General features: G+C 43.5%; 3 protein-coding genes across 18 annotated transcripts in view; 2 read left to right on the forward strand and 1 right to left on the reverse strand.

Moving 5' to 3' along the window:
- Window positions 1-5612: 5612 nt before the first annotated feature.
- Window positions 5613-70258, forward strand: PICALM (phosphatidylinositol binding clathrin assembly protein). Of its 8 annotated transcripts, XM_081197358.1 has the most exons (23): window positions 5614-6212; window positions 31921-32063; window positions 34543-34618; window positions 35208-35310; window positions 37357-37450; window positions 38015-38126; window positions 40586-40692; window positions 42715-42756; window positions 43390-43475; window positions 44510-44633; window positions 45327-45463; window positions 47002-47102; window positions 50277-50423; window positions 51321-51404; window positions 53826-53933; window positions 54540-54671; window positions 54771-54801; window positions 55445-55544; window positions 58151-58174; window positions 60458-60517; window positions 61638-61742; window positions 67009-67111; window positions 68650-70258. In XM_081197358.1, exons 1-22 carry the CDS (start codon window positions 6083-6085, stop codon window positions 67099-67101), a joined length of 2139 nt encoding a protein of 712 aa, XP_081053484.1. In that variant the 5' UTR covers window positions 5614-6082; the 3' UTR covers window positions 67102-67111; window positions 68650-70258. The 8 variants fall into 8 exon arrangements, with proteins under 8 accessions (XP_081053487.1, XP_081053490.1, XP_081053484.1 ...); XM_081197361.1 differs by lacking the exon at window positions 50277-50423 and having other exon boundaries at window positions 5613-6212; XM_081197360.1 differs by lacking the exon at window positions 67009-67111.
- Window positions 70259-71812: 1554 nt separating this feature from the next.
- On the reverse strand, window positions 71813-89050 carry CCDC83 (coiled-coil domain containing 83). Of its 2 annotated transcripts, XM_081197434.1 has the most exons (11): window positions 88788-88910; window positions 87349-87496; window positions 83843-83927; window positions 81982-82150; window positions 81696-81863; window positions 81398-81489; window positions 81080-81148; window positions 78151-78272; window positions 75615-75682; window positions 72882-73060; window positions 71813-72199 (listed from the first exon to the last, which is right to left on the reverse strand). In XM_081197434.1, exons 2-11 carry the CDS (start codon window positions 87465-87467, stop codon window positions 72023-72025), a joined length of 1248 nt encoding a protein of 415 aa, XP_081053560.1. In that variant the 5' UTR covers window positions 87468-87496; window positions 88788-88910; the 3' UTR covers window positions 71813-72022. The 2 variants fall into 2 exon arrangements, with proteins under 2 accessions (XP_081053560.1, XP_081053559.1); XM_081197433.1 differs by lacking the exon at window positions 88788-88910 and adding an exon at window positions 88917-89050 and having other exon boundaries at window positions 71988-73060.
- A 17738-nt stretch (window positions 89051-106788) lies between these two features.
- Window positions 106789-144179, forward strand: part of SYTL2 (synaptotagmin like 2) — a 65083-nt gene continuing 27692 nt past the window's right edge. For 2 of the 8 annotated variants that reach the window (XM_081197274.1, XM_081197275.1), the window contains exons 1-4: window positions 106790-106942; window positions 124372-124761; window positions 137691-137839; window positions 141124-141256. In XM_081197274.1, coding sequence (XP_081053400.1) covers window positions 124661-124761; window positions 137691-137839; window positions 141124-141256 — 383 coding nt within the window. In that variant the 5' untranslated portion in view covers window positions 106790-106942; window positions 124372-124660. Of the gene's footprint in view, window positions 106943-107017; window positions 107146-109871; window positions 109895-124371; window positions 124762-137690; window positions 137840-140016; window positions 140160-141123; window positions 141257-144179 lie in introns of those variants that run through there. The other 6 variants (XM_081197279.1, XM_081197282.1, XM_081197280.1 and 3 more) reach the window with 6 other exon arrangements.

A 144179-nucleotide genomic window follows, 5' to 3' on the forward strand; every position in this document is an offset into this window, starting at 1 on the left:
CCTCCTGGCCTGACTATAATAGCCAGCAGGACCTTGACAGAAAGGAAAACAGAACCAGCTTAAAGCAGCTGTACTCAGCTTCCCAGAAGAAATAACCCAAACAAAAACCTTCTGCCTGTTTCTTTCACATAGAAAGAAAACTTTCTAGAACCCTCTTGAATTAAGTAGAATAGGAAAGCTCTCTACACATAGATCAGTACTTTCTGCACTAAGAAATGACAAAACTGGCCCTAATATGTTAAGGGCTTTATGTACTAATAGTAACACTTAGAACTTGGCCCAGGAGCAAATTGACAACCAGTACAGATCTCTGAGTCCCGGTGTTATATGCTGGGTCGGCCTCACTCCTGGTGGGTATGCCCGCATTACAGCTTACTCCGCATCCACTACTCTCCCACTGGGAATTTTTGAAGCCACATTCACACTACGTTAGCTACAGTCCATACCAATCCTATAGTTTCTTGACAAATGCTGCTGTCTGATCCAATAAGAAAACCGCATGCAGTATAAGTGATGAGAACATACCCTAACAGTCATCATTGTGCGGGGGGAGGGGGGGATGAACGCACAAACACAGATGACAGTTAAATGAACAGGAGTTCCAGTGGGGTTTCAGGGATGGGGAAACCAAAAAGATCATACATTATGGATGAAGACGTCCCACCACCCTCTGATGCGAACAACTCTGTGCAAGGAAGCTTGAAACGCACCCGAGTGGATGTGACCTTTGACACTTTGTTAAAGATCCCTGATTTCTCCTGGGCTCCTTCTCTCCTTCCTCTACTCTACTACCATTCCCATAATTCTCTAGGAAGAGATGATGAGTTTTAAACCTGCTTAAGTCCAGTGAAGATGATTGAGAAGAATGCCAAGCCTGAAAACATTAAAAATTTGTTCACCTTGCATAGGTCAATGACATGGTTAGCTATATACAATTCCAGTGCAATTTCATTTTTTCCTTTTGATCATCTCCCTTCCTAATTTATTTCATGTCACATTCTGTGAGCTTGTCTGACTTACCAGTTAAAATTAAAAAGGGGGGAAAGGGGCAAAAGACTAGCAGCAAGCCTAATTTGCCAAATAAGATTGGATCACTACGAAGGAAATAAAATACCCCTTTCCATTCCAGGCTTTATAAAGCCCATCTAATAATGGAAAACGTTTTGCTAAGATTGTGAATGGCTTTTGTGTCTTCAAAATGCAGTCATTAGTTTCTGGCCATTAGCAACTGTCAATAATACTTAGCATTTATATTATAGTCCATTCCAAGTGTCCCAAGTGCCTCTCATACATTATCTCCGTAATCCTTCAAACAGCCCAGTGCCATTAACATCTTCCTCCTCCACATATTATGCTCCTCTCAGTGATGTAATTCAGGCTAATATTTTCTGGAAGAGGACAAACAGAGAATGTTGTCGTGACTTTCCCTACCCTCAGGTTTTATAGGTGTTTTTGATAATGTGTTTCAATAGCCAGCTGTGTGTTGGCGCATTATCTGGTCATTTGAATCACCCCAAGGCCAGACATTATCAACTGGTCAAGACAAGAAGGCTCTGGACACATTGCCGACTTAAAACACAGCTATATTGTTCTTTTGCTCAATTTGGATTGAAGTTATAATAACTAACAAGATGAAAGATGAAAAAATCTTTTGTAATAATTCCAGTGGCACCTTTAAGGTCAACTAAATATAAGCTTTCAAGGTATGAGCTTTCGTGTGTAATACACATTTCGTCAGATACTCTGAAGCAGAGGTCGCTTCAACCTTATGACTGTCGATGACTGTTATGGCAGTGGGTTTCACAGGGAAGGGCAAGGGATTTCTAAAGGGATAGATGACCAAAATTAGCTTTAGCATGTATAATGGGACATGAATCCAATATCTCTATTCAGACCAGGTCTCTCCATAGTTTTTAGTTTGGTAATGAGTTGTAATTCAGCAACTTCTCTTTCAAGTGTATTTCTAAAATGCTTTTGCAATAAGACAGCTACTTTAAGATTTTGTATAGAGTGTCCTGGGAGATTGAAGAGTTCTCCTTTTGGTTTCTCTGTTTTATGATTCCTAATCATAGCTGTCAACTTTTCCCTTTTTTTAAAGGGAAATCCTATTCGGAATAAGAGAATTTCCCTTAAAAAAAGGAAAATGTTGACAGCTATGTTCCTGATGTCAGATTTATGCCCATTTATCCTTCCCAAAAGGGACGTGGGTGGCGCTGTGGGTTAAACCACAAAGCCTAGGGCTTGCCTATCAGAAGGTCGGCGGTTCGAATCCCCACGACGGGCTGAGCTCCGGTTGCTCGGTCCCTGCTCTTGCCAACCTAGCAGTTCAAAAGCACATCAAAGTGCAAGTAGATAAATAAGTACCGCTCCGGCGGGAAGGTAAACGGCGTTTCTGTGCGCTGCTCTGGTTCGCCAGAAGTGGCTTAGTCATGCTGGCCACATGACCCGGAAGCTGTACGCTGGCTCCCTCGGCCAATAAAGCGAGATGAGCGCCACAACCCCAGAGTCGGCCATGACTGGACCTAATGGTCAGGGGTCCCTTTACCTTTTATCCTTCCCAAACTATTGGTGGGAGTGCACCGGATGCAGCATAAATTGTAGTTCTCATCAGTGCTGCACATTTTAAAATCCCAGTTGGGTATAAATATACTGGGAAAGGGTCCTCCATCTTGCCAATACTTTAGTCTCAAGCTACTCATGGACATAACTGCAAGAAGAAACCTAGTACAGAATGTATGGGGCCTGGTAGGGGAAAACAAGGAGCATAATAAGATGCAGAAGATGAGTGAGAGCCAACAAAGGCATCTGGAAATGGGCTTGGTCATAGTTAGAGTAGCAGCTGAGGATAATAGATAGCAATGACAGTTCTTTGGATTGTCTGATTGCAGCCAAGTGAGTGCATGGAAGGTTCCTGAGCTTGTTACAGTAGCATCTTCACATTATCTGAGGTATTGGCCACCCGTATGTTATAGCTAACAACTCTGCCAGGTATCGGGGGCGCGGGGGGAAGAATCTAAGTTGTTTCAGCCTTTATGCAGCTTTCCGCCTCCAGCACTGAAATGTCCTCCTCTTTTTCAGAGCTTCAAGTTTCATAGACCTTTGCAGTCGTCCACAGAACTGTGCTGCTCAGATGCAACACACATGACCCATTAATTCCCATTAGGATGATTCGTGCTGAACAAGTCTTCACTTGGATAGTTTACTACATGGATATAATCTTTTATCATGTGGTGTATGTTTGTCATATTATGTGGTGATTCAGTTAGGGTTTTTGTCCTCAGGTCATGAGTTTTGCTGTGGTGTCTGCAACATGCTGGTTCAAAATCCTGGTCAAGTCCATACAGTACCTGTAATCTTAAGTACAGTCAGGCATAAGTTGAACTGAAATCAATACGGCTTACCCTCAGGTAAGCAGGGCTAAGAATGGAGCCTTGGATGGGAAAGCCATACACAGTTCAAATCCCTGCTCAACCATGAAGCTCCCTTTGAAACTATAGGTTTCTACACCATACATTTTAAGCTCATGGCTTCTCCCAGAAATCTTGGGAATTGTATGTCTGTGAGAGGTAAACTTCAATTCTTGGAATACTTTGTGGGAAGCCATGTGCTGTAAATGCACTCACAATGTAGGGTTGCCATATTTTGAAGAGCAAAAAAGAGGACACATTTGCTGACTTTTCACTATGGACCTCTCTGATGACTCTCCTTTTACATACCCATGAGAAAGAGGGCATGTCCTGGAAAAAGAGGACATATGGCAATCCTATGACTTAATGATGGTATGGATGTGACCATGCTTGCCTGGATGCATACATACTGGACATGCAGACACAGGGGTCCACCTCCTCTCAGTCGATCTGTGATGATCCACTGAGGGGGGCTCATTTCCCTACCCCACTCATTAATGATCAGTCTTAAGAGCAGGGAGGGGTTATTTACATCCTCATACATTCCCCCCACCCTTGCCACCACCAAAAATTAGTCAAATCTTGAAAGGGAGGAATTTGCTTAGAGGAGAAGGGGTTAGTCACCCATGCCAAAGAGCATGGACAACTACATATGGAAGAAGCTGTTCTGTTAGGTATTGGGGGAAATAGTGAGGTAAAGATGAGCTCCAGGAATCACAAACATATCCAGCCAGTTGTGTTCCATCTTCACTGGCTGTCAATACACATCAGGCTTTGATTCAAGGTGCTAACACTTAACTATAAAACCTTGTGATGACTAAAGTCCCACACATCTCAGAAAATCATTCCTTACGCATCAACTCTAAGGCTGTATACATATTACTGACTCAAACCACAGCTAGGTTGTTCTTTTTTCCTTTTTTAATAATATTTTTTATTGGTTTTACAATTTAGTTTTGCATTCTCAAATAAGAAAAATACAGTCCAAAAGTATAGAATTCTCTGAATTCTCAGACTTCCATCCTCCCTTTCGAGGGGTCCACTAGTGATCATTTTCAGTGCATATCATATTATGCTCCATACTGTATATCCATAAATCTTTATTTTCTCCTATAGTTCTTTTCACATTGCATTATTTCAATGCTGCTAACGTTTTTAACTATTTACAGTGTTCTGTCAAATATATTACAAAATTTCCACGTTCTTTGTTGAAGTTTTTATCATCCTGTTTCCTGATTTTTCCAGTCATTTTGGCCATCTCAGCATAGTCAGGTCGTTCTTTTTTCCAACTTGGGTCAAAGCTGGTTTGCAGGGAAATGCATCAAAACGTAGAATTTAATTAAAAATGAAAGGATAGACATGGGTTGTGTTCAGAGTCATGTTTTTGCACTATTTCCCAAACCAGCGAAACGTATGAGGAACAGTTGATGGAGCTGGGTATGTTTAGCCATGGAAAAGAGGAGACTGGGAGGAGATATGTAAAGGACTGACACATGGAAGGCAGAAAACTTGTTTTCTCTTTCTCAGGAGGGTAGGACCTGAACTTCAATATACTGTGTAGCCTTATGAGGCTTTGCCCTCGGGTGGGAAAAATATTGCGCCCTGGAAAGGTACCAATATTATGTTTTACAAAAAAACCCCAACCCCATAAATTCAACCCCGCTTCCTTATTAATCCCTCATGAGCCACGTCATCGTTTTGAATGCGGTAATTTCTGCAGGTGCTTGTGTACTTTGCCTAGAGTCCAAAGTAAAGGGCGGGTTGCCAGCAGAACAACAATATGGGAGGCAAGCCAGGCACGTATGGCGACAGGCCCATCTTTCCCCCTTTTTGGCGGGAATATACCGAGGCCGAGAATTTCCCTCAGGCCCTGCGACGGTTACAAGCCCCCCCCCCCCGGCTCAAACCGTTGGTGACCGTTGCCGATGAAAAAGAGAACGAAGGGAGGCGGGGGAGGAAAGAGCGCGTCGCGCAACTCCCGACTGATTTCGTCACCGCGTTCCTGCTTGTTACGCGGGAGAGGGGCGGGGGCAAGAAAGACGCATTGCCGCGGGGTGGGTGCGGGGAGGCGGGTCGGGCGGCGAGGGGGAAGAGCGGCGGCGATGGAATGTCACGTGGCAGGGGCGGAGGGGGTGTGGCCCTAATTTTTTTTTTAAAGAGCATGTCACGTGGCTAGGCGGGGGGCGGGCGGGCGATAGAAGGGAGGGTGGGGAGAGAGAGAAAGAGTAAGAACGTCACGTGATGCCGGAGGCCCGGAAAGCTCTGAGGTGGAGCTGAGCGTCTCCTCCGTCCGCCATTTTCCTGCGGCGACCAGCTGTGCATGTGTGCGTGAGGGAAGGAGAAGGGAGGCTTACGGTGGTGGTGGTGGTGGCGGCGGCGGCCGAGCGGCAGGCCGCGGTAGTGGTCGAGGCCGAGGAGGCGGGGAAGGAGGAGGAGGAGGAAAGAGGAAGGAGGAGAAGCCTCTTCCCGGGTGACAGGCCCGGCCCTTCCGAAGGCGGAGCGCTGCCGGGCGTCCTCAGCGGCCGCGGCGGCGTTGCTGAGTGCAGCCGGGACCGCCCTCCTTTCCTCCCTCCCTCCCTCCTTCCTTTTCCTTCTCCTCCTTTCCCCGTCCCTGCTTCGCCAGCCTGGTTGAGGAATAGCAGCGGCAGCGGAGTGTCTCAGAATCCGGCACCGCCATGTCTGGGCAGAGCCTGACCGACCGCATCACGGCGGCGCAGCACAGCGTGACCGGCTCGGCCGTGTCCAAGACCGTCTGCAAGGCCACCACGCACGAGGTGATGGGCCCCAAGAAGAAGCACCTGGACTGTGAGTCGAGACGGACTTCTCCTCGCTCTTTCTCTCTCTTTCCGTTTCTCCCTCCCCACCCCACCCCCCGCCCCGACCTTCGCCATTCTCGCTGTCGCCTTCTCTGCCCTCCCCGCCAACCTCCCTGAGCAGCTCGCTGCCCGTCCAGGCCCGGTTTTATTCGCCGGCCAAATACTGTACTTGGATTGCAGTTCCTGTGCTTTGCTACAACATCTCAACGTAGGAAACCCCCCCCCCCTTTTCTACTCCCACTTTTCCACCATCCTCTCTGAAATGAGAGATGAAACGAGACGGCACCCTCTTCTGGTTTTTACTCATTTCATTTACTAGATGCTTGGTTTCCAAGCGACATACATATAATTTATATATGCACGCGCACACACATATATACATATGTGTTTGTGTGTTTATGTATGTGTGTATAGTACCTATATACACATAAACACTCTACCATAAGGGAATAAAAAGGAGATCATATGGTACATTAATATATCGTGTAACATGACACTTAAGAAATGTGTTCAGTTCTGCACAGCATCACCTCCCTCCCCCCAGTTTTAATTTTTACTTTTTTTTCTATGAAGCTTTATACCCCTTTCCCCACAGTGTTTGGCACCCTCTCATCTTAATTTAAGGAACCTGTTACCTCACAGTGTGATTTTGGGCAGTTTGGAATATATGTGTAATTGGTTTAGAAAGTAAGGGTCTATCAGTGGCTTTTAGCCGAATGGTTGCTGGCACACAAAAGTGGGGAACGGTGATTGTCTTCATGCAGGCTTCCTGGACTAGATTGGATTTTGGTTGGACCTAGTAAGACACATGTTGTGTTCTTCAACTTTGGTCCCCAATCTTTCAGTGGTTTTCTACTGTGTCATCTCTTAAAACGTTTTTGATCTGTTGGGAATCACATCATTGCATTCTCTTGATACTCCCCCCCCCCCCCGCAAAAGTACAGTGTCTACTGTAACCATGCCAAACCATTGAATTGTTAGTTGATCTCCTCCAGATGTTTAACCAGTGCAACTTCAATGTTAGTACATACCATTTTAGCCTATTGAAAGAAGTATAAGGATTAATGATTTAATTAGCTACAGCTGCTGCTTGTTTCCTGGCTATTTTATTTTTCTTCCTATTCTAATGGTTTTGTCAGAAACAGTATAGCTGCTGCTGATAGTAACAATAATAACTCATTTACTGAATTGGTTAACTATTAGACTAATCTACCAATCAAACCAATTAAAGTTTCAGTACAACCATTATCCTTAGGCATTTTTTTCCAGTGTGACACTGAGTAGTTCACCACTTCCTTTATGAAACTTGCCTTTGTTATTTGATATGCTACATCTTTCCCTTGGCACTGTAATCTTCCTCCTAACTGATAAATGAAGCACACCTCCTGATATTTGAAATGTCTCAAACCTGCCTTCATTCTCCTGGCAGTCTCTGTATATTTAATTTGAGCCTGTCTCCATTACCATGTTACTTATTTCAGGTTTCTCTTTCCATTGTACCCCTTGTCTAGTGTATAAATCAGGGATAGCGAACCTGTAGCCTTCCAGATGTTACTGGATTACACTTCCTATCATTTGTGGTCATTGGCCATGCTGACTGGGCTGATGGGAACTGATCCAACAACTTCTGAGGAGTCATTTCTCATTCCTGCTATAGAACGTGACTTTGGCAGCAACCACTTACTACTACTTCTGTGTCCTAGCTGCTCATCTTCAGGAAATTCTGCTCAGAAGAGGAACTGACACCATCTACTTCTGCATTCAAGTTACATTGTATCAAGATTTTAAATGTTGAAGTACATAAGTAGAGCAATTGTATCTTTAGCTTTGACAACTTTCTGAGAATAAAAGTTTTCTAAGTTGCAGTTTAGAAAAATAACAACCTTCCTGCCAGGGCTGCTTGCAGAAAATTCTCAGAATGTTTGAGTTTTGCAGACTGTATATGTCTAAGTGGACATGTATGTCTCTGTACATACATGAGAGATATCACCAGTAGCCTCTTAAATTGATTCTTCTGTACCCCTGTTGAAGTGAGAATGGTTTGGGGAAATGACTACTTAGAAGTTGGAATAATGTTTATGCCATCTTGGCACCTTTTGTTAAAGCTTGAAATATGGACATGTTAATCTATTGCGACCAAATAAACACTTAAGCACTTGAGGGTCCAGCTGTGTGATCCACTGTTCGTCTTCAAATGTCTCCATACTCAAGGAGCTTAATAAGGGGCTACTAGCTGGTGACCCTTCAGATGTTCTTGCACCTGAGCTTCCATCATCCCTGACCTTTGGTCATGCAAGCTAAAGGTAATAGGAGCAGGAATTCAGTAACATCTTGAGGGTTACAGGTTAGCCACCCCGAAAATGTGTAGCCATCCATTTTGCAGGGTGGATTGAGGCAATGGAATTTCACTTTGAGTCTGGCACCTCACCCGTTGATAATTCTGGCTGCCTCTAATGTGAGATCCCCAAGGAAAAAGCTAATACATAGTATTCCCAAAGGCATCCCTGCAAGCATCTTTGTATTCCTTGCCTCGTAGTTTCATAAAGTTGTGAATGCCGCTTTAAGGTACTTGGTTCCTCTTTTGAGGGTCCTGTCATCTGTTTCATTTCCTACTTTGTAATATGATGGAAATGTCTATGCACTTTTTAAGTTACAAGTTTGCATAGTGAAAATAAGTTTGAAGTCTTCTGCTTCTTAATGGGTGTGTGGGCTCAGTATTGAAGTTAGTGGGTTGCATGTGACTGATGGGAATCTTAACATTATGAAGCTCTTAATAGTCTGATATCACCAGGCTTTGAGCAGCACCATAATGGAAGTAATTTTTAATTCTGTTGTATTATCAGGACTGTTGTGTTTTGTATGTTTATGAAATTGTCCTATGGATGTAGAACCTGATAGTGGGTGCAAATTTTGGTACCCACTTTGATTTTTTTTTAAAAGGCGAGCTTTCTGTGCTCAAGTTGCAATTGACCCCAAACTCCATGTTCTTTTATTCTATTTTCCTCTGATTCCTTGTTCATTAACCTCCCCACCAGCTTCTTATGAAAAAGAGTGCTTATATGAAAATATATTAGTTTCACTATTTAGTTTTTTTGGCAGTTTTAAACATATATAATGCATAGTCAGAATTATCATTGACATTAAAGGCTGATGGAACAGCTTGGAGAGGTTCCATGCATGCTCTTACATTTGGTTTGAGAAGATTTTTTAATGCGCATCTGAACAGCAGGTGCATGATACATTCTTTGAAATTTTCCTGTAGAAATCTCCTGATGGCAGATGAAAACAAACATCCTTATCTGCCTAGAAGAGTGATCTGCAGCTGTAGAGAGTTCCAGCTGGTTTCTTATCATTTGTCCTACAGATGTTTCAAAGCCTGGTCTCTGCTTTAAAGCTTTTGCACCAGGGGTGGGGGGGAGTTAGCTTGCTGCACCCTGCCAGTTTTAGAAGTAGAGGACAAATTGTTGGGTTTATTCTTTTGTGTTTGACAAGCAGGTAGAGTACTCAAGTTTGTGGTTCTGATTTGGAAAGATTGCACTAACACAGGCTTCCTCAAACTTGGCCCTGGACCATTGGCCATACTTTCTGGAGCTGATGGGAGTTGTAATCTCAGAAATCCTGGGAGGCAACAGGTTGGGGAAGGCTGGTTTATAGTTATCTGGGGAGAGCTGGCAGATGGTTCTGTCTTCCTTTACAGAGTTGGAGGTGGAGGAGGAAGATTTAGTCTTTTTTTTACACTAAAGTGTGTCATAGCAACTTCCAAAGGAAGTAGATTGCCTTTAGTCTCCTTTAGACTATCTTAGAAAACTTGTTTGCTAGTACCCGTAACTATCACTAGTAATTTCCCTTTAAGATACCGTATTTTTTGCACCATAACACTCACTTTTTTCCTCCTAGAAAGTAAGGGGAAATGTCTGTGCGTGTTATGGAGGAAATGCCTACGGGTGGCATGCCTACGGATTTTCCTCCTCTAAAAACTACGTGCGTGTTATAGAGCGAAAAATACGGTAACTTTTAAGTACAGTGGTACCTCGGGTTACATACACTTCAGGTTACATACGCTTCAGGTTACAGACTCCGCTAACCCAGAAATAGTACCTCGGGTTAAGAATTTTGCTTCAGGATGAGAACAGAAATCGTGCTCCAGCGGTGTGGTGGCAGCAGTAGGCCCCATTAGCTAAAGTGGTGCTTCAGGTTAAGAACAGTTTCTGGTTAAGAACGGACCTCTGGAATGAACTAAGTACTTAACCCGAGGTACCATTGTATTACACAAATGAAGGCCTGGATTCTGAGTGAGGTATTCCATGCTATTTAATGAATGTGTATTTTTGGTTTCTATATTTTAAAAGCATCTCTAGTAATGTAACTGTATTCATGTGATGATTGTTGGGTCATTCTCAATAAGGTATTGATGGTATGATGAGGTGTAGCTCTGTCTAGGGTGACAAACAATACATGTCTCTGAAGTGTGTCTGACACAGGCTGCTAAACTATGCCATCTCAGAGGTAAATCTTAGTGAATTCCTTGGGGCTTACTCCCAGGTAACTGGGATTAGGATTGCAGTTTTACTAGCCTAATTAAAGTACCTTGCATTTATACATGTATTACTATTAAAACTACAAGGGAGGGTGCTCAGATATTTAGCATTCAATAAAAAGCCCACATTGACTCAGATTGGTGAATTTAGTTTTCTAAGGTTCTCTTGGCAACGAAGTAAAAACTTTATGAAGGCTTTCAAAGCTGGAATCGTGGAGTTCAAGGAGAAACATCTGGGCTTATGAATGCTTTGGACTTCCAAAGCCTGATTGCACAGTGTTCTTCCTTATTTGCTCTCTGTAAGCAGCATGTGGATACTGAATGGCTAATCCCTTAACTGACAACATTCATTTGATACTAGAAGTATTCCAGCTTCCTAGTAATGCCTTTTACCATATGGTCTGCTGCCTCTGAAATCCTGGGATTGAAAAATTCTTCCTTTGCAATCTTCCACTATACCAAGCATCTAATCTTCCTTCCTTCCTTGCTTAAAGCATAATTAGTTGAGGAAATAAAAATATTCTTATGTGTACATTATATGTTTAGATTGTCTTGTGTCTCAGTTGTAATTGCTTTGTGGGTTGGAGTGGAAGAGGATCTAATTCTATAGGGGAGAAAATCTCTTGTGGAGATGGTCTGGCACATACAGTCAGCCTGGCAGTGTTGTCCTCCTTTCACAGGAATTCTTGAAAGTTGGGCCAAACCTGAATTGTGTAATTTGTACAGCTGCTCAAATTGGGATTGATTGTATAACTTCAGACCTCACACACTTTAATATTTGAATTACAACATGTGGAATTATTCCATGAAGTTTTTGGAGAGCATTTTATTTGCTGGATTTGATGCTTGTTTCCTAGAAGGCATGTGAAAACTCCTTCAGGTATAAAAAAAAGATTTATTGTTTCAAATTACCAATGCCAACATTGAGGAGGGAAATTGAAAGTTTTGTCTTATGCCAGGATTAGGTATAACCAGCTCCTAACCTGCATTGCCCATCTCAATGCAAATGAACCACTGTACAGTATATTCAAACATAAAGAGTAAAAAAACAACTGTTTCAAAGTGCAATCCAAAAATTACAGCGCACAGTGGAGTGTAAAGTATGCATAGACATTGTATTCCAGCAACTGAAACTCTTCATTATTCTAGAAAAAATATGCTGTTTCATGAAATCACAATCAAATGACATCATGTAAAACCTTTTTTGCAGACTTGGTTATTGACAAGTAAGGTAGCTTTGGCCTCAGTTCAGCTTAGTGGGGAGCATTGTTGCTGAGATGTAATTATCCTAGTTTAAAAGATTTTCTGTCTTAACAATATTGCTATTAGAATACTGTCACATGCTCTATGCTACAGTGAAAACCTGAGAGGAGGTATTGGCGAAAATTTTCTAATTCCTTTCAAACTTAAAACTGTGTTCCCTGATTTAATATCTCTCACTGTAAAACAGTTCTAAGCTATTAATATATCTGCATGTACAATACATATAGATTTATGTTTCCTACTGAATTCTTCAATCACAGGGCTGTCATGCATGACTGCTCTAGTCTGTGTTCATCACAAAAAGGCAGATTGGTCCACAGGATCTGATATCAAATCCCGTTTGATCTGTGGACTAATTGGCAACAGACAAATCACAATCTGTCTCAGTTTGAATCAGAAGGAGGAATAATGACCACCTTGTTGCTTTTTTTAAAGGCATGTGCAGCATTGTAAATCAAACATAACAGTAGCTAATTCTTTTTTTTTTTTTCCAAGCACTAGCTAATTCTAAGCTCAGGCAGCTGGTCTGTTACATCAATACATCAAGAGCTTTCTGTACTACTGTATATACACTTCACCTGGCTCGTGCATAATATGTGGTTAAGGCATCAATATTTTTGTGTTTCTGGCTGTTCCTTTTAATATTCAAAGTACAATTTCACCTCACTTTAAAAAAGCTTTCTTTGAAAGCACCCTCCTCCCCAAGCTTCCGAAAAGTTCATGATCAAGCATTCATTTCCCAATACCGAAAATGTTTTGGCAGAGTATTGGGCACAAGAGATATCATTTGAAATTGCAAATTGCATCGTGTAGCAAGAGGGTGGACCCTTCTGCTAGAGAAAGCGAAAATAAGTTGAAGGAACTCAGCTGCTGTAAACACAGAGAAGAGGGGAGTGCATGAGTCAAGACTTGCTACGGCTCATGAAACGATGATCAGAATTTGTGCTGGGTCTCTGTTGTAATGTGGGTGTCAAATAAAGTAACAAGATGTGCTTAATTCATTGTGGAAAATGAGGATGGTAAAATGGACCTGCAACATGCCTACTTCTATTGGGCATCTGTAAAAGAACTACATTGCTTAGTATCACTGTTGACACAATTTGTGTTGAGTCTCTCATATTTTAATCTTTGGCAATTTTGAGGCTTTGCTGTGGTTTGCAGCACTGCTTTATTTTGCTTAAAATGTTGAAAATATTTTGTTCCATAAGTAAAACTAACTAAAACTTCCTCTAAAATCAGTTACAACAACTAGACAGATTTTTTTTTCAACATCTCCCCCCTTCACCAGTTTTGAAATATTCAATTAACTCTTATTATTTTAGTCAGGGTTAAAATAGACTCGGATATCATCTCAAATATTTAATTTTGTTTGATTTTCTTGTAAACTGGGTTCTGATTTTTTTTTTAAAAAATGAAAAGCAGTGTATAAGTACTTGAAATAAATTGAAAGAAATTAAAAAAATGAGATTAGAATATTGTCTGATGCTATGTTAATCCAGGTATAGGAGATGAACTAATTATTTAGGTAGAAAACAATCTTATCCAACAATAGATAACTTTTGTCAGTTGCCTAGCAATAAATAAAATCTAGAATCCATCAACACTTCTTATAATGAATAAATCCCTGACAAAGTTTATATTCCTTGATTAGGCACCTGTTAAGATTATTGTATTGTCTTTCATGCAGTAAGGGTGTACAGAAAAATCTGAATCCTGGATTCCTGGTTTACAGCATCTTTCAAGCCACTTGTCTACATGCTTGTTTCACTTAATACTGCATAGATAACAGACTATGTAAAGTTCCTGAGTGGCGCCCTGTGACTTGGCAAAGGGCAAACCCATTTGGCTCTGTATTCTTGGTACTTTTGGTGGTTAAATGGACAGTACCTAGGGCATGAAGTCAGCCAAGGGTTTAGGTTAGGTTTTAGGTTTCAGCCTGCAGCCCATATTACAGTGGTGCCCCGCAAGACGAATGCCTCGCAAGATGAAAAACCCGCTAGACAAAAGGGTTTTCCGTTTTTCGATGCGCTTCGCAAGACGAATTTCCCTATGGGCTTGCTTCACAAGACGAAAACGTCTTGCAAGTCTTGCGATTTTTTTCGCTTCCCCCCCTTTTTCTAAGCCGCTAAGCCGCTAATAGCCTTTTAGCCGCTAAGCCTTTAATAGCCGCTAAACCACTAATAGCGCTAATCCGCTAAGCCACTAATAGGGTTGCTTCGCAAGACGAAAAAACCGCTAGACGAAGAGACTCGCGGAATGGATTATTTTCGTCTTGCGAGGCACCACTGTAGATTGTTACCCCATGGTACTGTAGAACCTTACACTTCTTTCGTACAGAGGTGCTTATTTCTGTTCTTGCATAGTATGTGTGCTACAATTTTAATTTGAGATCTTTTTTTGGCATGGCACTCAAGGGACAAGGAATACTTAAATGTTCCCAGCTTCTGAGCTACACCTTTCCATATTCAGGTCAGTGGTAGTCAAACAGGCTCATAAGTAATCTCATTCCATCTTGATTAGATATTGATGATGAGCATAATGGATGCTGTAAAACTAGTACTGAAGTATTGCGTTTAAATGTCAAGTATATGCTTATTCTCTGTATGAAAACTTGGGCAAAATATGCGTACTGCAGTGGCAACTACTAAAGGCAATTTTTTATTTTTTTTAAAGGAAAACTGAGTTAAGAAAACTAGAGGCATGTTCAGGTATTTGTCTGACCATGTGAACATTTAAAGTGTGAATGCACATGCAGATGTCATCCCAATGTCCTTGTGTACCTCATGCTTCCCCGGACCCTGACCTTCACTGTGTTAAACAGGGGTCTTGTATTTGAGTTCAGTTAAATGTTAATAGGCATACACACACATACCATAGTAGGGGTGGAGATGAGGGTCTCCGTTAAAACAGGGCCGCTGATCATGCTAGGCATTTTACTTGAGTTACTTGAGTGAAAGCGTGTAAAGCCCCCGACAAAGTCCTTTCTGACCCTTGCTCTTTCCATGATAGTTTTGTAAAGTTATGAACAACTTCATGCCACATGTGCTAGGATATTTTCCGCAGTGTTGGTTTTACTTGCCTTGGGCCTAACTAAATGGCCTTGGTCCTGTATACCAGAAGGAGCGTCTCCACCCCCATCGTTCAGCCCGGACACTGAGGTCCAGCGCCGAGGGCCTTCTGGTGATTCCCTCATTGCGAGAAGTGAGGTTACAGGGAACCAGACAGAGGGCCTTCTCGGTAGTGGCGCCCACCCTGTGGAACACCCTTCAGATGTGAAGGAAATAAGCAGCTATCCTATCATTAAAAGACATCTGAAGGCAGCCCTCTTTAGGAAAGTTTTTAATATTTAATGCTGTATTGTTTTTAACACTCGATTGGGAGCCGCCCAGAGTGGCTGGGGAAACTCAGCCAGATGGGAGGGGTATAAATAAATAAAATAATAATAATCACAACTAAATACTACTTTCTTGTTCAATAGTTGTTAGCTGTACAATGAGCAGTCCTAAAGAGTTAATGTCATGGCAACTTTTTGTTGCACCTTGGTTTAAACAAGCAGTTAAGATTTGAGGGCTTCTTATTCTATGGATAATTTATATGGGTCAGTTAAGGCATTTGCTATCTTGGGTGTATGGATGCATGTTCTTTAAGACTAAAGTCTACAGATTTTTGGCTTTGACAGGTTACTGGTGGCTTTGGGTCTTCTATAATAGTGTTCTTGTTGGACCCGTGACACTGTCAATACAATTATTGAAGCCCTTAGACTCAAACAAAAACAGGATTTCCCCTGCCTTAAAAATCAACGCATTGTATGCCAACATGTGCCAGTTATACTCCATATGGATGGAACTACTTTCTGACAATTACGCTTTTCATGAAAGCAAAGCAATTTCATATTCATAATGCTCTGTCATTAATTCTTTGACTTACTGTGAAATCCTTGTTGCAAATTAGATATTTCAGACACTGTACTTTGCATGCTTGGTTAGGGTATCTGGTGGGCTATAGGTATCCCATTCTTGACTTGGATATATTTCAGATGCTGCTGCAAAGCAAAACAGTTACTTTATGCTTGAAATGATGGTCTGATTTACTACTTCTTGACGGAGTTTTTACCTGTTGAGTACTGCTCCTGCTGGATAGTATTTTGATGCAATTCTGCAGTATGCTCAGCTAAATAAAATTATTGGGTTCTGTTGCAAAATGATGCCAAGAAGGATGCAAGTAAGGTAGCTCTGTGGGCAGAATGTGGTATCGTAACATTGGAAGCCAAGTGATGAAAGACCTGCCAATAGTATTCAGAGCAGAAGCAACATACTGCTTGTAAAACACCTTCTTAGATTACGTTTCTGTTATAGTATGTTGGTTAATTGTAATTGTCTCCTTGAAATATGGCCACACCAAATGGCATTGTTCCAGAAACCTGCTGAATCTTGGTATGCAGAGTTGATACCATCAAGGAGGTTGTACATTGTCCTTTCTCATATGCCCATTAATCTTACCATGAAAGTATCTGTCAATGATTATTTAGGATATCTTGTTTTAAGGCTGGTTGTTTAACCTGATGCACACTTCAGTGCTGCTGTGCAAAGCAATGGGTTAATAATGATCTTTAGGAAGAGCGATAAGTGATTGTATTAATACTGGAGGACTCCTGAGGCCCTGACGTTAAAGATTTGTGCAACAATACTTGATTAGCATAGGATTTTCAAGTCCTCCTTCTTTGTCAGGCAAGCCAGGGATAGACAAAATATTGATCTTGATCTGCTGATTGACTGTTTGGTTATTTGTGGTATATCAACAAGGATTTATTCCTCCCAGTTGTTCAACAAGAGTAACAACAACAACAACATGACTCTTCCCTGGCCTAAATTTTATAGCTGAAATGATGGAAACTTGGGATAAGCAGGAGGTTGTTTGTTTGTGGGGGGGGGGTAATAAGTTCCATTTTAATGTTGGTGATCAAAACAAATGCCTGGACACAGAATTTAATTATTTAAGTGCTTTTTTGCCCCAGGCTTTGGTTGATGGACCTCAAGGTTTTAGAACAAAACAATCCTGATCCTGCAAGCCTGAAGTCTGCCCACCTCTGAGGCAAGCCACCTCAAACTTGGGTCAGTAGCTGCCTCTGGTATGATGAGTTAAAAAGTGGGGTAAGAGAAGCTGTATCTTTTAATGTTTGCCTAAAGGGCCTCTTAAATAGCAGCTTTATTCTGTTTGCCTTTCCCAGTTTTATTTATTGAGAGCTGATGCATAGTGCAGCATGTGGTAACTTTATCTCTGCAACAAGTTTTAATCATAGCATATAGTACAGCACAAAGTATTGGCTGTCTACCAGCTGATCCCTTATTTAAACCCAGAAAATGATAAATCTCCCTAGCACAATTTATAGCTTGAGATAAAAAGAATACAGCAAAGAATATTGTGAAAGTCAGAAAAGATAAAAGCAGTTGGACGTTTTTTGATGTTAATGTTGAAAAAGACAATAAAATGGCTCATCAATGTTAAAAAACAGAAATGTTTTTGAAAGGTAGACCAATGTGTGTGGTGCTTCAAAATACTGAGGAGAGACTTTGTGTTGTGACAGTGGACTACTAGACAGTGCAGAAGAGCCTAATAATAAAAAATATTAGCTGAAAAAGGCCCATCTAGTGCAGCTTCCTCTTCCTGCAATGGCTAACTATGGGAAGTCCATAAGAAGGACCAAGAGCAACAGCACTCCCTCATTCATTTTCTGATAGTGGAGGTTATAAATAGCCACCATAAGTGGGAAACATTGAGAACCGTTTTTCTCGTTCCCTGCTTTATGTAACATGGTATCTGATAAATTGTCCAACTATGGATTTTGGATTTACCTAACTCAAAATACTCCTTTGGCCTGCATTTGTACTCAGACGTTTGAACAAGGGAACAAAGCTGAGTTTACTGAGGTATGCCCCATTTTGAATAAAAGTAAGTTGTCTGGTTTTTCATTCCATTTTTTTGCAGTCTCTTATGGTAGTCAAATCGTGTACTGGAAAAACCGATTATGGTAACAGTATATATCATACCAGCAGCAAAATTACAATAGACCACAAACACATTTTGACTAATCTTACCTTTGGCACATAAGTCAGCTTCTGTCAACAATTAAAAAACCTTTTGGGAAGATCTTTAGTATTTGGAATACCCCATATTAATTAACTGTTGATGTTCACATGCCTTGATTTTGTGTTCATAGAATCATAGAGTCGGAATGGTCTTGGAGGATCATCTAGTCCACAGTTATCACAGTTGTGGTGGCCAAGCAGCTTTATTTGTGAAGCTGGTGGTTAGCGTCCATGCAGTTCAGTCCATTTCATGTTTACTCAGAGGCACATATATTTCCAATATTCATTGTTGGTATATTTGCATACTTGACATTAATGATGGACTTTGCTTTGATTCTCAGTGTTGCTTTCTTAGATAATTGGGTATATTTTTTCCTGTTCACATACCTCCTGTATTATCGTACTAACAGATATGCCTGGGAATATATGTAACATTTGAACTCTGGCATGGTTTTTCATCAACAAGAGGCCATACACCCCAAACTACTTAGCTGTGTTAAGCAGTTCTTCAGTGAGAGCCTAGCTAACATGCTTTCACCATTGACCCTTGGCTCTGCAGGATATATGAAAACTTGAATGGAATTTGTTCTCTTTAGAAAAAGGCATGAGTCTGAAGAACAGCTGAAGTTAACTTTGGATCAGTAACCTACATGGCATATTTTAAGTCTTGTCACAGTTTAACTTTCTCAGTAGCCACATAAGTTTCCTGAGGCCTTAGCGCTTCATCATTTTGAAGTCTGTATGTTGTTGGGAAACATTACTGTAGCCTGTACAGTGCTACAGTTCAAGTGCTATTCATTCCTTTTATGACATCAGAGGCTCTTCAAAGAAAGGAAGTGGTTCTCATGATATTTTTGGACGCCTTAATTTCAGACCTTTTGGGTTTCAATAAACTTGATGGATGGTGGCTAACAGATTGAGATTGAATCCTGACAAGACAGAAGTACTGTTTTTGGGGGACAGGAGGCGAGCAGGTGTGGAGGATTCCCTGGTCCTGAATGGGGTAACTGCCCCTGAAGGACCAGGTGCGCAGCCTGGGAGTCATTTTGGACTCACAGCTGTCCATGGAGGCACAGGTCAAATCTGTATCCAGGGCAGCTGTTTACCAGCTCCATCTGGTATGTAGGCTGAGACCCTATCTGCCTGCAGACTGTCTCGCCAGAGTGGTACATGCTCTGGTTATCTCCCGCTTGGACTACTGCAATGCGCTCTACGTGGGGCTACCTTTGAAGGTGACCCGGAAACTACAACTAATCCAGAATGCGGCAGCTAGACTGGTGACTGGGAGCGGCCGCCGAGACCATATAACACCGGTCTTGAAAGACCTACATTGGCTCCCAGTACGTTTCCGAGCACAATTCAAAGTGTTGGTGCTGACCTTTAAAGCCCTAAACGGCCTTGGTCCAGTATATCTGAAGGAGCATCTGCTCCCCCATCGTTCTGCCCGGACACTGAGGTCCAGCTCCAAGGGCCTTCTGGCGGTTCCCTCACTGCGAGAGGCCAAGTTACAGGGAACCAGGCAGAGGGCCTTCTCGGTAGTGGCGCCTGCCCTGTGGAACGCCCTCCCATCAGATGTCAAAGCGATAAACATCTACCTGACATTCAGAAGACATCTGAAGGCAGCCCTGTTCAGGGAAGTTTTTAATATGTGACATTTTAGTGTATCTTTCATCTTTGTTGGAAGCCGCCCAGAGTGGCTGGGGAAACCCAGCCAGATGGGCGGGGTACAAATAATAAATTATTATTATTATTATTATTATTGATCAAATGCAATGATCTCCTGGTTAAATGGACACTAATCCATGAGCGCTTATGCCCCAGTACACTTGTTGGTCTTTAATGTGCCATAGGACTTCTAGTTTTAGCTACCACAGAGTTAAGATGGCTCTTCCTTTGCAAAGTAATACATTGAATGTTTTAAATCTAATTAAATAGCTTACTGTTGGTGGAATAGGGTTGAAGAGGGAATTCCTGGCCATATTGTGATACAGATTTGGAGGACAAGTAACCTATAGCATGTTGAAGCCTATATTGCTGGGAAATGCTCTTATTTGAAAACCTGGAGAGCTGTTGTCCATAAGTATAGACAGTCTGAAGCTGTCTTGCCAATCATTGCAAGAACTAGATTATTTTTTTATTAAAAAATCCATATAAATGTAAATTGGCCCACATCTGTGCACCTCAGTTCTGCAGAGCTGAGGAATAGCCACTGAGGTGTCCTTTGTGTGATCATACTGTAGAGCAGGGGTGCCCAAACTTTTTCCAAAGAGGGCCAGATTTGATGAAGTGAACATGCATGAGGGCCAACCAAAGTTGTTGAACTCTTTTTAGGATTGAAGTTGTTGAGCTTTTTATACAGTTTTACTGCAAAATTGTTGAGCTTTTTTTTTTTTTACAGTTTTACCACAAAGTTGTTGGAGCTTTTTGGGAGATTTTACCCCAGGAAATAAACTGCCACAGGGGCCGGATTAAACTGACCAGCAGGCTGGATTAGGTCCCTGAAACAGACTTTGGACATGCCTGCTGTAGAGCTTACAGGGGGAAGGGGAGAATCTTCAGCAAGGCCATCTGGCTTCTTGTAATGTACCTGCAATGGCATTTAATTGAAGTCTGGAGAATTAAGTACCGTACTGAAATTTCTCGCATTACCATCCAACCTGTGTTATTGGCAGTACTCAGTTTATGGAACACTCTCCCAAGTGACATTCATTTGGTAGGTACATTTAAACAGACATTTTTATTTGTCCAAGCTTTTTGATCTTAATTGAAACTGGCTTTTATTGGGGTATGCTATAGTCACCCACTGTATCTGATTTGTGATTCTGTGGTTTTAATGGCTCTCATTATAATGTGTCTTGTTTCCCCTAGTTGATCTTTTTTGCCAGCTCTGGATTGGAGGAAGGGTGGGATATAAAAATAAACCATAATCTTTAACCTGGTCCTCCCTATTTTATCCCTAAGTGGCCCTGTGAGAGAATTTGGGGAGAGGGAGAAACTGACTGGCCCAAGGTCACTCAGCAAATTTCATGGCTGAGTGGGCGTTTGAACCAGGGTATCCCTGCTTCCTGTCAAACACTCTAACCATTGTGTCATGGTTTTTTCAGATTTTGTGAAAGTTATGTAAACCCACCCCCGAATGTTTGCATGCTTTGAAACAAACTTGCTGCTAAAGCAGCTTTCCCCAGCTGGTGCCCTCCAGATGTTTTGGACTTCAGCTCCCATCAGCCCCAGCCAGCTGAACAACATGTTTTAAAGAGCAGTGTGGCAAGGAGGGCAACTTTAAGCAAACCTTGAATGTTGTTATTTGTACACTGAACAATTCTAAGTGTAGCTACCTGCTAGTATGGTGAAGGATGCTAGATGATGACTACCAAAAGGCTTATAATTAACACTAAGACCTACATTCCTTTTGTTTTAATAACAGGAAGAGAAGTGAACTTTGATTAGGTGCATAGTTGTCTAAAACTTCCTGGTATTTGGATTTAAGACTTTTGATGTCAAAGTCTGTTTTGCCTCTGCTTCTTCAGCCCCTAGGAATGTCTTTTGTCTTCCTCCTACAAAAGATATTTACCCAAGTGATAAGCCTCTTAGCTAATGTTGCACTCATACCCTTTCAGGATTGTCTTGTCATTAAACTGTATGGATTCCTGCATTTCCTGTAAAAGTATTTTTGGATTTGTTTGAGATACCTGCAAAGATCTGACGGGTTTTAAGATAAATAATTGTGTGTATAATTGTTTATGACTCAATATGTTAACCTGAATTGACCTTTACTTTTAAACCAAAATTGAAAGCAGCCAAATTCTAGTGCTGCATCTATCTCTCTCCCCCCCACCCTCTGTCTAGCCTAATGCCAGTCAGTTTGAGTAGTTGATTCTTGATTAGCTGCTTTTGAGCTGCAAGGTACAACCGGAAGGCACATAACATATATTGCAGCTATTTTTTGCTTTGGAATCGGCTGCTCTCCTTTGGTGAGTTGTGATTGCCCCAAGAGTAGAAATGTGCAAGTATCCCTACTGGCTCATGAAGCTCCTGGCAGCTGCCATAGTACTGTGTTATCTTTCCCCAGCTAGCAAAATATTTATGGATGTCCTGGGAGCTGCTCCCTTCCATTTTTCTCTACCTCAAACAGTGAAAAGAAATATCCATGGAATCTGGTTCTGTACACAGTTATTTTCAATATATATTCAATAAACGTTTTCCAATCTTTTTTAAACGTATGTTCTTGTTCTCTATATGTTAAGTCTGCAAGTTGTGCATATTCTGTCAACTTAAGATGCCAATCTTCTTTGGTTGGGACCTCACTCATTTTCCATTTTTGGGCTAATGAAACACAGGCGGCAGTTGTTGCATACATAGATAGCCTTTCCTGACACCTGGGGATTTCAGTCTGAATTATCCCCAACAGAAAGGACTCTGGTTTTTTTTGGTTTTTTTTGGGGGGGGGGGTAATTTTAAAACTTTTTTTCCAATTCATTATAAATCATTTCCAAAATACTCTTTTACCCTTTTACATGTCCACCACATATGAAAGAACATTCCCTCCACCTCTTTACACTTCAGACACTTATCTGATTCTGTCTTGTAAATCTTAGCAAGCCTACTTGGAGTTAAATGCCATCAGTGAATCATTTTCAGGTAGTTCTTCAAGAATAACATGCTATAAATTTTAAGTCGCTTTTCCAAAGTTTCTCCCAGAGGTTAAAATCTATATTGTGTCCTATATCTATCAGAACTGTGACAAATTCCTGTCCTACTCTCACTGGCTAATACACAAGGATGCTACTTTATTTAAAGAAAAACAGTCTGGTGTAGGATAATTGTATGATAATTCCTTGCCCTAGACTCTGTCTTGTACCAAATAAAATTAAACACACAAGCTCTAGGCAGAGCACATCTTTTACGACAAACCAATCTGAATTCTTTGTTAGATTGGTAGCATGCACCCGCTCTTGTAAGAACAAGTTTTTGTTCCAAGAAGTACATGTTATAACAACTGTCTTGTTCTAGTTAGGATCTTGGGCATTTCCATTTATTTTTAAAATGGGATGGCAGAAAAGGTTAAAGAACTATAAATAGCACCTAAATTCACCACTTTGTAGCTCTTATGGTTTCTGTAGCTGTAAGGTAGACTGAGGGTATATCTTGTGTTCACTGTCAGAAGGAGGTAGTCAAGGTTTATTTTGATTTTAAACTAACACACGTGAAATTTGCAATGTAAGGTTCAAGCCAGCTTGCTCCCACCTCATTCTGCAAGGTGTCTAGCTCATTTGCTTGAGTAAGATATAGGGAAAACTCAGATTAGAACTCCTTTGTTATATCCCAGATGCACCCAGGATATAGGAAAAGCTAAAGGTATTTATTTATTTATAATAAACTGGAAGAGAACAATATTTTTCTCTTGGTGCTTATCTGTAAGAACATGAAGTTCTACTGCATCGGCAAAGTCCATCTAGCTTGACGTTCTGCTTCCAACAGTGAGTAATAGGATCCCTCCAGGAAGCTCAAGCGGGGCATGCAGTCAAAAGCTGTCCCTCACTGCTGTCTCTCCTTCCTCTGAACGTGGAAGGTTCCATTTAGCTATCATGGCAATAGCGGTGGATATTTAGCATACTGTTCCATAAAGCCACCTTCAATAATGTCAGCATTATAGATACATAATGGTTGACGTTTTACATGGCATGCTGGGCTGATCAAGTCCTGGGTTGTGTTTAGAGTGTTGTAGCCCAGTGTAATGGGATGATTAGCTGCTTGTGCGTAAAATCGTGCTCCCTCAGAGTTTGTGCGGCTCCACAAACCTCTGTGTGTGACAGAGCTCCTCAAACATGTCTGCTCTAGTCACTCGTAGAGTCTGACAGTGGCTGTCTGCGGAAGCGTTTCCAGCAAAGAAGCTCCTTAACGGAAACGCGTCTCCTGGACTCACGGCGTGACAGTTTCCGGCGAGGCGTGGGTCTCCCTATGGGAGCCTCAGATACCTCCCCACTGTTCTCGCTGGAAGCGTCTCTGAGCCCTCCCTCCTGCTCGCATTCCCTCAGAGATCCACTCCTCCCCCTGCTGGTTCCTGCTTCAGCTGTTGAGTCTCTTTCTTCCTCCCTGAGCCCCTCCACCACCTGTTCCTCCGATGGCAGTTCCCTGACACCCAGCTATCCATGGTGTCATTAAAGCATTAACTGCATCTGGCTTAGGGAACCAGATCCTTATCCACCCCCCACACACCCATGGGCCAACTTTGGCAGGTGATGAGGCCACCCTCATGTTCTATCACCTGACATCATGATAGCATCAAGTGGCTGATAGATGGGAAGTCCTTCCCACCTGTCAAAGTTGATCTGCGGAGGAGTGGAGTTTGCTTCACCAGCACATTCCCCAGGCAGAAAGCCTCATGAAGCAGCACCCATCAGGATTGAACTCTTCGCTCAATGGCAGATGAATGAAGAGTTCAGACCTACTGGCTGCAGGGATCTACTTTCCCAGTGTCTTCCCTGCAAAGATTGAATTAGCAAAGCACACACTAGCAAGATTGTATTTTGTTCACAAACTGGTGACAGAGGGATCAGTCCTGTTGGTTGCAGGTCTGTGTCACCGGTGCCTTTCCCACAAGGAATGCATTGGTGAAGCAACACCCAGCAGAATTGAATCCTGCCATCAGCTAATGTCTCCCACTGGTTGTGGTTTCGGGAAAGTGGCCTCCCACACCTACATTAAAATATTATAGCAAACTGTCAGTGGCATACAAAATAAATAAATAAAAATATATGAAAGCTTAAACTCAGAACAAACTTGGTTGGTCTCTAAGGTGCTACTGGGCAATTTTTAAATTTTTTTTATTTATGTTGACTGCATCAGACCAACACGGCTACCTACCTGTGTCAGTGGCATAGTGTAACGTTCGAAAGTGTCGATCACTTCTCCTACCTTGGCAATTACCTTTCCACATTGATGCCAAAATTCAACGTCGCCTGAGCTCTGTGAGCGCTCCTTTCTCCCGATTGAAGTGCAGAGTGTTTGAGAACCAGAGCATTTGCAGGGAAAACAAAATGCTTGTTTACAAAGCTATTGTACTACCAACCTTACTGTATGCATGTAAACATGGACCACTTATAAACACTATCTCCAACTTCTCAAAAGATTCCATCAACAGTGTCTCCAAACTATTTTACATATCGCTTGGGAAGAAAGGCAAACTAATGCCAGTGTACTGGAAGAAGCAAAGATCACCCGTGTCAATGCAGTGATTCTTTAAAATCAATTTCTTTGGACTAGTCACGTGCGGTTGCCTGATCATAGTCTTCCAAAGCAACTACTCTATTCCAAACTTAAAAATGGAAAGCATAATGCTGGTATTCAACAAGAGGCTTACAGACTCTCAAGGGAAATCTTTAAAAATGTAATATAAACACCGACAATTGGAAAACACTGGCCTGTGAGCACTCCAATTGGAGAATAGTCTTTACCAAAGGTGTCATGGACTTTGAAGGTGCTCAAACTCAGGACGAAAGGGAAAAATGTGGTAAGTGGAAGGCATGTTTGGCAAACCCTCACCATGTTAAACTGCCACCTGGAAACCTATGTCCCCACTGTTGGAAGGACGTGTGGATCCAGAATTGGCCTCTACAGTCACTCACAGGCTCACTGTTCATGGTGACAATCTTACTCTGCTACGAGGGATCATGGTAGAAGTCCCTTAAAGTGGTCCACTGTGCTTGTGTTTGCAGCTGAATACCTTTAGTGAAAGATGTTACTGTTTAAAAGACTTTAGATAAGCATGTGTTTGCGTCACATGTTTTTCCTGCGACTTTCCACACCTCACAGCAGAGCTAAGAGACCTACCTAACTTTCAGGGCGGTAACAGTATGGTAAAAGTTTTCCCCTTCGTGGGTTTGAAGCAGAATGGTATTGGGACATGAAATTAAAAAAAAATGCTCCCTGGTGATACTGAAGCTTAAATTACCGTATTTTTTGCACCATAACACTCACTTTTTTCCTCCTAAAAAGTAAGGGGAAATGTCTGTGTGTGTTATGGAGGGAATGCCTATGGGTGGCATGCCTACGGATTTTCCTCCTCTAAAAACTGCGTGCGTGTTATGGTCGGGTGCGTGTTATAGAGCGAAAAATACGGTAATTGGAAGATGGAAGTAATGAATTTCTGAAGGGTCTACATAAAAATACTGAAACCTTATGGATCTTGAAATTTTGGGGGCTGTTAGGTACGTTTTCTTAGTGGAGGAGCACTTAGTCAATTGGGCTTCGGTGGCATGGCAGCAGTGGGAGGCCCCATTAGCTAAAGTGGTGTTTCAGGTTAAGAACAGTTTCAGGTTAAGAATGGACCTCCAGAATGAATTAAGTACTTAACCCGAGGTACCACTGTACACTTGTTTCCTGTTCCCTCATCAGCGCTCCCAGTTAGGTCCTGTGCAAAACATGCTAAGGAAACTTGGAAATAAACAGAAAGGGGGACTTTCATCACTCCTAGGCAATTCCCTGGATGATCCTTGCTTGTCTCCTTTTAGAAAAAGTACACGGAGAAGGCAACTCCAGTCTTCTCAAAATAGTCAAGTAAGTTTTTGTTTCACAAAATTATAGTGAAAAGGCTTTGAAGGAAGGCTGTTCTACACTCGTTCTACACTGTTCTATACTTTGCTTGGCGAGGAGGCAGAAACGTGTTTTTTGTTTCTACCAGTCTTGTGTAGGTGTTGCCCTTTGGACAGTTGCATCTCTTAAATTACTTACGTGGCTAATTATCCCCCACAGAGATGAAATAATGACCTGATAAAGATCAAGGTGAAACCAATTTGATAAGGCTATAAAGTTCAAAGGGCCACATAAAGAGGTAGACAGGTATGGACTATGTCTTACTGTTCCCCACCCTTTTTATGGTATTAATGTGCCTTTACCTCACAGTATATAAAGTTATGCTTTGGGCTTATTCCCTTCTGATAATTTCAGGTCAGTTGTCAAATGAAGTAAAATGTGAAGTTAAACATCAAATTCTCTAATTCTTGTCGGGTCCCTCCCCTTAATTTGTGTGTGATGTTTCTGTCTGCAGCTTTAGGGACTAGAAACATGATTTTTAATTGAAGTTGTGAGACTCGGAAATCTGAATTCAGCAGAAGAGAGTCAGGAAGTTGGCTTTGTAAAGGAGAGTTTGGGGATGCTGGACTAGATAGGGCTCTGGTCTGATCTAGCACAGCTCTTACATTCTTAGAGCCCCAGAAGTGGTTTTTTTGTGTGGTGAGGAAGGTGAGTCAGTGAGTGAGGAACTTAACAAGCTGGAGGAAAGTGGAGCTCAGTTACTGCCCTTTGGGTCAGTCCCTAGAGCTGTTGTGCAGATCTTGCCATCAGTTTTTGAGATGCACTGAATGCATGTGACATGCTGCAGTGTCTATTAAAACAGGGCATCTTGGTTTTACAGTGGTACCTCAGGTTAAGAACTTAATTCTTTCCGGAGGTCCGTTCTTAACCGAAACTGTTCTTAACCTGAGGTACCACTGTAAAACCAAGATGCCCTGTTTTAATAGACACTGCAGCATGTCACATGCATTTAGTTTAGCTAATGGGGCCTCCTGCTGCCGCTGCGCTGCGGCGGCGCGATTTCTGTTCTCATCCTGAAGCAAAGTTCTTAACCTGAGGTACTATTTCTGGTACTACTATTAGTGGAGTCTGTAACCTGTAACCTGAAGTGTCTGTAACCCGAGGTACCACTGTACTTGGTTTAAGGCTGCTTGTACCACAATAATTTATCTGCAAAATATTACAGGTCTTTGTATCACCTTAACTATAAAAATAGGATATAATTAAAATTTGAATACTTTTTATATGTCCTGTGAAAATACCTCCAAGCAGCAAATTGGCATGGGCCATTTGTTTAAAGGGACCCAAATTTCTCCTCTCCTCTTTTGTATTTAAATATCCTGGTCTTTTAAAAGTATTCTTTTGCCAGTGCTAGCTTAAAGGGTTTTGACAGGAAATGAAGCTACTCCTTATCTTAGTGTTTTGCTCTTTGAATAGCTTATTACTTAAGCATGATACATTTTTTGTTATATGTTAAATGTGGTTGAACTGAAGCTTGAACTTCATATTATGTTTGATTCTACCTCTAAAAACTGCATCCCTGTATCAAATTTCTCCTGTGGAACATTGCATAACTTATCTGTATCAGGATATTGTGCATCTGTATCAGGATATTGTGTTTTGCATTTTCCTGCCCAGTATATCATTGGCTGAGGTAAACCTTTGAGATATCACAACACTGCTAGGTGTGCTGAATCATTACAGGGTAGAAGCGCAAAACGAACTTCACGTGGATATATCATTTTAGGCAGCGGCCCTATACTGAACTTATCTTGAAAACTGCTTTTAGTCTTTGTACTAGCCCTACAGCATTGTAGAGTTTCTTCATGTTCAGAAGTCATTGAATCCTTTCTGAACAGGTGTGGAAGACCAAATCCTATGTGTGCTCTTTTTAGTTAAATTTCCACAATGCCCATCAAACCTTATGAGCTCTTGACATGTCCAGATGTGGTGTGGGGAGGGGGGCTTCTTTCCCAGAGAATGGTAGATTGGAGACTTAAAAATGCTTCCAGATTATTGGATATGAATGAGAACATTGTATGAAGTTAAACTTGGAGGCGGCAATGAAAACACAGAAAATATGCAGACACTGGGCACAAAACTAATAGTTTTGACATGTGTTTGGTCTGCAGCTTGCTTTTGTAGGTGTGAATGATGTAAGCCCCAACCAAAAGTTGAATCCAGAGAGCTTTGTGTTTCCTTTCCTGTTTTACAAACCCTCGTCTTGAACCAGCACATAAGTAACACTCTCCATATGGCCAAAACTTTAAAGGTCTTTGGAAGCTAGGTGTTTATAGCCCCTTGAGTCTTGAACAAAACCTATAGAATAGTGCATCTTTATATAAAGCTGAACAGTGGTTGGATTTGTTACAATTTACTTCAGTTGACAGCAACTGGAAGCTAACATTTTAGTCAGGAAAGTTGGAGGCAGGAAACTATTTGGGCTGGTAAGGAAACAGTGAATACTACATCAATGAGTATTTTAAAGTCTTTATTTCTAAGACTCCATTTACAGAAGCTTCAGGCAAGAAGAAAACCAAGGGTTAGCTTCTGTGTGTTTTTCCCTGTAGACTGTTTTGCTGTCTTCTGCCCTTGCCTCCTCCGTTCCCTTCTTCCTGGGCTCTCTAACATTAAAACCATTAAACTAAATCTTGGCAGCCCGGCTAGGTTAGATTAGATGACTATAATGCTGCTTTAACATTTTTAATCTGCTAAATCGCTTAAGTATTTCTATGGCTGCCAAAGATAAGTCTCTAACTTTGAAGAAAGTATTGGTGTTGAGCTTTATTCTTGCTAATGGTCAAAGCCTTTGGCTAGCTTTTGTTTTCCTTGTTTCTGTTTTATTTTGAAGGGAGAAAAGTTGGGTTCTCACATGAGTCCAGCACCCATGAGTAAATTTAAGCCACTTCTCACATTAGGCATGTATTAATATTTGGAACATAGTATTGCATTCAGTGCTTGCATATGGAAGAGTTTAGTTTGAAGTGGCCCTAGCGGCCCTAGCGGTATACAGATATTGTTCCAAACATGACTCATTTTATGCAGCACTTCAGTGGGGAACTAGAATTGCATTTTTTTAAAAGGAAAGTTGCTGCTTGTGAAACTGTTGGAAAAGCTACTTTGGTGCCATTCAGATGTTACTTTCCACCCCTCCCAATGGTACTTAGGGTGAAATTTGCAGTGGCTTTGGGTCCACAAAGAATGCAAAATTGGATAAGGTTTTTGCCATTTTCTGCTGTGGGGAAGGAAGTATGATCATCAAAGGCAACTTCCCAATCTTTCTGTTGGTACAATCTGTCTGAAAATAAACAAATGACCTGCTTGCTATGTCTCTAGCCTGTTGAGTCTGCTTTGTCTTCTTATTCCTCCTTCAAGTCCTTTAACATGGCTAAATTCCTCTTGAGTTGCATACTTGTGGCTTGGAGCAATTGGCCTTGCTATCACTCGGTCTCCAGAAATCAAGTGTGTGTGCGTGTGCGCGCGCACACACACACACACTCTGATATAGTCAACTAGCCTACTTTGGCTGTATTAGCAGAACTATTGGAGTAGCATATTGTAGGGCAGGGAGGACTAGTACAAACTGGCTTTCACAAAATAACCATTTTGATTATCAAACTGCTGTGGCTTCATGCATGAAAGACAATCTTACTTGGCTACGAGTGATCGCCAAAGAAGAATGTAAAATTTTCCATGTACAGCTATCTTTTGGACCTGGTAGTTCAGTAACATGTGTTGACTACTACTGTGTGTACTACAGGCTTTACTCAAAATGTGTTTAGGAACTGTAGCTGGTGCCAAATGTTGCTGCCCTGTTTTATTAACATGGTCAGATTGTAAAGTTAAGTACGCTGGTTTTGGTTTAGATATCTGATTACTACATGTAAAGCTCTAGAATAGATGGTCTAAGTACAGTAAATTTGAGTCTTCTCTCATACGAAACCCCATGATTAAAGTCTTAAGAACCTTTACTTGGGGTTCTGTATAACCATGAAAATAGATCTGTGGGCACATGGAACAGCCCCTGTTTATGGCATGCACTTGATAAACTTCTTCAGGCTACATCACTTTGCAGTTAAGACATCAGTAAGAACTTTTCTTGTTGGCTATATTGGGGACAGGTCTGGGTGGATTCTTGTGTGAGAAGAACGAACCGCCACTTCTAGAGGTGTCAGTGTGGGTCTTCTGCATTTTATACTCTATTTTCATGAATGTCATGTGCTATTTCTGTTGGCATATGTTTAAAAGACTGTTTCAATAGAGATGTTAATGAATTTCATATGTTAATTTTGCACTGTATGACGAGTAATTGCTTTTTGCTATAGCTACCACCCATCAGTTTCACTGAATTTTGGTGTGGTGAGGATGAATAGAAACTGTTCTGCATGCTGTTCATAAGTTTTGTTAAACTTTTGTCTCCACCCCCTCTTCTTCTGAACAAAAAGCTTCCAGTGCATACCTCATTCTAAAGTCTTAGTTACCTGCTTCATTTTCTCTCCCCCCCCCCCAAACTGTTGCTATCCTTCAGGGAATCTGAGGAACCTTGTGCATTTGCCATGGGATCATTGCATTGTGCAGAGGATACTGGGGCATATGCTCCAGAGTGTACTGTTACTCTTGGGTCTCAGTCTCCCTGCATCATCTGAAGGTGCCCTGGAAATCCCACACCAAATGAGCAGCTGTGTTCACATGTCATAGAAAGCCATAAACTGTGACTTACTACGACATATCAGCTTGCTAGTGCACACTGCTGAATCACTCCTGTTGCTTTCTTCCCTTTGAGCTGGGAACAAGAAACTGCACACCCTGGTTTAGTGTGACTATTGGAACCCAGTCCTTTTTGTCTTTCTCACCAAACAAACCAGGTTAAACCAAAATTTGTTACTGACTTAGCAGTTCTGGTTTGTTTGCGAGAACAAACATGGTTTGGTTGTATGCTATTTTTGTAAGTTGCTTTGAGTTTTCGTAAAAAGACTAATCAGTTTAATAAATAATAATATTATAATAATGAGCCTTGGTTGACACATCACTCTAAGCCAGGGCTCATGGTTTATGGCTCCCAGCTTGATGAAGGGAGTAATTCAGCAGTGTATAGTAGTGGGCTTCTGCTCCATAGCAAATCAGTTTATGACTTAGCGTGATGTGCAAATGCAGCCAGTAGTCCATAGAATTCTCTCCTCGCTCATTGAATGGAACCTGTTGCTGTTTTAAATATCAATGAGAATTTCTTTGTGTTGCAGATTTAATACAGTGCACAAATGAGATGAACGTAAATATCCCACAGTTGGCGGACAGCTTGTTCGAAAGGACAATGAACAGTAGCTGGGTGGTGGTATTCAAGTCACTCATCACAACACACCATCTAATGGTGTACGGAAATGAGGTAACTTATTACTGCAGATCACTCATACATTAGAGAATTGGCTTATTCAGTGCAACCTGGCTTTTTGCCCTGCATTGGGGATAATGAATGGTATTTAAAAACAGCCTGAGGCTTAACTAATGCATGTTCCCTGGCAAAAATTGTGAAAGCGTATTTGGATGATCTTGATCACTTACATGCCATAAATAAGTTTGTAAGTGTCTCTGAAACAGGGATTGGTAACCTGTATTCCTCAGGACTTCAGCTCAGATTAACTGCATCTAGCATGGCCAGTGGTTAGGGATCTGGTCGAAAGACATTGAGGATATAGATCAAGTGTGAACAACTTGATCTATAGTATTTGTGAAAATTGTTAGTGTTAATTTTGTCTACAGCTATAGAACTGAACTATAGAAAATTCAGAAAGGGTGGGAACAAGTAATAGGGGCAGTTTAGAAATAATCAGCTTGCAATAATTTCTGAGGAGTAATGTTACTTTTTGCATTCCACAGTCTTCCTTAGGTTCTGCATCTCAAAACAGGTTTTTTGTTTTGTTTTGGTTAAATATATATCACCCCTTCAGTAAAACTATTAACACATTTGTTCAGTTGTGCATTTCCATAATGCATGTGATCAGTCATAACTTGGGAAAATGCTGAGGATAGTGTTTGAACATGAATGATTATTTTTTATTTTTGTGGCTACATATTGCCTGAATTCATTTATATCACAGAACCATAATCCTTCCTGTTGAAGGGGAGGGGAGATGAAGTAGGGCATTTTGCAGAACAATGGTGCCACATCACCATGTGAAATACATTCACGATCTCATTCTTAAAACACTTCCTTACCTCATACTATGCTATTACAAAAGTTTTATTTATACTGCTCAGTTCATGTATTTTGCATTGATAAGGGTGTAACCAGAGAAGGAAAAGGCACTTGTGGGCTGGCTGATGAATGAATGGGACTAATATGAGTCATTTGAAGTCTGCATCATTTACCACATGGTTAAATTGTTTACTGGCTAAATGTCACCAATGCATGTAAGTTCATTCACTGTTCAGAGTAGGTCATAGCTGTAGTGATCCAGTCTTCTTGTACAAATGGGATTCAATGTGTGCTAGAATATATATTTATCTTAATATATTCTTTTGCTGCTTTTTACACCAGTGCTTCCAAGTGACTTATAGTACGACAAAAAAAAGACAAAAAAACAAGAAGAAAAATATAAAAACAGCAGTAAAACAAGACCTAAAATGCTCACCCAGTATATACTGGGGGCTGTGCTCCTGCTTGCATTGCTCACCAAACTCCGCACTCCCCTTTAAATCTTACCAATCCCCCGGCTGAATGAAGGGTTGCAGCCGTGAGAAAGATGGATGGTCTTCCTTTGTCCACCTTGGGTGTTTACGTTCACATCTGTGTAGTCAGTCATTATAGGACTCAGGCAAAGGAACAACGGGGCAGGGTGTGTGCATTAACGGCAGCCTTGGAACTCTGGGGATGTTGCTTTTGGCCCAGTTGCTTCTCCTGAGGGGTGCTCCTTTATCCTGCATGCTGCTGACTTATCTGCAATGCCTGGTATGTGGTGCAGGAGATAGCAGTGGATCCACATTCTGGCCATTTTCCCCATTGCCACAGTGCTGCTCTTGCATCCTGATCAGCTGCTTGGGATGTGGAAGCAGCAGATGATCTCCAGGCTGGCTGGGGATGAAGAAGATGGCCAGTAGCAGTGACAGCCAGCCTTGGACTGTGGATCCTTTGGGTAGACATCCCAGGGCTGGCAGACAGTGGAGCCAGCAGAGCAGGGTGGCTGCTGCATCCTGTTCTAGCTGTTTGTCTGAAGCTCAACTGGGCTGCCCACTCACTGCCTCTCATCACTCTATACTTCATATTGCCACTTGCTGTGACCAAGCAAACTGCAGCATGATGACACTATTACAAGTTAAATATAAGAAAATGAAAGAGAACACACTATGCCCACCCCAGTTAAAAGGATGAGCACAAAAATATTTGTATTCAGAACCAGCCTTACATTTCTTGAGACTGTATGCACTGTGGTTCGACTTACAAGGTGAATACCTATTTTTTACTTCCAGGATGGTATTCCTGTCTAAATAGCTCTAGCTCATCAACTTGGATAGTTCGCTTTAAAAAGCAGGCATTTGAAGTGCCTTTGGATCCGTGCGTGAGAGGCCAGCATGGGAACTGCTCTGGTTTGCTTATTTGGATTGGACAATTTGAGAAGATTTCTCTTCTGTACTCACATCATCACAGCTGAATCAATTCAGACATTACGCCAAACTGTAGTTTGAGACCCAAACTGTGCTTGCTGGGCTAATGAAAGCTGTAATTCCAAACCCTGGAGGGTATCAGATTGGGGAAGCCTGGCTTATAGGCATTCTGACCTAGGTCACTCTATGTTAATGATAAGATACACAGAAAGAGCTACGTACAATTCCAGTCAAATAATCCAAAGTCTTTTTATCCCTTCTAGCGTTTTATCCAGTATCTGGCTTCCAGGAACACATTGTTTAACTTGAGCAATTTCTTGGACAAAAGTGGATTGCAAGGTAAATCATTTGGTTTGTTTCAAGTGAGTCATGACATCCTTGAAGGTGTCTTTATAGATAGCAGCATCATTGCTTCGGGACTCAGTTATCATTCTGAAAAGTGTAACCCTTCTGGTGGAGACCTCTCCCAAGTGCTTAAAAGATATTTGGACTTCTCTATATTCTACAACAGTCTGCAGTTGAATAGTAAAATGTCCACATTCCCCCCCCCCCGAATTAACATTCATAAGGAAATTCATTAACATTCATAAGGAAATAACAGATAACACAGACATCATCTTTAGTATGCAGCTAATGAAGCTGGCCCATAAAATGATTTCTACAGTTAGAGAGTGAGATGTACAAGTTCTAATTTAGTCAAAGGAGAAATGTGGGAGAAGAGGAAGCTCAGGGCATGTCTTTGTCTAAAATCACTTGTAAATGGAAATCTGTGCTTTTAATTTATTTGATTCTCACAGTAAGTTAGATGTATTTGTCCATAGGGTCCAAATGATGATCCTGTGAATTTAAATTGTTACGTTCTTAATGTTTAGTCATAAGTGTTCATGCAAAACAGGGAGCTAATTTGTTTTGTCTTTCTCTTCTTTAGGGTATGATATGTCCACATTTATCAGAAGATATAGCAGGTATTTGAATGAAAAAGCAGTTTCCTACAGACAAGTAGCTTTTGATTTCACAAAAGTAAAAAGAGGGTAAGGATTACATTGTCTGGAATAAATTTATCTTAAGGTGTAGCCTACCGTTTATAGCTTCTGTTCTAATTACTCATAAGTTTACTTAAATGTAAAAATGCAACTTCAAACGAATAATTGACCTCTAGAAGGTTAAGTCTTTCTACCAATGGGACCAAGATCTGTTTTTACACCACTGTGCTTTGTGTTCAAGCTAGGTAATGATTTGGTTCCCAGGTGTTATTTATTTATATGTTTTTTAATTAGAAGGCTGTGTGCATGTGTGTGTGCTTTTGGGAAAGGAAGAACTTTGCAGATCAGAGGGTTGATGTAGTGCTGATCTAAATAACTGCAGTGAGTTCTGCAGCTTCCACAAAACACATTTTGTCAAAACAGTCATATTAAATTTGGCAATTAAAAGTGCGAAGTGACGAGCAAGTTTAATTAATAAGTAATTCTGGACTTGAAGTTGGAAGGTCAGTATTTTTTATTTTATTTTTAAGCTGGCAGCAAGGGCTTTTAAGTTGATGAAGGCTGAGAAAGGAAGGCAGTCCTCGAAAAGAATTTTGGATATAAAATTCTTAAAACTCAAAAGTATGTACTGGAGGGAGTCAGCACTATGGAGCATATTTGAGTGAGCTTTTAAATGCTGGTGTTTTGTCAAGTAGTCTGGGAGAAGAGACATTCCAAAAGCTCTTCACCAGTAGCACCTGCATTTCCATAGAAGTCCAGCCCTTTGCTCCCATTCCTGTGCCTTGTGCTATCAGGCTTTTATCCTGTCTCTGCCAGCCCTGCGTCTGTAATCACTTGCGATTGCAGCCAACTATGTGACTAGTTCTACACACCCAAGGAAGCTTTAGATTTGTGTTATTTTAACAGCGATGCTCTGTGCTGCGTGTCAAATTTCTTTTGAAACTTTGGAAAGTTAAAAGTATATGATATGAACGTAAGATCCTTGCTGTGTCAGACTAGATGTCAATCTAGTCCATCATACTGCTTTAACAGTGACTATTTACTGCTTTATAGGAAGCTCATAAGCATTATTACCTAAGGGCAGAGTAGATTTGAGGGGGACAGGAGGAGAAGTTCCTTTGCATAAGCAGAACAACTCACACAGTGATTTCATTGGACACCAGCTGATACAACTTGCACTGAAAGTAGTTCAAAGGTCTTGTGACTTCTGTGTTCTTGAAAATTTGAAATGACTGACGTTAAGAGTATAAAAAAATAGAATGATCAGTAGAATTCTGTTTTGCCATTTTTGTTCCTTTAATTGAGTCTAAAATGTTTAATAGTAATGACACACCCTTAAAATCTTGACTGAGACACTTAGGAACTTGGATAGCTCTTGAGTTACTCTCAACTTAGTAATGTTTCTCTTGCTTGTTGATCTTCTTGCTTGCTTTCACAGCAAGTAGAATCATAAAATCTTAGAGCTGGAAGGGATGCCAAAGGTCATTTAGTCCAACACCTGCCCCCCCCATTCAATACTTTTGAGTTTTAAGAATATCAGCTAAAGCTTCTGTGACAGATGGTCATCCAACCCCTGCTTAAAAACCTAGAGTAGGAGTGAGTTAAGTAGTTTAGCTCACAAATACAATCCATACGACTACACAATAATTTAAAATATTATAAAATGCCTTGCATATCTAAACATGAAGCTACCAATATCCAATAACTTAACATCCAAATGAAACTGCAAAGCTTGCCGCATTAGCACTAAGCCCCCCTTCCCCCAAACCATTTACACCTAGAGTCAAAAGGCCAGAAATACCATGGGAGTTCTCCTTGCAGGCCCCCTCCCCCAACTCCTGGGGCTGGATGTTGGGGCAAGACATCCAGTTTTCCCTGTTGTATTCAGACAAATTCCATGGTCTGGGCAGAGAGCAAGAGGCCTCCTATTATCCTTACTGGTCTGGCCTATTGCTTTTATGCATGCACGTAGGTTGCAGAGGCAGGGAAAAGGGGAGGGAGAAGAGCAGAACACCCTGTGTCAGCCATCTCTGTGTGCATCATGCCAAATATGTTTTGCTTACTGATGTGTTTCTCACTTCTCCTTTGTCTTAGTGCTGATGGGGTCATGAGGACTATGAATACTGAGAAACTCCTAAAAACAGTACCAATAATACAAAACCAGATGGATGCACTTCTTGATTTCAATGTAAGTGTTTTAGTTACGGCATCGATAAAGACTAGACTACCTACTCCTGGTTTCATAAAACACTACCTCCTAATGCCTTATAAATGCCCTGTTTATATTTCTGCCCTTTCTGGATAAAGGTAGTGAAAAAAATGTTAGTCTCCTATGAGGAAGAAAATGTTTGGTTCTAATATGTGTTGGTGATGCAAACGGTAATTTTTCTGAGTTGGCAAATGCTAAATATCTTAAACTATATGTTCTCTTGGGAGCGATAGACAGATGTTCTGATAGGAACCGAGAGCACCAACTACAGGAGCAACTTTCCCCAGCACCTGCATGATAGTTGGGGGTCACCGGCACACCCCTTTGTCACTTGGAAAGCTGCTTGCATGTTTTTAATACTTGTGCAACTGCTGCAGAGTTCCCAAAGCCAATGAGAGCCTTTATTTCACCAGGTTGTCATGTCACAAATTTATAGTGCACAATGTCAAAAGGCAAGACCGATCTTTGCCCTCCATACTGAAGACAGGAGATAGCTGTGGATGTTTTTTCAAATTGAACTAACTTCTTTCTTCTCACCGACAGGTCAACAGCAATGAACTTACAAATGGTGTAATTAATGCTGCCTTCATGCTTCTCTTCAAAGATGCCATTAGACTCTTTGCAGCGTATAATGAAGGGATTATTAACCTGTTGGGTAAATACTACTTTTTTTACATCTCTTCATTGTACTTAGTAGGCAAGACAGTGATCTTTGTTTTGACTTCCTGCAAGACAATTTTAAACTGCCTTAAAGAGCTGCTTCTCTTTACATGTAAACAGAAATATGTAGGTGCCTAAACACAAGCTAGTCTGGAGTATTTTTGGCATGAAAAATGACTTGCTTGAACTATAATTTTCTTGTCCAGCTACCACACAACCAATCTGCAAAGCTGACAATTTTCTCTTTGGATCTTAGGGAAGGTGACAATTTTGTTAACTAATTTAGCTTTTGGCACTCTCTCTTTAGGGCGGCTTTCATAAGTGGAATTTGTGGGTTGGAATACTTTACACTTCCTCATGGAGAGCTGCCATACCTCCAGAGGAGAGTGGAGTCTGCTAGGCATTCCTTTGTGCTTCTGAATAGGGTTTGTCCCACATACAATGTGAAGAGGAAATGCTGGAGTTGATATGGGAAAGTTAGTGTGTGTGACAGTCATATATGCATTTGTACAAATAAACAATGAATCCTGTTAGGCATGCGTAGGCAACTCTTTTAGTATGCTCCTGCTTCTCTTTAATGGCGTCCCAAGCAGCAGAAATATAGCAACTGAAGCACTTAATCTTTGGAGGTAAAAAAGTTTCACCTGAAGTATTTCCAGCTTTCAGGCTGCAGTTGAAAGGGACTGGGGCAGTCAACAAGAGCAACAACGGGAAAGAGCTATTTTCTTCGTGCTATAATTTGTGGGCTTCTCAGAGACAGTTGTTTAGCTGCTGTTCGAAATAGGATGCTAGGCTAGATGGACCTTGGGTTTGATTCGGCAGGGCTGTTCTTAGATTCTTGACGCAATGTATCTGCAACAAGATTAGTGCATGGTACGGTATGGCCCAGTTGTGCCATTATTATTATTATTATATTCACTTTGGTATACAGTATGTACCTACCTGCTAAATCTTTATGCATTGGATTGCCCATACAGGAATGAAAGTTGAGCCAGTAAAAAAGTTGAAGCTACTTACTAGTACTTGGTAGGCCACTGTGGTTCTCATGGATTGCTTATAACATGAATGGTTGCTGTAAAGTAAAATGAGGATTGTGGTGCAGCATGCAGCAGAACATGCTCATTCACAACATTAGAATAACTTTGGGATTTTGTTGTGGGTTATATTTTGTTGAGGAAAATTTTCCTAGTTTGCCTGTCCCTTCTACACCATGTTGAGTATTTAATTTCTATCTGAAATCATAATCATTGTGAGAGGGGGTGGTTATTGTTTTGTTTTAGTTTTATGTACTCTCTGGGTTTCCCCCGCATTTATATGCTGTGAATCACCCTGAGATATTTGGATAAAGCTTGGTATACTACTACTATACAACAAATGCTGACAAACTCCTGCCAAATAGGTGAAAGTAAAAGTAAATAAATCCCAAAGTGTGTGGATGTAAATAAATAAACTTGATTGAGTTTAGTCTGTGAAGACTGGAAATTTCATTCAGTAACTCCACAATTTTGACGCTCACTAGATTTGCACAAGATTAATACCATTCCCTTCTGGCTGTTGACACCCTCTATTTTGTGCATTCACTGTAAAATAGATTTCTGGACTGAAGGAGTCACATTGCAATCACTTTTTGGTGTCTGGTTTTCTGCCTGCTCCAGGGAAATGGTCACCGTTAACAAAATCAGGCTTGAGTAAGAGGAGTTGTTCTTTAGTGCAAATTCTTAACATGCTGTCGTTCTTCAGTAATATGTCTAGAGTGACTTAAATACAGCCTTTGCAAATGCAGGGTTTTACTTTCTAACTATAACCATAGACTTATGATTCTAACTTTTACCTCAGTCTGAGAACTTGAGGCTTCCTTCTATGTCTTACTTTGAAACTGCTGTTCCTGCACCTTATCTCCAGCTCTTGAGCCTAAACATAAACACATGATAGAGTGAAGAAGAGTTTGGTGAAGGGTGAGGGTTATCCATTTGCTTGGCAAACACCTCTGATCTTTGTGACTGGTTTACTCATTTGGCTGGTTTGGATATTAGGGTGAGCCATAGCTGAGGTTGGCAAAAATGAACTTAGCCCAAGCTTGCACACTCACCCCCCCCCTCCAAAAAAAGAAAAAACGAGCTTGGCTGCACTGAGAACTTTAGAAGCTTTTGCTTCAATTTCAGATTAACTGCAGTTTGTCATGCTGTCCAAGCTGGGTTTTTTCCACTAACCATAGTCAAGATTAACAACAGTTGAGGGTTTTGGGTGACACACCGAACTGCAATTAATAAAAAAAGTAAGCAAGCTTCAAATCTCCTTGTGGCTGCACCAGAGGAGGGGGTAATGTGCAAACCAAGGAGGTGGCTAGGGTAATTCTTGTAATGGTTTAGCATTTTGTTTAAATGACATCAGCACTATTAAACTGTAAACAAACACACTGATGACTCTTATTTTTTAAATTCTCTTATTTTGTAGAAAAATACTTTGACATGAAAAAGAATCAATGCAAAGAAGGCCTTGACATATATAAGAAGTTTCTGACTAGAATGACAAGGATTTCTGAGTTTCTCAAAGTTGCAGAGGTAAAACTTACTGGTCCATCGAGTTCTGTCATCATTCAAAATGACTAGATGCTATTAATGAGAGTTTTATGGAGATCAAATGGTGACCAATATTTTTGAGCTAGAATGCTTAAAGTGAGCTGAAGACCCATCCACACTAAGTTAGGGTGCAGGGAGAATATTGGTTCATTCAGAGCTGCCTAGGAGATAGATCATATGACACCAAGTAATGTGTGTGAATGAATCAGCCTTGTGGTGGTGTACACCCAAGTATTTTGAGCTGTTACATATTGAATGGAAGGATGGCAATCCTGCACAAGTTTCATCCCTGCATGCCTTTCTTAGATAATTCCTCACATGGACAGAAGTATACAGTGGTACCTCGGGTTACATATGTTTCAGGTTACATACACTTCAGGCTACAGACTCTGCTAACACAGAAATAGTACCTTGGGTTAAGAACTTTGCTTCAGGATGAGAACAGAAATTGTGCTCCGGTGGCAGCAGGAGGCCCCATTAGCTAAGGTGGTGCTTCAGGTTAAGAACAGTTTCAGGTTAAGAACGGACCTCCGGAACGAATTAAGTATTTAACCCGAGGTACCACTGTACTCATGTTTTGGGGTGGAGAATTGTTTCATCTTGCATTAACTTAATATGTGTAATGCTATTTCTAAGCTTCAGTGACAATGAATGGGTTTTGAAGGGACAAATGGGATAGTTAGGGGAGAAGAGGGTCTATATCAGGGGTTGTAAGCCCATAGTCCACTTCATGCCCACAAAGCTGCTTGAAATGCTAGCCCACAGCATATTTGGTGGTAACTTTTCTCCTCCTGTTTCACCACTGTTAGAATGTCAAAGCACTCTAGAAGCAGGAGGGAATGCTCCTTCCTGTTTCTGCAGTGCTTTGACCTACTAGCAGTGGTGACATGCAAAAGGATGAAACTTTAACCATTCCCACTTTTTGTTTTGGCTGTGCCCACTGCTGGCATGCAGCCCTTTGGAGGGTTGCCAACAATGAATGCTGCCCTCAGACCAAAGAAGGCTAGTCATTCCTGGACTATATCTATTGTGATATCCAGCTCTCCGCACCCCCTAAAAAAACCCTCAAAAGCATTTGCTGGCAAGGGTTGTATATGCGTCCTCACACCACCTGGGACAAGAAGTTGAGCTTGGAGCTCTCTCCCCTTCCCCGTAATAACACTGCAGATGGGGATAAAATGACCTTTCCACTTGCTTTTTTCCTGGGCCCCTCTGCCTCCCATTAACCACAGCTGTAGAAGAAGCCTCAGTCTATTTCTGCAACTAAGGTGCAGTGCGTGGTGAGTTGGGTCACAGAGAATGTTTGTTCTGAGCTCAGTCTCACATGCACCCTCCGACACACACATTCAGCTCATTGCATTGGGGAAAGAATGAGTGGCAAAGGTTCTCATAAGTTCTCTGCTCTGCTCCCTGTTTCCTGCTGCAGTTTTTTGTAGGTTGCTCTTAATGTAAAGGTGCAGTCTTGATGGCAGCAGCAAAGGGGTGTGCACAAGCTTGCGATTTGACCAGGATTGTAGTTCCAAGGATACAAACAGCCATCAGGAGTCCAACAGGAAACCTGTTTTATTAGCATTAACTTCGCTTATTCCATTGCTGAAATAAACTATACTGTAAACAAAAGGCCATTCCTAGTAACTCTGGTCAGGATAGATTTTGATCACTTATTCTTCAGAAAAGAGGCTCTTCATCCCCTTCTATAGCATATGACACAAAAAGTGAAGGACTGCAGAGCTGGTAAAATCTGCACGTGTTTTTGGCAACATCATTAAAAATGACCTTGGCTGCTTTGGGCATTATTGATATATACCGTTGACACACTAAAGTAAGCAAGTTTATATTTTTCTTTACAGGTTGTTGTTTTCTTTTTCTTGAGTGATACGATCCTTCATAGTGTGCAGAACAGCCTTTTTCCCTTTCATGTTACCTTCATTGTGCTGTTTTCATCCTGTCTTTAGCCAAACATGGTTAAGGCCTATATCTTATTAAATCTATTTGTTGTTACAGCAAGTGGGGATAGACAGAGGAGACATACCAGATCTTTCTCAGGTAGATGATTTTATGCATTTGTCATGCATGTCCGTTTGGCCTTTCATAATCAGAAGACCTTGGTGTAATCACTAATGCTTTAATTGGTTGTTAAATTGGAGGGTTTTTTTAAAAAAATGGGGTTTGAATCTGTTGTTGGTTCCATCGTCAGTTGCTCTGTTTCAAAGCTAATGATCCTTGCTAAACTACTATACTTTGAAGCAGTAGATTGCTAAATTTTTTAATTAGTTTAAATTCTGCAGTAGAGATGCAGCTATCTATATAAGCATTTGCACCCAAAATAATAATTTAGGTTGGCAAAGATTAATAGTGCATTAACATGTTTATGTGGCTTAGTAGCTGCTTTCAAGTTTTACCCTTGGAACATAGAGTGACTACTCATTCATGAATGTGCCATTTTTTCCTTGTGCTGTCCTTTTGTATTTCTCTTCAATGCATGGGTGGTTGTTGTTTTTTAAAAAATGTGCAATCTAGGGCCATGTGTACCATGCAGCATTTTAAATAAAATTTCGGTGATGGTGCTGTTAAGAGCTGCTGCCTGTATTTACCTGCTTATTGTTGAATTCTTTGCGACTGGAGGACCTGACATTTTTTGCCTTCAATTTCTCAAAGGCTACTGATTTTCTTTTGTAGGCACCAAGCAGCCTTCTTGATGCATTGGAACAGCACTTAGCCTCCTTAGAAGGAAAGAAAATCAAAGACTCTACTGCTGCAAGCAGGCATGTTTTAAATTCTCCCTGTAGTTGGCACCATATGTTGGGCAATGCTTGAATATTCCTCAAATATGCTTCACATGTGTCCTTGTTTGTAAAAATCGAAAGAATGTTACGTGTTCAGGTGTTCTTATCTGGGTGCAGTCATGGTAACACAACACCCTCTGTTATTTCCAAATATGAACATTTCCTACGTGGCCATTTACGTTTTCCCAAACATCAAATATAAATGTAATAGGTGATGTAATTAACACCAGTTGATTTCAGCAAATCTAAAGTGTAATGGTTTGAGTTTCAAGCTGGGACCTGGGAGACCAAGATTCAGCCAGGGTTCAAATCCCTGGGTGACCTTGACCAGTCAGTCTTTCAGCCTAACCTGCCTCACTGGGTTGCTAGCATAAGAAGAGGGAGGGAGAACCATGCATGCCACCTTGAGCTCATTGGAAGGCAAGGCAGGATATGCTGCATGACTTGGCTGGATGCAGCCTGCAACTGCTAGAAGAACTCAACCTGCTTATCTCTGCAAACCAACCACAACAGCAGTGCCGAAGGTTGTGGCAGCAGCTTTCTCTTGCCTTTGTCACCAATATAGCATTGGTCACACACTTTGAAATGAACTGATATAGCTTCTAGACTTCAGGACCAGTAAGGAAAATGCATGTGATCTAGGCTAGACTGAAGTGGTGTCTAACAGCGCTATGTCATTTTATCTCTCGGAAGTCCTAGAGATTGTGTGCTGCTTTGACTTTGTTTGTACAATCAGGCCAAGTGTGGCACATTCCATTGTGAATAAACTGAATCCTGAAATAGACGGAGCATGGCTGACTTCAAGTGTTTCCATCAAATTGCCCTTCCATCAAATATGTACAATCTGTACAGAAACACAGGCAAAATCTGCTTCCCAGGGTTAAGTCTACAAAAGAAAAAAGAGTCTTGTATGTTTATAGGTTGGGGAAAAACAAATTGGAGCTCTGTTGAGCATCTTTCTCTGTTGTGTCGTCTGTATAACTGCCAGGTTTCCTTCTGTCAACTTTTCCTAGGGCTACCACTCTTTCCAATGCAGTCTCCTCCCTCGCAAGCACCGGCCTGTCGCTCACCAAAGTAGATGAAAGGGAAAAACAAGCCGCACTAGAGGAAGAGCAGGCACGTTTAAAAGCTTTAAAGGTGGGCATGATTTTTCCTTTGTACTGAGTGTGGTATATAGGCTGCCTAATGGTTGCACAGCAAGTATGAGGGACCTCAAAGCTCTCTGTCTAGCGCTGAACTCTGCCATCCCCTCCAGGACACACCCTTCGCTTGCCTTGCTCTGCATCCTCCCCTATTGCTTGTGCTTCTGAACTATGATAATACCTCTTGCTTGCCTGGATAGAGGGAGCTGTATGTCTGACCACACTCACCACTGTATGGAAAAAGATTTCCCACCCTTAGTATATACAGTGTTCAAAGACGAAAAAGCAGGCTGTGTATATAAAACAGTGGGTCACAGTTGACAAGGATGGCTTGTTCACATTCATTTAAAAGCTGCCTATGAATACTTGGGTGGTTGGAACAAGCTTTCTGTCTCCCAAAAGTTGGGGGCTATATATATATATGAAATTAGGAGTAGAATATAGGATTATTATTTTCAAAGCCTTTAGCCTGAATTTTTTGTATACTGGACTACTGGGTCACACAGAGAACCATTTATAAGAAAATGTAAAACCACAACAATGTACACTGTTGCTCATTTGTAGTTTGCCTGCCCCCTTTTAGAGGTCTTAATAGAGCTATTTGAGGGCTTTGTTCTGCTTAACTTTATCAACTGCCTAAGCTAAAAAAACCCCTTTGTTTTTTAAAATTGTCTTTATTTCCCATCAGGAACAACGTCTAAAAGAACTTGCAAAGAAACCTCATAACTCCTTAACAACAGCCTCCTCTCCTGTGTCTAATGCAGCAGGAAGCATAATGACTACACCAGCCATTGACATGTTTTCCACACCTAGTTCTTCAAACAGGTATGCCCTTGATATATGTCAGAACTGCTCATAATTGGGGGGGGGGAATGCTTCTAGGCAGAGTACATCCTTAAAATGAGACTGTTCTGTGGATTTTATTTATTGTGTAGTTCTTTGGCTTTGACATAAGCTAACCGTAAGGTTTGTTTATCTAGTGCCAAGGGAGAATAAGCCAAACATCCTGGTTAAATGTATAAGAAAGGCAATGATGCTTGAATGCTTAAGTATGCAACTGCTCAGGACACTCTTGCGTTATCAGGAAAGAGTAGAACTATGCTGTAATTTGTAGGGTTTTTTTCAGTGGTCCAGAGCTACATCTTTTTAACAGTGTCACAACCTTCATTCAATACCTCTGAGCCTGTCAGTATAAACTGTCCTATGCAATTAAAGATCCTTAGGATTTTGGATTTTTTGTTTTTGCATTAAACAGGTTATGGGCAGGGGTTAACAATATTCAGTGCACACTGCTGATCCAGCATTGATGATCTACAAAAGTATGAGACGCTCCATTGTGCAAACACACATGTATTCTCTAGATCAGTGCTTCTCAAGCTATCTGATGTGGTGGACCACCTCCAATTCGCCAGGGACTGTTACCATATTTGGTCCCTTTAGCTTCCCATCTAACCTGGGTTGTGGTGGTCACTGGGGATTGGCAGCTGATGGGGCATGGACTGGCACCAGTCTGTGGACCACCACTTTGAGTAGCACTGCTCCAAACTCTATAAAGCCTCTCAAAAAGATGTAAAACTGGAGTTTTAATATGAAATTGATTGCAGTGAAAAGCACTGTGTGTTCTGGTGCCACATGGATACCATCACCAGCAATTGTGGACTTGACCTATGAGCACTGCTTTGTTATAGAAGTGCTGGAGGAGAACAGTACAACAGTCAGTGTACTGTTGATGCAGTCTGATACACAGAATGGTTTGCGTGGTGGGACCTCACAATATGACTGTGTGCACTGTTGCTTTGACTCTAAGCAGCAAAAATAAACATGAGTTTAGCCCAACCAAATGAATGCTTCATTACATCTGCATTTCTGCAAACTGCAAAACTTGCAGCATAGCCTTTAAAAACAGAAGAATTATTGGCAAATGAAACCTCCTAAGTATCTGTGTGAATCTCCCACTTGTGCTATATATTCAGTGCAACTAGTAGGAGCAATAAACCTGTGCTAGCATGTGAAGAACCACACAACTAATTTGATGAGCCCAGGGAGTCATTGTGCTTTTGTCACTCCAATGGTATGCCTCCCTCCTTCCAAATAATACCTTACAGCAGGCTGCCTTTGATACTGGAAAGAGATTGGGGTGGCTGCGGTTCCAAAAGGAAAAAGTCAATCCCTCTGGGCATGTTGATGCCTCCTTTTGATCCTGGCCTTGAATATCCAGTGAGCTAAATTCTGCCACATTTCATGCATGCATACACATTCCATTTAGGAAAACACTATGATAGTTTGAATAGCTTTGCTAAGTTTTATGAAAGAAAGGCAATGTTGCTCAAGTCTTTGATAGTTGCCCTCATCTGTTTCCATAGTACATCAAAGCTGCCAAATGACCTCCTTGATTTGCAGCCAAGCTTTCATCCGGCTGTGCATCCTATATCCTCTGCGCCACAAGTAGGAGGGACCTGGGGAGGTAAGAAACTGACACTTAAATCCCAGTTTTGGTTACTTCATAGTCACTCATAACCATCAGTAATATTTCATAGACTCTTAAGCTTTCCTGCCTTGTTAAATTAGGTAAAAGGATTTTTTAAAAAATGTATGGGGCAGATAATTCTTCACACCGTATTTTGAAGGATTGGAAACAAAACATGGTGTTATCATAGCACATAGCTTAACTTCCTGTTCAGCCCCAATCATAGTTGTATCTTTGTAGTCATTGTGAGTTATTGTGAGCCTTGATTTCAGGTAAGTCTGGACTATGGAGCGAAGTCCAGAGTATCAGAATGATTCACCTTTGCTCTGCAAACACTAATTTGAAATGCTTGCAGGGCCATCTGATTTCCTGTAAAATCTTACGTGAACATCCCAGAGCTGGTGCATTGCACAGGCCTTGCCTCCAAAGACAGACAGCTTAGAAGCTCCTTACATGCTGGGCCACCCCTGACACAAAAGAGCTCTCCACCTTCCCTGGATTTAACTTGCACAGTTTCAACAAGCCTGCCTTCATGTGTGTATGGCTAAAATCACACAAGTCAAATGTGCATAAGATGTGACCTACCGTGTTGCACTTTTCAGTTGCTTAAGCCATTCAGATTAAATTAAGCCATTTAATACGTTGGGTAATACCTCAACACCCCCCCCCAGTGTAATATCAATCAATCATTTTATTTGTATGCTGCCTTTCCAAAATTAAAACCATGGTCAAGGCATCTGTGTACTAGGCAAAGTTGCTCATGTTGGGGCTTCATTCCCTCAAACGAGCCTTCTTGCAGCAATGCACCTTCTATCATGTCCACTGCCCCACCCCCCGGAAGTATATGCAGTAATTTGGCCAAGTTGCCTTTAATACTTGTCCTTTCTTGTTCATAGCTTTGACAGCTTTGCACTCTTTTTTGTGGGATAGTGGAGGGCCAGGCAAGATGGTAGACATGTTTTTCTGGTAGCTTCGTTCATGCTTGTAGTTGCTGAAGTAGAATAAGCCTATTCTGTTTTTGCGGACAAATCCTTGCTGAAAATGTTAACTAGAATTATTTAGAAATGGGTAGAATTTTCTGTATGAAGAATGTAAGCCTGCTTTTCAGGGTTTTTCTTTCAGAAGATGGTAGATCATGTTCAGATCTCTCCCCCCTCTTTTTTTTATCACTTGATAAATAAGTTCTACTTAAATGTAATCCGTACAGCAGAAGTGGGAAATCTTTTGAGCCCAAGGGCCATATTTGATCATGGACAACCTTTGAGGGGCCAGAAGCAGCAGTGGGTGGGCCAGCAAATGTGGCTCTTGCCATTGTGCAGTCAGCTGCAGTAGCCACAAAGAGGTTTCTTTGTGTATGCACACATCTCTTCATCTCAGCAAACATCATCACAGTTCATGGCCACTTTTCAGCCAGGCAAAAGTATTTGAGGAGGGTGTAGCAGAGGCGTGGTGGGATGGCACAGCATGGACAGAGTCCTGAGGAGAGAGGCCCAGAACGCTACATTTGTCCTCCAGGCTTGAGGTTTTGCACCCCTGTCCTATAGCTGTGATTGGCAATTTGTTTTTCATTACCGTTGTGCAGGAAGTAAACTTCTCAGCTGTTTTACATCTTGTTTTGGGGGTATCAGAAAATGGTTTTGAGAGGTGGTTCTGACCTGGAAGTTAAAGTACAGCCCAGGAAACAGAAATGTGAGGGAGGAAAGAAATGTAACAAATTATGGGAAACAGAAATTTAAACAAAACTCTACTACCCTTATGATTGACCAAGAGTTTGAAGGAGAGTGGAAGCAAGTTTGAGTGGGTTGGTTGGTTAGAGTTGGAGCACGCTTGGCCAATTTAAGGCTTCATTCAGAAATAAGACAAAATGGAGAGGGCTGTGGTAAGACTCCAGAAACTGAACAGAGCAGGCTGGAAACAGCTTTACTGCTACACACTGAACAGGGAAATAGTTTAGACAAGGTTTAGCTGGATGCATTTGCTTATACGTTTATTTGGTCTTCTGGTTGACTGATTAGAAAAAAAACCTCTCTAAATTACTACCTTACAGAAAACCTTTAGTACAAACCACATTTTTTTTTTGTCTGATGTCTTGTTTTGTCTGCAGTCTTCTTCATCCCACACCTAACTTCCTCACCATCCTATCTAGTAAAGAGAGCTGGTTGGGCCACTAAATGCTGTTCCAGAGGCAATCAGGGATAAAAAATCATCCGCTTAGTAATAGCAGTGAAGACCAAAGGAGAGGTTGGGTTAGCCGAGTTACTCTCCTCCTCCTCATAGTGCAGGCTGCAGCCTGTGCCATCACATTGTGTTTTGAACTGAGTGAGGGCTGCATGACTTTAGCCTAAATATTAATTCTCTAGCAGCTTTATCACACCATATTAAACCATAGTTAATAGTTTACCATGAATGGGCAGGTGGCTTCTGCTTTGCTCCTCCCCCAGCGCATGCAGGAGCAGCAAACCATGACTCCTTAGTGTTGCTTCCATACCAGAGATGGTGGCTTGCTTTGCTACATACCGCAATGTTAAATCAAGGTTTGTCTTGACTTACCAGTTGTGTTTTGTTTAAGTGAAACAAGCCACAATCCCCAGTTGGTTGAGCCAGGGATCATGGTTTGTTGCTTCTGCGAGGGAGGGGGGTGAAGTCGGAGTGATCTGTGCATAACTGCGAACTATGGTTTACCATGGTGTGTGAACTGAGCCCAGAAGTCAAAACTTGAACAGCAAGGGTTTTTTTTTAGAACTTGAGAGATAAAAAGGCATTTAAGAAAGGAAATTGTATGGGCATAGTGAGGGCTCATGGCAAATCTTGGGGAAAGCCCAGGGGCTGGGGGTGGATGATCCAAGTTGGAGGTGCTGCACTGAAGGGATTCTTCTATATCAAAGGTGTTGTGCAGTATGTTGTAGGTGGATTCTGACTTCCAGAGACCAGAGTATTAAGACAAGTGTCCTTTTCAGGAAATACCTGAATCAAGATAACTTAAAGAATGCCTGTTACCTCTTGCCAATAAGCCATTCATGTAGGTGTTGGGGGGAAATGCAAACTGATACTCTTAAAGCAAAACTGACTTACAGAACTGCTTATGCCGTTCCTGATTACTAATGCACAGCTAACCTGGTCCCCCACCCCCTTTCCTCTTCTTCTCCTTCTTGCTCTGCTTGGACTGCACAGATCCTTTCACTTCTACTGCTGACGCTGTTGATGATGCCGTTCCAAGCCTAAATCCTTTCCTCACAAAATCTAGCGATCACCTCTCTGTCTCTTCTGACGTACTACCCACTTTCACTTCTAGGACACCAACTCATGAGATGTTCGTTGGTAATGTACCATCTGACTGGCTTTTCCCTTTCTCTTAACTATCAGACTATTCTGGGCAAATTTAGGATTTTCAAAAGAGAGAAAAGAGTTTGAGTTCACTTCCCAGTTGTAAATACATGACCTACAGAATGTAGTGCAGTGGTAGCTGTGTAAATTCAGATGGGCAACTACTTAGGGACTGAGGGTGGAGAGAGGAGACTTTATATTCCTTCCCAGCTTTATTGTTTTATCTAATATTTGTAAAACAACAACAAAAACAACAACACCCAGAGGTTACTGAATTGGGGACAGTTCCCCCCTAAAAGCAGGCAAGCCTTTCTACAGGCATATCAACTACAGTGTTGCTCATCTAAATGAGCCACATATACTGTGTACAGTATGCAGTCCATGGGGTAATATTTATGTCCAGCTATGTACCCATGGCCACATGGAGTTTCCATTCCAAGCTAGATGTGGCACAATTTGACCTCCAGAAGCGTAAATTCTAAGATTACCATGTCATCGTATGACTTTCGATTTAACTCTTTCTGGTTCTCTAGATCGCTTCAATCCATTTACTGAATCAAACCCCTTTGTGGAAACCAAATATGCATCCACTTTTCAGCTCTGTCACTTTACTTCAGGTATAATACAAATGCCTTGAGGGTTTTACACTTGCTTGTTTTCAGAGGTGTAAAACATGGCATTTGATTATGTTTCCCCCCCTGTCTTTAGATAGTGTAAAATCTTCCCTTTTTTTAGAAGTTGTTGCTAGATTGCTTGTGTGTGTGTTATAGGTCACGTAGTTGTTGTCTTAACTTAGTGTCCAAATAATTTGTTAAGCAGATAAGAGTGTCCTGTTCCTTTCTTTCTGTAACTGTTCCTTCTTTGCTCTTCTGCTTCCTATGCCTTTATCAGATTCTTTTTGTGGTCCTCAAGCTTATCCTCCTAACACTTCCCATTTCCGCAGTGAGCCCTCAACTGTAGCTGGCCTATTTGGAGGTAGGTAAGAGGCTTTTGAAGCCCAGGAACTTGGTTTAATTATGTAAACTTGGGTAAAATTATGCAGACATGCCCATTTCAGTTTGTAAGCAAGCTGGAGAGTTGTACAGTATGCATTTCGTCAGCTGATAAACACTTAAAAATAATTCCAAAACTGAAGCATCAAAATGGGTCCAACTTGTTTTTAAAAATAACTTAGCCTGTCCTTGCTGAAAAGGTTGCAAATCTAAAGACTGCTTTAATCAGTTTTTCCACTGTACAGTGGTGCCTCGCAAGACGAAAAGAATCCGTTCTGTGATTCTCTTCGTCTAGCGGTTTTTTCGTCTTGTGAAGCAAGCCCATTGACGGATTAGCGGATTAGCGCTATTAGCGGCTTTTAGCAGCTTATCTGCTGATCGGATCAGCTGATAAGCGGCTTAGCGGCTTAGAAAAAAGGGGGGGAAGGGAAAAAACCAGCAGGAACTTGCAAGACATTGTCGTCTTGCGAAGCAAGCCCATAGGAAATTCGTTTTGCGAAGCACCTCCAAAACGGAAAACTCTTTCGTCTAGCGAGTTTTCCGTCTTGCGAGGCATTCGTCTTGCGGGGCACCACTGTATCACTTTTTGGTCGTGGAAAATCACAGATTGAAATGAGTGGCAATTGACAGCGATTTGGCGGGTGCACTTCTAAAGCACCCAGCATTACATTATAACTTAAAGCCACTGTCTTTATTTTCATTTATCCTGAAAATGTTTTAGCTTTAATTATAAGAACTTTGCAAACATTGATCCCATAAAACAGGCAAATTGCACAAAACAGGCACATTGGCCTTCTCATTAAGTTGTGTGTGTGTGTGTGTCTGTGTGTGTGTCTGTGTGTGTGTCTGTGTCCTTATCCTTGTCCTTGTTCGTGTCCTTGTCCTTGCAAGCATGCACTGCTCTCTCTGAAATGGGCCAACTGTACTTAGTGCAACAAGTTCCCTTGTGGAACAGTGCCCAGTGCTGTTTTTGATTTAGCCATCACAGTCCTAGCGCAATACATGTGCCAGTCTTGAGAACTTAAGGACCATTTGGATCAGATCAAAGTCCATCTTGGGATGCTCACAAGCAAGAGTGTGGTAGTGATGACCTCCCCTTGTTCCTCATTGAAGTTTGATCCATTTCTGTCTTGATTATCAATAGCCAGTAATGAGAACTGAAGCATCTTGTTATAACAAATTCTGTTGCGTTTTGCCTTTTATCCTGAATCTGCTGAAATTTCACTGGCTGCCTCTCATGCTATAGTCAGTGCCTAACTTCCAGTGTTCTGCTGGTCAATACTGTTCATCACTATTAAATTCTATTGTGCCCCTGTTGTTTCTTCTAAACTGTCTTCAGTTTTCCTTTGTAGGGAAAAATGCTGCATCCTGTAGTGACTTTAGTGCCTCTCTTCTGTGCTATCTACAGCTTCATAAACTAGGCTGGGGGAGCAACCAGAGTTGCTCACACTATACAAGATGTTGAAAGGACCATATGTTTATATAATAAATGTGTATTTCAGTCCCTTGCCACCTTGGTCCACCTTCATGTTTCCCATTTCTTCTGTTGCATGGTACTGATCTGATTAGGGGAGCCTTCTGGAGCAGACAGTCTGCATAGGATTTTAGCAGTATAGTGTCTCGTAATAAAATGAGGAAGCCTGGTGCTATATGCAGCTTTAGCATTCTGCCTGAAGAAACTGGTAGCTGCTACATGTTAAACTACCGAATTGCTTTCAGTGCTGAAGTAGCCATAAGCATTCATGTAATACTGCAACTACATGAGGTTTTTTTTTTTTTAAAAAAAAAATAATCTTATCCATTTTAGCAAGAAGTTCCCAAGTCTCTAAAAAGCAAAATAGGTCATATTGGTGCCAGGTAGAAATGAATTTTAAAACACGTGCCTGACCATGCTTATGGGCATTTTATTCAGAATCCTCAAGATTAAAGTAGGTGATATGTAGGTCCTAAGTCCTGTTGATATGTTTGGGATGTAGCAATTTATGTGCCTGGGAAATGTGCTCTCAGATAGTATAGCAGTGGCAAAATTGAATAACTGCACCAGGCCATCTTGTTTTGAAAAATTCTGCCTTAAAGGGCTAAAACGGAAAAGGCTTACTAGTACTGCAGAATTCTTGCTGTGAAGCCTACTCCAGTGTCTTTTTTTTGCAGGGGGGGGGGGAGGTGTTGTTGCTCCTTGCCTATATGCAACATGCAAACTTGAGTCCATCAGTTCTTGCCTCATGGGTTATTCCTCTCCAGTTGCAGTAACATGCAGTTCTGCAAAGAAAGCTTTATTTGCAGGCTCCTTTTCAATGTCTGAATGCCCATAATCCTTTTATGGCTATAGAGCTGCTACTTACATGCAAGTTGAGAGTTCACATACTGCATATAAATAAGTTCTTTTTAAATGTTTTGTTTGTAGGGTTCACCCAGTCTCCTGTTGCTCCATCGCAGCCCTCAGCAGGCCTTAATGTTGACTTTGAGTCTGTGTTTGGCAACAAAACTTCAAATGTACCTGTGGATTCTGGTGGTAGGTCTTTCTTCCTTTCTTTTTAAAGTACCCATTTTTTAAATACTGCTCAAAGATGTGCAGAAATCGCACTGGGTGATGGAACATTTGGTGCCAGCCTTTAAAAAGCTGTTTTGATCTTTTGGCTTGTTAAAAAGGGTTAACGCATTTGTTTTGGATTAAGCTTTCATGGACAACTTCCTATGATGCCTCAACCTTTTCAGAAATCTGATAAAGTAGTTTCTCATCCACAAAAGCTTACGCTACAATAAATCTGTATTGTTGCTTGAGACATTTTACTGAAACAGCAAGGAAGACTAGGCCAGGGCCCTGAAAGGGCCACCAACTTTGCCTTGACTTCTGTGGCAGAAAGACAGCATATAAATGCAATCAATCAATCAATCAATCAATCAATCAGTGTTTTCCTGCTGCTGCCAGTGCTCTTACAATTTCTGTTTGGATCTTGGGTACTGAATGTATGGATTTTCCATTTCTTCACTGCAAAATAACAGTAACAACAATTGCAGCTTTATACCATTTAGACTTTAAAAATACTGATTTTAAGATGTCTCATGCTACATTGATATGGATTCCATTGCCTTTAATGCTACTTGGCTTTTCTTAAAGGGTTTGATGAATTAGGTGGACTCCTAAAACCGACAGTGGCCTCTCAAAACCAGAGTCTTCCAACTTCAAAAGGTCCACCTAACAAGTTAGTGTTGGATGATCTGGATTCATCTTTAGCCAATCTTGTGGGCAGTAAGTATAGCTTATGTAAAGTTTACAGTACCAACTCTTTGGATAATTGAAATAAGTGAATGGACAGCTTCCAATTGTTTATTTCTTGCTTTGTAACAGATCTGGGCATTGGAAATGGAACAACTAAAAAGTGAGTATTTCTCATTGCAGCAGTATGCAGGTGTTTTAACCCATTGAGCACATCTTTGCAGCAATTTTGTACAGCAAATGCAGACTAAGGTTCTTGAGATGAACCTGGCAGGGAGGGTGTAAAACTGCCCCTTTCCTCTCCCAGGTTTTCCATTTCTGAGTAGGATAGAAAATGTCTTTGAGGGGGTGGGAGCAGAACTCTGAATGAGGGAAGCTGTATATGAACAATTAATCTTATCTATCCATATCTTGCAATAAATCAGTTCACCTCAAGATTACAGACTTCTAGGTACCCAAGTCCTATTATCCAGGGACAGTACACTCTCTTTGCCTGCTTTCTTGCTTCTTTCTGCATGTTTGCCTTACATTTGGTCCCTTTGGCCTATTTATGTAAGGCTTGAGCCAATTGTGTGCTGGTGTCTCTAGAGTGCTGTGCATTAATGGATAGTATTTGCCTTCATTTTTATCTATTTTTGGAGGCTTGAACAGGGAGATGTTGAGGTACATAGTTTCAGGATAAGAAATATTGCTCTAACCTTGCCTTGTTTAAACTTAGTTTATTTTTAAACATGTCTGCAAGAAAGGCAGCTAGATTCCCCTCCATCCCCTGGATTTAAGATCTTTTTTCCCTTTTCTTTTCTAAGTGATGTGAACTGGACACAGCCAGGAGAAAAGAAACTAACTGGAGGCTCCAACTGGCAACCCAAAGTTGCACCAACAACAGCATGGAACACTCCAACAATGGTAAGCAGTTGCTGTAGGCATATTGAAAGAATTCCAGCAGCTCAAAATATGCTGTGAAAGTGTAGGAGGGCTATAGGAATTTTGTCAGGAGAGGCAGAGAATCTTAGAACTTATCGTGGGAGCCTAAAACAACCTGACACGTTTCAATTAGGTGATGTTTAATTGGATATTTATTAGCTAGAGTCATCCCAGTGGAGTCAGGCTTGTGTTTTAAGGTTAGCAACCTGGGTACTCAAACATACTGTGCTGATATAGTATCCTTGAGTGATGTAGAGGTCTCGTGGCACTGACAGCCTCGTGACGATTGCACAGAAAAATGTGTATCTAACCTGGACTGCCATACTTGAAACAGGTTGAGGTTTTAATCCATTTGTCTCACAATGTCACTATGATACTTCAATATAAGCATACACAAAAGGGGTTGAGATGAATTTTAAGCATTGATTATATCAGGGATGGGACGGAGGCAACATTCTCTGATGGGCAACTTTCAAGGGCCTGCATGTCAGTGGTAGGTGGAGCCAGAGGCAAAAGTAGGCGGAGCAACACATATTACTATTCCGTTAGTACCATAACTGGAATCTAGCCTGTGTAAACACCAGAGGTTTCTACACATGCATGCAGACAAGAATCATTATCCTAGTTGAAAGATACATTGCAGCCATGTGGAATCACCTGCAGAGCAGGACCACATTTGAGGGACATGGCCACATTTGGCCTCTGGGCCTGAGGTTCCCCACCCCTGGTTCATATGAAGCCAGGAAATAGCTCAGGTGAAATGGGGAAGTCTGGCTTAGTACAAGCAAGGAATGAAGCTTTGGAGCCATCACAAGGGGACGAGTGAAGAAGGAATGCTCAGCCCCAGCACTTGTTCACAGCTTTATGAAACATGTATTAGGAAGCCAGGAAAGATGATTTAAATCAAGCCATAGCCTTAGACCATTTTATTCACAAAGTTTGTGAGAGAGGTTGCACTGGTTTTGTGCAAAGTCAGCCAGTGATTCTGGTTGATACTGGATTTGAACCCAGGTCTCCTTGTGCCAAGTCAATGCCCAATCCACTGCACCATGCTGACTTTTAATAAAGGTACATTCTAATGAGGGAAGCATCATAATTTAAAGTTTTATTTCATCATAAGCCCTGTGAAAGGAGACCTATGTTGGATATTAAGCCTTCACCAGAAACTCTGTATTTTGAGGTGCATTGTTCCTTGAAGCCTGAGCAATCTTTTAAAAGAGAAACAATTGTAGTCTCAGTAGGTCATAAAGGACTTCTAAGGGCAGGAGCCCTCCACATCCCAAAAGTGCTCTAAAAGTTTCCAAGCTGTGACTTCTGCAGATCCATGTGATGGCACAAAAGCCACAAAGGAGGGTTTGAATTGCACTAATAAGATATGGTGTAACTGAAAGCAAGGCAGGGAGCAAAAACTTCATGTCTGATGCTGCCTGTATTGTCATATAACTTGTTAAGAGAAATTGGAAAGAGATGCCTTGTGTGTTCCATCAGTTGCCTTCTTGCTGTTGACTTGCCTGCAGGAAAATAATAATAGGTGACGGTTGCTAGCCTGGTGTATTTTTTTAACATGCTTGGAAGTGGTGGCTCATAATCATTTACCAGTAGGTATATGTGGCTTTTCAAGTAATAAATACTACAACTCTGGGCAGGCATGTGTGACAGGAGAGGATAACTGTTGAAGGAGGGCTAGTGTTAAAAGCTACAGAGAACAGCTTTTTGCCTCTAATACAATCAGGATCAAATGCGTAAGGCCATCTACACTGCTATGAATTAAGCACGTGCTAACTGCTAGACATTCTGGCCTGCCTGTGCTGCTATTTTTGTGCTTTAAAATGGGAACTTAGTGACTGAACTGGGCACCATTCGAGCCATGTGTATTTTGAGATAATGGTCATTTGACAACGACCTTCAAATGCCACTTTCCCACCCAATGTTAGCTGTAACCTTTATAAACTACTTGGGAGAAAGACACTCATAAAAGGAGGGGCAGCTTGAGTACCCTGTCCTTCCCTCCAGACCTCTCCAGCAAATGTTCCAGCCCAGGCACTAGCCCTGTAAGGGAAATCTGATTCAGAGTCCCACTTTTCATTCCTGGAGACGGTTGATTCTAAATGTTTAACAATTTCCTTTTAGGAGCTGTGCTGAACTGCCCTGTGACACAGCTCCTGACTGATAAGTCTCACCTGAAGCTATGAGATTCCTAAATGGTTTTCATGAGCTGTTAGAATAGGAAGGACTAACTCACTTCCATTCATCCTCTGCCTTAACTCTGTTTGTCCTGTTCTGGTTCCCTTGTGAGTGCTTTCCCTTTAATTGGTACCGGTAGATTCCAGTATTTATGGAAAACTTGCCAACACAAAGCATGTGAAAAACATGTACAAATGCAGAGGTCGTGTTGTGGCTTCGTCAACCTTGTCTGTGTCCTTTTTACCAGATGCTTAAGTGGCTTTGGATTACAAAAATTACATTTTGGGGAGGGGTTTGAACTCACTTTTTGACTAAAATGCTCTGTGTGTATATTCTGTTGTGTAAGTACTCATTTCTAATCCAGTGTTATTGCATTATGTAATTGTTCTTCCGGGGGAAAACAGAATGGCATGCATTTTCCACAATACGTAAGTGAACAAAACCTGCAGCCTTTTTTTTTCTTTTTGCAATCAAAACTGGCATGCTGATATTAACCACTACAGCAGAATCTCATAATCCTGCTATTCCACACTTTTTTTCTCTTGAGTTAAGATCTTTGGGCATGACGACAACCTTGAGCAGCTTCTATCTAGCTTATCCAGATCTCAAGGTGTTCTGTGGGCCTCTTTTCTCCAATGATGGCATGGAAAAATACTAAGATGATTTTTCTTGCTTTAAACTCTGCCATTTGCTGCGAGATAGCTGGTGCGTGTGTCTGTATTGCCTTTTTTAAAAATGCATTTGGTGGATAAATCAAACAAAAAAAGGCATTTGTGCGTGTGAAATAACTGCATGAAACTTCACAGGCTTCTGTTCGACTTCACAATTCACTATCTGTAGACTTGATTTCAAATAGGGAGAGACCAATACGTCCCCAAATACTAAACCAAGTGAAAATCCTCACCCATTTGGTTGTGTATCTGAAAGACTTACAACTTTTGAATTATCCTTCAAAGATGGGTGGCATCTCCCTTCAGCACTAAAAGGACAAGTAACAGTGGTTAAAATGACAAGTCAACCTAATTTCTCTTGTGTCAATAAGAGCTAAAGAATGAAGTAACTAATGGGTTTGTTTTCCAAATGTTTTAAGGTAAGTTTATTCATTGACTGTGGGGTGTTCCCTCACTCCCGCTTTTCTACAGCTACCGTGTGTGTGGTTCACCCCATCTGCTTTACACGTGGATATTGCAACTGTGTTGTTTTACATCAAAAATCTTAAGCGACTTTAATTCTTTAGCTCTTAACTATAGTGATCCCAGTTTAGCCCAATTGGTTTCTCCTTCCATGTTACTGTTGGTCTTTCCCTGTATTCTTTTCATTGTGGGGAAAATCCTAAGCCAGCCTTCAGCTCCTAAAAGCCTAGCAAATGTATGGCCATATGTATGCATATGCATAATATTTTGCTTAATGGCTGTATGAATATTAATCATGGTCATTTCATTAACCATGTTAGCCAATAGCAAGTTGGATTCCATTGTCCAGTGTCTATTACAGTTCAAAGGAGTAAACATTTTTGAAACACTGTATGGTTCTTTTCTTCCCATCCCTACCCCAGAAAGTAGGAATATTGTTTTTGGAGAGTTAAATCTCCTACGGAAACAGTTCTTACAGATTAAGGGCATGATACAAAACAATGCTGTTCTATTTGTCCCTAAGCTCAGAGGGTTTGTATAAGAAAAGTTCCAGGATTGCTTGTGCGCATCTATATTTTTCTGCTTTGCCATATTTTTTAGAGATTCCTCCACTTTCTAGGACTTCTGTATGATGCAAGAGTGTCAAAGCCAGAGGGCTTGAGCAGAGTTTCAAAGTAGTTACTTCAAGCAAGAAGCCCAGTTCCTGTAATAGTTGTATTCCATATGGAACTGCAGATTTTTTGAAAAAAGTATCAGTGGTTTGGAGGAGGTGGTAAGCTTCATAAGTTACCCTCCTACTGTGAAGCATCACAATACCTAGCGAACACTCCAGTCTGTCCCCTTCAGATGCTGGGAGGTCTTTTTGGCTGTGATATCTTTGTTAAAATGGGATTTTAACTTGCGAATTAATGTAAAATAACTTCTTGAACTATTTATACTTCCATATAAGTCTCCGGGGCAGCTGACAAGATATGCCAAAACAAACAAACATCGAGTCCTATATGATATAGAAACATGCCAAATTTTAAAACTCCCTATAAATACTGTAAGCAGAAACAAACTTTTTACCCGGTCCTTTTTAGAAAACTCAGAACAGCTCCTGTTCAGACAGGCAGCTGTTTGCTTTATGCTATAGCCTGGGGTGTTCCTTGACTATTCAGCTACTGGTTGCATGAAGCCCATCAAGTGAGGCTTTGTTTGACAGCACTCGACTTGTTGTTTTGCAGAAGCATATTATTATTATTATTATTATTATTATTATTATTATTATTATACAGGATGCAAGGTTCACATTGTCTGTAAAGCAATCCTGGGCCTGAAGTGATGCCCTCCCAACTTACTGGGCACCAGCTATATAGTGTGTTACCTTGTATGTTTGCAGCCATGTTCAGCTAAAGAAAAACTAATGGCTTACCTGCAAGGATGTTACCATGATGCTCAGTGGCCAGTTTCTGGCTCTATCAGATATCAATTGATCAGCTGTCAGAGATGCTCATATTTACAGTCAAAAGCATTTCATTGCTGTTTGTGAAGCCTTTTCCATTTGCATGCAGCTTAAGGTTGTCTCTTTCTCATTAGGCACCACCTGTCATGGCCTATCCTGCTACAACGCCAACAGGAATGATGGGGTATGGAATGGTCAGTAAATGTTTATATTCATTTGAACTATTTTTAGGAGCGCTTTTATCGTAGCTTGTAGTATAACTGCTCTTTCCATTTCCTTTGGGTTTCTGTGTGTGCTTGCAACGCATACGTTGAACAAGATGCCACACACCTGGCAGATTAATTTTAGCCCCACTTGTTTGTTTGTTTTTTGACCTAATCTTAATGTTCTTTACTTCCACCTATTTTCTGGTACAGTGACTACGTTAAAAATAAGTTCCAGAAAGCCTTCGCATTCCTCAATGAGACTATAAGGGTGAAATGAGCTCCTTGAAAAACAGCTTCCCCCACCCCACAAATGTGCAGCCATACAGTGTGTGTTCTAAGGGCATTCTGTTCATACAGAGCAATTATGAAGCCTAGCAGGTTTGGCCAACACCACATGGGAACAGTATCCAGCCTAGAACATATGTAGAATCCTCTGGCAGACATAAAGAGGCTCCTACCAGGCAAGATATGGAGTTTGTTTGAAACTTAGGAAGTTTGAAAGAACTCCTTTTTATGGTGACACCCTTGTAGATTAGCCTCAAATGTTGGGCATGCCTTGTGCTAAATGCAACAGGAAGCTAAACTGCAGATTAGTTCTAAATTGTTCAGGGCTAAGTGGAAAATCATTGCCTCCTTAACAACCCATTTGAAATCTAAATGAATTTCTATTTGGCCCCCTCTGCAGTCTTCTGATCCTTGGTTAAGACACCTTATCTGTTGGTGTTTTAATGGCTGGTCTTAAGATGTTTGTTGATTTTAATAGCTGCTGTCTTATTTCCTCTTTAGCTTTTTAAAATGAAAACATCTTAGCCTGGTACAGGAATGAATAAAGTGAAAGAGCTTGGTATATCACACTAGATGATGTTCAAAGTTTTCAGCTCAATGTAGAAACGTGAAGCAGTAGCCTATCTAAAAGGGTGGAAAGGTGCATAAGAACACAGACCAAAAGTTCCCAATGTTTGGTTGCTGGAAGCTTTTTTAAATGTTCCATTAATTATTTCCTTTACAGTGCCACTAACTAAACTGTACAGTTGGAGGCAATTTCTGGTGGCGGTCTCTTTTAAAGAGCTGTGCATGAAATTAATTCTTTGCTGTTCTGGATTTTTAGCCATCCCAAATGGGAGGAGTACCAGTAATGACGCAACCAACCTTAATATACAGCCAACCTGTCATGAGACCTCCAAATCCTTTTGGTCCTGTATCGGGAGCCCAGGTAGGTGTGGAACTGGCCTACAAAGCCGTATGCTTCTGGAAGCTCACAAGCTAGTCAACAAGGGCATTGTGTGTATATTTGGTCATGTTGTCAGGCGTTGCATTACTTTTGCTTCAACCGTTAAGCGTGCTCAGCCCAGGAAACTTGCAGACCCAAGGAAGAACACGTAAGGGAGAGGACAAAATAGGAATGGTGAAGATGGGATGGAGGAAAGCTAACAGTGCCAAAAAGCCCTTAGCAAGCAAGGTGAGGATAGTCCAGGAAGAGATGGTGCTGAAGGAAAGTTTGAGAAGTCATCTTGTCATTAGAAGAGAGTGCTTTCAGGTATTAAGAGACAGAGGATGGTAAGGAAGAGGGAGCAGCAGTTCTTCATAGTTAGCAGTGGCAAACATTGTGGTGTCCCCCTCCCCATGTTTCTGGACTACAACTCCCATGGTTTCTAACACTGGCCATGTTCACCGGGACTGAGGAGAGCCAGAGTTCAGCATCAGAAGAGTAGGCAGCAAATAGTACTGTTCGGTTTTCTGTTGAAAAGCTAAGCTAAGGTGTCAGAGTGGCACTGTTTTTGGCAGGGGTGTTCTAGATCTTTATTAAAGAGAAAAGAGCTGATAGGAAGAAAGTCTGGTTAAGGCTGCAGATAAAACTTAGCTTTTCCAGGTGCCACTTCAGGAGTGGCAAATTTCCTCCATTAATGGTACTACTTGGTACAAAACCACAGGCTAGCCAAGTGTAGCAGGCACTGATCGGTGGCATGCATGCAGTTGTTTATCTGCTTGTACACATTCTGGGAAGGAGTGGCCAGTTGTGGGTTCACATTGCGTTTGTACACAGCAGAAGAGATGTGTGTGCAATTGTCATGCTTGTTCATTTGTTGCAGGGAGCTTTTCGCCTTTGAAATCAGCCCTAAATTTGCCCTCAAAAGGACCCAAGCTTGTTCGAGTAGGATGTTGCTTGGTGGAACATACAGTTCTCCTTTTTCTATTATAGTATGGAAATCAAGAGGTTTAATCATAGAGTCTTGCCTGCTGTAACTTTTAAACTACTTCTTGCTTTTTTCTGTGTCACACACACACACACCATTTTCATCGCTTATATTTGCACTGTACTCTGTGGCTCCTCTTTTACTGCTTATGTAACATATTCAGAATTCGAGACAATCTAGAGTGGTGGGTACAGGCTCTTTAGCTGTGCGTACTTGGAAGTTGAGTGTAGGACATTAATGTAGGTCTTTCAGATCTGCCAGCCATTGGACTGACAAATATTTGACACAACTCACCCTCCTAGCAGGTGCACTTCAAGTGAAAACGCCTGCTGGCCACTGCCACTAAACTTTGCTTCATTGATGTTTGTCCATGGAACATTCCCTGATGTAACCCTGCATAAAATGAATCAAGGCTGTTTGGTGGATTGCACCCATTGGTGATTTATTGATGATATGTTGAAAAGCAACCTAAAGCTTATTGGTTCAGTAAAAATGAACAAAGATTGTGTGTTACTAAAGGGGTGTGCTTGGCCGAGAACTCCAAAAGTAGTGGCACATATATAGAGATGGAAGAAAGGAAGTTTGATATCCTAAGGCCCAAACTGTTCCCTGATTTGGATGTTTATAGTTGTTTTCCCTTTTGAAAGAAACAGGTATATTTGTTCATGTTGACCTAGGTATTACGTGAATGCATCCAGTTCTTAGTAAATATTAGGTTATAGGGCATGGTTTCTGTACTTCCCTGGTGAGGAAGTGTGAGGTTTGACTCTTGGGAGTTATTCCTGAGATTGAGATGGGATGTCACAAGCTGAATCCTACAGTGTCCTTGAGTCTGTTGAATAGTTTCCTAAAGCAATGGAAGGTGCAGTGGCTTTCACTTGTAAGTCTAAAATAGCTTTGGGGGAGGAGCTCTATGTTCCTCAGTAAGCAGGGAATGAGAATTTGGCTGTTCAGCTGGATGCATAAATTAGAAAGCCTTCTTGAAGATGGGACTTTACCACTTCAGAATGCAAGTAGGTACTAGCATTGTTGGGGAACATTTGATATGTAAAGGACCCACTCATAAAAATCCTAGTAACATCAGGGAGAAGACCCGGGTCAAATCCTACTTGGTAGTTTTGTTCTAGACAGTGGAAGCATTATGTCGTCTGCTGTTCTTCCCCGGCACATATTCAGAAGTGATGACATGTCTTAGAGCAGTTTCCACTATGCATCTCTTGTGAACGTCTAGATTTATCTTAACTGTGTACATAATGGGTGAGGAAATAGGTTTCCTCTGGAAACCCCAGATGTTGGGAAATGTACCCTTTAATTGAGGCACTTGCTGAGTTTGCTGCTGGATGGAGCTGTTTGTCATTCCTCCTTACACTCTGCTTTACTGTGCTGATGTCAGATTTATTAGCGTTTCTTGGGAAAGGGAACAAAGGCCCGTTGTGGGAGCCTGTTTGCTGCTCTGAACCCTGGCAGTATTTGGCTTCTTGCTCTGCCCCCTGTTCCTCCACACTAGACGCATTGTGTACCCAGCGCCTGCTTCAGGGTTCTGAAAGAGCGTCTCCCCTTTGGTCACCTGTTGGTCTTGGCAGCTCTTTTGTTAGCAAAACTGCACGAGCGGGAGTGCCTTCCACATAACACGAACTGAGCATGTTGCAAAACTAACTTGAGTGGATGAGTCTTGACTTCCATCAGTGCCATAAAGCTGAAAGAGACCATTCATGGAACCTCCCTCCTCTTCATTCACCTACATAATTTTTGCTTTCCTCTTCCATATCCACTTAATCATCTCCAGACACCGCCTACTAGAAAAAAAAACAACATTTAGTTTCTGCCTTGTCTAGCCAATGGTCCCTTAAACTTAGAAACTGCAAGCCCTAGTTCATTGATTTGGCTTCCATGTGGTAGGAGGCTTGTAGCAGCCAGCAGAGATGGGGAGCATGTTGGACTCCAGGAATTATCTGGAGCACCAGTTTCCCCATCAAGCTACCGGCTCCCCCCAACTGTAGCAGCTCTCCATAGAGAGCTTGTTGCTCCATAACTGTTGCAGCAACAGAGGGAAAAGGAAGTCAACTCTCTTGTTTGGTGTGCTCTTGGAGGTGAGCAGGGGGCACAAAGGTTGGAAGGAGCTTCTTCACAGGTGACTGTAGCAACTGTTAAAATATTTCAGCTACTATAGCCACCAGGAGGCTTCTCGCCACTTGGAACATTTAGAGTGCTGGGTGAACCAGGACTGCGTCAGGGGCTGCATCTCACCTTTTTCATGTGTGGAAAATGGCACCTGATTGTTCCCGTGATTATTCTCTCTGTGTACAAAAGGGGAGGCGACTTCTTACATGCAGAAAAGAATAATTATCATTGTTCAAGGATTTTGATTATAATAACTTCCTTGGGAGTGGCTGATACGATTTGATTCTTTCGAAGAGAAGCCAAAAAATGTTACCCAGTCTCAAAGAAGGCTAGTAGATGTGTTTGATTAATTGATTTTATATAAAAAAAACACAAATCAATCGGAGGGTGTGCATGTGTTTCTATTTGAAATAATCAAATTGGATTGCCATCACCAAAGACTGGAAATGCACTGGAAAATCTTCTCCACAGCTCTGAAGTTGCCTCTTCTGTCATTAAGACCTTTCCAATGTGCCATCTTTGGTCACAGCTGGGAGACCTGCCATAAACATTTAGGAAGGGGCTAGTTGGATGGTGAGGGCTTGGTAACAGGTCTGAGCAGTGGCCATGAAGTGGCCGTATCTTAAAATAACTGTACGTGACAAATAGACTACATCTTGCATAAAACAAGTATGCTGCCAGTGAACGGCTATGGGATGTAAAGGTTAAGCAATTGCACACATTTATGCTGTGCAGATCATTTGGGCGATAGATGTGACCGGGGGGGGGGGGGGGGAGGCAGTCCCTTGCACTTTGTGCAGGAATGTGCACTAACAAAACAGAAAGAACTTACCCATCTGTCAGCTGCATTTGACTCTCCCTCTGGTGGATGTTTGCCGTTCTGTGTTGATCCAAGCAAATTGAGGAAACTGAATTGTTTGGGCGTGGGGAGACAACATTCCGGAAGAACAAAAAATACACAGAGCATAGTAGAGCTATGGAATTTGCTCCCACAGGAAGTGGAGACGGCCACCAACTCTGGATGGCTTCAGAGGGGGATTAGGCAAAATTATGCAGGATCAAGTTGTCAGTGGCTACTAGCCATGATGATTGTGTTCTGCCTCCGCTGTTGGAGGTAATGCATCTCTGAGAACCTGTTGCTAGGAATTGCCAGTTGGAGTGCTCTTGTACGCGGGTCCTGTATGTGGGCTTCGCATGGGCATTGGTTGGCTACTGTGAGCCCAGGATGCTGGACTAGATGGGTCTTTGGCCTGTTCCAGCAGGGTCTTCTTATGATCTGATGTTATGCTCTTAATAAAGAGAGTCCTGGGCTTGGATACAAAGGGCTTCTTCATGCATGTGTCAGGCTGCCCAGTGGATTTTCACTTTCTAACACTAGGCTTCTCCTCCCTGCTCAATTACGCCATGTAACTATTACTGGAAATCAGGTTTTCTTTTCTTAAAAAGTGTGCCCATGCAGAATGCGTTGCTGCTGTTCAAGGAACAGAGTACTTGGCTGTGCAAGTCTAGTTTGGCCCATGTTTGTCAAACTCATCCCTTGCAAGCCACTTCTGTCCTTCAGGCCCTACTTTCCCCCTGTACCAGAGAAAGTGTAAGACCACAGCAGTTAACAGTGAACAAGTGTTTGTATGGTATTTTTCATGGTTAATGTTAATACAGATAAGTATATTTCTCAAGAGAACATAAGGATCTATAGCTAGACTCATGCGGCCCTCTTTCTGCTGCTTATGCAGATTTTGGTGCCTAATGCTGCACGTTGGCCATCCATGGAATGCAAATAAGTGTTAAGTGAGGCCTGGTTGTCATAGGTTGTTTTGAAAGCTAACTTCAGGTCCAGCTTCTGCTGTTTTCAGAAACACACTCTGTTGTGCCTAGTTGGGACTGGTAACTATTGGAGACCATTGCCATACCTCTGGATAAAGTGCTGGTGATTTCTGCCAGTCACATGCCAGAAATTCACCGTTACCTATAGGTAGTCTACATCTGTCATACCATTGGGGCAGATTTCAACTTAGCATGCAATCAGACCTTTTCTTTTTAACCAGCCCACTTCAGTCCTAACTACCTTTCTTAAGCCCTCCTCTCCATCACTACATTTTCTGCCTTCATATTTCTGTCATTGAGGCCTTCTTTTTCTCTTTCCTTTGACATCTTCTTTCCCAGCTGTCTGCAGCATCCAGCCCATCCACTCAGAGTCCACACAGAGCTTCAGGGAAGGATCCTTTTGCAGAGCTCTCCCTCCAGGATTTCTTATAGGACAATTTAGGTATTGCATGTTAACTCTGGGGGCACTGCAAGCTCGGATAATGCCTCGTTTGCTAACGTCCCTAGCAATATTCATCCTCACATTAAAATGGCACAGTCTGGGGCTTTGTAAATTTGCATGTTGTTATTCTGTGACCTGCTATAAACCACGGCTGCTAATGTGGGATGCAAGAGATTATTATTATTATTATTATTATTATTATTATTATTATTATTATACCACCCTTCATCCAAAGATCCCAGGGCAGTTCACAACAGAGAAATACAAATTGAGAATGCATAATAAAAAACAAAAACTCATAGCCCCCTCCCACAAACACCTTTAAAAAGGCCAGGTTGACAAGAAACATTTTCACCTGGTGCTTAAAGGTACATAATGAAGATGTCAGGCGAGCCTCCCTGGGGAGAGCATTCCACAAACACGGAGCCACTGCAGAAAAGGCCAGTTCTCATGTTGCCACCCTCCAGACCTCTAGTGGATAAGGCACATGAAGAAGGGCCTCAGATGATGGTCTCAGGGTCCATATGGTTCATATGGGGAGAGGCAGTCCTTGAGGTATTGTGATCCTGAACTGTTTAGGGCTTTATATGTCAAAACCAGCACTTTGAATTGGGCCTGGAAACTCATTGACAGCCAATGCAGTTGGACCAGGATTGGTGTAATCCTGCTCAAACCACCTTGCCTGGTGAGGAAGCTGGTCACCAGATTGTGCACCAGCTGAAGGTTCCAAACCGTCTTCAGAGGCAGCCCTACATATAATGTGTTGCAGTAATCCAACCTAGAGGTTGTCCAGGTTCTCTGCCCTTAATGCTAGACTTCTCATGCACCCCAACCCTCTTTCCCCATGTGAAATAACTGAACCTCACATTCTCCAGAACAGAATCTTCACTAGCCCTGCAACTGGGAGCACATTGTGGGAAGAAGGCAACTGGATTGACAGGGTGTCATTGCATAATTCGTTCCCATTTATTGGAATGTTCATGCTCCAGAAAATGTACATTCCCTTTTCCCCCTACCTCTTGTCAACACCTTTGTTTTGTTTTGTTTTGTTTTTTGCATAGCCTCCTAGGTCTAAAGCCCTGCTCTCTTTCAAGAGAGATGTGCTTTGACTTACTATATAGAAATCCATAATCCCTTCTGCAACTGCCATAACGCTGTTTTCTGTTCATTTTATTGTCACCTGAAGAAATGACCTGAGATTCCTTCACCAATTTTATGACCGCAGTTTCCCATCCTCTCGGCTGCAGCTCAAGGGTTGCAGCCCGCAGTTTAATTGCTTATCGCCCCAGAGGGCGATACAAGTGCAGTCGTTGCCAATGTTCCCTCTGACTCTCTGGAAATAGGAATAGACCTGCACATTCGACATGCAATTAGGAAGTGCTTCCAAATGGTCTGACCTTTGTTATTCTGAAGCACTGTATATCTCTGTATTCCTGGTCTGCCACCTTGGAACCTATGGCCAGTGAATGGACATTTGGAGGGGGAGGGCAGGTTAGTTGTGCAAATGCGTAAAATGGATGCCTTTCTTGTCTCCTCAGATACAATTCATGTAACCATACCAGAAGGGGTGGGACAGGAACAGTTCCAGAAAGACCCGTGCTCGACAACAGACCCTTCTTTCCAGCCAAATCAGAACTGATGCCTCAGCTCTCCTCTTCACTAGAACGGCCTGGTAAAACCACACAAGGCCCCACGACAGCAGTAGGAGCACCAACAACATAGGGAAGCCTTGAACCCCCGCAACACTCTCGGTATAAAACCAAGAATTGCCACAATTTTGGTGTGGGATCTGTTTTTGTTTTTCTTTCTCCCCCTTCCTGGTGACTTCTAATCATGTCAGTAACTCGCCACCTGTTTTAACACTCTCCGTCAATAACACACACACACACAAAAGGAAGCCTCTTATTTTGCCACGAAGGGTACAACAAGCACCTGGAACTGCCGCTTGGAACGAAGAGCTGGGCATCCTCTTACCATTAACTCCAACGACTTTCTCTAGGGGATCAAATCCGAAAACACCCTTTTAATTCTGCCATTTCCTCTCTGCAGTCATCGCAAATGTTAGACTCAATAATGGAAAGTTTTAACTTTTTAAAAAAAGAATTATATATTCCGTTTGCATAGACATTCCTTTATGTATTATTGTTTGTATTTATTTATGATTATCAGTTTAAGTAACAATGTATCACAAAGCCTCCTTTGCGAGGAAATGAGCGTGGATGTATACAGTATGTCTCCCTTTTGGAGTTTCTTTTTCCTCCCTTCCCTCCCTCCCTCTCTCCCCATTTTTATTCACGAGAACTATTCTGATTCAGAGTGCATCTTCACTCCAGTAACGCACCCAAACTACACAGAGCACTGAGTACGTTCAATGGTCTGAAAACACCAATTGTCCAATCTCCATGGGAATTAGTTAAGGATTTTGGCAAGGAGTGGGGGGGGGGGAGAAAAATAGCTGACTGGTTGGGAGGAGCACAGAATTTCTCGACCAGATGTTGGTGCTTCTGGGATGAACTTTTTTCCTTGCTTTGTGCTTGGCATGTCATTTATCTTACACTTGACGTACGGCCTTTCCAAAATGAATGTGAGGAATTGCTTTCATTTTTAAAGACTTTCCTTCTTCTCTGTACAAAAACCAAGCAAACCCCGATAAAACTTCTGAGGTATTACGTGAAAAAAAGCCTTTGATCTTTTCTTCTTTATTTGCTAGTGCCAGCTCCATGATCATGTATCGTGAAATAGAATAAAAACTCAGAAGAGAAGTTGTGTCTTTACTAAAGGGCACAACCCCAACCACCAAGTTCCCCAGCAGAAGCTCCATTCAGTCCGGTCTGGTGGGGGGCTTGTGCAGGAGAACTTCCTGGTGGGGTTGGCCTTTCAATGTTGTAGGAACCCTTTTAGTTTTTCTGCAGAATTTGAAGCAGCACTGTTGATCGGTGCTTTGTGTAAATACAATCATACCAGTTTGGGTGGCATCTGGGGCCTTAAGAAGGATAGTCAAAAGGCATGAAAGCAATTCTGTACATGAATTAAGCATACTTGCTGCATTGTCTCCGCAGATTCTATTTTTGTTTAAAATGTTTAAAAGTACGTTAGCAAAAAAAAAAAAAAAGGTGGATTTTCAAATAAAATGCATCTTCCACAGAACTTCTGTTTATAGTATAAAGGTCTATAATGGTGGGTTGGGATGGGGGCAGGTCTGTTTGGGTTTTTTGTTGCCATTTTGCAAGGTAAAATGTGATTCGAAACACTGTGAGTGGAGATTGACATTTTGGCTGCTTTTGCAACTTGGTTCATTGCATTAGTGGTGATGTATGTGGACAACTTTTAAACACAGCTGAACATGGTTTGCATTTAAGGCTCAGCTAGCCTTCTAAATCCAATTTCATCAAGTCCTGTGCTCAGATTAAACCCTTTGGGGGTGGGTGAATTTGCCATTAAAGGGGGAGTGCCTGAATTGTGCCAACTTCACACTTGTGCCATCTTCTTCTTTTTTTGGTTCAGCTATGCCCAATGACCTGTCAAGATTGAGGTAATAAAATTTGACTGGGCGGTACTGTTGAGGCTGTGTATTAGGGAAAAGACCAGACTGGAATTCTCCAAACGGTGCTTTTCTATGTTAGAGGGAACATTCCTCCCTCCACTTCTATAGGGATGCCTGAACTATTGAAAATAGGTTGCGTGTCCAAGCCTTGATGGTAACTTCCACAAAAGAAGTATTTGTGCTTAAGACTGTGCTTACAAGTTTGGGACCGAAGCCCTGCCAGCTGAAAAAATCAGGTGGTCAGCCCTACACTGTTTCTCTACACACTCAACCATGCCCAAAGTTGTTTGTGGATGTTGAGAGGTCCTCTCTCTCCCCTTGTATTCATATGGAACCTATCTCTCTCGAGGTACCTAACTACAGCAAAGCGCAGCCAAGCTTAGCCGAGCAGCGCTTTGTAGAAGGAGCTTTGCTTAAGCCACAAATCCCATTGTCCAGCGGAAAGGAAAAGCCAGCTCAAATGTTGTGTGCTAGCTAGCAGTTTTTCTTTTAACCAGAATGGTGGAAGCTAAGCAACTGAGAAGCCCAGATGAGCAGAAACCAATCTGAAGTTGGCTACTAGTGGAATCAGGGCCGACAAAAGGAACATTTTCACACAGCACATAGTTAAGTTGTGAAATTAACTCCCACAAGAGGTAGTGAGAGTTACAAACATGGATATCTTTAAAAGAAGATTGCGCAAACTGAGGGATAAGGCTGTGTTCTCCCTCCACTCTTGGGGGCACTGTTTCATTTAATCTTCACACCCCAAGGTGATGTACAATGCTGAAGATGTTGCAAAGCAACATAAAGAACTTGAGTTTTAAAATACAGTAATGCAAATTGGGTGCATGTGACAGAGACGCACACATCCCGCTGGAAAAACTTGTCAGAACAAAAAAATATAGATCTACATTTGATGTGATCTCGCCCCTTTCTACAAACTCGCAAGGCGGTTTTAAACAAGCCACTATCCTGCAGGTTGGTTGTAAGAACTGAGAACACGTGTGAAGGTCTTCGACGGCCCTGAAAACACTGGTAAATGTAAGTTGGCGCCATGTCTTGTGAGACTCATGGGTCCAGGAGCACTGAGGATTTTTCTCCAGTCGAACGGTATAAAAATTTCATGAAATGACTAGATAAACCTTCACGGAAGGCAAAAATCAAACCAGGGCCACTTGCAATAGTAATTCAGATCCTGTATTTGGTGCACAGGAGGAATGGGAATATAATATACGCAATCTACATACCCTTGTAAATGTACCCAATATTAACATCTTTGCTATGCAAGTCAACATTTAAGTGTCATACGAAGGGTGGGGGAGTTCCAACAACCGGAAGCCTATTTTTGAAGAAAAAAAAAGCAGTAGCCTCTACCTTCCTCACTCTCAATGAAATATGGATTTGATCATCTGGTAGGTGATGCGCTGCTGAGGCCGGCTGGCGTCATATTTTTCTTCAAGCTTTGTTCTGCTTGGCATTTCCTTGGCATCCTCGTGAACTGGCATAGTCTGGCCCACTGTAGTCATCAATTTCACTGCCAGGGGCCCCAAATCCTTGTACTCCTGGAGTTCAGAAGGACACAGATTGGCATGTTACCCAGTAGAAAACATTCCGCCCTCTCCTGCATCTTAAAATGACAATGGCATAACCGAATAAGCAAATCTCTGATAGAAATAACAACAATCCACAATCGCCACGCTGGTAGTGGCTGCTGCTGGAGGAGTACTAAACAGCTCCTGTTCAAATCCTTGCTCACTGGGTAAGCTTGGGCCACTTGACCCAACCCCTCAGGGTGGCTTGTGAATAAAATGATGGGGAGAACTATATATGCTGCCTTGGGCTCCTTGGAGGCAAGGCAAACTTATAGATACAATAATTAAATGAGCACCCAGGCACAAAGGGCCATCTAGCCAATTTCCTGGGGTGCCAAAATTTCAAGATTGGCTGCCTCAACCCTGCAAAATGTCTTAAGTGAGAGTGCAGGGTGAGATCTCTGCGTTCCGGGTGGACTTTGTTGATCATGCACAAGGGGAGGAAATAATATCCTGGTCAACTCCTGACCGTTTTTAGGAGCTATGTTCCTGAGGACATGATCAGGCTCAAACGGACTGTGTGTGTGTGTGTGTGTGTAAAAACAAAAACCAGTTTTAATTGCCCAGGTCAGCACAAATCTTTTGGGCACATTATTACCTCACCCTTTCTACCTAAAATCCTAACGTAGAGAAGAGGAAAGTAGATACTTGCCTTGAAATCATCTGAGTCTTCGTACAGGATAGGGGGGAGAATTTGACCAAGAGAATCTGTTTGCATTTGAATCACTTCAAAACTGTCATCTAGCAGATTTTCTGCTGCCTCCTGTCTGTCTCTCTGATCCACGTTGAGAACCATTTCCGATACTAATGATGTACTTTCAGCTTCCACTTCTGCAGAGGCGAGGGGAGGGAAAACACTTTCTGCAATACTCCTGTTAATAAAACTTTGCTGCAACAATGGCGGTGGCGGAGGGGAGGGAATTCTGTCTATTACTGCTTGCTGGGCTTTGAAATTTATTCTGCTATGCAATGGTGGGTGGGGAAGCTCAGTCCGAGGGCCACATTGTTTCCTGGGGAAACTTCTGAGGGCCATATGCCAGGGCTGGCAGGGCCGGATACAAAGCTGGACACCTTTGTACAGTAGGCTAATTTCTCCCCCTCTGTCCTCCATCCAGACTAACGAGGCATTTTTAAAAAAACCCCAGTTATTACCAATGCACAACTAGCAACACTGTTCATGACCTGGATGGAATAATAGGACTGTAGCGTTGGAAGGGACCCTGAGGAGCATCTAGGTCAACCCCCTGTAGTGCAGGATCTGTCCCATACAGGGACTGAACCTTGGCATTATCAGCAACATGCTCTAACCAACTGAGCTGATGTATTTACCCGTGTTCCTTCTGACAGCCAAATGAGAATAGTACAGCCTGCCTGGCCCAGTCTACTGCACTTGGCCTAACCGTGCAGCGATCAGCTGTTTTATCAGGGATGGGGGTGAAAACTGAACATACCGTATTTTCCTCTCTATAACACGCAGATTTTTTCTCCTAAAAAGTAAGGGGAAATGTCTATGTGTGTTATTGAGCGAATGTGTGGTCCCTGGAGATGACTGGCCCGAGTGCATCACACATTTTCTTCGAGGGTCGTCTTCGTTGCGGTCAGCAGAAGCCAGGGAAGTGCTTGCTAGGAGGTTTGGCCACTCTGCAGCGCGACTGTGTGTTTGCTAGTGTGTGTGCTTTGTGAGTGTGTGGTTGCCCGTGTGTTTGTTCGCTAGCGTGGGTGCTTGGAGGGAGTGAGTGAGAGAGTGACTGACTGCTGCATCTTCTGCAATTTGCCTTTTAAAAAATTGGAAGCAGCGGGGCAGTAAAAACCACCTCCAAAAGCCCCATTTTTCCCTTCTAAGGCTGCAGCTCGGCTTTGGGAGCCCTGAACCCCTGCCTTGTTCTTGAGGGATCTTTGAGGTTTTCCCTTTAGCTTTAACCCAGCCCCCTTATTTTACCAGTTTATCTTCATTCTCGGTGTGGTAAACTGATTGCAGGCAGCCACACGTGCGCGTTGGAGCCTCCAGAGAGAGAAAGCTGTTGCTTTCCTGCATTCTGCCTCAGGGTCTTACTGCCCACCCTCTTCTGTTTCGTTACTGTGTTTGCTCAAACGGAACAAAGAGCAGAGAAAACCCCTCCCCTCCAGGCAAGCAGAGGGGAAAGCAGAGCGTCCTTCCTTCTACCATAATTCCTCTCCGTGCTCCGGTGCTACTGCTGCTGCGTCTAGGGACTCGCAGGCAACATGCAGGTGGGGGGGGGGGGGAGAGAGAGAGAGAGAGAGAGAGAGAGAGAGAGAGAGCTGGCTGGCTGGCTTGGGTGGGTGCGTGGGGGGAACTTTTGCCTTCCTTTCCTCCCTCCGGTAAAACCCCTCTCCTGCATTCTTAGCCAGCTGCTTCTCCGCACACCCCTCTCGGTGCTCCTTGTCCCTTCTATGTTTTTCCTTCCCTCCCCACTTAAAACGTGGTTACAAAGCATGGACCCACATGGATCCTCAGGATCTTCGCATTGGGTCACCCCAAATTCACCATCAGATCACATAGCAATGATCTGATGCAAAAACAGGGCTGCAGTGGTGCAAAAATGTGGTTACAAAGCATGGATGCACATGGATCCTCAGGATCTTTGCATTGGGTCACCCCAAATTCACCACCAGATCACATAGCATATCCATGGCTATAGCCTGCACCAAAAAAATCACGCACCCACTGTTGCCTGGGGCTGCAATGGTACAAAAACGTGGTTACAAAGCACAGATCCACATGGATTCTCAGGATTTTTGCATTGGGCTACCCCAAACTCACCGTCAAATCACATGTCTGTGGCCACAGCATCAAGCACAAAAATGATACATCCACTGTTTCATTCAGAATTTTTTTTTCTTGTTTTCCTCCTCTAAAAACTATGTTCGTGTTATGGTCAGGTGCGTGTTATCCAGCGACAAATACGGTAACACCCATTTCACTCTCACCCGTGAGAAGCTTGCTGGCAAGATTATTGCATTTTTAGGACAGCTTCAGTCCTACAGCAAGTGGAATGAAGAAAGACAATACACACACACACACAGGACATATTTTGTGTGTGTGTGTTTGTTTTCCTTATCCAGGTAGGGATTTGCACACTATTAAGTTTTCTTCCACACTTGTTTGACCCTTGCTTGCTAGGGGCAAAAGCACTTAACCATACAGTAAGGATTGAGTTCCCCTTCACAAGTGAGGCAGAGCATGGCAGAGTTGGTTCTTAAGTCCCAACTTTCTAGCTTTCCAGTTACACCAGCTTCCAGGATGTCTACAGTGGGATATTTCTCACCGAGAAACTATCACAGGGCTGTGAGGGCCATTTCTTAGGGAGGCAACGCTGTAACGTCTGCATCACTATTACAATGAACTCAATAGAAAGGGGATTACCAGAAAGGCCAAGATATTCCTTGTCTCCAAGCATCTGCAGGCCAGCTCCCTGGGTAAGAAATAACTTTCTGGAAAATTAAAAGGAGAAGAAGCAACATCAAAAAGTTTGAAATGTTAGGATATTTCCGTTCCACCTTAAAAGGGAGCAGGATGTTTGTGTCACGGCCTGCGTATTTCCTGTTCACAGGATGTTTATGTTTGCTATTGCTTTCGTTTTTTCTCTCTCTGTCTGAGACACTGACGCAGGCATTCATGTCTTTCTCTGTTCTGATCAACGCTGAATAAAGTTTGTAAATAATGCTCTCCTGAGTGCGACTTTTGGCTGTGCATTATCTGCTGATAAGAGTGTGCATGAGCTCTGGAATGTGGCAAGTTATTTTCTAGAAACTCATGTTGCTAATCGATGATACTGCGTTCCTACGGGAGATTGATGGACGTCCGGCAGACGGCTTGGGGCCATGATGGACTTTATCTCCCTGTCAGTATCCCAACATGAAATTCTGTCTTCTCTTGTAACATAGAACGGTGGCACATCTTTAAAGTGCATACTCAAGTTGTTGCCACTGGAATTATTCCCATGCATGCCCTGAGCTCCTGTTAACGTTCATATTTTTCTTTAAATACTTATAAACTGCGCTTTCATAGAAATAAACGAAGGCAGTGAATAAAACTACAATAAGGCCATTGAACATGGGACCTTTTGCATGAAAGCATACGTTCTGCTACTGAACAACACCCTCTCACCTTCGAAGGCAAGGATCAGGTACCTTTTTGGTTCCCCGGCTCAAATCTTCATCAGGATTGGCCATGTGGACCAAATTTGGCAGGTGGCTGGAGTCGTCCACCTGATGTCACAACGACACCACATGATTTGGCCACCTTGAAGTCCCCAAGTCGGGACTTCAAAGCACCTTGCTGAAGCAGAAGGGGGGGAACCTAAGTTTTAGCAGCGAGGTTCTAATCATTATGGGGCTTGCAGAAATGAAGTGTTTTCTCCTGCGTTTTAGGAGGAGCTTCACTGCAAAACTCTTCCTGATTCATTAGCTGATGAGTGGGAAGGTTATAAGGCCTGCTCTGTGTGGCCCATGCACCAGTTAAATCATGTCGCGTTGGCTGAGCATGCCAGTTCCCCAAAAGGAAGTGACTTGCGTAGCCAAACTAAGCAGGATTGGGTGGGTGAGTGGGAATCGTGCCCCCTTGCCTTCATTAATTTACCATTTAAAATGCCTTTTGTTTCACAATTGGGATGGTTAGTCAGCAATGAAAGCGGGTAGGACTTTTCTTTCCTTGCCAAGAGCAATTTGCAGCGACTCCAGTCAGCGTGGCAATGATAGCTACTCGTCCAAATTACTGATTAGGGGAGACGACTCGTTTATTCAAAATTAATGTGAAAGAGAAGAGCTGCAGCTTGTTAATTCTGTCCTCTCCATGCCAATGCTGCTCCTCTGAAGGATATTTTTCTTCGTAATTATCAAGTGGCTTACAGCTTTATATTTAGCTGTTTGTGTGCGCATTTGTTTGTTTATTCGATTTGTCAATCGCTTCCCATTAAATGTCTCGATGCAATTTTGCAGCAAAAGAGCAATAATAGCGCCAATTGAAAAACAATTTCAAATCCAGTACAGGTATGTATAGACTAGGAAATCGGCTTGAATGTCTCCAACAGGTGCGGAAAAGACAATAGAGACAGTGCCTGTCAGAGAAGCACTGGTAAGTGGTACGCTGGTTCTCAAACGCCTTGGTTCTCAAGCACCAAAAACCTGGAAGTGAGTGTTCCAGTTTTCAAACGTTTTTCAGAAGCCAATTGTCCAATGCGGCTGTTGGCTATTGTTTCCAGGGCACCTGCACCAATCAGAAGCTGCGCCTTGGTTTTCAAACATTTCAGAAATCAAACGGACTCCTGGAATGGATTAAGTTTGGCGCTTTTGTTTTTGCTATTTATTTTGCGTTTTTGAGGCTTTTTCAGTTAATTTGTTTTTGTGAGTGTGTGGAATCCAGTTCAGCTACTGATTGATTGATTGATTGATTGATTGTGTGACTGCGGAAATGGATAAAAGCCGCCTATCCAAACAATGACTATCTTCAGTGCAGGTAAGAAAAAGAATGAATTTTAATTTTTATCATCTACAATACTGTCTTATTTATTTTATAGTACAGTACATTGATTATTGCTTTCATTTTATGGATCAATGGTCTCATTAGATAGTAACATTCATGTTAAATTGCTGTTTTAGGGGTTGTTTTTAAAAGTCTGGAACAGATTAATCCATTTTGCATTAGTTTCTATGGGAAAGCGCGTCTTGGTTTTGGGACGCTTTGGTTTTCGAACAGACTTCCAGAATGGATTAAGTCTGAGAACCAAGGTACCACTGTATGTGTTTTAGTAAATAATAAAACATCAGGATTTTTATTTATTTAATTTTTTTTAAAAAACTGTTTGGCATACTGTAGTTTGCTCAAGGGGCAAAGAGTCAAGTCAACTCTTTAGCTCCTGTGCCTCATCAGTGTTTGTGCAATGCTAGGAGAACACCTTTACCTGGGAACTTTAAGGAACTGCATCCTACGCTCAAAGAGTTTGTTGATGAGGTAGATGTTCTCCTTCTCCAGTTCGTGGACCGAGGCTTCCAAATCGCTCACTTCCTTTTTGTACCCTGCCACCTGCCGCGAGATATGAAACCCTGTGTTGAAGTCCTTTGCCTTCTGCCAAACCAGACCGTTGGCCCACCGAGACAGCCCTATGCTAGGCATTCAAACTGGAAGCAGCTCACTTCTGCAGGTGGCCCAGCTGTGTCCCTACCTGGACAGAGACAGCCTAACTTCTGTTGTCTATGATCTGGTAACCTCTAGGTTGGATTACTGCAATGCGTTATACGTGGGGCTGCCTCTGAAGGCGGTTCAGAAGCTTCAGCTGGTGCAGAATCTGGTGGTCAGGGGCAAAAGAGTTTGAGCATATTACAATGGTACCGTGGGTTAAGAACTTAATTCGTTCTGGAGGTCCGTTCTTAACCTGAAACTGTTCTTAACCTGAAGCACCACTTTAGCTAATGGGGCCTCCCGCTGCCGCCGGAGCACAATTTCTGTTCTCATCTTGAAGCAAAGTTCTTAACCAGAGGTACTATTTCTGGGATAGCAGAGTCTGTAACCTGAAGCGTCTGTAACCCGAGGTACCACTGTACACCGATCCTGGCCCGACTGCATTGGCTGCCAATGAGTTTTCGGGCCCAATTCAAAGTGCTGGCTTTGACCTATAAAGCCCTAAAATAGCTAAGGACCACAGTTCCTCAAGGACTGTGTCTCCCCATATAAACTGTCCCAGACTCTGCATTCATCATCTGAGGCCCTTCTTCGTGTGCCACCTTCACGTGAGGTCCGGAGGGTGGCAACATAAGAGCAGGGTCTTTTCTGCAGTGGCTCCCCCAGGGAAGTTTGGATGGCGCCTTTATTGTAGACCTTTGGGCGCTAGGCAAAAACGTTCCTCTTCAACTCTGCCTTTGGCTGATTGACATCCGATGCCCTTTTAAATGTGACATGTGGACATTATTGTTTTTTGGTTACTCTCTTTCTTTACTATGTATTTTGTGGTTTTTATATTATAATTCTATGCTGCGAAGGTCAGTGTGGTTGCTGACCTTGAGCCAGACATCCTGGAGAGTGAAGTCAAATGGGCCTTAGAAAGCACTGCTAATAACAAGGCCAGTGGAAGTGATGATATTCCAGCTGAACTATTTAAAATTTTAAATGATGATGCTGTTAAGGTGCTACACTCAATATGCCAGCAAATTTGGAAAACTCAGCAGTGGCCAGAGGATTGGAGAAGATCCGTCTATATCCCAATCCCTAAGAAGGGCAGTGCCAAAGAATGCTCCAACTACCGCACAATTGCACTCATTTCACACGCTAGCAAGGTTATACTTAAAATTCTACAAGGCAGGCTTAAGCAGTATGTGGACCCAGAACTCCCAGAAGTGCAAGCTGGATTTCGAAAGGGCAGAGGAACCAGAGACCAAATTGCAAACATGCGCTGGATTATGGAGAAAGCTAGAGAGTTCCAGAAAGACATCTACTTCTGCTTCATTGACTATGCAAAAGCCTTTGACTGTGTCGACCACAGCAAACTATGGCAAGTTCTTAAAGAAATGGGAGTGCCTGATCACCTCATCTGTCTCCTGAGAAATCTCTATGTGGGACAAGAAGCTACAGTTAGAACTGGATATGGAACAACTGATTGGTTCAAAATTGGGAAAGGAGTACGGCAAGGCTGTATATTGTCTCCCTGCTTATTTAACTTATATGCAGAATTCATAATGCAAAAGGCTGGGCTGGATGAATCCCAAGCTGGAATTAAGATCGCCAGAAGAAATATCAACAACCTCAGATATGCAGATGACACAACCTTGATGGCGGAAAGTGAGGAGGAATTAAAGAACCTTTTAATGAGGGTGAAAGAGGAGAGCGCAAAATATGGTCTGAAGCTCAACATCAAAAAAACGAAGATCATGGCCACTGGTCCCATCACTTCCTGGCAAATAGAAGGGGAAGAATTGGAGGCAGTGAGAGATTGTACTTTCTTGGATTCCATGATCACTGCAGATGGTGACAGCAGTTACGAAATTAAAAGACGCCTGCTCCTTGGGAGAAAGGCGATGGTAAACCTAGACAGCATCTTAAAAAGCAGAGACATCACCTTGCCAACAAAGGTCCGTATAGTTAAAGCCATGGTTTTCCCAGTAGTAATGTATGGAAGTGAGAGCTGGACCATAAAGAAGGCTGATCGCCAAAGAATCGATGCTTTTGAATTATGGTGCTGGAGGAGACTCTTGAGAGTCCCATGGACTGCAAGAAGATCAAACGCATCCATTCTTAAGGAAATTAGCCCTGGGTGCTCACTGGAAGGACAGATCGTGACGCTGAGGCTCCAATACTTTGGCCACCTCATGAGAAGAGAAGACTTCGTGGAAAAGACCCTGATGTTGGGAAAGATGGAGGGCAGAAGGAGAAGGGGACGACAGAGGACGAGATGGTTGGACAATGTTCTTGAAGCGACAAACATGAGTCTGACCAAACTGCGGGAGGCAGTGGAAGACAGGGGTGCCTGGCGTGCTCTGGTCCATGGAGTCACGAAGAGTCGGACACGACTAAACGACTAAACAACATGCTGCGAACTGCCCCGAGCTCTATGAATGAATGTCGGTATACAAATTTAATTTATTGTTATATTATTATTATTATTATTATTATTATTATTATTATTATTATTATTATTATTATTATTATTATTTCCACCCAATATCCTTTGAACTGTGGGTGTCAGGGAGTCAAACTGTATGTTCCACCTCTGACCACCCACCACCCTTCCCTGTCTAGGAAGCAGTGGGAGAAAATCGGTCCATCTAGTTCAATACTGTCCACACTGATTGGCAGTGCCTCTCCTTGGAAATCCAGATTACACTTCCAGATATGTTTACCTCCTCCTTCAACCACTCGTATTCTTTAATCTCCCGGCAGCTGGTCTTGTCGATATGCTTGACAGCATTCTGAGGAAAGAAAGCGTGAAATCGCAGCTGAAGCTGGAACCTTTGCATTGAAGGAAGTGATAGTTTAGACAGGATACCCACAGAAGAACATCCAAAACTTTGAGCAATAAAAACACAAAACTTCCTTCTATATATCTATTTTTACATTTCTTTTTCGCTTTCCCATTTAAAAAGAAAAAGAAAAAAAGAAAGTGCTTAGATCATGCCCATAATGATCAAAAGACTAGAACTGCAAAGCCGTATCAGTACCTCAAGCGCCCATTCTTTCTTCAGCTCCATTTGCTTCAGCATGTATCTGTCGGTTCTTTCCTTTGTCTCTTCCAGGGAAATCCTAAAAAACTCTTTAGGGGTGAAAACAAGAAGACAACTCCGGCCATCAGAAAAGAGAAAGGCAAAGCAGAAAATGGGGAATACGTTTTAGAAGAGACTGAAATACGTGTTCCTTTACGCGCACGCTGGAAACGATAATTATTTCTAGTTCTTGGCGTCTGGGCCAACATCTCTGGTCTTCGGTCTCTGGTTTAAGTACAAGCCCAGGTCAACTCACCAGTCATTTCCTCAAGGTCTTCCTTCAGCTTCTGGATGTCCTGTTCCAGGCACTCAATCTGCTTGGCGTGTTCGGCGCTCCCGACGTTTTTGTACGCCAGCCAGTAATCCACTTCGGCTTGCTTTTGAACGAGTTTTTGTTCGAGGTAATGTATCTGGCACCGCATGTCTGGAAAAAAAGGCCGTGTTCAGAGTGACGGCCTTTGCTTACCCAAATTGCTAATGAGAAATGATCATCTCCCCCTGGGATTTGAGCTAGCAACTGAGGGATTTCAGCGCCAGCTCACCTTTAATAAGTTTTTCCTGATCCCTAACATACTGCCACTTCTCCTTCATTGCTTTTTCTACATCGTCTCTGGTAACAACTTCAACTTTCGCCAACGCCTCTTCCTGCTCCTTCAGGGCGGCTAGGAGTGCTCGGATGTGCGAAGTCTGTTCGTTCTTTAGCTGCTGATTCTGAGGGGAAAAGTTTTTTGAAAAAATGTTACTTGTTTCACTTTAATCATGCTTTTTCTTTGGGATGGTCAAGCTGGCTAGCGAAGCAACATCCAGTGGTACCTTGGTTTATGAACTAAATCCGTTCCAGAAGTCCCTTTCTATAACCGAATTTGTTCTTAAACCGAGGCGTGCTTTCCCTAATGAGGCCTCCGGCCGCCGGTGCCTTTCCACCGTCCGACTTCCGTTCTTAGACCGAGGTAAAGTTCTCAAACCGGGACACTGTTTCCGGTTTTGTGGAGTTTGTAAACCAAAGCATTCTTAAACCGGGCTGTTCTTAAACCGAGGCACCACTGTATATCGGAATACATTATGGGAAGGTGGGGTATAAATTGCAAACGGAAGCAAAAAATTGCAGAATCGAATATCCAAAAAAGCAATTCACAATAAACCAACATACCCCACCCCCACCCCTGTCCGCCTCCTGCAATGGTGACAATTGTCAGACTAATCCAGTGGAAATAAATTGATGGATCTCTATCATTCTATTGCATGCAACAGATCTACTTATATACATGCATGTCATTTCCCTGAGTCCATCGCCTGTCTAACAACATTACCAAAGAAATTAGAGTAGGGATTTTTATCCCCTATTTTGGTTCCCAAGTAGCTTCCAAACTTGCTAGTAACTACACCAGGCATAGGGAACCTATTTCTCTCCATATGCTGCTGAACTGCGTCTCCCATCAGCCACAGCAAGCATGGGTAATGGCCAGCAATGATGGGAATTGTAGTTCTGCAACATCAGGGGGACCAAAGTTTCCCCACACCTGAGCTACAAATAATAATAATAATAATAATAATAATAATAATAATAATAATAATAATAATATACAGCACCCACTTAGACCTCTCCAGCCCCCTTCCCTTTAGACAGTATTGAGCTAGATCAGGCACCCCCAAACTCAGCCCTCCAGATGTTTTTGGAGTACAACTCCCATCATCCCTAGCTAACAGGGCCAGTGGTCAGGGATGATGGGAATTGTAGTCCCAAAACATCTGGAGGGTCGAGTTTGGGGGTGCCTGAGCTAAATGGACCAATGATGTGATTTGCTATAAGGAAGCTTCTTTTCTTCCAAAGAGAGAGGGCAAGTAAACAGGCAACAGCGAGGACAAGGAGCCCCCCCAAACCGTATGGGCAGAGCCCCTCTTCCTCCTAATCCTGGAACTAGCACTGTTTCCCATCTCCTAATCTACCTGATCCTTTGAACTGCAGATGCTGTCTTACCTATGATTCCTGGAAGACCAGCTCCCTGCCTTGCAGGCCTTTTTCCAACTGGCCTGGACTGACTCCAGCTACAAATGTGGAGGCTGCTGAGCAGACTCTCTGGCTGGGGGGTTGTTGCGGGGAGTTGCTGATGTTGGTTTTTTGAATCTTTATTTTAGACCTTGTTGTATGCAGAAGTTGTTCAGTTCAGTTATGCATTTTTTAAATCTTTTGAAATTTTATTACTACTTCTGTTGCAGGTGTGTATTTTTTGCATGTTGTAAGCCGTCTTGGGCATGGTTTGAATTGTGGAGGAGGCAGCATACAAAGAAAATTATCTATGCATGTGAATAAACCAACTGGGGTTGAACCTAGCATCCCACTTGCATGCAAAGCTGAGCTGTGCTCCCTCCCCCAAATCAAAACAGAAGCATATGTTTACTTACCCTTTCTTTGTTTCGGTCATTCTGCGCTTCCAAGTTTTTTATTTCAAAAAGAAGCTCATCGATGATCTCTTCCTTTATCTGAATTCTGAAGATAATTAAAATGCAGAGGATAAGTGACGGTGCTACCAAGAAAATATGCTACCCGAGCCTCTTCGAGAAAAAGCAGGATACAAATAAATTCAACATTCAAATATTTGTGCACTATATTTTATTTTATTTTATTTTTAAATACCCTTCAGTTTAAAAGAAGTGTTAAGACACAAATTCATGTATCCGAAAGCATGGAATATGTAAGTTTCTAGACACCGCAGGAAGCCAGACTGCTCTTGTACTTGCATTCATCACAGGTTTTATTCCTGAAATGTGACGACATTATATCTTTCACACTGAGGTCCAGCTCCGAGGGCCTTCTGGCGGTTCCCTCCCTGTGAGAAGTGAGGTTGCAGGGAACCAGGCAGAAGGCCTTCTCGGTGGTGGCACCCGTCTTGTGGAATGCCCTCCCACCAGATATCAAGGAAATAAACAACTATCTAACTTTTAGAAGACATCTGAAGGCAGCCCTGTTTAGGGAAGGTTTTAATGTTTGCTGTTTTATCGTGTTTATAATATTATGTTGGGAGCCGCCCAGAGTGGCTGGGGAAAACCAGCCAGATGGTTGGGGTATAAATATATTATTATTATTATTATTATTATTATTATTATTATTATTATTATTATTTCAGATTCTCCATGCCAAATTTACTGTGGCAGCTGTGTTCTGCTTCTGGTGTGAGAGGCATCGTGCCAGAGGCAGATTTAGGGCAGTGCGGCGATAGGTTCCAACCCACCGGGCACCAAGCCTAGGGTGTCACAACTACGACATAGTGAATTGAGCAGAATGGAAGGCAAGAGGCAGGTGGGGGGGGGGGTCACAGAATTCTGGCCTTGCACAGGGCACCGCTGAAATGTGAAAGACCAAAGTCTGCCCCTGAGTATTCCTCTATCAGTTGCTGAGAATCACAGGGGTAAGTAACCAAACAAACCCCTGTGTTGCAAAGAGAATGTCAGCAATGTCTAGGCAACACAATGACCATGTCCATATGCAATAGACAATCTTTTATAGAATTCCTTCAAACCATAACAAGTCCAAAATGAAATCTTTAGTCTCAAAGTCTCTGAAAATCTTTAAATGAAGCGAGGTACCAGGCTTTGCACGATGAAAGACAAGCTGTGAAGCTTTGTGTATTCAGCAAATATGATGTCCAACTCTGAACAGTGATTCCGGATATGGACTACTGTTTCGTAAAATTCTTTGTCAGCGTGGTGGGAGGATATAGAATTGCTTCATAAACCCATCTTATTTTGAATGAATGTATGTAAATGGAAATATCAAATGCTGTGGAACAGTGCTCATGTAATAATGTAGTCACTTGTTATGGTTTGAAGGAATTCTATAAAAGATTGTCTATTGCATATGTCCATGGTCATTGTATTGCCTAGACATTGCTGATGAGAATCACAGGGGGGGCAGACATCTGGTTGGCCCCAGGGAGAAAAAGATGTTGGACTAGATAGGCCAATGGCTGATCCAGCAGACTCTTCTTATGATGGGGGGAGGGAAAGTCCTACTACCCACAAGTGTACAATAAGGCAGAGGAGCCAGTAGCCCCCCAGATGTTCCTAAAGTGAGGTTCTTAATTTACTATACATACTGATCACATGCAGGGAGGAGACTAATAGTGGGTTGGTTCAACAGTCAAGAAAGTGGTTTCTGCACATGGTGTAGAGTTGGGGTCAGCAACCTTTTTCAGCCACGGCCTGGTCCACTGTCCCTCAGATCTTGTGGGGGCCAGACTATATTTGGGGGGGTAATGAACAAATTCCCAGTGGCGTAGCATGGGTTGTCAGCACCCGGGGCAAGGCAAGTAATTTGCGCCCCCTAACCCGTGGATTTGCGCCCCCTAACCCTAACCCCCAGATGTTGCGCCCGGTGTGGCCGGCCCCCCCCTGCACCCCCCACGCTACGCCACTGCAAATTCCTATGCCCCACAAATAACCCAGAGATGCATTTTAAATAAAAGGCCACATTCTACTCATGTAAAAACACCAGGCAGGCCCCACAAATAACCCACCCTGCTAAGGAGGAAACCCTACACAAATCCAGAGTGGAATCCCTAAGACAGTTGGATGGCACCTTGTACGCCTCCTTCCAGCAACTTCTGCAGCCCGGCTGGTGCCAAATGTTTTGCTCTGCTTTCCTTTGTGTCACATCAAGAGGGGTCTTGTCATCAGGCCAGCCCATGATCTCCAGGCTTGCGCCCAGGGCCGGATTTAGGTTTGGTGAGGCCCTAAGCTGCTGAAGGTAATGAGGCCTTTTATATGTACAGCTGTCCTTTGTCAACAACAAATTGTTGCTGTTTTTTTGTGTTGAATATATGCTATATGGTAATTTATGGACGTAATAGGTATCTAAAGCCATTTGCACATGTTGCCATACAACCCGTCCATGCAGAATGTAGGCAACCTTCATATAGAAATGAGCAAACCAGTGATATTTTAGGGAGCAGGCTAGCAGGCGGGGCCCATTGCTTACATCATAGAAGCCTACACAACACAAGACACTGTTGGCTGGATGTCAGGGTACTGCCATCGGAACAGGGTGGGGAAACAGAGGAGCAGTTGGGTTACAGGGAACCTCCGAAAATCTTGCGAAGCAGTTCCTCTTCCTGTGGTGAGGAAAGCCACACCTCCAGTGGGGAAGAAGGGAAAAGGACCAGAGGATGCTGCTAGGAGCCTCAGCACCCAGTGGCGTAGCGTGGGGGGTACAGGGGGGGCCGGCCGCACCGGGTGCAACATCTGGGGGTTAGGGTTAGGGTGCGCAAATCCACGGGTTAGGGTGCGCAAATCCATGGGTTAGGGGGCACAAATTACTTGCCTTGCCCCGGGTGCTGACAACCCACACTACGCCACTGTCAGCACCGCTCCTGGCCAAGCTGGACAAGAGGGAAGCACGCCTCTTCCGTCGCCCACCCTGCCCAGAGGTGTAAAACACAAAGAAGAAAGGAAAAGGCTGGGGGCGACGAAGCTCTTATGTTGGGGGAGGACCCAGAAACGACCACTCCCGGATTCTGCTAGCGACTGAGGCAGACGTGAACTTGTGGCTCTGCACTGTAAATAGTTTTGCACCCAAATGAAACCTGTAAAAGACAGGTCTGAGTCCTGACTGGTTACTCACGAGCAACCACCACTGCCATCTGACACTGTATGTAGGTTTTATTTTATTTGTTTTATATCTTATATTTTGAAAATGTACGTCCTGTTTTTTTTTTCCTTTAAATTTTTTGGGGCCCCAAGAGAGTGGGGCCCTAAGCTATAGCTTGTTTAGCTTATACGTAAATCTGGCACTGCTTGCCCCCCAGGGAGGTCACTTTGGTGCTGTTAACAACAGTGGTTCAACTTCAGCCCAAGGGGCATACTCCTTTGCTTCTCAAGACAGTTGGGTGCCAACAAGCAACGACAATACCTACTGATACTCTAGCAGAGCTTCTGGAAAATAAACTCGAGGCTCTTTGGACATGTGTCCTAAGGGCTGTTTCCTCTTCCCCTTCTTCTCCTTCTTCTCCTTCTTTTTCTTGTCTTTCGCCATGGTTTAAGTCTTCAGAGACTGTACGAGACCTTGGGGAAGCAATGAAAACAGATCAGGACAGCATAGAAAGGTTTTCTCTTGTTTTCTCTGTTCTTATTTTGTTCTGAAACCGTTGCATGCATTCTGCAGTCACAGCACCAGTGCAGGGGTACACATTTTGTGAATCTAAGTTTGGCCTCATTGAGGGGCAGTATTTCAATATGAGTGGGAAAATGAGAGCACAGTGGTACCTTGGTTTGCAGACTTAATCCGTTCCGGAAGTTTGTTCCAAAACCAAAGCGTTCCAAAACCAAGGCACGCTTTCCCATAGAAAGGAGGGTCATTAGGTGTGGATTAGTTGCAACCACACCAGACCCAAACCCAGACCCTCTCCACAGATAAATTACAGACACCATCCAGTAGCCAAACCATAGTGGCACCTCCGGATGCTGCACCCCCCTGCAATCCCTACACAGATCTGGCTGGCACAGGGCACAAAACCACAGCTCGCCCCTATACACGAAGCCAAGCCAGAGCACAACTAAGTGCAGTACAGCCATCTTCTCAGAAAAAAAAACCCTTCACAAGCTCAAGAGGTCAAGACACGAAAGCTTTAGCAACTAATCCACACCTAATGACCCTCCTAAGTGGTACTCAGAATATCACTCAAGAAATCACTCAAGATATCCCTCAAGTAATTAATGAACAAAAGAAGAAAAGGCACACTAACCTGGAAACTTCCTCTCTGCCCAGAACGTTTGAGGCTATACACCACACCCCCTCAACAGTATTTATAGGAACTCAAACACTGAGATCCTGCTCTGTTCCAGTAACAAGAAGCCGAAAGCACCAGCCTGAAGATGACGAGTGAGACCTCGTCGAAACGTCGCCTAGACACCCCAACTCTTACACGGGAAGACACCCGAAGACACCAAAACCTGCATATATATATATATATATATATATATAAAATGTTTTATATATATATATATATATATGAAACTTCCGCTCCTCCAAGACATTTTTAAAAAGTTTTTAATTGAAGATTTTCCTGTGTTGCAAAATAAACAGAAAAGGGAAAGTACACAGAGTCTCCACTTTCGATTCTGCGAGTCTTTTTCGCAGTTCCTCCAAGACATCTGAGTTCAAAGGCTTGAGTAAAAGAAAAGAAAAGTGTTTTTTTTTGGGGGGGTGGCCCAACCATGAAGCCAGGGGTTTAAAAGCAACCCAAAGGGCTCATTGATAAGGTGCGTAAGACAGCCGTTCCCAACTCAGCCTAGGATTTGAAACCAGATGCGCAATAGAACAAAAACTTTGCACAGGTGAGAGCAAGACTGGTACCTATAGCTCAGTTGCAGGGGATGCCCCAATGCACAGGTGTCTCAACATCAGGATTGCGTCATTCCCTTCAGGGGTGTCCCTGGGGGAGCTTCCCACCCCCCCTACCCCCGCGCAGGGCAGAATCCTTACCCTATTTTTCTCCTGGGGGCTGGTAGGCAGAGTCTATTACCGGCTGCTGCCTCCTGGTTGGTTCCAGACATAAACTCTCCCGGTCACCATGGTAACCGCATCAGTATGGCCGCCCACAGACCTCCCCATTGATTAATTGTTTCCTCCTCCTTTTTTCATTCAGAGAAAAGTCCTTGGTAATTTTTTTTGTTGTAAAAAAAATTATAAATGGGGAAACATCTCCCTCTTGTGCTTCATTGAGGAACCTCCACGTGGAAAAGGCAAACATTCAAGGCAGCGCAAAGGACAGGGGGAAAGCCTTAGAAATCAGCGTTGTGATAAAGATTTTAAGAAATAAAAAACAGCATTTTGTAGGGCTGTGTTTGCCTGTTACAGGACGCCAGCCTCTTAGTCATCTGCCTGTTATTCCTGGCCTTATTCTGACTTGTTCTGCTGTGAAGCAATTAGGAAATGACAGGCGGGGATTAAGAGACTTAAGAACTGCACTGGTTTAAATTGAATGGTTTTTACCTGTTTGTCATTTGTTTGTTTGTTTAATGTGCATGCCACACTTTGTAGATCCCAGAGCTGTGCACAACATAAAAAATTCATATAAAGGCATATTACTTGCTGTGTTTTTGTCATACCCTTTCTCTAAGATCTTTCTCCGCCCCCCAAACCTCCATTTTATCAACACAACAAACCAACAAGTTGGGTGATGTTGGGAGATGGTAGCTGTTATGTACTGAAGTTCTCATCCTGGGCCAGCAGGGGGATACTGTAGATAGTTATGCAAATGAAGGATCGAAAGTGACGTTCAGTGATTGGATAGTTTTAGAAAGTTGCTACAGTTACGTTGTACTGGAGCTCTATATAAGCAGGCTGACTGAGTCCTTCAGTTCAGTTCTGTTCTGGCCTCTGAATAAACAAGAGCTATTTGAAGAATTGCCATGTCGTCTGATATGTTCACCCACAACTTAACAGTAGCTGCTTCAAGTAACCCTCCAAATTCATAGCTGCGGGAGGGTTTGAACCCAGGTCTCTCTGGTCATGGTTCAACACTAAAAACTGTAACAGAGGCTTGTTACCACTTTTTCTTCTTCTTACCGCTATACTCATGAGAATAGCCTGACCCTCAGACATGTAGCAAACCCTCATGCTTGCCTTCATAAATTTTAATTTTAATTTTTGTGTCTCACCGCCTCAAATCCACAAGCATTACAAATGCGAAATGAAACAACTGCCAATTAAAACCATCAAAACGAAAGCAAATTTAAACTAATCAACTCCTGGGAGGCTTGTCAAATATGGTCTGTTTTGTTATTTTCGTTCTTATCTCATTGCTTTAGAATAGTGGTGGCGGAGTCTACATCCTGTTCTTTTCCAGTCAAGTAATTTTATTTTTTTATTTTTTTGCAAGCTGCTACTGTGCAGCCGGAACTTCTCCTGCTATTTGATTAAAGGTTTTGATAGTTTCTGGTTTGTGGGTGGCAAAGTGACGGGTGGCGAGTTCGAGCTTCCTTTCTGCAGGAGTTGGGTGCACAGTTGAATTCTCCATAGGGAACTTGGTCACTCGGTGGATCCGGTGGGCTTGAACTCACCACCCATCGGTTTCTGGGTGGTGAGCTCACACCTGTCTCCTGCAGGGATCAGTAGCACAAAGTGGTTTGCATCAATGCTTCAGCTAACCTGGCACATTTCCCTTCTATTGTAGCAGCAGTTTCAATGCAAACATCTTTGTCTGATGCCCCTATTCATCAGCTGATGGAATCACAATTATTATTATTATTATTATTATTATTATTATTATTATTATTATTATTATTAATACAGTAATAATAATTTATTTATAGCCCGCCCATCTGGCTGGGTTTCCTCAGCCACTCTGGCAGCTCCCAGCAGAATATTAAAAACAGAATAAAACATCACACATTAAAAACTTCCCTCAACATGGCTGCCTTCAGATGTCTTCTAAAAGTCAGATAGTTGTTTATTTCCTTGACATCTGATGAGAGGGTGTACCACAGGGTGGGTGCCACTACCAAGAAGGCCCTCTGCCTGGTTCCCTGTAACCTTATTTCTCACAGTGAGGGAACCACCAGAAGGGCCTCGGAGCTGGACCTCAGTGTCCGGGCTGAATAATGGGGGTGGAGATGCTCCTTCAGGTATACAGGACCAAGGCCATTTAGGGCTTTCAAGGTCAGCACCAACACTTTGAATTGTGCTCAGAAACGTACTGGGATCCAATGAAGATCTTTCAGGAGTGGTGTTAAATGGTCTCGGCGGCCACTCCCAGTCACCAGGACTGTGCTTTGCTCCAGCAAAGGAATAATTGGGAGCTCACTTTAAGCTCCCGGTTGTTCCTTTGTAGCCACTTGTACCTGCTCCACAGCTGATGATGTCACGTATAATGTCACATGTCGGAGTGGATAAGCGTGGTTTGGGGAAAACAGCCTCATGGGCCAAATTGGGACCCTTCTGGGCCAGAAGTTCCCCACACCCGCTTTACATCTTCAACACACACACACCAGGCAATTGTGAGGCACACACAATATCATATGGACGACAATAGGAGCAGTGGAAAGGCACCCAGATGAATGGAATGACTCCTAAGGAGAACATAAGACTGAACTGGAGGATATGTCTGTGTGCCCCAAAGTGCTCAGGAAATATTTCAAATAGTATATTCAAATGGTATATGCAGACATGCTTTTCCGCTTGGTTAAAAAGCACCAGTGAATCTAGGTGGCGCTGCCTGAGTCATTTATTAAACCATCTGCTTTCTCGCTCTCCAAGATCTGTTTTGCAGGTTGACCGGTGCTACCACATTCTCTGTCGAAAGATCCGCTCCTACAACATCAATATTTGCCAAAGGTGACTTTCCCTTTGCTGGAGAAGGAGGACGTTTGTTTACACTGCCTTCCTGTCTATTAAGAACGGTTCACTTTCAAACAGCTGCTGGATTCTGTGGAGGTGGCAAGACCGTGCCTTTAAATCAGTCGCCATTGTCATTTGCTACGAGACAGGGCGGCCCCTATGAGCTTTCTGCCTGGCCTCCAGCATTAGTCCTCAGCCCAAGAAAACCGATACCTTATTCCCTGTAGCAACTTACTCCCAATGAGTCAGGGGCTGCCAACCATTTTAGTCACACTGGCATGAGTGATGGAAAGATATGTCAGTTTTGATTCTCCCCGTTGCTGATTTATCCAATCTTAAATTCAGCGATCAACATTCCTGAGGCAATTTGTAAATTTTACTCATCCAGTGCGAATTTATCCTAATAAGCATATTTGTATGTAGTTTGGACTACAAAGATTTGCCAGCAATTCCCTCTAATATAATGCATTTTGTATGTCATTTTCATTAATATATTAATTTTATGCACTTCCCCCCAATAGTTTTTATTGTACGATTAAATTTAAATACAACAAATAATAAGTGGTTTTAAAAAGTAAAGAAAGAAAAAAGAATATATATATATGGAGAGAGAGAGAGCGCGCGCACACACATTTTTTGCAAGCACCATTGCATCAGAGAACTGCATTGCAAAATGTGACTTTTGAAGGACTGCTGTGTTTTGGGTATTCCTTTGGAAAGTGTGAATTAGGTAGGTTTACCTTTATATGCAAAAGGGGTCAAATTTCTTTCCAATTCATAAGTGGGCACATTTGGATTTGTGAGTGAATGCCATGAGTGTCACCCTCTTTTCACTTCTTTGGTTCTCCCCAAATCAGTCCCTGCCTCCCAACACAGAAAGAGTAAGTGTGTGTGAACACACACTTCACTTTTTCACTTGACCTGGACAAAAATTGGATCCAGCACAATCACTCTGTATCTTGAAAAACCCCAAAAAAAAGGAAGTGGGAGAAAGAATTCACCCAACTTCCTCCCTTCAGCTCTGTGCCCTTTTAAGAAGGTAACCACTCTCACCCCCCTCATGATCAAGCAGATAGTGAGCAGGGGGATCCCAAGGTCTTGGGGGCACCAGGGGAAGACCTCAAGAGCATCACTGCACCCAAGGGTGCCACCTTGGCAACAGGGGCAGAAGAAGGGGGTGCGGTGGGGGTGGGAGAGACGTGGTGGCTTGGGTGCGTGCAGGCTTCCTCCACCACCGCTTGGCAACCCTGGCTAGATGTAGTCATGGAGGACTTGGTCAAAAAAACCTCTGTCCCTGTTCACACTGGAGCCAGTGAGTGGGAGAGGAGAGTCACATTTGAAAATATTGGGTTTCAAGAGGTTCTGTGGCTGCAGTTCAGCTATCATCCGCCATTTTGTTTGCCCGCCAATGCACTGGCCCAACACAATGCCCAGTGCACTGTAGGAAAAACAAAATGGCAGCCATCAGGAGGCTGCCTCTGAAGTGATTTGTGGCTCCTTCTAATTAGAAAATAATATAGTCCACAGCTCTGCCCCGAGGCGGAGCCCTCCACAAACCTTAAGGGAGGGGGCGCCCATCCATCGCTCAGCAGACAAGACCAATGTGGAAAAAGATTTCTTGTCACATCTCAAATGAGAGTCTTGAGGCGGGGGGATGAAAGTCAATGGCCGGAGTATCAACAGTTAGTCAAATGACGACTAGTGGGGTGCCACAGGGTTCTGTCTTGGGCCCGGTCTTATTCAACATCTTTATCAACGACTTGGATGATGGACTCAAGGGCATCCTGATCAAATTTGCAGATGACACCAAACTGGGAGGGGTGGCTAACACCCCAGAGGACAGGATCACACTTCAAAACGACCTTGACAGATTAGAGAACTGGGCAAAAACAAACAAGATGAATTTTAACAGGGAGAAATGTAAAGTATTGCACTTGGGCAAAAAAAATGAGAGGCACAAATACAAGACGGGTGACACCTGGCTTGAGAGCAGTACATGTGAAAAGGATCTAGGAGTCTTGGTTGACCACAAACTTGACATGAGCCAACAGTGTGACGCGGCAGCTAAAAAAGCCAATGCAATACTGGGCTGCATCAATAGGAGTATAGCATCTAGATCAAGGGAAGTAATAGTGCCACTGTATTCTGCTCTGGTCAGACCACACCTGGAGTACTGTGTCCAGTTCTGGGCACCACAATTCAAGAAGGACACTGACAAACTGGAACGTGTCCAGAGGAGGGCAACCAAAATGGTCAAAGGCCTGGAAACGATGCCTTATGAGGACCGGCTAAGGGAGCTGGGCATGTTTAGCCTGGAGAAGAGGAGGTTAAGGGGTGATATGATAGCCATGTTCAAATATATAAAAGGATGTCACATAGAGGAGGGAGAAAGGTTGTTTTCTGCTGCTCCAGAGAAGCGGACACGGAGCAATGGATCCAAACTACAAGAAAGAAGATTCCACCTAAACATTAGGAAGAACTTCCTGACAGTAAGAGCTGTTCGACAGTGGAATTTGCTGCCAAGGAGTGTGGTGAAGTCTCCTACTTTGGAGGTCTTTAAGCAGAGGCTTGACAACCATATGTCAGGAGTGCTCTGATGGTGTTTCCTGCTTGGCAGGGGGTTGGACTCGATGGCCCTTGTGGTCTCTTCCAACTCTATGATTCTATGATTCTATGATTCTATGATTCTATGATATGCTGGGCTAGGCCTGCAAACAGATGACTCAAGCTGACTCAAGACGCTCGATTAAAGCATTTATTGACTAAAGGATAATAAATCAAACATGACAGGCACACCATTAAGAATCATGAGAACTAGAAACAGGAGAGAGGCAGGCTTTAGGACTTGTACCTGAAGGAGCATCTCCACCCCCATCGTTCTGCCCGGACGCTGAGGTCCAGCGCCGAGGGCCTTCTGACGGTTCCCTCATTGTGAGAAGCAAAGCTACAGGGAACCAGGCAGAGGGCCTTCTCGGTAGTGGCGCCCTCCCATCAGATGTCAAAGCAATAAACAACTACCTGACATTCAGAAGACATCTTAAGGCAGCCCTGTTCAGGGAAGTTTTTAATGTGTGACATTTTAGTGTATTTTTGGTCTCTGTGGAAGCCGCCCAGCGTGGCTGGGGAAACCCAGCCAGATGGGCGGGGTACAAATAATATTATTATTATTATTATTATTATTATTATTATTATTATTATTATTATTATTATTATAGCATTTGTATTGGGATCTTTGCCTGTTCCAGGCCTCAGGATCGGACCCATTTTAACTAAATGGAGAAACATTATTTCAGGCCTGATTTCTTTCTTTCCCATTGTGAATGCGAGTACCTCAGCTTCACTTCCTCCACCCCCATCCAGCTCACATCATTAAGATGTCCCGAACATTATGACTGACCATTAAGGCAAGCCACCCAACAGCACTGTTATCAAAGCAAACCATTTGCGAAGCACTTGCGTCTTGCAGAAACCCTGAACATATAGCTAAAATAGGAGTTCCTTCAAACGACCCAGTTTCCTTGAAAACTGAATTTTGCTAAATCTGAACTGCTAGGAGACTTCGGTTTTACAGGACCTTAGTTGCAGTAGAAAGTCATTTGTGTAACACTGGCTAAACCTGAGTTGCTAAACAGCTCAGAGAAAAACTTTAACCCTTCCTGAGTTGGGCCCAACACTCTACAAATCCTCCCTCCCCCTACTACCTATGTCAACCTCTGGATTTAGAAAAGCATTTATATGCCGCTTAAATTATAAAATATCTCTAAGCGCTGTACAGCAAATTAAAAAACACAAATATTATACAGATATACAGGCATCCCCCCCCCCACTTATGTGGGGGTTACATTCTGAGCCCTTCCATGCTTAAACGAAAATCTCGTCAGTCGGGAGCACCCTCTAAATGCCCATATTTGCTGTTCTCCAGCTCTCTTTTGAATCCAGACAAAAATATCTAGAGTTGGATCTCTGGAGCTGGCTGGAGGCTGCAGGATGCGCAGGAAAGCAGCTGCTCCTGCTGCGCTGCCCCAAGTGCCAGCCGTTAGGCAGGGAGGCTGAGCAGCATAAACAAAGCCCTTCTGCATCTATGGCCTCTTTGGGGATTTCTCTGCCCTTACTGATGGGCTCTGGGGTCTCCTCACAAGCCACAAGGACTCTTCAGCTGTTTCCCACCATTTTCTGGTATGATTCAAATAATTTGTTTCCCAGCACCACACGTATATGCGGTTGTGTGTGAGTCGATCGCACATAAGTGCCTGTACAGTTCTACCTTGGTTGTCGAACTTAATCTGTTCCAGGAGTCCATTCAACTCCTGAAATGGTTCGAAAACCAAGGTGCGGCTTCCGATTGGCTGCAGAAGCTTCCTGCACTCAATTGGAAGCCGTGTAAGCAGCGTCAGACATTCAGCTTCCAAAAAAACGTTGGCAAACCGGAACACTCACTTCCGGGTTTGCGGCATTTGGGAGCCAAAACATCCGAGTACCAAGGCGTTTGACAACCAAGGTACGACTGTACAATAAAAGCATCACTGCAGACTACTAAGAATAGCAATCAGAAGCGAAATAAAACATTCTAACATAGAAAAGTTATGTCTCAACTGCAATAATCAAGGAAAGCCTTGGGGTGGAAAGGTGTGTCTTCAAAAAATGACCGAAGCAGTTAAACCAATGGTAATAACAGAGGCGGCATCATACTAAGCGGTGTTTTAGCAAATTTGCTCACTCCTCACTTTGATTTTGGGGAACTGTCCCTAAATAAGTAAGGACAGCTAATAGCTCGACATGAGGGGATATAGCAGGAGATGCTTATCCTGTTTCAGAGATAAAAAGTGGGGAAACGGTTTTGCTTATCTCTGCTGCTAAAGCCTGGGGTGGGAGGGAGATGGCAGCCATAGCTTCATGCAGACTTCCATGGAGTGTTACAAGTTTTATTACTGCAGCCTTCCAACGGTGCTTCGTTCACAGGCAGAATGACCATCTTAAATTGTGTGATCGAACTTTTAAAAAGTCAGTTTCGGTTTCGTTCAAATGCTCTGGGGCAGGAGAGGTAGGGGAGGGCGTGGCAAGTTTTGTTGCAGCTCATCGAGCAATCGTGCATGCTTTTCACACTCACTGAGCAATCGTGCATGCTTTTCACACTCATTGAGCAATTGTGCATGCTTTTCACACACATTGAACAATCGTGCATGCTTTTCACACTCACTGAGCAATCGTGCATGCTTTTCACACTCATTGAGCAATCATGCATGCTTTTCACAATGAGCACCAAAATGGTAGGAATACCTTTGCTTATACATTACAGCATATGTATCCATGTTTGTTAACTGATGTGGTTAAACTTAAAAAAACCCCAAAACCTTAGACTGAGTTTTAGCACACATGAAAAACTTAAAGCAAATCCTTCTTTCCTGAATTATAGCCTTTGGACTATAATGTAACCTAAATAGAAAACTATTTTTAGAAAGATTTTTCTTCCAAAAGGATTTTATTTTAAAAATCCGATTTAAATGAGAAAAAAAATCTGATTTAAATGAAAAACAATAGATTTAAATAAAGAAAATATGCTTTTTTATTTATTTTTTTAAAAATTGATTTTTATCCACCCTGATGTAGAATGAATGCTGAGTGTCGTATAACTACCTTTATAAAATCAGGAGGTGGGGAGCGGGGAGCTCAATGCAGGCCAGATATAATCTAACCTCCGCATAAACAGGTTGTCTGGAAGGGCCTACAGCCCACATTCCCTGCTGTGCTTGCTTTCTGAATGCAAGGTTGTTGTTTTTTAATGTAGGGGAGCGCTGAAAAAATTCCACCTCCATCTGTAGCCTGAAAACATAACAGCTGATTTTATGTATGCAACAACAGCAGCAAGAATACTTATTGCAAAGTATTGGAAGACACAAGATCTACCCACCCTGGAAGAATGGCAGATGAAGGTGATTGACTACATGGAATTGGCAGAAATGACGGGCAGAATCCGAGACCAGGGAGAAGAGTCGGTGAAAGAAGACTGGAAGAAATTCAAAGACTACTTACAGAAACATTGTAAAATTAATGAATGTTAGAAGGATGTTGGATAGAAACTAAGCGGTTTCCAGCTGTAATGCTTTAAGAGATATGAAAAAAAGAGGTTTTACAAATGGGTAAAAGTTTAATGGTAAGGATTTGCTGAACTAACAAATCGAACTGGAATACAAAGAAGGGAGGTATGAGGAGGTCCGAGGAAATAAGTGTATGGAAGTTATGTTATTGAAAATTAATGTGTGTTTTTAACTGTTTTTTATTTTGTATGTTTATTTTTTTTCTTGTTATATCTTAAAAACTTTTAATAAATATCTTTAAAAAAAGAAAGAAAAAGAAAACATAGCAGCTGATTGTACCATGTGTTTTTTTTAAGACTGGCACTTCAGGACCACAATCCTTTTACACACATACAACAGGTCTCCATCTGCTGGGGGGAAGCATTTGAAACTTTCCCTAACAATGCTGGGAGAGGAGAAAGCTTCTTCCCGCTGCTGCCCAACCAGCGTTTATCTCCTAGCTGAAAATATTCCTGCTTGGTCAATAACAACCACATATTCTTCCTATCTGCTGCATGCTGCCCTTTCTGCTCAGAATACTGACACGACCACATTCCATCGTCCCAAGTCAGGCCGGAGAAAGAAATGCAATTAGCCTCTTCTAAAACAAACAGAAATCAGCTGAACTTCCTTGTTCCAGTTTATGCAAACCCTCAAATATATCAACACCCTGGTTTCTACTTTAGCACAAGAATTATGCATCTTCACTGTGATGGACACCCCCAGATTTGGAGCTGATATTGGTTCAGCTGCTCCGAGGACCCTAATTCCCAACGTCTAGTTTGTAAAAAAACCCGAAGCGTCAGTACAGTGGTACCTCTGGTTGCAAACGGGATCCGTTCCGGAGGCCCGTTTGCAACATGAAAAGAGCGCAACCCGCAGCAGCGCGTCTGCGCATGCACAGGTCGCGATTCACCGCTTCTGCACATGCGTGTGACATCATTTTGCACTTCTGCACATGCACGAGCAGTGAAACCTGGAAGTAACCCTTTCCGGTACTTCTGGGTCACCGCAGGATGTAACCTGAAAGAACGTAACATGAAACAGACGTAACATGAGGCATGACTGTACTCAGGAAAGATGCCCTGGTGTGATTAGGGTTGCAACCAGTGTGATTTTTCTAGAAAAAGAGGCGCTGTAACTCACCGTGAACACCTCCCTTGTTCTCTTATAATGGCAATGGCACCCATCTGAGAGGTGCCAGAACTGTTCTGAGTTCTGACAAGTTCTGGCTGAAAAATAAAACCCTGGTTGCAACTTTTTTTTTTTTTAAGGATTCCTGTATTTTTTCACATGGCAGAAAGCTGAATTTTGGTTATTGGTACGCATGTAATCCCAGACTTCAGCACTTCAGCACAGAGGAAGCCAAATCACACATGAGATTGAAGGCTGAACAGAGAGAGCTTACATTCCCCCTTGGCACACTTGAATAATTGAACTAAGAAGAGGGGATGTCCTCTTGTGGAGCAGGAATTGGTTAAGTAGCAGCAAACAGAGAGCAGGAATAAATGGACAGTTCTACAAAGAGATGTTGGACGTGCAGAAAGGTGAAAGAATATTGGGAAATGATTTATAATGAGCTGAAAAAAATGTTTAAATTTACCTTCCCCCCAAACCCTTTTTGTTGGGAATAACCCAGAAAGAAATTCCTAGGTGCCAGAAAAGTTTTTGTATGTGTGCAAGAACAGCCGCTGAGTGTTTTGTTGCAGCCCACCCCCAAAGGAAGGGAGTGATGTCCCTGAGGAGATTTCACTCCTCCCATATCCAAGAATCTGCTGATGTTCTCTGCTGATTCTCCAGAGAGGAGGGGGCGGTTTCTTCTCTCTACTTATTCCGCTCCAGCCTCACAGAGAGAGAGAGAGAGAGAGAGAGAGAGACTGAGTGTTAGAGAGAGATCGTGTGTATAGATAAGGTTGCTGCTAAGAGCAGCTGCAGACACTCAGTGCAGTTCAGCATTTTGGTTTAGACCTCATTTAGCTCTGTACATAGTTGTGTATTATAGTTGTAGATAGAATAAAGAAGATATTACACAGAGCTGCTCTCCAAGTCGTTTATGCTCTGCTGTACTCTGCTGTACTCTGCTGTGCGACGACTGTCTTCTTGTTTGAGTGAATCCGGTGCTCACAACTCTAAGCTCACAGCACTTTGACCAGTTCCTGTGCAGAAGGTGGTCTCTGGAAGTGCTACCCAGCTCGCCTAGCCCAGTCGGGGCTGAAGTGTATGAGTCCAGTTGGTGGCACTGGCTCAAGGGCGATGCTGACAGTCCCTTGTAAAAGAGGATTGGCAACTTAAGATGTTAATATACAGGTTCAACTTACAGAATAAGAGACAAAGAAGATATATTTAAAGAAGAGTGGAAAATGTTGATTGAATGTATGGAAAATAATTGTGCACAGCTGAAAACGCTGGCAGCGTTAAAATAAATTAAAGAGAGGGAAAGTGATATTTGATCGATGTAAACGTGGAAAATTGATTTGAATGGCTATAATAAAATATTGGTTGTTGGGAAGTCATTGGAAGTTTAATTTGATATGTAGAAAAATTAAAACTCAATAAAAATTATACATATATATACGTATGTATGTATGTATATTTATATGTGTGTGTACAGTGGTACCTCTAGTTACGAACTTAATTCGTTCTGAAGGTCCGTTCTTAACCTGAAACTTTTCTTAACCTGAGGTACCACTTTAGCTAATGGGGCCTCCCGCTGCCGCCGGTGCACAATTTCTGTTCTCATCCTGAGGTAAAGTTCTTAACCTGAGGTACTACTCCCAGGTTAGTGGAGTCTGTAACCCGAAGTGTTTGTAACCCAAGGTACCACTCTCTGTGTGTTTGTGGGTGTGGGTGTATATACACACACACACACACACACACACACAATATATATATAGTATATATATATAGAGAGAGAGAGAGAGAGAGAGAGAGAATATATATATATATATATATATGCTTTCGTAGATTTTCACGGGTACAGGAATGCAGGTTTTGGTGTCTTCGGGTGTCTTCCCGTGTAAGAGTTGGGGTGTCTAGGCGACGTTTCGACGAGGTCTCACTCGTCATCTTCAGGCTGGTGCTTTCGGCTTCTTGTTACTAGAACAGAGCAGGATCTCAGTGTTTGAGTTCCTATAAATACGGATACCAACAAAACAGGGTTACGAAGCTAATCCAAAAAGAAACACCCCCCAAAAACCAAGACACAGAAGAAAACAATGGCATGGCCCTCCTTCCTTATATCAAGGGCACTACAGATAAAATTAGCAAAATCCTCCATAAACACAATATCAAAACAGCCTTTTGCACCAACCAAAAAATAGCCAATATCCTCAGAAACCCAAAAGATAAAATCCAGTTAGAAAACCAAGGGGTCTATGAAATACCCTGCAAAGTCTGCCCAGCCACGTACATTGGACAAACAAACAGACGAATAAATGCACGTATCGCAGAACACAAGAATGCCGTCAAAAAAGAAGAAAAAACTTCCTCTCTTTACCAACACATGAAAGAAACAGGACACGAAATTAATTTTGCAGATTCCAAATTGCTCTTTAACATGGAACATCACCACAAGAGAATAATCATGGAAGCCATCGAGATAGAGAAACACCCTCACAACATGAACAAGCGTGACGACACGTCCCGCCTGCCAGACATCTGGAAATTAGCCCTCCCCACAAAAACCGACACCAGAACCAGAGACACACAGAACGCCATCTCCAATCAACCACACCAGACCCAAACCCAGACCCTCTCCACAGATAAAGTACAGACACCATCCAGTAGCCAAACCATAGTGGCACCTCCGGATGCTGCACCCCCCTGCAATCCCTACACAGATCTGGCTGGCACAGGGCACAAAACCACAGCTCGCCCCTATACACGAAGCCAAGCCAGAGCACAACTAAGTGCAGTACAGCCATCTTCTCAGAAAAACTCTTCACAAGCTCAAGAGGTCAAGACACGAAAGCTTTAGCAACTAATCCACACCTAATGACCCTCCTAAGTGGTACTCAGAATATCACTCAAGAAATCACTCAAGATATCCCTCAAGTAATTAAGGAACAAAAGAAGAAAAGGCACACTAACCTGGGAACTCCCTCTCTGCCCAGAACGTTGGAGGCTATACACCACACCCCTCCACAGTATTTATAGGAACTCAAACACTGAGATCCTGCTCTGTTCTAGTAACAAGAAGCCGAAAGCACCAGCCTGAAGATGACGAGTGAGACCTCGTCGAAACGTCGCCTAGACACCCCAACTCTTACACGGGAAGACACCCGAAGACACCAAAACCTGCATATATATATATATATATATATATATATATATTTTGGTGTTTTCGGGTATCTTCCCGTGTAAGAGTTGGGGTGTCTAGGCGACGTTTCGACGAGGTCTCACTCGTCATCTTCAGGCTGGTGCTTTCGGCTTCTTGTTACTGGAACAGAGCAGGATCTCAGTGTTTGAGTTCCTATAAATACTGTTAAGGGGGTGTGGTGCAGAGAAGAAGTTCCCAGGTTATTGTGCCTTTTCTTCTTTTGTTCTTTAATTACTTGGGGGATATCTTGAGTGATATCTTGAGTGGTATTCTGAGTACCACTTAGGTGGGTCATTAAGTGTGGATTAGTTGCTATAGCTTTCGTGTCTTGACCTTTTGAGCTAGTGAAGAGATTTTTCTGAGAAGATGGCTGTACTGCACTTAGTTGTGCAGTACAGCCATCTTCTCAGAAAAATCTCTTCACTAGCTCAAAAGGTCAAGACACGAAAGCTATAGCAACTAATCCACACTTAATGACCCACCTAAGTGGTACTCAGAATACCACTCAAGATATCACTCAAGATATCCCCCAAGTAATTAAAGAACAAAAGAAGAAAAGGCACAATAACCTGGGAACTTCTTCTCTGCACCACACCCCCTCAACAGTATTTATAGGAACTCAAACACTGAGATCCTGCTCTGTTCCAGTAACAAGAAGCCGAAAGCACCAGCCTGAAGATGACGAGTGAGACCTCGTCGAAACGTCGCCTAGACACCCCAACTCTTACACGGGAAGATACCCGAAAACACCAAAACCTGCATTCCTGTACCCGTGAAAATCTACGAAAGCAAATATATATATATATATATATATATATATATATATATATATATATATATATGCTTTCGTAGATTTTCACGGGTACAGGAATGCAGGTTTTGGTGTCTTCGGGTATCTTCCCGTGTAAGAGTTGGGGTGTCTAGGCGACGTTTCGACGAGGTCTCACTCATCATCTTCAGGCTGGTGCTTTCGGCTTCTTGTTACTAGAACAGAGCAGGATCTCAGTGTTTGAGTTCCTATAAATACTGTTGAGGGGGGTGTGGTGTATAGCCTCCAACGTTCTGGGCAGAGAGGAAGTTCCCAGGTTATTGTGCCTTTTCTTCTTTTGTTCATTAATTACTTGAGGGATATCTTGAGTGATTTCTTGAGTGATATTCTGAGTACCACTTAGGAGGGTCATTAGGTGTGGATTAGTTGCTAAAGCTTTCGTGTCTTGACCTCTTGAGCTAGTGAAGAGTTTTTCTGAGAAAATGGCTGTACTGCACTTAGTTGTGCTCTGGCTTGGCTTCGTGTATAGGGGCGAGCTGTGGTTTTGTGCCCTGTGCCAGCCAGATCTGTGTAGGGATTGCAGGGGGGTGCAGCATCCGGAGGTGCCACTATGGTTTGGCTACTGGATGGTGTCTGTAATTTATCTGTGGAGAGGGTCTGGGTTTGGGTCTGGTGTGGTTGATTGGAGATGGCGTTCTGTGTGCCTCTGGTTCTGGTGTCGGTTTTTGTGGGGAGGGCTAATTTCCAGATGTCTGGCAGGCGGGACGTGTCGTCACGCTTGTTCATGTTGTGAGGGTGTTTCTCTATCTCGATGGCTTCCATGATTATTCTCTTGTGGTGATGTTCCATGTTAAAGAGCAATTTGGAATCTGCAAAATTAATTTCGTGTCCTGTTTCTTTCATGTGTTGGTAAAGAGAGGAAGTTTTTTCTTCTTACGTTACAAACTCCTTCCACGTTACAAACTCCTTCCAGTTCATACGTTACAAACTCCTTCCAGTTCATAGAAACAATAAAGAAGCAGAACCTACATCCCGATGACCTACTTGTGAGCTTCGATGTTGTATCTCTCTTCACACAAGTGCCCATTAATGAAGCCTTGACAGCCATTCAAAACAAATACAATCCCCCCAAATACATCCTGGACCTGACCAACCACTGCCTAACCAACACGTACTTCATCCACAATGGACAAAGATACAAACAGATAGAAGGAGCACCTATGGGATCACCCCTCTCACCGGTCATCGCAAATCTGTACATGGAACACTTTGAAACCAATGCTTTAGACAAGTCAGAACACAAACCCAAACTTTGGCTCAGATATGTTGACGACACCTTTGTAATTTGGCCACACGGGAAGGAAAAACTAGATAGCTTCCTCACACATCTCAACAGCCTACACCCCAAAATACAATTCACTATGGAAATAGAAGCCAACAACCAACTTCCCTTCCTTGACGTCCTAATCTACAAAAAACCTGATGGCTCCCTAGGACACACTATCTACCGGAAAAAAACACACACCAACCGCTACTTACATGCACAATCACACCACCACCCTGCACAAATAAACTCCGTAGCCAAGACTCTCATCTCCAGAACCAAACGCCTGGCTGACAAAGACCACTTGACAACTGAGTTACAGAATCTCTCAAATGTGTTAATCGCCAACGGATACCAGCAAAACAGGGTTACGAAGCTAATCCAAAAAGAAACACCCCCCAAAAACCAAGACACAGAAGAAAACAATGGCATGGCCCTCCTTCCTTATATCAAGGGCACTACAGATAAAATTAGCAAAATCCTCCATAAACACAATATCAAAACAGCCTTTTGCACCAACCAAAAAATAGCCAATATCCTCAGAAACCCAAAAGATAAAATCCAGTTAGAAAACCAAGGGGTCTATGAAATACCCTGCAAAGTCTGCCCAGCCACGTACATTGGACAAACAAACAGACGAATAAATGCACGTATCGCAGAACACAAGAATGCCGTCAAAAAAGAAGAAAAAACTTCCTCTCTTTACCAACACATGAAAGAAACAGGACACGAAATTAATTTTGCAGATTCCAAATTGCTCTTTAACATGGAACATCACCACAAGAGAATAATCATGGAAGCCATCGAGATAGAGAAACACCCTCACAACATGAACAAGCGTGACGACACGTCCCGCCTGCCAGACATCTGGAAATTAGCCCTCCCCACAAAAACCGACACCAGAACCAGAGGCACACAGAACGCCATCTCCAATCAACCACACCAGACCCAAACCCAGACCCTCTCCACAGATAAATTACAGACACCATCCAGTAGCCAAACCATAGTGGCACCTCCGGATGCTGCACCCCCCTGCAATCCCTACACAGATCTGGCTGGCACAGGGCACAAAACCACAGCTCGCCCCTATACACGAAGCCAAGCCAGAGCACAACTAAGTGCAGTACAGCCATTTTCTCAGAAAAACTCTTCACTAGCTCAAGAGGTCAAGACACGAAAGCTTTAGCAACTAATCCACACCTAATGACCCTCCTAAGTGGTACTCAGAATATCACTCAAGAAATCACTCAAGATATCCCTCAAGTAATTAATGAACAAAAGAAGAAAAGGCACAATAACCTGGGAACTTCCTCTCTGCCCAGAACGTTGGAGGCTATACACCACACCCCCCTCAACAGTATTTATAGGAACTCAAACACTGAGATCCTGCTCTGTTCTAGTAACAAGAAGCCGAAAGCACCAGCCTGAAGATGATGAGTGAGACCTCGTCGAAACGTCGCCTAGACACCCCAACTCTTACACGGGAAGATACCCAAAGACACCAAAACCTGCATATATATATATATATATATATATAGTATAAACACCAACAACTGGGAAACACTGGCCTGCGACTGCTCCAGTTGGAGAACAGCCTTTACCAAAGGTGTCATGGGCTTTGAAGATGCTCAAACACAGGATGCAAGGCAGAAACGTGCTAAGAGGAAAGCACGCTTGGCAAATCCTCACTGTGATCAGCTCTCGTGTGGAAATCAATGTCTGCACTATGGAAGGAAGTATGGATCCAGAATTGGCCTCCACAGTCATGTCATTGTTAAAACCGTGTTTATGGAAGACTATCTTACTCGGCTACTAGTGATTGCCAAAGAGAGAGAGAAAATAAAAAGTAAAAAAAACACAAATGGAGAGATGTCAAAAGTGAAGTCTCCCAAGGATCAGTAGTAGTAGTGGTAGTAGTAGTAATAAAATAATTTAATTATACCCTGCCCTCCCCGGCCAAAATTGGGCTCAGGGCAGCTAACACCAGTAAAATTACAGTAAAAACATAATTGGGGGGGGGGGACCAATTTAAAATACAGGTTAAAATGCAATTTAAAATGCAGTCACATTTTAAAAGTAGCCCATAGATCAAAACCATAAGGGAAACATAAGGGTCAGGCTGAGTCCAAACCAAAGGCCAGGCGGAACAGCTCTGTCTTGCAGGCCCTGCAGAAAGATGTCAGGTCCTGCAGGGCCCTAGTCTCCTGCGACAGAGCGTTCCACCAAGTCGGGGCCAGCACTGAAAAGGCCCTGGCCCTCATTGAGACCAATCAAACCACCTTGCGACCTGGGACCTCCAAAGTGTTGTCATTTGTGGACCTTGAGGTCCTCTGCCGGGCATACCAAGAGGGAGTAGGGAGACCTGAGCTTTTTAACCTGTTCATCAATGCGGGAGAGTTAAGAGGAAACAGTGAGGTGGGGACAAGCTTGCTTGAGGGCGTTCCCGCTTTGCCTCCGAGGGCCCTCCTAGTCCCCGCTGGCCTCTCATTGGTCCAGAGGGCCCAGAAGGGCGGAGGGGGGGGCGTTGCGCCTGCCGCGCAGGCAAGGGCGGGCGGCGCACCTTTCGCCTTCTTTCCCCGCGAGGCGCCCGGCTGCCCTTGGAGCTTAGCGCGCGCGCCCCGCGCGGCTGAAGCGTCGGAGGGCGGCTGCAGTTCGGGGCACATAAACAGAGGCAGGAAAGAGGAGGTAACGCTTTTACCCTGCTCCTGCTCCTCCTCCTTCTGGGCAGCGCGAGCCTCGGAAGTTTCTGCCGCTTCTCGCTTGCTTTCGGGAGTCGCTGCTGGCCGCCTCGGAAGCGGGAAGGGAAAGCGCTCGCGAGCGCCCGGGGGGCTCCTGAGGCGAGGCGGCGGAGACGGCGCAGGTGCGCTTCGCAGGGGGGCGTTGCTGAGGTAACGAGGAGGGGAGGGGGATGCGCCAGCGAGATAAGACCTGGGGGGGCGGGGCCGGGGCGCGCGAAGCCCCCTCCCCACCTGGAGGGGCAGGAGAGGGATGCGCGTGCGCGCAATAGAAGTTGGAAGATAAAAGTTCTGGTTGCCCCATTGGAACAATAACGCCGAGTTTCTCTCTATCTCGCTCTAGGATGCTGTCAATCTTTTTTAAAAATTGTGCTCCCCCCAATAGGAACCAACTCCCCCCCCCAATAAAATATTTGTGACACCCCCCCCCAAAAAAGTTAAGAGGCATTGCCATTCAAATGGTGTGCATGTCCCGCATCTTGTGATCCGTCATGTGGACCAGGTCTTACCTGGCCTCACCCCCAATATTTTATTAAGGTTGGCTCCCCCCCCCCAATGTTTTTAGCCACCTTGAGTCCCTGTCGGGAAAAAGGAGAGTGTGTCCGTAAATATATAGGAATAACCATAGGATGATTTACTCTGCCCTTAAGGCGTTGCTGCCAAATAGATGAGAATGCTGTCTCTTTCTCCTCTAGGAATGGCATTTGGAATGCACTGGGCTTTTGGAACAGCTGTTAATAGGAGCTGAGGTGAATTAGAGTACCGATTAACATTATTTTTATTTATTAAAATTTATGGTATATCCTTCCCTTCCTTCCAAAGGAGCCCAGCTGAGGCAGCAATAATCTACCTGTCTGACACCAGATTACGGGTGATATTCAGTGCTAGCCTTACTCAGAGAAAGCCCATTGAAGTAAACGGATGTCTAACTTAGATTCATTCACTCCAAGAGTGCTTAGGACTGTAGCAAGTTCTCCAGCAAAGGACAGAGAGAAGAGGGCACTGGCGTTTGCAGTGGATCAATATCTTGCATCTAAACCTCCAAGCTGGGTTTGTCAAAGTTTCCGCCTGAGGGAGTAAGGAAACAGGAAAGCAGTAATAAACATTTTAAGCTAAGCTAGTGGCTCTGGAATACATGCCAGCTCTTGGTTTACTTCCTGCAAAACAAGAGTCGGGTGTATTAAAGCAAACTTTTCAAAGCCTCAAAGCAAAATCATGCCCATTGCTTTTTCCTGGGGCTGATCCAGGTGTTTTTGTCACATGGAATTCATTGTTGTTTCCAGCCTGTTGTGGAGCAGCTAGACATATTTAGCCTAAGGTAGCATTTCTGCTGGTGGATCTCAGAATTTTCATGGCACTTGTAAAACAGGAATATTTTGTCCTACTGGCGCATGAGATCTCTCACGCAGCTCTCTTAAAACGAGAAGGGCAGTGTGTACACCAGGTGAGCACAAGCCCACCTCCTCCCTCTGCAGGAATGTCCTGACATACAGTGAATCTTAAAAATCGACTTAATTCAGATCTTTGGAGCGTGTGCGCTCCTGTTCACCGATGCTGGGAGTAGGAACATAGTACGCCTCTGAATCAGACCATTCTTCCATCTAGCTTAGCTTTGTTGCTACTCTGGCTCTGGTTGGCCTGTGGCCAGCCCAAAGGATTTTGCTGCCTTAGGCAAAGGACAGTTCCACCTGCTGAAATCAATTGGACTGGGCACATAAACCTTACCTTATGCATTGGGATAACGTCATGCATTTAAGGGCAGCCTAGGAGAGTACAGGACAGATTGTGTGGCATACTCTGTACACCCAGGCAGCTGTCTCCTTCTACCAAATGATAGGGCTGGCCTTGTCTTCAGGGTTTCAAACCAAAGTTTTCCCTAGGAGAAACTGGAGATTGATTCCTGGGACTTTCTGCATGCAAAACTTTCCGTTCCTTTAACTTTTGAGAATGAGGTGGAGGGGGACTTGGATGAGAAAACACAGGTGAGCAGATTATCTTTTCTACAGCAACTAGTACAGGACAGTGGTACCTCGGTTTACAAACTTAATCCGTTCTGAAGGTCTGTTTTTAAACTGAAGCCATTCTTAAACCGATGTGCGCTTTCCCTAATGAGGCTTCCTGCTGCCTTCCACCATTCAGCTTCCGTTCATAGACGGAGGTATAGTTTGCTAACCAGAACACTACTTCTGGTTTTGCGGAGTTCGTATACCAAATAGTTCTTAAACAGGGCTGTTCTTAAACTGAGGTACCACTGCAGTAGATACTTTTCTAGTAGTATTTCTCAAACTTTATTCTCCAGCTGTTGTTAAACTATTACTCCCATCACTGGTCCTGCTAGCTAAGGATGATGGGAATTGTAATCCAATAACAGCTGAGGACCCAAGTATGAGAAACACTGCTAGGGTAGGGCTGTGGAACATGCACGTTTCCAGGTGCTATGCAGTGTTAGAAACTCAAATATATATAATCTAATCGCCAAATGGCGCCTTAAACCTGGGTTACAGTCTCCACAATGGGATGTTTAGGCACCTTTTTTGTTTTTTGCAGTGGACTTTATTATTATTATTATTATTCATTTAATTTCTACACTGCTTTATTTTATAAAGATCAAATCTGTTATAACACATAAAAACATAGAAATGAAACGACCCAGAATAAAACAAATTCAAGCCTCAAATGACAAGTTTGGAGATCCTTCTCTAAGTGACATTTCGCTTTCCCCAGTTGCCAACCAGGCATCCTGAGATCTCCACATGGTTGCAATTGGACCTGGGCCAGTCGCAAAATGCGCCTGATGCCTGGCCAGTTTTGAACAGCGTGCTGGAGTACACCTGCCATTTACCCGGGCTGTGTGGTTGGAGTTGATAGGAGTTGTAGTCCTGCAGGATACGGAGGGCCACAGGTTTGCCACCCATTGCCAAGTTTATATTGCTGATTAATACAGAATAGTTGGAACCTTTGAGTTCTGTCTTCTTGGTTCCTAACATAGATTTTTTTTTCCTACTTTCAAAAAAGGTGGGTTGGCAGTTCTCTCTCCCCCCCCCCCCCCGGAATAAACATGAATGTGGCAGTTCCGAGTTACTGCCCTGCTAGGGTGTCTGGCTTAATTTGCAGATCAAAAGTAAATTTAGGAACAGAGGAAGACGCCCTATACTGAGTCTGATCCATCTATCTACACTGACTGTTAGCACATCTCCAGCGTTTGTCTTTCCCAGCCTGCTGTGTGTTCATGCTTTTGTGTGGAAGCATCTGTGGAAAACTTGGGCTACCGTGTGAAGCAAGCATGGGGAAGCTGCCTCCCCCTGCCAGCTATTGCTGGGCTACAGCTTCCATCATACTTGACCTGTGGCTGCGCTAGTTGGGGCTAATGGGTTCTAAAGGCAAGTATTCAGGTGCTTATCTCAGAGGCTGAAAGCATCAATGGCCATGCATTCTGCCCTTGCAGCCTGCATGCACTTGAAGTTTCAGCTTGCATTGGTTTCCCCATTGTCGCACGGCTTATGGCGATACTGGCAGCACTGGTCACGCCTGTGTATTCTGCACACCAGCTTCCTTGTGCTTGTAAAGGTGTATCCTTGGGCAAAGATACCTGCCCTTGCCAGGGAAATATTTGCACACCTGACCCGTGTGTCCAACTTGGGAGGGTGTTGGCGGCTTTCGTGCATGTGTGTCGTGAGTTTGCATGTTCTGAGCACTGTGCCCTTTTTTCAGTTTTTTTGTTTTTTTACCTTCTTGAGAGTCTCTGTAAAAATTCGAATTGCACAACTTGCCCTGTTCTCATGCCCCAGTTAAAGGAAAAATACAAATGTTAAAAACAACCTTATGAAGAATTCTTCTGAGTTCATAACCTACTTGCAGCATCAGAAATTATTTTAGCCCTCTGGCAAGGAGATAAATGATGGATCTGAACGCTGCTCTGCTTGTCACAGTCTTATCTCTCTCTTTTCTCCCTACCCGACTTGTAAACATACTGTTCCAGATTAGTAGTTAAAAAAAAAAATAGAGGGCAGGGCAAGAGACTTTTATGACTTCTGCCTTCTATGGAAGCACATTTATAGAATGGAGATTAACCAAGAACCCGAATGGAGAGATGGAAGTCAAGGGAACCCGCTGTGCTCCACCCTCTTCTGAAGTCCCGGGAGCACATGGCAAAAATGTAACCGACTTTCCTCTTGGCAGAACTGCCATGTCTGAAGTTATTTCTGCTGTGCAGTATCAGCTATGGAACTGAAGTTCTCTGTTGTACGCCCAGAGTTGAAATGATGTACGCCGCTTTGTTTTGTGTGTGTTCCTCAGGGTTAGCATGCATCTGTGGAGGGGACATTAGAAGCCCCGTCCAGCGTTATATCCTGCTGAAGGTGACATAAATGCAGGGCCGGATCAGTAGAGGCAGATGGCACCAGTTACTTCTCCTTAGCTTGGTGGACGGAGCCACCTCTCTGCCGTCAGCGCTGCCAGAGATCCTTGCGTTTCAGATTGCGCCTCAGAGGGGGGGGGGTTCCCTGGTGCATATTGTTGTTTAGTCGTGTCCGACTCTTTGTGACCCCATGGACCAGAGCACACCAGGCACTCCTGTCTTCCACTGCCTCCCACAGTTTGGTCAAACTCATGTTGGTAGCTTCGAGAACACTGTCCAACCATCTCGTCCTCTGTCGTCCCCTTCTCCTTGTGCCCTCCATCTTTCCCAACATCAGGGTCTTTTCCAGGGAGTCTTCTCTTCTCATGAGGTGGCCAAAGTATTGGAGCCTCAGCTTCACGATCTGTCCTTCCAGTGAGCACTCAGGGCTGATTTCCTTCAGAATGGATTGGTTTGATCTTCTTGCAGTCCATGGGACTCTCAAGAGTCTCCTCCAGCACCATAATTCAAAAGCATCAATTATCCGGCAATCAGCCTTCTTTATGGTCCAGCTCTCACTTCCATACGTCACTACTGGGAAAACCATAAAAATACAATTAAAAATGTGAATACTTAATGAAATGGATGTGCCAGCTCCTGTCTTCAACTGCAAATCCATAGCCACACCTGGATGAAGCTCATGGCCCACGGATCACAGTTTTAGAACTGCTTCTTTAGCCTGATGAAGCGTTTTGCAGACCCTGAAATTCTTGCACATGTTTTGGTTGGCCTAATAAAGGTGTCGCTCTGATACGGAGTTTGGATTTCCCCCCTATATACTGTATGCTGTTTGCATGATTCCCTGCCCTGCCCTTCATCCCAGTGAACTGGCTGTTTCCAGTTCGCTTGTTTTTGAGAGTGTCTCGTGGAATTGGCTGTTGCTGCAGTTTAGTGGCTAATTCATTCCGTTCTTCATTCCTGTAGCAGGGAGTCACCCACCTTCGCCCAGGCATGGTAACTTGCTATGTGGGATTCTGGTCTCTCTTAAAAGTATGCTGTGTACCTTTTCTCAGGTGTTTGTTTTTTTTAAATTTTCATTCTAAGCTGTAACTTGATCTGAACTGAAGGTGGTAAGAGGAAGAAGTAAGCTGAGAGAACAAGAACGTGACCCCTTTTGTTGTTCTGCTTTCACAGTCTTAATGCAGAACTCGGTGATGAAGCTTATTATGTTATCCTCCTGTGACCTAAATGGTGGAAACACATGGTTTTTGTCAGTGTTGCCACAGTAAGCTATTAATGGTACCACTCTACAGTATTCTACTTCGGTCAGACCACAGCTGGAATACTGTGTCCAGTTCTGGGCACCACAATTTAAGAAGGATGTTGACAAGCTGGAATGTATGCAAAGGAGGGCGATCAAGAGGATCAAGGGTCTGGAAACTAAGCCTTGTGGGGAACGGTTGAAGGAGCTTGGTTCCCCATCTTCTTTCTCCAAACCCTGGAAAATTTTCCTCTGGAGAGTCATGGAACCCCTCCTAAATTGTGGGGGGCAGCTGGCTTCATCATGCAAAGCTGTAGGAAGAGGAGTTGTGGATAGACTTGCTGTATTATTACACACATAGTATTACCTCTCAGCAGCAAAGGTGCATTATGGGGTGCATTTGAGCAATCTGTTAAAGGTGGAACTTTGGTCATGTTAACAGAGGCATAGGCCATAATTATAGGCTGATGGAGGAAAGCAAGAATTGACTGACAACAGCTTTTGGTTTCCTTTAGACTTTTTTTTTAAAACAAGTGTCAGCATGTATGAGGACAGATTGGTCTATAATATAGTTATGTCCTCAGCTGGTATGCAGAGACTGCATGTTGTCGCAAGACTGCAGGTTGTCGCAAGCAAAAGAATGCTCCCAGGTGGAATTATTGAGTGCTTGAATATTAACTGATTCCTGCTTAGCACTTTCAGCTAAGGTGGATTATTTCCGTTTGTATACCTGCCAGGAAGTCACTTCTTAGTACATGCAAAAGGCCAGACTTAGGGCTTATCCACTCCTACCTTTCTCCAGCTTTTTCCAGGCACAGGTCCTCACTTTAAACCTCCATTTCTAAGCATGGTTTTTCTCAATTTGCATTGAAAATTTAGGATAGATTTTCTGTGGATTGATGTTTGTTCCGATTGAGCACTAAAGAGCAGGTTTTCGTGCTGAAAGCTCTGGGGTAAACCTCCGCCCCCCACAACAGCAACCCACACTTGGACAAGGAGCTTTAAAGTGCAGACCTCATCATAGAGCTGGAAGGGACCCTGAGGGTCATCTAGTCCAACCCCTGCAATGCAGGAATATGCTGCTGTCCCATACGGGGAATCAAACCTGCAACCTTGGGGTTATCAGCACCACACTCTAACTAAAAGAGCCTAGAAAGAGGAGAGGAAAGGTAAGTGTGGATAAGCCCTTAGTTCTGTCCCTTTCACAGCTGGCACAGTCCGGAGACATTGAAAGCTTTTGCATCCCTTAAATGTTTTGCTGTTGGCTGTTTCCAATGGCTTTTGTAAAAAGGTAAAGGTACCCCTGCCCGTACGGGCCAGTCGTGTCCGACTCTAGGGTTGTGCGCCCATCTCACTTAAGAGGCCGGGGGCCAGTGCTGTCCGGAGACACTTCCGGGTCACGTGGCCAACGTGACGAAGCTGCTCTGGCGAGCTGGCACCAGCGCAGCACACGGAAACGCCGTTTACCTTCCCACCAGAGTGGTACCTATTTATCTACTTGCACTTGACGTGCTTTCGAACTGCTAGGTGGGCAGGAGCTGGGACCGAAAGACGAGAGCTTACCCCGCCGCGGGGATTCGAACCGCCGGCCATGCGATCGGCAAGTCCTAGGCGCTGAGGTTTTACCCACAGCGCCACCCGCGTCCCTTAATGGCTTTTGTAGTAAATCATAATTATAAATAGGTGTTTCCTTGGCCTCGAGTCTGAGGGTTTTAGAGAGCCTCCCATTCGCGAATCTGGATCCTTCAAGGCAGATGGGATCACCCCCCTGTCATAATGAGAATGTATAAAGGGAAGTCATACCTGCTAGCTACATAAAATCTTGGGAATAAAATGGGCTGGTAATTTGTTCCCGGCCTAAAACTTGGCAATCACTGTTGGACCATGACAAACCATGCTTCTGTTTTAAAAGCATGAGAAATACAGGGTTGGTTGGCTTTAGATAAGTCTGGAAGAGGTTGGCCTGGGGTGCATGCTTGAAATTTCTGCAAAAGAGGGAGCAGTCGCCTGCTTGTTTTAGACTCATCTTTGTCACCTTGCCAACAAAGGTCTGTATAGTTAAAGCTATGGTTTTCCCAGTAGTGATGTATGGAAGTGAGAGCTGGACCATAAAGAAGGCTGATTGCCGGAGAATTGATGCTTTTGAATTATGGTGCTGGAGGAGACTCTTGAGAGTCCCATGGACTGCAAGAAGGTCAAACCTATCCATTCTGAAGGAAATCAGCCCTGAGTGCTCACTGGAAGGACAGATCCGGAAGCTGAGGCTCCAATACTTTGGCCACCTCATGAGAAGAGAAGACTCCCTGGAAAAGACCCTGATGTTGGGAAAGATGGAGGGCACAAGGAGAAGGGGACAACAGAGGACGAGATGGTTGGACAGTGTTCTTGAAGCTACCAGCATGAGTTTGACCAAATTGCGGGAGGCAGTGGAAGACAGAAGTGCCTGGCGTGCTCTGGTCCATGGGGTCACGAAGAGTCGGACACGACTAAACGACTAAACAACAACAATTGTCCTGGGGAGAAAACGCAGTGTGAGAAAATGAAACTAATAAAAGCAGTCAGGAGGGAAGGGGCAAGGAGAGGAAAAGAGAGATCTTGTTTTGAATTCTGCACGTCGTAACAGGGATGTAAATGGACAGTTTCGCCAGGTGCTACCCTGAGGTTACTCTTAGAGTCATATAATTTGTAGAGTTGAAAGGAACCACTAGGGTCATCTATTCCAACCCCCTGCAGTGCAGGAATATTTTGCCCAACGTAGCTAACCCATGGCCCTGAGATTAAAAGTCTCATGCTCTACCAACTGAGCTCTCCCGGCTGTCATAGTCCCATCTGTAACTCTTCACTGAAAATTCAGAAGTGAGAGATAAGAACCCAAGAAGAGCCTGCTAGCCCATCCAGTACAGCTTCCTGTTCTCACAATAGCCAACCAGATGCCTATGGGAAGCCCCCTGCAGGATCTGATCACAACTGCTCTCTCCCCCTCCTGCAGTTTACAGCAACTGAGATTTAACAGCACAAGCCTATATACATAGGCATGTGGAACAAAGTGCCATTGAGTTTCAATGGAGCTTACTCCCAGGTAAGTGGGTATAGGATTGCAACCTGGGCAAATGTGTGTGCTGTTGTGTGCAATGTAGCTTCAGTAAATTCAGTAAAGAGCTAGTTTGGTGAATGAGCTGGGCTAATCTCCCTTAAAAATCTGATCAAGGTGCAGAAAATAAAGAGGAGACTGCTGAAATTGTAAGAATAGTTGCTGGACAGTCAGACACACTGGCAGGATTGAGCCATAAGAACGGTAGAGTTTGGCAGAAGATCATATCATTTAATCTGTTGCTACTAGTATATTTTCTTTGAATGATAAATACATGGAGGCTGAAATCTGGAAAGGTAAACAAAGGCAATTATTCCAAAGGAGATCCCAGCCACCGTCCTTGTTGCTGGGCTCAGGTCTCGCAACACATCCCTTGCCAAAGGCTCGAGGAAGCAGAGTTGTGCCATGGCATTAAAAAACAACAACCCATATCTTTGAAGTTGACGGCCAATTCCGGCTCATGTTCAAAACAGAGCTTCTGAGTTACACTGATAAAGAAACAGGAAATTTAGAGTCGTGATGATAGGTCTTTCACTTTCTGGAAGTGTCACGATCAACAAATCTATAAAGGTACATTGGCATTTTGTAATTCCCACACTCTGTTTCTCACATGACAACGTCAACCAAATTTCATATAAGCGCAAGCAACTTGCTTGCTCTCCAGAGTCTTACAACCAACAATATAGACTGTCTCACCCTTTACATATCTAATAGATCACTTAGCTTTGCAGGAGAGGGTGCCTTGCAGATACCATCTTATCAGGAAGTGTGTTTTGTTCTGTTGGGCGTTTTGTGTGGGGGCATATACCCTTTGGAACTCCCTCCCAGACTCTTACAGCTCAATCCTGCCAATGGGTCTTGCTGTCAAGTAATTGTTCTTACAATTTCAATAGTCTTCTCTTTATTTCCTATTATTATTCACTAAGAATAATGAAAATTTTTGCATCATCCCTTCCAAAGCCTCTAGACCACTTAACCATGCGCAAAATAGGAAAAATAGTTTCTTACAAAAACACAGGAGGATAGTGTTGGTCCATGTTGTGCTATCATTCTACAAATGGTAGAAATGTATTATTATTATTATTATTTTAAATTAATTGAGGAGAACAATGTCTTGGAGAAGAGGTAGGATGTAGCTGTAGTAGTAATAATAGAGATTAGCAATTGTGTTTCACTGGTCATCTGAATAATGCTAGTAAATAATAACAGGCGTCAACAGTTGCATCTGTCTAGTGTTGATTGAGGACTTGGGAAGAAGTTTCGGATCATGCCTTTATTATTAGTTGTTGTTGTTTAATTGCATTTAACAGCAGCCTTTGCAGGAGGTTGCAAAGAATGATCTTATGTCTAGATGCATAGTCAGCCTTCACATTTATTACAATGCTCAAAGGGTGGGGTGATATTCAGTCTTGTGAACTAAATGCAGTAGCCTCCAAAGTGTTTTAGTGCAGACTGACTGTTGCACATATTGACTTTCATTTAAAATAAAAGCATTCTGGGCTTCATGAATGTCTGTGCTCATGTGTGTGTGTAATTTTGAATAATGTAATGCCAACATGGTAAAAGTTGGAAACGTGTGTGTGTGTGTTAAGACTGAATTATTATTATTTTCCAACTCCATAATTTTAAAGGCTGTTTTTCAAGGTCTGGTGCAGTTCTTAATGCCTAACAATTTCTGAGGGAAAAATACTGCAGAGCAAGCTGAACACGCTCACCAGCTATAATTTGACATCCTCTGTGTTCATGAAACTTGCATTTAAGGCCTTAATTATGTGCAGCTAAATGATGCAGATTAGTTGGTTCCAGCCCGCAATTGTGTGTTCTGGCTTGGCCCATAAGAGGCTGAAGAAGGTGCCCGCCCTGGCTTAGTTAACAGTCTAGCTTTCAAAAAAGACTTCAAAATCCAATTTTAATCAAGGTGTGGAAAAAGGTTTGCAAACTTTTAGTTGTAAGGTAAAGGGGGAAAAAGTGTTCCATTCGGAAGGAGCAGAGCTTTAATGTTCACAGTATTGTTACCTCTCTCTTTTGGGTTTTGCATATTGAATCTTGGTTCTGCATAAACCAGGTTTCTTCCCTGTGTACCGTATATAGTAAGTTCCCAGGTGAACAGGAAGTACTTGAGGAGGTAACTTCCTGTAGAGGTGAGAGGAAGGAGGAAGCGATTGTGGGCTTGGAGGCCCATATTGGTGACATTTCAGCCCACTGTTTTGATTCAAAATGGTGGCTAGCATCCAAAGTCTGCCATCCCCATGTCAGAAACATGCATGTCAAGTTTGGTGACAATCTTTCAAGAGGCAACCAAACCTATGCCCCCCAAAAAACAGGCCAAGTCACGCCGAAATGATACTTCGAACTGCCATCTTGAATCATAATGGTGTTCAGCATCCGAACATTGACAGAGATCACTGCTTCCCACCTCAGGAACCCTTGTGCTAAGTTTGGCAATGATCTATTGAGAGACAAACTATTTTCCAAAATATGAAGTTGGTGACCTGGTGTGAAGGGAGGATAAGAAATACAGTTAAAAAGGATAGATTAATAATGTGTTATCTTGTTTCTCTGTTTCACCTGTAAAGATTGCAAAGTGGTTTACAAATGAAATCGTCTAGATTTTGAATGGCTAGTTGAAAAGTAGCTTATTGTGGTTACAAGGAATGCTTCATAAATACAGTGGTACCTCTGGTTACGTATTTAATTCGTTCTGGAGGTCCGTTCTTAACCTGAAACTGTTCTTAACCTGAAGCACCACTTTAGCTAATGGGGCCTTCTGCTATTGCTGCGCCGCCGCTGCTACCGCGTGATTTCTGTTCTCATCCTGAAGCAAAGTTCTTAACCCGAGGTACTATTTCTGGGTTAGCAGAGTCTGTAACCTGAAGCGTATGTAACCCGAGGTACCACTGTAGTCAGGTTGGAAGCCCAGGGCTTTCCCCTCAAAAGTGTGAAGATGTCTCTGCGTTCCTCAGGTTTCATCTGTATAGTTTCCTTGTCTCCATTCTACCTGAGATCCTGTTAACTGAAGTTGCCAAAGAGTGAACATGGAACCTTCTGAGTGCAACAAAACATGTTCTCTGTCGCTCTGTGATCCTCTCTTAGAGTAACGTTTAGGCTTACCCAGACATCTTCAGGAGAAGAAGAGGCTAAAGACTAAACCCTACACAAATCCAGAGTGGAGTCCCTAAGATGGTTGGATGACACCTTGTACGCCTCCTTCCAGCAACTCCTGTAGCTGAGCTGGTGCCAAATGTATTGCTCTGCTTTCCTTTGGACAACATTAGTGAGGGTCTTATTGTCTGGGCAGCCAGGAACCTCCATACACACTGCCCAGTCCTGCACCCCAGAGAGGTCCATTCAGTGCTGCTAATGCAGCAAAAACACTGCAGGAGGCAGCAGTTACGAGTTACCGGTCTCTGCAGCCACAGCAGGTGCTGTGATTCTCCAGTAGTTTGAGTTCACCCACAGAGACACACTCCATTATCTTTTGAGATAGCTGGATGCTAACAAGTGGTATTTCAACATCCCGATTTGGCAGCCACTTGCTTGCTCTAAGCGAGACCCTTCAGTCTCTTAGGCTGCCCAACATTTTGTGGCAGAGGAGAGCACACAAAGAACTTTCCTTGCAATGAGAAATTCTTAAGAAGATTAGACCTAAGTCCTTTAATGTGAGGTGCAGCTGAAAGCCAGGAATGAACTGGTGCTCTGCTTCTGCGTAAAAGTTAAAACGGTAATTACTGGAATGACTTCTGTTTAGCACCTTGCATGTGATAGAAGGTTACCTACTCAGAAGACTTAAGTAGAAAATTTGGCAGGTAAAAACAACCGTGGGAGTTCTGATAGCGAAAGATCAGTGATGGGATTTAATGGAGATAAGAGAGGGAGGGTTGAATGGTAGTCTTTATAACCTTTCTAGCAAAGTACGAGAGATTCAATATAGAGAAATATTATCTGCATATTCTGGAGAAAATTCAAAGGGAGCAGAGGGAGAGGTTGTGGCCACTGGGGCAAAATCCCTATAATAGTTTGTGGGAAAGCTGTTTTTGGCACTCCCCTTGTCTTTTGCTTTCCATCATTCCTTCTTGCTAGCTCACACTTAATTGCACAAACCCAGACGTCTGATTAAACCCCTTGCAACGTGGATTTTAAAATGTGGTTTCTAGCGTGGATTACTTGTGCTCTAGGACACCCGTGGAATGCTAATGTCAAGTTTCGTTACCAACCTTGGAAGTTAAACGTGAAATGCTTATGAATGCCTCTGGACCCGGGACTGTCCTTCTGACTTACTCACAAGTCATAGTCTTAATCCCTTGGAGTTATCTGAGGTTGTGGCTGTACTTTGGTTGAAAGTTTTAACCCATTGCTGTGTGATAGCATTTCCAGAAGAGCAGAAAATGCTAATAGGACTGTGTGTATCTGAAGAAGTGTGCATGCACACGAAAGCTCATACCAAGAACTAACTTAGTTGGTCTTTAAGGTGCTACTGGAAGGATTTTTTTTATTAGGACTGTAACAAAAAGTGCCTTTTTGATCCAGAAGTCTTCAATCAGTGATTTAAGGCTTAGGATTCCCCCTTTCCTTTTAACTGAGTATCTGTTAAGGATGAAAAAAGCCATGTTGCTAGTTGTTGCTTATGGCTCTCTTGTCTGGTCTCAATCTCCCTTCCAAGTCTGGCTGCCCCAGATGCAAACTCAGCAGGAAAAGTTGGACCAGACTGTTCCAGGCTAGTGGTGGTGGTGAGCTTCTCTGCTTGTTGCTTTTGGAGCCTTTCCAGCTCGTTTCAACAATCGGTGAGGGAGAAAAGAAGCAATCTGGCTACTGGCTACCTGCTTCTACTTGCCGCGCGGCATTAGCTTGAACTCCAGCCACAAGAGTGGAAATGTGATAAATTGGTTCATTCTTCAAGTTTTTGCCAGCAGAAGTGGGCTTGATTATGCTTGTGCTCTGCGAATAGAAGCAGATTTGATTGCAGGCACGAGCCAGGGATATCTACCCAAAAACCTCAGCAAAACCCTCCATGACAGATGGCCATCCAGCCTCTGCTTAAAACCTCCAACAAAGGAGAGCCCACAACCTTCCGAGGGAGACTGTTACACTGTCCAACAGCTCTTAAGTTTTTTTCTGTATGTTTAGTCAGAATCTCCATTCTTGTAACTTGAAAGCATTGGTTCAAGTCCTGTTCTCCAGAGCAGGAGAAAACAAACGTGTTGCCTCTTCCATGTGACAGCCTCTGAGATAATAGAAGATGGCTATCATATCTCCTCTCAGTCTCCTCTTTTCCAGGCTAGGCATACCCAGCTCCTCCTAAAGCTTGGTTTCCAGACCCTTGATCATCTTTGGTCGCCCTCCTCGGCACATGTTCCAGCTTGTCAACATCCTTCTTAATTTTTTTTGCCCAGAACTGGACACAGTATTCCAGGTTTGGTTTGACCAAGGCAGAATAGAGTGGTGCTATGACTTCCCTTGATCTGGACACTAGACTTCTGTTGATGAAGCCTAGAATAGCCTTAGCTTCCCATCTCTGATCCAGCCTTTTCAGTATCACCTTCCTGTTGTTGTTTAATAAGCAAGTCTGTTTAAAAAGCCTTCAGTACCATTTGCACCATTCCCAGAGGAAACCCCCGTAGAAAAACAGCGAAGCAGAAGTACTATCTTATTAACTCTTACTTGGCATGCTTACCATGGTGTGCATTTGGATATGTTGAGAGTGTGAGCTGGCAAGCCCCTGGCAAAAATCTTAGGCTTTCCATGAACTTGTGGCTGAACCTTGGCAAGCCATTGTTTCTCTCAAACATCTGTGAAATGGGCGTAATAGTCATGGTCTACCTTTTCAGGGTTGTTGTGAGGATTGCTAGAATAGCGTTCAGCGCTTTTTCGGTGTTCAGACCCCTTCGTGTTAAAATAATTATTACGTGGGAGGCAGTTCTGTGTTGAAATGAACATGTTCAACATGTGTCTGCATTAGAGCCCATCTCACCAGAGATGGGGAACCCATGGTCCACAGATGTTGAACTCCCATCTTCACCAAGCCAGCAAAAACCAGTGGCCAGGGATGATGGGAGACGTAGCCCAATAATATCTGGAAACATATTTATACGATTTAAGCTTACTTAATGGTGCTTTGTTTTTATATATCTTGTACACTAACCTGGCATTCTTTGCAACTAAAGGTGGTCTGAAAGAACAGCAAATCATTTAAATAGTGATCACTATATTGACAAACGCTATTTATTTCAAAGCATTCCTGAGCTACTTAATAGTTAAAAATATCTCTATGCATTATGCAAAAATGCAGCGTAAAAACATCAACACGTTGTTATAAAACAAGTACAGGCAGAAAAACAAAAATTGGGGGAAATTCCAGAGTTTTAAGAAGTAAAACAAAAAATTATTTGGGGAAGGGGAAAAAATGTATCAGGCCCAAACAGCCCCATGACAACTGAGAAGGCTGACTTGGGATGGGATGGAGAGTGAGGTGGGATGGGTTGGAATATCTGGAACCCTGAACAGAAGCAGTTTCACACTGCAACATTTTGTTACAGCCCCCACTTGTTCATGTATAGTACAATGGTACCTCGGGTTAAGAACTTAATTCGTTCTGGAGGTCCGTTCTTAACCTGAAACTATTCATAACCTGAGGTACCACTTTAGCTAATGGGGCTTCCCGCTGCTGTCGCGTCACCACCACACGATTTCTGTTCTCATTCTGCTGAAGCAAAGTTCTTATCCCAAGGTACTATTTCTGGGTTAGCGGAGTCTGTAACCTGAAGTGTCTGTAACCTGAAGCGTCTGTAACCCGAGGTACCACTGTAACTGCTATTCAGGAATTGGTACCCTGTGTGAACTTTCATCAAGTGAAGTTTTTTAAAAGCAGCTTATCAATCTAGCCTGCAGGATGGTGTGTTAATGTTCTTGTTTTCCTCTTAGCTAGAGCTGGTTGTCTTGTTAGCGTTGTGTCTTGGGCAGCCCGGAAGGACAGGGTTGGCTTCCAGCCCTGTTTATGTTGCTTCAGAGTCAGTCATTAGCTGCTGGAATTTCCCCCCTTGAGGGTGTTGGCTGTAGCAGCTTCTTAGAAGCATTTTTTTATGGATGCTGCATCAATCTGTAGTGCTTACCCTGTGCTGTTTTTTTTCCTTGGAAACAACTGATTGGCTGGAGGATCATGTTCTTATTCAGTTATGGTTAGTTACCGCTTTTCATGTTTTGTATGGTATCTAAAGATCTCCTCACTCCCCATGAAGGTCGAATTAATCAGTTTGCAAATCGGCTTTGGCATCATAAAACTGCAAATTATTATTGGCATGCTATAGACACTTGTGACTAAGTGCTAAGGGCTTATCTATACAGTGGTTGTTGTTGTTGTTTAGTCGTTTTGTCATGTCCGACTCTCCATGACCCCATGGACCAGAGCACGCCAGGCACTCCTGTCTTCCACTGCCTTCCGCACTTTGATCAAACTCATGCTGGTACACTATCCAGCCATCTCTTTCTCTGTCATCCTCTTCTCCTTGTGCTTGGTGGACGGAGCCACCTCTCTGCCGTCAGCGCTGCCAGAGATCCTTGCGTTTCGGATTGCGCCTCAGAGGGGGGGGGTGCACATTGTTGTTTAGTCGTGTCCGACTCTTTGTGACCCCCTGGACCAGAGCACACCAGGCACTCCTGTCTTCCACTGCCTTCCGCACTTTGATCAAACTCATGCTGGTACACTATCCAGCCATCTCGTCCTCTGTCATCCTCTTCTCCTTGTGCCCTCCATCTTTCCCAACATCAGGGGCTTTTCCAGGGAGTCTTCTCTTCTCATGAGGTGGCCAAAGTATTGGAGCCTCAGCTTCAGGATCTGTCCTTCCAGTGAGCACTCAAGGCTGATTTCCTTCAGAATGGATAGGTTTGATCTTCTTGCAGTCCATTGGACTCTCAAGAGTCTCCTCCAGCACCATAATTCAAAAGCATCAATTCTTCGGCGATCAGCCTTCTTTATGGTCCAGCTCTCACTTCCATACATCACTACTGGGAAAACCATAGCTTTAACTATATGGGCCTTTGTTGGCAAGGTGATATCTCTGCTTTTTAAGATGCTCTATACAGTGGTACCTCGGGTTAAGTACTTAATTCGTTCCGGAGATCCGTTCTTAACCTGAAACTGTTCTTAACCTGAAGCACCACTTTAGCTAATGGGGCCTCCCACTGCTGCCATGCTGCCGCAGCACAATTTCTGTTCTCATCCTGAAGCAAAGTTCTTAACTGGAGGTACTATTTCTGGGTCTGTAACCTGAAGCGTATGTAACCCAAGGTACCACTGTACTTACCTTTTGTCCCACTCTTTTGCCCCTGCTCTGTTTCTGAGTGTTGTTGTTGCGGGTTTTTTTTGGCCTGAGCTTTCCTCTCGAAAACCTGCTCTTTAAAGCTGAATTGGAGCAAACCTCACTTTAGGTTTCCCACAAATTGACGTTTGTTCCAATTGAGCTTTAAAGAGTGGGTTTTCGAGGGGAAAGCTCTGGAACCCCCCAAAAAGGGTGGGTGGGTGCTTGTACACCAACCTTTAAATAACAGACTGTGCCTCGAAAGAGCGCAGGAAAAGTACAGTAAGTGTGGATAAGCCCTTAGTTAATAAATAATTCTCTATCCCTGCTGCCCCAAAGCTTTGCTTCCTTGGCCAAGAGGGCTGGAGCTTAATACTTCCCTCTTGCTTCTTCTCCGTAGGTGATGCTCACATTGGACTCCGGAGCATGCAGTTAATCCCATGAGCTGCTGAAGCATGAAGCAAGGCTCCCCTGTAACGTACATGTGATGTGAGCAATCCAGGAATGCAGCGCCTTATCCACAGAGTCACGGTGGGAGAAGCGCATCTCCTAACAAGAAAACAGAATTCGGGAACTTTTTAAGAACTGCCGCTCGCTTCGGTGCACGGCCGCACACGCTCTTGGCGAAGGCTGCTAGGTTTCTTCTCTCTGTGTTGTAAGCAAAACGATTTCAATACAAAAATAGCAAGATGATCGACTTGAGCTTCCTTACGGATGAGGAGCAGGAGGCGATCCTCAAGGTGCTTCAGCGGGATTCAGACCTGAAGAGAGCTGAAGAGGAGCGGGTCAGGTAAGAGCCAGGAATTCCTTCATACTTGGACAAGTAGTTCAGTGAGAGTGAATGAGTGTGTAAGAGAGCAACCTGCTAAGTCTTCACGCCCTTCTGGATTTGCTCTGGCTTACTGCCACTAGTGAAGAGTTTTTCTTTCTTTCTTTCCGTTTTGAAATAATTTTTATTTGGTTTTACAGGTATAAAATTATAACAATGCAAAATACATATCCATATTTGGAGATTCCTCTGAATCTCTGGACTTCCCGCCTTCCCCTCCATGGGTCCTACTGTCAACCTTTTCAGCTACCGTATTTTTTGCCCTATAGGACGCACTTTTCCCCCTCCAAAAATGAAGGGGAAATGTGTGTGCGTCCTATGGGGCGAATGCAGGCTTTCGCTGAAGCCTGGAGAGCGAGAGGGGTCGGTGCGCACCGACCCCTCTCGCTCTCCAGGCTTCAGGAAGCTATCTGCAAGTCTTGGAAGCCCGGCGGGATGTCCCGTGGGCTCGCAAGGCTTGCGGGCAGCAGCCTGCAGCCCAAAAGCTGGGGGACAGCGGGGAGGCGCAGCGCCGCCACCCCGTTATTCCCCGACCTGATCTGGAGGCTGGCGGGTGGGAGAAGCAAGCCTGCTTCTCCCCCTGCCAGCCCTACAAGCTCGCGGGATAGCAGGGAGGCGGAGCGCCGCCACCCCGCTATTCCCCGACCTGATCTGGAGGCTGGGGGGGGGAGAAGCAAGCTTGCTTCTTCCCCCGTCAGCCCCACAAACGGGGGACAGCGGGGCAAGCTGTCCCTGAAGGCAGAAGAGGGAGACGGAGCGTTCCGTCTCCTTCTTCTAGCTTGGGGATGGCTGCGCAAACCTGGGGGGGAAATAAAAATTTTCCCCTTGATTTCCCCCCCAAAAAACTAGGTGCGTCCTATGGGCCGGTGCGTCCTATAGGGCGAAAAATACGGTACATATTATTCAGTAATCCATATTTTATGTCACTCCATTTTATGCATAATATTTGCTGCGCTACAAGTCTTATTGCAATCCTGCTAATGTTTTCATGTGCTTACGTTGGTCTCCCAGGTAAGTTATACATTTTCCCCATTTTTATTAAAGTTTTGGTCTTCTTGGTTGCTGAGCTTTCTGGTAAGTTTTGCCGTTTCATCAAGAGTCCAGCAGCTTAGTTTGCCATTCTTCTCTGGTAGGGACTTTGTCCTCTTTCCATCTCTGGGCTAGTTACATCCATGCGGCTGTCGTCACATACATAAAAAGCCTTCTCTTCTCCTTTGGAATATTGGTACCTACAATTCCTAATAGAAAAACTTCTGGTTTCTTTTTTAAAAAATTAAAAAGTTGCTTTAAACATTTTTTTCAATTCATTATGTATCATTTCCCAGAATGCTTTTATTACCTTTCACGTCCACCACATATAATAAAAGGTGCCTTCTTTTTCTTTACATTTCCAGCAGGTATTTGTACTTGTCTTGTACATTTTTGCTAACTTCCTAGGAGTCAAATACCACCGAAACATCATTCTCATATAATTTTATTTCAGTACACAACATGCCGAGAATTTCAAATCAGTTTTACATAACCTTTCCCAGTCTGAGAGTTGGGTAAAGGTAAAGGTACTCCTGACCATTAGGTCCAGTCGCAGACGACTCTGGGGTTGCGGCGCCCATCTCGCTTTATTGGCCGAGGGAGCCGGTGTACAGCTTCTGGGTCATGTGGCCAGCATGACTAAGCCGCTTCTGGCGAACCAGAGCAGCGCACGGAAACACCATTTATCTTCCCGCCACAGTGGTACCTATTTATCTACTTGCACTTTGACGTGCTTTCGAACTGCTAGGTGGGCGGGAGCTGGGACAGAACAACGGGGATGTGAAGTGCAACTGCCGACTTTCTGATCAGCAAGCCCTAGGCTCTGTGGTTTATTATGCCCCAAATCCCTCACCCAGTATATCATTACAGATTTAACCTAGTGAAGAGTTTTTCTAATGACGAGGTGCTTCACGGTGTTTTGGAGTACACCGTCCATCAACCCCAGCCTGGGTAGTTACTAGGCATGGTGGCTATGTTCTACCTCCACTGTTGGAGGCTGTGTGCCTCTAAACACCAGTTTTCGGGAATCACAAGCAGCGTGAGTGCTGTTGTGCTCCTGTTCTGCTTACAGGCTTTCCATAGGTGGGTCGTTGTGAGGACAGAGTGCTGGGCTAAATGAACCAGGCACATTTTGCACCTGGCCTTTGACCACTTGTGACAAAGTGAAGATGCCTGGGCGACAGGATGGTTGCTTGACATTTCCACCATCTGGGAATTATTGGATCTGGACTGTTTTCTCACCCCATCCTGTAGAATTCTATCAGTTATATTTTATCTGCACAATCAGAATTAATTTATGGGACCAAATTGCCTTTTCTGTGAAGCCTGAGCAGGAGGAGTCATCATTCAGAAAAAGAGGTCAGAATAGGCCAATCTATATGTGGACTGTACCTGGATCTTTATTTTCTCAAAGCTCTTAACCCAGCTCAAGGTTGTCGTCTGAACTGGCCAGATGTTTAACTCAGAATCAATCACTATCAGTCCATCATTTGAGAAAACCAAGACTTTCGAGCTGTGTTGCCCCAAAAATGGCAACTAGGCAGTCTTGTTTTGGCGACTGCAACCTTGGTTTAAGGAGCTGTTTGGTGCCTAGCTTATATATCCGAATTTCTAGCACTGCTTATGGCAGGCATGGCCTAACTTGGCCCGCCAGCTGTTTTGGGACTACAATTCCCATCATCCCTGACCACTGTTCCTGTTAGCTAGGGATGATGGGAGTTGTAGTCCCAAAACAGCTGGAGGGCCAGATTTGGCCCTGCTTGGCTTATGGCCAACGTTAAGGGATGATGGGAATTGTATTCCAGAACATCATGGAGAACAACCATGCTGGCTACCCTGTCCAGCAGTTATCGCGTGGGGCCAATGCTAGCATATTCATAACAAGAGCATGCTGGCAATCGTAGCCTTGCATTCTGCAGTCAGAATCGCCCTACATAGAGCAGGCATCTCTGGAGACAGTGTCATTTCTCCAACTACATACGCATTTGTCTTGTCCCACTGTTGCATCTGGAGAAAGGCTATAAAGCCTATGAACATGAGTGAGTGTAGATTCCATCTGCAGCTATCCTGGTTCCATAATGCCTTTAGGTCTGTTAGAAGACTATTGTCTGTCTCCCACCATAAGCAATGTGATCTCCCAACAGCTTGCATACAGCAGATGCCAGTATTTCAGTTTATGGGGCGGGGGCCCTTTCTGTGTTATCAGTCACAGCATCACACATCTAACAGCACTTTAGCTCCTGCAAAATATCAACGTATGCCTTTCTCAGTTAAGTTAGAGAAAGGTTCCTGCTGTGCATCAGTCAGGGTTTTTTTGGATGATAAAACATGGAAAGATGTGTGGATCCTGCTTCCAGGCCTTGGAACCCTCACCGTCTTGTGGTTGTCAGACAAGTAATTGCAGTGTAGTAACCCTTAACGATAAAAATAATCGGGCGCCTACTACTTTGACCGTTGTGGCCGCTGGCACCATGTAGTCTACAAGGAAGAAATGTTGTGGTTGCATTCTGGTCTTCCAGCTTTCCTCTCTTGACATATAAGCCCTTGGAAAAAGATAGTCCTGTTTTCACTTTGTTTGTTTGATCCTGGAAGGAGAATTCCGAGGTGGCTGGTGCTTTACCTCCAAATGCCAAATGTGTCCCCGCATTGTGGTACAGGCCTCCTCCCGTGTCCATGCTTCCATGCAGTTGTGTCTAGGGCAGGAATAGGCAGTTGTCCCCTGCTGCAAAACACAAAGTGAACCAACACACGCTCTCTATGGAAGGACAGGATGTCTCTTACCCCTGTTTCGTTCTCCCATCCTCTGACTCATGCTGACTCTGGAGCTCAAATTAAAGCTATAATCAGTGGGGAAAGAAAGGAATGGGAAACGTATTGGACCTCAGTTCTGCTTTGCAAAAATTCAGAAGGCCCTCTGCATTGCGAACTGAGAGCCCTTTTGTGTTTGGTTTTATGGTGTGTTTGTAAATTGCCTCATGACTCCCGTGAAAGGTGATTCATAAATTAATACTACTACTTATAATCTAGGTTTAGCAAAACCTCTTGAAATTTTGCAAGACTGCTTAAGACTGGATTTTTGATTTTGAAATCTGGCACTCGCCCTCTTTGCCCTTCCCTCTGAAAAATGAAACCTTAATGTCAATATATTCCTTCCACAAGAGCATCTCTCGGCTCCCGTGGTTCCCAGCAGCTGGTATTCAGAAGCATTTGCTGCCTCCAACTGTGGAGGGCAGAGCATAGCCATTGTGGGTAGTAGCTGTGAATAGCTGTATCCGCCATGAATTTGCCCAGTCCTCTTTCAAAGTCAGTGCTGCCTCCTGCAGAAGTCAGTTCCATGTGTCCAACTTGGTGGGCATCTGTGGGAGTGAGTTCCATAGTTTAACTACGCTCTGCACAAAGGAGCAGCAGGCCAGCAAGCCAGCAAGTTCTCCTGAACTCACAGAGAACAAGGCTATGTTCCGAACCACTGCTGTCGGAACTGGTGCCCCCCTGAATCCCAATTGCTGGGAATCACAAATGGGGAGAGTGCTGTTGCACTCAGGCCCTGCTTGTGAGCGTCCCATAACGGGCACCTGGTTGCCCACTGGGATGCTGGACTAGTTGAGCCCTTGACCTGAATCCAGCATGGCTCTCCAGGTGGAGACCTGCCGAGTTAGCAGAACCTCCATGCCCAGGGGACCAGCCTGCCTCTGAATACCAGATGATGGGGAATTGATATTGGAGAGTTGGAGAGTTGATATTGCCTGTGGGCTTCCCATAATGGGCACCTGGTTGTCCACTGTGAGAACAGGGTGACGGACTAGTTGAGCTCTTTGGACTGACCCAGCAGGCCTATTGGGTTCGTAAAACAGATTTTGATTTTTAAAACAGCAACTTTATCCTTCGTGGTTCCTCTGGCATTTTGTTGCCTTGGGGTTGTGTCCTGAAAACGCAATGTGCAATTAAATCACCTCTCTTGCTAAGGCAGCCTAGCCACTGTCGGGTCCATCGCCATGGGAGAAGTGTGCTATAGCCTTAGTACTTTTGCAAAGCTAAGCAGCATATGCTGTGGTTTCACACTGGATGGGGGATGGAGTGTTGAGATTCCTGCGTTGCAGCAGGGTAGATGGGCTGGACGACCCGTGGAGTCCCTTCCAACTCTACAATTCTATTCTATTTATTTCTTGTGTTACTTAGCCAGAGTAGTCTTCCATTATATATTGGAAGGCAGAACTACAAGTAAGCTCTGTGTTATGAGACATGAGGAACTGAGGGGCTGTGTCAGGTGGTTTGCAGATAAGAGCTGCCAGATTGAAAGCTTGTTTTCCTAGGCACAATAATTAGCGATGGAGAATTCCTGTGGTCTAGCGGTGATGCAGCATGCGAGTCAGGAGATCTCAGTTCTGTTGCTCTTTCGATCTGCCTCTGACACGCACCAGGGCCATGAAGCCCTTGCTAACTCCCACCCGTTCTGCCCTTGTGATGGGCACTGAATTGCAAACCAATGTGGAGTCGTAAGAGAATGCTTACTTTGATTTCATGTATTTATCTGGAGCTTTTGTACCCTGCGCTTTAGCCAGCAAGGTTCCCAGGGTAGCTTTCATACAACAAATTAAACATGATAGTCCCTGCCATTAGGGTTACTATCTTAAAAAAAAAAAGACACCACGACACACAAGGAAAAGGGGATGGGGAGGGAAGAGGAAAGAATAAAACCCGAGCACCAGTTCTTAAACAGTCTTTAACAATTGTGCATGTTTAGAATCCTTCTCTTGCTCCAAATAGTCTACGGAGAGATAGCTGAGTCAGTACAGCATGAGACTAAACTAAACTCACACTAAACTCTTAAGAAGGGGAAGAAATGGAGGCAGTGAGAGATTTTACTTTCTTGGGCTCCATGATCACTGCAGATGGTGACAGCAGTCACGAAATTAAAAGACGCCTGCTCCTTGGGAGAAAGGCGATGGCAAACTTAGACAGCATCTTAAAAAGCAGAGACATCACCTTGCCAACAAAGGTCCGTATAGTTAAAGCTATGGTTTTCCCAGTAGTGATGTATGGAAGTGAGAGCTGGACCATAAAGAAGGCTGATCGCCGAAGAATCGATGCTTTTGAATTATGGTGCTGGAGGAGACTCTTGAGAGTCCCATGGACTGCAAGAAGATCAAATGCATCCATTCTGAAGGAAATCAGCCCTGAGTGGTCACTGGAAGGACAGATCCTGAAGCTGAGGCTCCAAGACTTTGGCCACCTCATGAGAAGAGAAGACTCCCTGGAAAAGACCCTGATGTTGGGAAAGATGGAGGGCACAAGGAGAAGGGGACGACAGAGGACGAGATGGTGGGACAGTGTTCTTGAGGCAACCAGCATGAGTTTGACCACACTGCGGGAGGCAGTGGAAGACAGGAGTGCCTGGCGTGCTCTGGTCCACGGGGTCACGAAGAGTCGTACGGACACGACTAAACAACAACAAGAATGCAATGTCCCATCTAGTCCCGCTTCCTGTTCTTACAGTGGCCAAGCAGATGTCTCTGGGAAACCAGCAAGCAGGACACAACAGCTCTCTCCCCCTCCTGTGTTTTCAAGAAACTGCTAGCCATGCTGGCTAATAGCCATTGATATCTATGGATTTGACTAATCCTCTTCTAAAGCCATCCAAGTTGATGGCCATCACTGTGTGAAGTACTTTATCTTTCCTGAGCCTTCCAGCAGTCAACATCATTCGATGTCACAGAGTTATAAGCGAGGGAGAAACTTCTCTCTATCCAATTCCTCCATGTTGTACATTCTTTTGTAAACATCTATCACATTGCCTCTTTCCTTTTTCTCTAAACCAAAAGGCCCCTAAAGCTGCAACTGAGAATAGAAAGGAAGGAGATAAGAGAAGAATGTGGCTAAAAGGAGGAAGAAGTGAGTGTCAAAGGACCAGGGAGGACGGATGGAGGAAGCTGGCAGTTTGGGCGGGGAGGAAATAAAAAGTACAGGTTGTGTGTGAAAGGAGAAGAGATTTAGAAAAATCCTTTGAGAGGCACATGGGTGCAGAAAGGGGCGGATACAAAAGAAAATGTATTCTCTGCTTTGAGCCTCAGGATCATAAAATCCTTCCTAATCAATTCTGCTGAGTCACAATATCTCCAAAGCAGGTGTTTGTACTTAGCTTGTAGAAAACTAAGGAGCAACAGTGATCTGCTTAGGGCAGCCTTTCTCAATCTTGAGGTGTTGTTGGACTACAACTCCCATCATCCCTAGTTAGCAGGTCAGGGATGGTGGGATTCGTAGTCTAACAACATCTGGGGACCCAAGGTTGAAAAAGGCTGGCCCTTAGGGCACACTGACCCACAACCACCGGAAGTTAGGCATATTGTTCTCAGCTTCCTTGAGTACAACATTACAGTATGAGGGAAAATGTATAACAGCCCTTCATGTGATCTACAGGGGCTTGAAAAATACAGGGCTTTATGTTTCTTTAGTTGCATCCTTGCTGGTGGGGAGGTACTTGTAAAATTATGTCAGTGGCTTTTGTGCTGATAAGGCAGGGTGTGGTGTGCATTTAGAATCAAATATTTACTTTTAGATTGTTACTTCGGCAATGGGTTTGTTTAAAGGGCTGCTATCACTGGCTTAAATGATTGTGTCAACAAGTCCTGATAATTCACTGAATCTGCACCTCCCAAGTATACGGCCTCTGAGAGTTTAGTCTCTACACAAATAGCAAATGAGTTGGTGAAACATTTCCTGGGTTTGACAGTTTCAGATCTTGCAGAAGGGGTGTGTGTCAGATGTTGGAATACTTTCCCCTAGTCCTTTAGGTAGCTCCCCAGACATTTAAGGATCTCAGAGGGTCAACGCCAGCACTGTTAATTGAACTTGGAAAGTAATGGGCACCCAGTGAAGCTGAAAACTTTGTGGAGCGAGGGCCAGCTTTCTTCTTTGCTGCATTCTGTACCAGCTGCAAGCTCTGAACTTTCTTTAAAGACAACTCCGTGGTTTCCAGGATCATTGCAATAGCCCCACCACCCAGATATTTTGAGACTACAATTCCCATCATCCCTGACCACTGGTCCTGTTAGCTAGGGATGATGGGAGTTGTAGCCCCAAAACATCTGGAGGGCTGAGTTTGCCTATGTCTGCTGTAGCCTGTTTCTTTGATAAACAGGGTTAACACAGGAAGAGTAGCCTAATGGCTACTTCTTGTGTTTCCAGTTAAGCTGTCTAAAGTGAGATTTAAACCCTGCGCTTTTAAACACAAGCGGTAAGCTGATTCTTCTGTCTGTTAACCCACATATGTGGGTCTGTAGGAAGATAAAATATAGTTCATTATGTTCCCTCACCTACCTAATAAAGCCCATCAAGCACTAACCTCAGTGCTTTTACTAGCTTTTACACAGGATTAAAATCACTCTTCATTATTGCTCTGATCCCATAATTAACCAGCCCTTCCTCAATGAAAAATAAAAAAAACCAGCCCCTTCCCTTTGGTACTTAACGCCACAAGCAGTTTGGCTCTGAGTGACTCATCCTTGAGTTGACTACCTGCACTGCACCCTCTTGTCAGTCAGCAAGAGAACCTGGAGCCAAAGGAAGTGAATCAGGCATTTTCAGATGCATTATTACCCAAATCAGTGCCTTTCTATTGAAAGCAATTCAGATTGTCCTAGTGGCATTCTCAAACCAAGAAAATACCGTATTTTTCCGTCTATAAGACGACCCTATGTATAAGATGCCCCCTATTTTGGGGGACACAGATTTAAGAAAATGGGGGGATGTATCTGCGTATAAGGCACCCCCTAATTTTTGACATTATTTTTTAGGGGGGAAACCTTGTCTTATACATGGGAAAATATGGTAATCCGCTTCGATAGCTCAGTTGGTTAGAGCCTGGTGCTGATAATGCCAGGGTTGCAGGTTCGATTCCCAGCTGCATATTCCTGCATTGCCGGGGGGGAGGCGGGGTTGCGTTATATGATCCTCAGGGTCCCTTCCAACTCTGCAAGTCTATGACTCTATGAAAAAATTCTTCTGTTCCCCATCCCCCTCACCACACACACATTGGCTGTTAAGTTGTGGGTGAACATATCAGATGACACAGCGATTCTTCAAACAGCTCTTGTTTATTCACAGGCCAGAACAGAACTGAACTAAAGGGTTCAGCCAGCCTGCTTATATAGAGCTCCACTACAACGCAACAGTACCCATTTTCTGTAACTATCCAATCACTGAACGTCACTTTCAATCCCTTATTTGCATATGTGGACCTGAGTGAAAACTATCTACAGTATCCCCCTGCTGGCCCAGGGTGAAAACTTCAGTACATAACATTGGCCCCCCCCAGTTCCCCCCCTCATATCCCTTGCAAGAAGAAGAAGAAGAAGAGTTTGGATTTGATATCCCGCCTTTCACTCCCTTTAAGGAGTCTCAAAGCGGCTAACATTCTCCTTTCCCTTCCTCCCCCACAACAAACACTCTGTGAGGTGAGTGGGGCTGAGAGACTTCAAAGAAGTGTGACTGGCCCAAGGTCACCCAGCAGCTGCATGTGGAGGAGCGGAGACGCGAACCCGGTTCCCCAGATTACGAGACTACCGCTCTTAACCACTACACCACACTGGCTCAAGGGGGGGGGGAAGGTTGCAATTGCAGGAATAGGGTGGGCCCTGAATACAATGCATCTCAGGGGTCAAAGGTCAGGGTAAAGATGTTTTATATGCTCTGTGCCATTGTAAAAAAGAATATAGATCTACTGGTGTTTTTATGATGTGGTGTCCTCACGCTCCATAAAAGCAACCATTGATTTATAAAAACAGTGACGCAGGAGACAGAGTTGAACAGTTAGGAATCCCTTTCTGCGTCGGATACTTAAAGCCCCTAAACTAGAATAACAAAGGAAGACAAGTCATGTGTTACAGAAACTGGAATTCCAACTTCCTTATGACCAGTCACATTGATTCAAAGTGGTGCTTCATAACCGCAAGTGAGGAGGGCTGGGCTGGCTTGAGAGAGTACATACGTTTGAAAGGTCACTCCCAAGTATTGCTATGAGTTTGTGGGTGCCTAGAAACCCCCTCAATTCCTGGGTTCCAGATCCTCCCCCTAAATTCCTGGGTCTCGGAGTTTAATCAATGCTTGGAGCATTGAGATGGGCTGCCGTACACTGAATTTAGCAGTATCGAAACACAAGCCAAACCCGTTTTTTCCATGCTCATGAAATTTCCTGGGAGTAGAGCCATTGTGGAGAACGAAAGGAAGGTAATGAGCGATTAACAAAGCGGATGTTCTGTGGCGGGTGGCAGATGGGTATCAGCCCCTTCTTCCACTGGAGAGACAGCAGAGAAAAAGTCTTAAACACAGCAAGCTGAGCCTCTGCATAACAACAACAACAACAAGTATTTATCATTTATACCTCGCCCATCTGGCTGGGCTTCCCCAGCCACTCTGGGCGGCTTCCAACAAAATATTAAAATACAGTAATGCATCAAACATTAAAAGCTTCCCTAAACAGGGCTGCCTTCAGATGTCTTCTAAAAGTCTGGTAGTTGTTGTTCTCTTTGACATCTGGTGGGAGGGCGTTCCACAGGGCGGGTGCCACCACTGAGAAGGTCCTCTGCCTGGTTCCCTGTAACTAAGCTTCTCACAGTGAGGGAACCTCCAGAAGGCCCTCGGTGCTGGACCTCAGTGTCCGGGTAGAACAATGGGGGTGGAGGCGCTCCTTCAGATATGCTTCATTTCTTTTTGGATCCAAGTTGGCAGCAGTCGGAGAAGCAGGACCGTCTTGGGGTGCAATGCTTTGAGCAGAGAGGCTCAGGTTGTATACATGTGTAAATAAACCGTACGTCATAAAGACACCACATAGCAATGTGTACCAAAAATGCATATATTACGGCACAGTGTGCATAACAATGCATTTATGCGTGGAAAGAAAATACAAAGATGCGGCATACTGTTGCTTTGCAAAAAAATGTGTTGTGTTAAGCCAAATTACCTCTTGAGATCCTTTAATGGGGAACATCTGTTAGTTCCATACATCCATGAATTTCACTTGGCCTTCTCTTGAGGACTGTTTTCCCTGTCCTGTGGAGATCCCTGCCAGTAGAGGTTCGGCAAGAACTATCCCTCCCTTCTTCTAGATGTCTTTTGAAAACTATATTGTCTATGCAGGTCTTCACAATATAAGTTTCCTCTTTTTACTCATTCAGTATGTATTCAGTTTTATTAATGTTTTCATGGATGCTTTCTGCTGATTTTATTCTGGTTATGTTGATTTTATTCTGGTTATGTTGTATGCTGCCTACATACATTGGTGTGTGTGTGTTTTTTAAAAAATGAAAGTTTACAGTCATATCTCGGGTTGAAGTACCGTATTTTTCGCCCCATAAGACACACTTTTTCCCCTCCAAAAATGAAGGGGAAATCGGGGTGCGTCTTATGGGGCGAATGCCTGCAAGCCTCGCGCGCCCGGCAGGAGGTCCGACCGGGTGCGCGAGGCTTGGGGCGGCAGCCTGTCGCCCGAAGCACGGGGAGCCCTCTGGAGGGCTCCCCCTGCTTCGGGCGAGTGTCTGCAAGCCTCGCGCACCCGGCAGGAGGTCCCACCGGGTGCGCGAGGCTTGGGGCGGCAGCGGACTGCTTGCGCGCACCGAGAAGCTTGGGGCCAGCTGAGCTCAGCCCGCCCCAAGCTTCTCGGTGCGCGCAAGCAGTCCGCTGAGCTCAGCCCGCCCCAAGCTTCTAGGTGCGCGCAAGCAGTCCGCTGCCGCCCCAAGCCTCCCGCACCCGGCAGGAGGTCCCGCTGGGTGCGCGAGGCTTGGGGCGGCAGCGGACTGCTTGCGCGCACCTAGAAGCTTGGGGCGGGCTGAGCTCAGCTGGCCCCAAGCTTCTCGGTGCGCGCAAGCAGTCCGCTGCCGCCCCAAGCCTCCCGCACCCGGCAGGAGGTCCCGCTGGGTGCGCGAGGCTTGGGGCGGCAGCGGACTGCTTGCGCGCACCTAGAAGCTTGGGGCCGGCTGAGCTCAGCCCGCCCCAAGCTTCTCGGTGCGCGCAAGCAGTCCGCTGCCGCCCCAAGCCTTGCGCACCCGGCGGGACCTCCTGCCGGGTGCGGGAGGCTTGGGGCGGCAGCGGACTGCTTGCCGGCATGCAGAAGCTTGGGGCGTGCTGAGCTCAGCACGCCCCAAGCTTCTAGGTGCGCGCAAGCAGTCCGCTGCCGCCCCAAGCCTTGCGCACCCAGCGGGACCTCCTGCCGGGTGCGGGAGGCTTGGGGCGGCAGCGGACTGCTTGCCGGCATGCAGAAGCTTGGGGCGCGCTGACCTCAGCTTGCCCCAAGCTTCTGGATTAGCGCAGCGCACCTGGGGGGGAAATAATTTTTTTTCCTTTATTTCCCCCCCTAAAATCTAGGTGCGTCTTATGGGCCAGTGCGTCTTATGGGGCGAAAAATACGGTAGCTTCAAGTTAAGTATTTTCGGGTTGCACTCCTCGGCGACCTGGAAGTAGTGGACCGCGCTACTTCCGGGTTTCGCTGCTCGTGCATGCGCAGACGCTCAAAATGATGTCACGTGCATGCGTGGAAGCGTCGAAACGCAACGCGCAGACGTGTCTTACGTTTACTTCAGGATGCGAACGGGGCTCCAGAACGGATCTCGTTCGTATCCACAGGTACCACTGTCTATTATAAATACATAAATAAATAAAAGATGTACATTGGTACTAAAATGTTGATGAATTTTCATATGGGCTTTAAAAACCACCACCACATTCTGATGAGAAGAAAATTACCTAAGATAAAGAATTGTGTGTTTTCCTTGTCTGGTCAGATATCTACCAAGACAGTACGGTCAACCTTCCTTCGCTGCAAGGCATGTTTAATAATCTTTCCACCCCTTCCTCCTCTCCCCCCCCCCCAGGCATTTAAGTGAAAAAGTTAAAGATGAGATACAAGTTAAGAACATGAGCGGGCAGTGGTTTTACGAAGCCAAGTCCAAGAGGCATAGAGAGAAAATTCACGGAGCAGACATCATTCGGGCGTCCATGAGGAGGAAGCCGTTTCCAACAGGTATGCAGTGTTGACTTAAAAAAGAATAAAAATAAGAGAGCTGTTTTGAAGTGAAGAAAGATGCTTGGCTCTCTGTGTAGAGCTTCAATCAAGAACAAAACTATAGAATCACAGAATTGCACAGGATGTTGGACGCCATCTTGTCTAATTATCTTAACTGCCTTATGATTTCTTTAAAATGTGAAGCTTATATTAGGGTGTTTTTTTTAAAAAAAAAAACTAATTAATATCTAGTTGACTGAGATCCTAACTGAGAATTACTTTCCAGTCGGAAAGAAGCAGAAGTCCCGGCATGCAAGGTTGGGGTAGCTCGGATAGCAGGCTTGTTGTTTTTGAATGTCTTAAGTAGATTTCTTTTTTTCCAATTTCGTTGTTCTGTGTGGGACAATGACAATAAAGATTATCATATCGTTGGGTCTGCTAACCAATCAGTACCCAACAGGGGGAATGGATACAAAATCTTATGGAATATGCAGAAATGGCAAAACTTACCGGAAGAATAAAAAATCAAGATAACAAACTATTTATAAAAGAATGGAAATGGTTTATTGAATATTTACAGATAAATTGCAAACAGATAAAAACATTGGCAGGATTATTGTAATAACCTGCAGTTTCATAAGAGTATGTATTTAAAGTAGATAATTCAATGAGCAAATTAAATGAATTTGGATATGCAGAAGGTATTAAAAAATAAATTTAAGGAACCGCACAAAGAGGGGGAAGGAAGTCAAATGTTGAAATGTTAAAATGATTGTAACTTCGAGAACACTGTCCCACCATCTTGTCCTCTGCCGTCCCCTTCTCCTTGTGCCCCCCATCTTTCTCAACATCAGGGTCTTTTCCAGGGAGTCTTCTCTTCTCATGAGGTGGCCAAAGTACTGGAGCCTCAGCTTCAGGATCTGTCCTTCCAGTGAGCATTCAGGGGTGATTTCCTTAAGAATGGAGAGGTTTGATCTTCTTGCAGTCCTTGAGAGTCCCATGGTGCCAACATGGTACCTGTGGGGCACATCTGCAGAGGCCTTCTCCGGTGGCCACAGCCTTCAACCCTCCCAGCTGTAATTAGGCTTGAAGGAAGCATTATCTCATAGCCAGTAAAATAGGTTGCTGCATGTGTCTGGTGGCAGGCTGTATTTGTGGGCCCAAAAACGTTGTTTATCATCTATTGAATCTGTACCCCACCCTTCCTCCCAAAGGAAACCAGGGAGGCAAACATAAAAATGTCAGAACGCCACAATTTAAAATTTTTAAAAAAAATTAAAATGTTGAAAAACGATTTGAAGCGTTCTAAAAACAAATAAAAAATCATATACCTGCACAGTTATTGGCAACCTTTGTTTTGCATGCAACTCTAGGATCTTTTAATTTTATTTAGAAGATTTAAATCCCCTCCCCTTTCATTATTACTTTTGATCAAATGACTATCAAGGTAGCTTATGGTAGACAACAAGAGTACAGTGGTACCTCAGGTTACAGACGCTTCACGTTACAGACTCCACTAACCCAGAAATAGTACCTCGGGTTAAGAACTTTGCTTCAGGATGAGAACAGAAATTGTGCTTCGGCGGCGCAGCGGCAGCGGGAGGCCCCATTAGCTAAGTGGTGCTTCAGGTTAAGAACAGAGCTCCAGAACGATTTAAGTTCTTAACCCGAGGTACCACCGTACATAGATTTTTTTAGGACCCACCCTGTTTCTGTGATCATTGGTTGTTCTAAACTTTTTCAATTGTCGTGGGCCGCCCTGGGACCTTTGGATGAACGGCAGTTAACTGAGCACCATACAAAATCCACACACACTCACTCCAAGCCCACACAAACCAATAATAACCATTTTATTATATATAATAAATATATAATATATTTAATATAATATAATATAATATCTGGGCGGCTTACAGCATACCTAAAAACATAATATAAAAACGTCAAGCATTAAAAGCCTCCCGGTACAGGGCTGCCTTCAGATGTCTTCTAAAAGTTATGGAATCCTTTATCTCCTTGACATCTGAAGGGAGGGCGTTCCACAGGGAGGGTGCCACTACCGAGAAGTCCCTCTGCGGACTGTAGGCCCTTGGCTGATGGATCAGGTCAAGGGACGCTTCCCTGCAGCACGCTCGACAAACCCGGTGCAAAATGGCAGTTGGGGTCCAGTGTTCTTTCTGGAAGGGAGGGAGGAAGGAAGCACTTTGTAGCTCCTTTGTCTGGCCGACGGATGGATGGAGCCCGGATGATTTCTCCACCTGCCTTGCTGCAATGTTCTTCCTGAGAGGCCAGGGGAGCAGCCGCTCTGTGGCTCTTGATCCCCCAGCCGACGGCAGAGGTTCCAAGTATCTCAAAATGCTTATTTGCAGCACCACATAGACTTATTTAGGGAAGTCATTGCCTCAGGCGGTGATGGCAGCCATTTTAAAAAATACACTAGGCCAGTTCATGGAGATGAGCCCTTGCGAAAGACATATTTAGCCATGGCTCCTGCTGCCACAATGCTCCAATATAGTACGCCGTTTTGCTTGGCTGCTGTAGAAAGTGGAATTCAATTATCCTTCAGCAAGGCTCTTCTTGTTTTTACAGTGGTGCCCCACAAGACGAATGCCTCGCAAGACGAAAAACTTGCTAGACATAAGGGTTTTGCGGTTTTTGAGCTGCTTCGCAAGACGAATTTCCCTATGGGCTTGCTTCGCAAGACGAAAACGTCTTGCGTTTTTTGCGAGTTTGTTTCCTTTTTCTTAACACCGTTAATACAGTTGCGACTTGACTTCGAGGAGCAACTCATAGAACGTGGTGTGGTAGCCTTTTTTGAGGTTTTTGGTGATTTTTGAAGCTTTTCCAAAACTTTTCCGACACTGTGCTTCGCAAGACGAAAAATTCGCTAGACGAAAAAACTCGCGGAACGAATTAATTTCGTCTTGTGAGGCACCACTGTAGATGTCTGGAAATTCAAAGGTGCTGTTGTACTTGTAGGAGTGACTTGCGTTGAGGGTCTAAGGTCTACTTAATGTGGATTTCTATGACATTTGTAACTCTTTCATGAAACCCATTTAGCATAATAGGGTTTGTTCCAATGGCTTGTGCTTGTAAAGCATATTTCGCATGTTAAAAAATAGACCAGTTGTTTAAAAACCCCAGGAGTTACAAAACTATGGAAATGCCTTTTCAGACTTAGAATCTTGAATAGGCTGGAAGGTGGGTACTTAATTGCGTGCCAATTTAAAAGCTCCTAGGTATCCGTAGTTTTGAGCATTTACAGAGAAAATGCAAGATAACCTTTCCCCTGTTTGTTTCAGCAGAACTGAGTCAAAGTAAGTCAGACAAGATAAAGAGCAGCTGGGTGAACAATGTCAATAAAGAAGTTGTCACGCCTCCAGAATTGCTGGGTGCCATAAAAGAGGCAGAGGTGGAATCGAAATCTTATGAAAGGTTAGACACTCAGAGAAACGTGTTGATAACTTTGTTGTTATTGTTGTTGTATAAACCAGTTGGTCAGCTGAACTGATTCAGAAAATGCAGCCTTCAGCATTGGGACTTAATTAACTGTATGTTTTAACCTTACCTACAGAATAATTTTCGGTGTGTCTCAGGGAACCTAGTTGGGTGACGTAAATAGTTGTTGTCGTGATATATCAGTATTGTTCAGCGAATAGAATTGTGTTGTGGGGGCTATTATAGCTGCCTCTGATGGCTTGCTTCTAAAAGACGGAATCTATTTGGGAGAATATCAGAAAGCAAAATACTGTAGTCAGAAACCGTGTTGTCTCGATGCTAATAGCGAGTATCAGCATCATTTGGTAAACCTACAACGGCCCCTTTATATTCCTATTGTAGGTATTCATTTTTTAGTGGCCTGTTAGAATTATTTGTTATATGTGGCATGATGGGTAATGCCTCGTCGGTTCACACACTGAACAGTTCCCCCTCCCCTTTTTATTAGAGCAAATGTTAGCCCCATCCACACCTATAGACATTCTGGGTTAGAAAGGAATGTGCCTCAGATGTGAACTGCAATAAATGAAAATCGCCCTTGTTTAAAGTGAGGGAAGGGCTGTCAATTTCATGAACTGTTCCTTTTCTCCAGAGTAGTATTTACCTACCTTTTTGTGGGTGGGAAGAGAGAAGTGTACCTTAAGTGAGAAGTCCTTTAGGTGTGTCGCACAAAGCTGACGATGGAAATTCATGTTGCTGAAAGTGTTATTATTTTGTTATTATTTTGAAGGGTGTGAGTGACCTGAGGCCCCCTTCTCTTCCAGACTTTCATAGTACACAGCAACCCAAGCTGGTCAGATGGAAGCAATCAGAGCAGTTGTTTCTTGTATGATTTTCCTCCTGGTTGGTTCCCTATCTACAACCAGGCCTGCTTCCCATCTCCTACATCATCCTAAATGAAACTTCAGGGACTGTCCCCTTATGGTAGTCAAGCTTGGAGATGGCAGAGGCGTGGAAGAAAGGTGTTTGGCTCCATCTGTCAACTGTGGCAGAGTTTTCCTGGGTGCAGCTGTCAAATTGTACTATAAGCTAAAGTAAATACCACTTGCCAGGATAAATGTAGGAAAAGATCAGAAGTGTTAGGGTGGAGGTTAATTAAAGTAACTATAATGGATATTCAGAAAAAGAGTTGTCTGCTCATAGACTCAGAGAGTTGGAAAGGACTCCGAGGTTCCAACCCCCTGCAATGTGGTCATCTCAACATGTGGTCCCCCATCCAATTTGCAACCATACCAGACCCTGCTTAGCTTTGCAAACGCGTTAGCAATTTTATCACTGCACCACTAGGACAGCCCCAAACAAGTTGATACAGCTGGTTTCCATAAATTTGACTTCTGCACCTTTTGGATTTACTTTGCTTCCCGTTCTGTGGTGTTTCCTTTTGTGGGTGTTTGTGCTAAGATGATTCAGAAACCGCACCTAGACTGCAGGCATGTTCCCTCCTTTTCAAACACAGTCACTTCTCAAGTGGATACTTATATCTGGTTAGAAGGGTTTGACAGCCATCTTTGGCTTTAAGAACACAGGGTGGGGGGCTGCCTTTCACGTAGCCATGATTCCATCTAGCTCAGCATTATCAATGGAGTAGTGGAACTGCTCTCCAGGGTTTTGGATGGTCCCTGGGGCCTTCTGTGTATAAGGTATGTGAGCTATCGCTGAGGCAAGGCCCTGTGTATTGTTCTGCAACCATGCTCTGTTCAACGAATCTTAGAATTGTAGCGTTGGAAGGGACTGCAAAAGTCGTCTATTCCACCCTCCTACAATGCAGGAATTACAGCTAAAGAATCCCTTTAGCCAACCGTTGCTTTAAAACCTCCAGGAAAGGTCCACATGACCTTCCATTCCACTGTCAAACTGCTCTTACCATCAGAAAGTTCTTCCCAATGTTTAGCCGGAATCTCCTTCCTTGCATTTGAATCAGCTGGTTCGGGTCCTACCCTCTGGAGCAACAGAAAGCAAGCTTGCTCCATCTTCCATGTAACAGCCCTTCACACATGGCTTATGTGTGTGGTACGGAAGCTGTACTACCCAGGACAGGATGGGGTTGTGCAGGGTTGTTAAGGCAGCAGAGAGCATTGTTGGCTGCCCACTCTCCACCTTAGAGCAGATTTATGCCACAAGGTGCCATAGGAAGGCACTGGACATAGTAAAAGATCCATCGCATCCTGGTCACTGTCTCTTCGAGCTCTTGCCGTCGGGACGGAGATACAGGACGATGAAGACAAGAACGAGCCGTCTTAAGAACAGCTTCTTCTCCAGAGCGATCTCGGCCCTGAATGGGAAGCCCGGACTTTGAAAGTCATCTAATCTCCCTTGCTGTATTATACTGTATTGTTTAATTAGTGTTTTTATGGAGCAGTCAAGTAATTTCGTTGTCCCCGATGGGGGCAATGACAATAAAGATATTATTATTATTATTATTATTATTATTATTATTATTATTATTTCTGTCTCTTTTGTTTAGAGCTCTGGGTACTTACATGGAAAATGGGGGCAGGAGGCAGTGCTTCTTTGTCTTGCAAAGTTTTGTGTGTGAATGTTCAGAATCGCTGCTTCATGTAGACATAACACAACCCTGCACTGCTTCAGTACAGGAGCTCTGCCTTGCTCAGTAATGTGTAGAAAAAGTGAGATCTTTTAAATATAGAGGTAGTAGACTTTGATATGGAGATGGTTGGAATTTCTCTGCAATTCTTGACTCGCAACCTCGCAAGCACTTTTTGCAAATGATGAATCAGATTGCCTTCAGTTAAAGCCTTTCTGATTCCTCATTTATGCATGAAGTGAGAGAGGGTGGAGATTTGATTAAATACATTGCGGGTGGGATAACTTGAGGGTGTGTGCACCCAGCTCCAAGGTC

Source organism: Podarcis bocagei (genome assembly GCF_964188305.1).
Source record: "Podarcis bocagei genome assembly, chromosome: 6".
NCBI classification, from domain to species: domain Eukaryota; kingdom Metazoa; phylum Chordata; class Lepidosauria; order Squamata; family Lacertidae; genus Podarcis; species Podarcis bocagei.

Coding starts and splice junctions, on each gene's coding strand:
- PICALM (XM_081197358.1), top strand. CDS start 6,083: ATGTCTGGGCAGAGCCTGACCGACCGCATCACGGCGGCGCAGCACAGC. Junction 34,619..35,207: donor GGACAAAAGTGGATTGCAAG/GTAAATCATTTG, acceptor TCTCTTCTTTAG/GGTATGATATGTCCACATTT. Junction 37,451..38,014: donor ATGCACTTCTTGATTTCAAT/GTAAGTGTTTTA, acceptor TCTCACCGACAG/GTCAACAGCAATGAACTTAC.
- CCDC83 (XM_081197434.1), bottom strand. CDS start 87,467: ATGGCGAAAGACAAGAAAAAGAAGGAGAAGAAGGAGAAGAAGGGGAAG. Junction 82,151..83,842: donor ATGACCGAAACAAAGAAAGG/GTAAGTAAACAT, acceptor TTTTCCCCTCAG/AATCAGCAGCTAAAGAACGA. Junction 81,864..81,981: donor TCAGGAAAAACTTATTAAAG/GTGAGCTGGCGC, acceptor CTTTTTTTCCAG/ACATGCGGTGCCAGATACAT.